Source organism: Trichosurus vulpecula, chromosome 2, assembly GCF_011100635.1.
Source record: "Trichosurus vulpecula isolate mTriVul1 chromosome 2, mTriVul1.pri, whole genome shotgun sequence".
In the NCBI taxonomy this organism is placed as follows: Eukaryota; Metazoa; Chordata; class Mammalia; order Diprotodontia; family Phalangeridae; genus Trichosurus; species Trichosurus vulpecula.
Window position 1 is genome coordinate 320056766 of NC_050574.1, and position 144179 is coordinate 320200944.

The following is a 144179-nucleotide window of genomic DNA, read 5'->3' on the forward strand; positions in this document are numbered from 1 at the left end:
CAGACATATGTATATATTGGAGGGCAAGAAGTTTTTCTACTCATCTGGAGCTTGAGTGCATTGGGTAGAAGGGAGAAAATATTAAACCTTAAATTCACAGAAACCTATTACCATATTTACAATGCCATCAATTACTATCCATTAATCTACCTCCTTCCTTTCATTTTAAACTTAAACTCCATCTCACTTAAGACACTCACCAGAATAAAATGGGGTGAGGTTTCTTGTCTTCCAATCCAATCAGGAATCTAACCACCATACCAACCACCATACCATTCCCTCCCCCCCAATTCCAAACAACATAAAAAGTGGGAAAGTTATATTACTTTCTTATTAAGCCAATGAGTCTAAAAACACAATTAAAGTGCTTAACACAATGGTCATGATCAATAAAAATGCAATCCATAGATCAACCCTGTATTTCCTATGTCTATTACAACCACAGAATTCACTATGACAAAGTAATTTCTCTGTTTTCCCAATTAGAATTGACCTCGTGGTCCAGGTTGTGAACAGATGTTGCATTATTTTGTAATCACCTCTTTTAGCCACTTTGTGCTGAAGCTTGGGGTCTTATAGCCTTAACTAACAGATTCTTTAACAGGGGAGAAAGTTAGGACATCAGTATTTCAGCATGTGGACTTAGGAACAAACAAGTCTATATGAAGTAGGCAGTACAAATTGAAATCTATCATCTGTAGGACAGCCTTGTGTAACTAAATTCAATTATCCTATGCTTTAAACATGTTTTTCTCTTATTGCACTGAACTCTATGGAAAATCAAATCAACAGAAAGCACGTTTTGACAGGTTACTCTTACTAGATTATTAACTGAAGTTACCCTTAATATACTTGCACCATGTGGCAGGGATCATGAGATCATAGAGTTGGAAGGGACCTTAGAGGTCATCTGACCCCCTCATCCCCTATTTTAATGATGAGAAAACTGAAACTTAGATATATTGCCTCATTTTTTCAGAGTCACATAGCTATTAAATATCTGAGTAATATATATCCCATGCTGGTTAGGTTAGTTTTTCCTTTAACATCAATGAAACCGTCCTTGAAATTTAATCCAGAGGACTAAGACTGCAGTTGTTAAGTAGTTTATTGATGTAAAAGACAAAGTAGGAGAAGTTACTAGCTCTTCAGGTTTGACAGATGCTTCTGGCCAGTACACCTCCATGGCAAATGTGGAGGCAAGGAAACTGCACTCAAATGAATCAATGCTGAGGTTTCCCTGAAAAACCTTCTAAGTTAAGTAAACCTCCTTTTGATGCCTATCACAGTGTCTATGAATACCTCATTTTGTTATAACCTAAAACTTGAACAACTGGATCAGCTTAATGTAGGCCTGGCCCACGGTCTCTATTAAAAGAAAAATATCTATTTTTATTTTAATGATACAAAAACGGTATGAAACTGTTTTGACATCATCAGATACAAACCTTCTTAGAGGAGTACAGTTCAGCAGACCATGAAGGATCCCTACCTTTTCCAGAGCATTTTTATTTTTTGAAAATTATAAGATTATGGAGGTGAAGCAGTGACCATCAAATTGTTACTACGGGAGAATGCACTATTATCTGATCCCTTTTCCTTCCAACTGGGAAACAATAAACCTCAGAAAAAAAGGCTTGGAAGTGGTTAACATGTCATGGTCAGCTGATCTGTCCTCTGAAATGTCTCTGGCCCATTGAGAGCTCTACATTATTCTCATGTTCAGCTTGTCCATGTTCCCTTGCTTCCCCAAAGTGTTTCCTAATCTTTCCTTATCACAAGAATAAACCTTTAGGATAAGAGAAATGATTATCAATAACCAGTGATTTGGGGAGATGTAGAGTTTCCCCTTTTTCTATAGTCTTCATTTCAAAGCACAGTCTCTTGAAGGATATTACTGATAATGAGAGTGAATTAACTCTCCTCCGCTTTGGTCAGATCCCACCTAACCTTACAGGTAATTTAATCTAAGGTAAGGAAGCCCACTATGCTCTACTCAAGTTTGGGGGGGGGGTACTTAGGGGGGGTAGGATAAATTCTTTCATTAGATTGCTCGGGGCTGGAGGTAATTTCGAAGTAAATGACACAATCAAAGTTCATGAGAGTAGGTCCAGCCCCTCATCATTAATATTCATTTTCTCTCATTACTTGTTAACCAATCAGAGTTTACCGCCACCCTCCGGAACATTCACTTTTCCAAAGCCATATAAACCTTGAAGAAGCACACCACAACGAGGGTCTTTGGCATTCTAGAGTGCCACTGACCTCTTTTATTAAAATGTTAGCATTATTAATAAAATGACTAATTAGCCAGAAATTATGTCTCTTGAACTTTTTAAATGTCATAGGGAGTAGATAGAAAACTACCAGAACCAAACATAAAGGCATTTTCCCCAAATATGTATAACCTGACCATTTCAATGCCATGCTTTTTCTGCCATCATTTCTACTTCTTTTCCATCAGAACCTTGGACTCTGCCCCTAGAACCACCATGACTCTTATTGAGTTTTTGCCTTGTCTTACCTGGATCCAGGCTTCCACTTCACTTCCTGGCTATCTCTATACCATATCAGAATGTGTACCACCCCTTTCTATCTCCTCTTTACGTACTGTATTCTCTATTAGAATTCTTGAGGACAACAATTGTCTTGCTTGCTTTTATTAATATAGCAACACTTAGCACAGTGCCTGGCACATATTTAACATTCAATAAATGCTCTATATATGGCAGTGCATGCATTCTATCTTGTTAAAATGTTCATTTCAACCTGAGTGAAAGAAAAAGCTTTTCTTTTTATTGTGTTCAACACCTAGTACATGGTAAAGTTCTTATTAGCTAAAGTAGCTATAAACTAGTTAAGTAGTTAAAGAATGAGTTATATTTATGATGGCCAGAGTAAGCATCCTCTACCAAGTCAGGTAGAAGCATCAGTGGGATAATAAACCTACCAATAGTGTTTAGATCATTGCTAAGAGCCAAAAAAAAGATTACAAGCTATTAGTTCAATTTCCTTGTCTTCAATTAAGTAATACCTTATATTTACCTACGTAGTTACAAAATGCATGCGAGCTTATCTCATTTGATCCCTACAACCCTGTGTACATGATTCTATCTACATTTTACAGGTGAGAAAACTGAGGTTCAAATAAATTGGTTAAGTGAAGTGCCCACAGATGCACAGCTAGGTCCAGAACCCAGGGCTTCTGACCTGGTACACTCCTGCCACCTAGTTATCTATTTTTGGGGGCAGGTAGGTGGCACAGTGAGTACAGCACCGGCCCTGGAGTCAGGAGAACCTGAGTTCAAATCCAGCCTCAGACACTTGACACGCTTATTAGCTGTATGACCTTGGGCAAGTCACTTAACCCCAAATTGCCCTGCCTTCCCCCCTCCAAAAAAATAAGTTATCTATTTTCTTCCCAAAGGTCATTTATTGTTGTTCTTCCTTTGTTCCGGAAGACTGGTAGAATATATCCGGATGTGAAGATTCTATGCTCTTCTTCTGTCAGTCACTTAATCACAAATTGTTCAAGAAGTTCTTCCTTATGAAACCCCAAATTTCCAACCTTAATCTTTTTCCATCGGTGGAATAGATTACGTATGTGAAACACAGTAGAAAATGACTAATAAGTAATCTAGCGTCCCAAGCTCTTGGGACAAGAAATCACTATTTGACAAAAACTGCTGGGAAAACTGGAAAACAGAATGGCAGAAACTAGGTATAGACCAGCATCTCACATAGTATATACCAAGGTAAGGTCAAAATAGGTACATGATTTAGACATAAAGGGTCATACCATAAACAAATTAGGAGAGCAAGGAATAGTTTTCTTGTCTGATCTATGGAGAAAGGAACAATTTATGACCCAATGAGAAAGACAGCATTACTAGATATAAAATGGATAATTTTAATTATATTAAATTAAAAAGTTTTTGCAAAAACAAAAACAAACACAACCAAGATTAGAAAGAAAGCAGAAAGCTGGGCAAAATTTTTTTTACAGCAAGTGTCTCTGATAAAGGCCTCATTTCTCAAATATATAGAGAACTGGGTAAAACTGATATGAATACCATTCTCCAATTGATAAACCATCAAAGGATATAAACAAGAAATCAAAGCTATCTATAGTCATAAGAAAAAATGCTCTAAATCAATATTGATTAGAGTAATGCAAATTAAAACAACTCTGAGGTGCTACCTTACACCTATCAGATTGACAAATATGACAGAAAAGAAAAATGATAAATGTTGGACAGGCTGTGGGATACTAACACACTGTTAGTGGAGTTGTGAACTGATCCAACAATCTTGGAAAACAATTTGGAACTAGTTCCAAAGGGCTATGAAACTGTATATCCTTTGATCCAATAACACTACTACTCGGTCTGTATCCAGAGATTGAAAAAGGGGGGAGGGTGAGTTCCTATTTATATGAAAGTATTTATAGTAGCAAAGAATTAGAAATTGAGAGGATATCCATCAATTTGGTAATGGCTGAACAAATTGTGATATGTGATTGTAATGGAATATTATTGTGCTTTAAGAAATGACAAGCAGGATAATTTCAGAAAAACCTGAAAATACCTACATGAACTCACGCAAAGTGAGCAAAACCAGTACATTGTACATAGTAACAACATTACCATATGATGAGCAATTGTAAATGGCTCAGCAATACAACGATCCAAGACAATTTCAAAGGCCTCATGATGGAAAATGCTATCCACCTCCAGAGAAAGAACTGATGGAGTCTGAATGCAGATTGAAGCATACTATTTTTCACTTTATTTTTTTCATATTTTTGTCTGTTTTCTTCCACAACATGACTAATATGGAAATGTTTTACATAAATGCACATATGTAATCTATATCAAATTGCTTACTCTCTCAGGGAAAAGGGAGGGGAAGAAGGGAATTTGGAACTCAAAATTTTGAAAAATGAATGTAATTGGAGAAAAAAATAAAATATTATTTTAAAATAAAATCTGTCTCCTCTGGTACAAGGAATTTGTATCCCACTTTTAAAACCCCTGGAAAAAGTTATCAAACCACAGCTCACATCTAAACTAAAAATAGAATAATTTCATAGAATAATTAAATGTCAGAGCTAAAAAAGGATTTCGTCCACCCCCTATCTTTTACAGAATCAGAGACTGAGACCAAGAAGGTGCTTTAGTGAGTTCTGAGTTTAAAATAACAGCTCACAGTTATGAAACTTTAGTCAAAACTTAGATGGAAAGCCCTTCTCATACATTATCTCACCATCTCACATTAAAAAGGTTGCTCTGGCCTCCACCTCTCTGGGGTAGGCTGGTTACTCCTCCCCTCCCTCCCTGGCCCTCTCCCTTCTTCTTAGGTACCCTGTGAAACTTGGGGTTGTTTTTTTCTCTACTTCATCAGCTCAAAGCTTCACTGGCTGTTTTCTCCTATTTTTAGGGGGCCAGTAACTAGCCCCAGGGCCATATAACCACTTAACAAAGACTGGTTTTTACAAAGGCATATTTACTTCACAGATACAGTAAGAAAAAAATGTACATTTTCCCCAACACTTGTGGGTAAAATTTCTCCCTCCCCCCCCCCCAAAAAAAACCCCAACACCTTAGTTCAGTTCCTACATACAGATGAGGAAACTAGGGCAGAGAAGTTAGAAGTCACAAAGTATCTGAAGCAGGATTCGAATCCAACCTATCCTATTCACTGGCAAGCCTCCCCCCCCCCCCCCCCCCCCCCCGCCCCTTCCCAAAGGCAATGGTTGTGCGACTCAGGGGAAGGGCTATTTGCCCTTTCTGGTAATTGATTTTTCTCATCTGTAAAAAGGCAGGGGTGGGAGGGGGGAGCCCAGGTGATCTCTAAGATCCCTTCCACCTCCAAATCCTGCTGGGGCTGGTGGGGAGGGAAGTGGCAGTCAGGGGTTGAGTCTGGCTCTCCAGGCTTCCACAGAGATACCAGCGCTTCTTCCCACCCCATCAGGGATCAAAGAAAAGGGAAACGGGAAACTTGCAAACGGGTGTGTGCGGAAGGTTTTCTTCCCAGTCTTCTCTCGCGCCCGTGCTCTGCAGGAGCCGGCTCGCCTCAACCTGTGGCATCGAGGGGATCGTTAAGTTTGGGCGTCCCTCCTCCCACAGAGTTCCCTGCAGCTCCGCAGGCAGTCCAGCCGCTGACCTGGGACCGCTGCATCCCGGGCGGATGGAAAAGACCTGAGGCCGAATGACCACGCATCAGACGTCCCGGGCTCAGTTAGAGCCTCGGTCCCGGTCTGGGTTGCCGAGGCAACGGACGGAAGTGAGGCGGTGGTGGGTGTGGGGAATGTGAACCCTGAGCCAGGGAGCGGTGAAAACTCTCGCGAGCTTAGTCCCGGCGTTCCCGTGCTAATTAATACTCCAGAACTCGCGAGAGCCGGCCTCCCGGAAGCTCCACGTCAGTCAGTTGGTCTATGTTCTGCCAGTGCCAGCGTCGACCCCGAGCCAGCGGGACCAGGGACCCGGCATCAAGCGAGGGAGTTCGGCAACGCTGACGGAGCCATGGTGAGACCTTGGCCTTGCAGGCTTAAAAATAAACAAATAAATACAAATGCGGGGCAGATCGGTGCTGGTCCTGCAGGGGTTGCGGTGGCCTGGGCAGCTCCGGGGATCTCCTCGGGGCCTCCTGTGACGGGAGAGGGGGAGGGGAAGAGACAGGCTCCGGGTCACCGGGGAGGGGCCCCGGGAGCGCCCTGGGCTCGGGCCGCCGCTGTTCCCACCTGACTGTGTGCAGGAGTTACGGCCCCTAAGTGTCGTGTAACAAACGATCCCCCGAAGGAGGAAAGGGGCGGGGGACGGACAGCCAGCGGTATGGGGGCGGGGGTTGGGCTGCAAGTGGGAAAAACGGGATGTCGGCTACTTTCCCTCGTGGGTAAATTATTTTACCTCTCTGAGACTCAGTTTCCGCATCTGTGAAGTGGAGATGATAACATCTTTAGTCTTTACCTCACTGTGTTGTTCCGAGGACTTAATGAAGTAATGTGGGCAAACGTTTTGTAAACCTTCAAAGCCTGGTATAACTGTCAGCCTGCTGCTGCTCTTACTAGAGATGACACCCAGAGACAAACAAGAAGGACTGTGCTGACTTAAAGACTTTCCATCATAATGGCTGTTTCTAAAGTGAATGCTGGTTTTCGAGGCGGGTCATTTCTCAGGAGATGAAAGTGACAGTCATACTGTTAGCATGAAAGTTTTACCTTAAAAGTGCTCATTTAGATGATTTTCAAGTTACCTTCCAATTCTGTGGTTATTATGATACACAGCTAGACACTAGTACAGAATATACTACTAAAAAATAGATACTTGATCCTGTTATACAGTACTTGAAAGGTGTAGAGCTAAGTAAAGGATGTCGAACATTTTTATATAAAGGACAAACTAAGTCTAATAAAATTATGTCTCCAAACCCTTTTAACAAGAATTTTATAAATCTAGAAATATTGAAGTGTACATTACTAAAGTGTTATAGATCTATAGAAAAAAAAGTTTGCTATATAAAAACTCCTGTTGTCCATTCCTTATATTTCTAAAATCAAAATTTGCCATTTTAATGTCGTTTGAGTATTACTTTTTGGTCATGGAGATGGTTAAATATCACTTTCTTTATGAATCTTTCCCTGATCCCTTCCCTCTCAGTTGATTAATGTCTTTCCCTCAGGACCTCATGTAACATGTTATTTTGTATAGACAACTGTGTAATGGATTAATTGTGTGTTTTATTAACCTACTAGACTATAAGCTCTATGAGAGCATGGGCTTTGTCTTAACTGACCTTCGTATCTTCCTTTGAAAGCTAGAAAATATTAGGTGTTTAATATGTGTTTATTGAACGAATGAGATATTAACTGAAAGCCAAGTGTTACTACTGCCCAAGATGGACAAAGTTTCAAAATAAATGCATAGTCAGTAGCATTAGATGCCACAGAGGTTATGGAGTTTGAAAACTAAGGAGAGGCCATTGGCAATTCATAGGTCTTTGATGACATTCACAAGGGTAGTTTGGGTTAAATGACTAGGGAGTGAGTATAGAGCATGAGTGATGAGAGAGTAGAGGCAGAGGTAACACTTCTTTCGAGGAGTTTGGCAGCGAGAAGATTTTTTTTAAAAAAGAGGATATAGCTCAATGGAGTAGCAATATAAAGAGATCATTTTTTAAACTAAGGGAGAAATTAGCATGTTTGTAGGTAGAGGGAAAGGTGCCACTTGGGGGAATTGCTGAGGGAGGCTGGAGTGGATAGAATCAAGAAAACATAGAGAAGTACTAGAAGGTAGAAAAAGTAGGTGAAGATAACAGGGAAAGCCAAAAATGACGAGGAATGTATGGCAGTGGATGTTTTGAAGTGAAAAGAAGGGAATGTTGGATGGCGTAAAGGCCTCTAGAGAGGAGTAACTCATTGTCTCCCAAGGTATCCTGTTCTACTTGGGGATAGCTCTTTTGTTAGAAGTTTTTCTATGTATCGAGCAGATATCTACCTCTCTGAACTTCTAGTTCTGTCCTTTTGGGCCAAAAAGAACAAGGCTAATCCCTCTTCCATATGACCCCCTCCACCCACTTGAAGATAGTTATCATATCCCCCACTAATTCTACTCTTCCTTAGGCTAAATATCAGTTATTTCAACCACTTCTCAAATAGCATGACCAAAGCCTTTCATCATACTGTTTCCTCTCCTCCAAGCTACATCCCAGGGTAGCTATAATGGTGATTGCGATTATTGAACTATTATTAGGATTTTTAGGATAGTAGAGGACTGAAAATGAGCAAATCATGTCATTCCAACTTTTGAAAAAGGGAATAGTCTATATATTATAACCTGACTTTTATTCTGGCAAAGTTCTATAATGTATTATCAAAGGTATGGTTAATGAAAATCTGGAAAAGAAAATTGTGCTAGAATAGCTTGATCAAAAATAGGTCATGCCAAAGTCATGTCATTGGATTTTTTTCAGAGGATTAATTTTGCTACAGAATAACAGAATAGTTTTCCTAGGTTTCAGCAAAGTATTTGAAAGTAAATGTCTCATGTTGTCTTTGTGGGAAAGATAGATGTGGACTGGGTTTGTGAGAGTAAAGCAAAGTGGATTCAGAACTGGTTGAATGACTAAACCCAAAGAATACTCATTAATGGTTCAGTGTCGACTTAGAAGTCTCTGGTAGAGAGCTTGAACTTGGCTCTGTGTTGTTTAATATTTTATTAATGGTTTGGATAAGGTGAAAGATGGCATGTTTCTAGTATTAGTAGATATAGGTATAGCTAATCTACATTGGATGACAGAGTTGGGATCCAGAGGGCTCTTTAACCAGTTTAGAATGTTGGGCTAAATGAAATTAGCTGAAATAACTACTGAAATTAATAGTAATAAAAACTAATAGTAATAAAAAATTATAAAGCACTTAGGTTTGCAAATTGCTTTACGTAATCTCATTTGATCCTCATAATAATCTTGTAAGGTAAATACTACAGTTATTATCCTTGTTTTATAGATGAAGAAACTGAGTCTATGGCCTTTAAATGATTTATACAGGATCACACAGCTGGTGAGGATCAGAGGTGGAATTTGAACCCATGTCTTCCTCTTTTAAGTCTAGCCCTCAATCCACTGTGCCATGTTTCCTCTCATTCTCAGACAGAGTGATCACTTCCCTTTCCCAGGATTTTCATTACATCTATTTCAGCGTCTAGTTTTTTCTTTTTTATTCAGGATCAGAATCGGAATAGCAGTTGTCCTTATTGTTTTTTCCCCTTGTGAGGAATGTATTTATTAAAGCAAACCAAGAATTACCTGCTCTGCTTTTGGCAGAGAGATCATGCCAACAGATGTTTGGAAAATTAAAGCAAGACAGATCATGTTATACTACTCCCCCTGCTGTGTTGTCTCTGATCCAGCTGAATTGGGCTGTTCACCTTCTCTGGGATATGTCCTGCTTTTTCCTGTCCTCTTCCATGACTGTGCTCATGGTATTCTTTCTTTCTGAAGTGGTTTGTTTTTTGGGTTTGGTGTTTTTTTTTTGTTTGTTTTTTTTTTTTTTGCTGTTTGTTTCTCCCGTTCTTGAAACATCAGCTAAAATAACCCTTCTGTCATGAGGTTTCCCTTGATCTTTACAGTCTATAATAAATTTTCCCTCCTTAAACCTCTTACAGGACTTTGTTTGTATGTCTTAATCAGTTACATGTTATTTTATATTATAGTTATTTCTGTATGTGTTATATTCCTCTAGTAAATTGCAAGTTCCCTAAAAACAAGGACTGTATATTACTCTTGGTAGCTCTTCCAGTGCTTAGCACATTGTGTATAGTAAGAACTTAATAAATAAATTGACAAATTGAGAAATATGTAAAAAGGTTTTGCTATGAGGACTTCCAGAGATATTAAAGATATAATAGAATGGATTTCTGTACAAATGGATTTCTTTGGGTTTAGAAGTCTTTGTCATTAGTGTGAGACAGTAGGAAAGCTCAGAATTGGATAGATATGGAATGTGAACCAACTTTCCAGATAAATTTTTAGACCTTGTTTGAAGCTGAACATGTATTATAAGCTCTAGACTCAAAAGAATCAAAGTGCCAAAGCCCATAAAATATAAACATTTTCATGTAAACTCCAGAAGCCTTTGCTGATTGTGTATTACACTTGTCTCTTACAAATCAGTCTTACTTTAAATTGTTTAGCATTTAGTTATCATTTTTGCCAAAGCAATTCTATTACTTGGACTTATGTAAGACTTTCATAATCACACATGCATTTATATTTTAAATTTTTATTTATATAATTTATTACATATAATTATAATTTAATATTATTTGTACTCTTTAAATGACAATTAGACTTTCTTTTTTGTCAAGACACGAATTATAGAAGCACAGAATTACAAGAGAGAATCAGGAATACCGGCTAAATGATTAGGCCTAAGGTTTGGCCCCATGAATGTTTCCATGTATTTGTGCTTTCTGTGGTAAGAGAGGAAACATGAACCTTAAACCTGAAAATTTTTCTGAATTTTGGTGTGGTGAAGAAAAAAATTAGACTTATACTAATGAGAATATGCTAAAGTTTTTATGTAAGATGGGAAACTTCTTGAAAACTGATTGCATTTTATTCACTTAATAATTTAATGTTTTTAATTTCTCCTTAGCCTCTTAGACTTGATATCAAGAGGAAGCTAACTGCTCGATCTGATCGAGTCAAGAGTGTTGATTTGCATCCTACAGAACCATGGATGTTGGCTAGTCTTTACAATGGCAGTGTCTGTGTTTGGAATCATGAAACACAGGTAAGGGGTAAGGATATTTTCTAGAGCACTTAGTAGAAATAAAGTACTGTATTAGTGTATGCTCAGTGTAAAAGTAAAAGATATATTAATAGATTCTCATAATGAATTCATCGAAGTTGTGAAATATATATGATATGTTATTTAAGAAAAATTTCTGACAATCTTAGAAATTAGTTTTACTGACATAGATATTGCTATGTAATATTTTGTGTCCTGTAAGAGAATATATAGGATGTGGAGCAAGTATAGGCAATTCTTGATCATATACACATGATTATTAATATAGTGGACTATATGCCTGGAATGTAGGTGATTTCCACATTGCTATATTTAACCTTAGTCTTTTTAGAGTGTCAGTGGCATATTTTCAGTTGCCTGGATATTTCAAACTATATTTGCCTAAAGCATCTCAAATTCAACGTGTCCAAACTGAATTCTTCACCATAGTCACCCTACTTCTGCACCTCCTTATTTCTATGTTAGACACAACCATCTTTCAGGTCCATCTAAGTTTGCAACTGTGGTGTTATTCTTTTTTTAAAAATTTTTTTGAATATTTATTTTTGGTTTTCAATATTCACTTCATAAGCTTTGGAGTTTTAAATTTTTTATCCCTTCTTTCCCTTCCCCCTCCGCAAGACAGCATTCTATCTGATACGGGCCCTACATATACATTCATATTAAATATATTTTCACATTATTCATGTTGTAAATAAGAATTAAAACCAATGGGAGGAATTGTGGTGTTATTCTTGATTCTTCACTCACTTTCACCCCACATATCCAATCATTTGCCAAATCTTGTCAGTTCTACCCATCAGACCATCTCTTGAATCTTTCCTCTCCTTTCTACTTCCAAGGCCATTAACCTAGTTCAAATTCTTATTGCCTCTCTTCTGTTCGGAGACAAGTAGTCTCCTAATCAATTTCCTCACTCCCAGTCTAGTTGGTGCAATGAACAGAGCACTGGATTTTGAGTCAGGAAGACCTGAGTTCAAATACTTGTCTCTGATACTTATTAGCTGTGTGACTCTGGTCAAATTGCATAATCCTTTGAGGCCTTGGTTGCTTCATCTCTAAAACAAGGGTGCTGGACTTGTTGACTTCTAAGTTTTGTTCTAGCTCTACTCTGTTATGTCAGTGTCTTTCCTTGATAGGCCATCTTCCAAATCGCTGCCAAAGTGATTTGCTTTTCTTTTCTTTTCTTTTTTTGATTTTTTAGATTTTTTATTTTTAGTTTTTGAGTTCCAAATTTTCTTCCCCTTTCCCCCAAGACGGCATGGAATCCGATATATGTTCTACATGTACCTTCGCATTAAACTTATTTACGCAATAGTCAAGTTGTAAAGAAGAATTATGACCAATAGAATAAATCATGAGAAAGAAGAAACAAAACCAAAAAAGAAGAGGAAAAAAAAAGAGCAAATAGTGTGCCTCAGTGTGCACTCAGACTCTGTATTTCTTTCTCTGAATGTAGATAGCTCTTTCCATCATGAGTCCTTTGGAGTTCTCTTTGAACCTTGTATTGCTGAGAAGAGCCAAGTCTATCAAAGTTAGTCATCACGGAAGCAATATGTCTGTGGTTGTGTACAATGTTCTCCTGGTTCTGCTCCCTTCACTCAGCATCATATCATGTAGGTTTTTCCAGGTTATTATGAAGTCTGTATCTTCCCCATTTCTTATAGCACAGTAGTATTCCATCACCTTCGTATACCACAGCTTGTTCAGCCATTCCCCAATTGATGTCCAATTCTTTGCTACCACGAAAAGAGCTGCTATAAATATTTTTGTACATACGGGTGCCTTTCCCCAAAGGGATTTTCTTAAAGCACTGGTTGGACCATGTCACTTCTACTCATTTGATTCCAATGGCTTTCTATTGCCTCTAGGATCAAATATAAACTTCTGTTTAATTCTTGTTGAACTCATATATTTGCCCCACAATTTGGAATTTAATTATATCTTATATTGTTTACTCTCATCATTTACATGTTTTGTCTACTCTTCTGTTTTGTAATCTCCTTGAGGGCAGGGATTTCCCTTCTGTATCATTCAGAGAACCTTTTTGGCACTCAGTATCTCTTTGACTGGTCTGTATTGCTTGATTGACTTATTTCTACTTTTGATTAACTTCCTGCTCCACCATTCTTACCATTTTTTTGCCATTTTCTTTGTATCTCATTTGATGCCTCACAAAGCTAGTGTTTTGATTTTTCTTCTGCTCTGCTGTTTCACTCAATGAAAATGTCGTGATTGTAAAGGCTGTTAAGGATTCTCTTCTCTCTCCATAACCTTACATGATGATCCTTTAGAGAATGATCTTAGTAGAGACAACAGGTCTGAATATATTTGCTGTATGGTATCTGCCATTCAGCATAGCCAATCTCTTACTCTTTTCTGTGCAAAAATTTTGTGTGTGTGTCTTTTTAGAAATTGTGTTTGCATTTCCTATGAGCTTTCTATTGCTCTCTGCTAAAAGAAGATTTGAGAGAGAACAGTTTGATTTTTAGTATTTGTACCAAATACTAAGTAGGATTGAGGAAAACGCACATTTATCATTCCTCCTCCTATTCTTTGCAAAATTGTACCCCGAATTTCCAGCTTGGTAGTTACATGTAGAGTCCAGTTTTAATGATTTTGAAGGGACACCCAGATTGACACATTGAATCTTATCTTTGTTAATATGGAAGCTTAATAAAATAATACAAAGTTGAATTCTATCATGGTTATTGTTATTTTGGCTTAGGAAAAGTAAACTTTTTTTTTTTGCAGGGGTAGATAGGGCTACTTAAAGAATGTTTTGCTTTTTTTAAAGCAGTGAAATCTGAGAGGGCCATTACTCCTATATTCTGCTTTAATTATATTTGATGCAGTATAATAGTCTAAATAGAATTTGGTATGTTATTTAAAATTCGTTTGAGTTTTATAACTGGTTTTTGGTAAAGAGTACTCCAAGATGGTAGCAAGTTGTAAAGGAAATGAGTTGCTTTGTGAATTGTCATAACTCAGAAACTTGTTAACTTAGCACTTGGATCTTTCATTAAATAGAGTTTGTCATATTCACATAAAGCATTGTTAGTGTGAGTCTCCTGGGCAGAAATGAAAAATGGGTTTGCTGTTATAGAGCAGTGGTGTCAAACTCAAATAGAATTGGATCCTTGCTGACCACTTACTGACTTAGAAAACCACAACTTAACATTATGTATGTTGTATTGTCGTTTTGTTTGTTTTGTTAAACATTTCCCAATCACATTTTGATCTGGTTTGGGGAGTTTTATAAGTGAGTATTTTGTCCATAGCTTCATATTCTATATATTCCACTGATAAAAATAAAGATTATTCAAGAGTGATTTATTTGTGAAAATATTTACCTAAAAACTTTGAAGAGGAAGAATTCTTAGGGATGAGGTTGCTTATTTTCCAGCTGTTTCCTTTCCCCCACCTGTTTCTACAAAGTAGAAACTAGATGTTTTAGTTTGTTGTTCAGTTGTTTCAGTTTTGTCTGATTCTTCATGACTCCATTTGGGTTTTTTTGGCAAAGATAATGGAGTGGTTTGCCATTTCCTTCTCCAGCTCATTTTATAGATGAGAAAACTGAGACAGGTAGGGTTAAGTGACTTGGCCAGGGTCAAGCTGGCTACACATAGCTAATAAGTGTGTGAGGCTACAATTTAACTCAGGTCTTCCTGACTCCAGACCCGATGCTCTGTCCACTGAGCCACCTAGCTGCCCTGTTGCTTTAATACTCTAGCAAATGACAACAGAAACTATACTAAGATAGGTCATGCTAATATTAAGATAGTTGAAAGTTTTTTGTTTTGTTTTGTTTTTTTAACGTTAGGGAACTCCTTCTGATACCAGATTGTTACTATTATCAACACATTCCTTTTATAGGAATCTTGCAGAAAGAGTGGTGGGAATAAGAAATAGCAACCAGGTCTTGGTTCTTTCTGGCCAAGATTAATTAATTTGACTTTAAAGGCCTTACACAAATATCCTTGAAGAATGGTTAGATATGTTTAAACCATTAATTAGCATTACTTTCTCAGTTTTCCTAGACATATTTTCCTAGACTCCCATGAAAAAAGATTTTATAGTTTTAAGCAAATCGTCTTTGTTAGCAAATTTTAAAAGATTGTTTGCTCCGTAAAACGCTAACTCATTTTAATCGGTTAAAATAATATTTAAACATATTTAAAATACTTAAAATTTTAGCTAGATGCCATGTAGTACAAGGATTACATTATAGATTGAGGCATTTACTATATTTTTGGTTTGGTGGTTTTAATTAGTAAATATTGCAAGATAGCAAATGGTATCAAATTTAAAGCTTTCTTAAATTTATTGCTAAAACTAAAGGACAAGATTCCATCGCTGTAATTACATTATTTTATGTATTAGTAGCAGGTGTTGAAGAATAAAGAAAATTAACTTTTTTCCCTTTAATGTGATATTGCAATTAACTTCTGTGACTTTTAATTTTTAATTACTGGCCATCTAATGTTGTAAAATTAAATTTACATAGATTGGCGTTTAATAGCTGTAAAATACTGAAAAGTAATAGCTGAGATAGGAAGACCCAAAGTCTGGTTGCTCAACAGTAAGATTCCACAAGGTCTAAATCAGAGGCATCAAATTGGAAGGAAGGAGGGAGGGTAGATAGAAAGGAAAAAGGAGAAAAAATCGCAAACTCCTATGAAGCCCAATCACATTAAAATATAATTGGGAAATGTTTAACAGAATAAAACACATTACAACATAGATAATATTAATTCGTGGATTTCTAAGTCAATACACTGCCTGCAGGTATCATTTCTATTTGAGTTTAACATCACTGATCTGAGTCATATCAGATATAATACACTTGACAAGACATGGGAAGAAAAGATAACTGACAGAATTAAAATGCTTTTTAATGTATATATCCTATAGATTTTTGTACTGTTATTTTTGGTATCTTGTAATATGGTATTGACAGAGTTTGTTGTTTCTAAACTAGCACAAGGCGTTTTTCATTTTATCATAACTTCAGCATATTTCTTTCTTTTAAAATTTTAAGACTCTGGTGAAGACATTTGAAGTATGTGATCTTCCTGTTCGAGCAGCAAAGTTTGTTGCAAGGAAGAATTGGGTAGTCACAGGAGCAGTAAGTAGTCCAAGTCTTTGAGTGTACTTTCCTTTACTTTTATCATTTTCTGAATTAGTTGACAAATATGTAAATAATTTCCAGAATTTTCTTTTTCTGTCTTGTTTGTTAATCAGTGAAATTTTTTGAAGCCTCAGCTTTATTACTTGTGCCTATAATAAGGCTATTGTTCAATTTACTTTATAAATGTGATACCAGTTCTTATTTGGAAATTTTTGTTGCTCTTCTCTCTAGGATGACATGCAAATTAGAGTCTTCAATTATAACACTTTGGAGAGAGTTCATATGTTTGAAGCCCACTCAGACTATATTCGTTGTATTGCTGTCCATCCAACTCAGCCTTTCATTCTAACTAGCAGTGGTAAGACATTATATAATATCCCATTTTATCATCCAAAGCTCTCTAGCTTATTCATTTTCCATTCACTAAGAAGCCTTGTTCTTTTACTGCTTTTCCAATTGAAATTTCTAACATCCACTAGCATATGGAGTGTTTAAATCCACTAACTACTTTTGTGTTTTTAATGAAATATCAAGTGTGCTTAGAATTTGAAAAGTAATAGCTGAGATAGGAAGACCCAAAGTCTAGTTGCTCAAACATCTGCCAAATAGAAAGCTCATTTACATGCTGATGAGTGAAGTCTTGGCAGATTTCCACTTCCCAGTCAATTTTACTTTTATAGTTAGACTAGCTTTGCTTATTAACATTATGCACAAAACAGTGAGTTATTTTAGAGACCAACTGTAAAATGAATATCATTAGATTGGTTATGGACATTTAAAACATTTAAAAATTAAAATCAAGATGTGGGCATTAATGATTAGTTCTTTTATACTTTGATAGCAATATCTTTTTCATATAATAGCCATTTCAGATTCCTGCAGAGCTAGTGATATCCTTTTGTCAATTATACTGAGCTGTAGCCTCCAGTCATATTTATTTCTCTTAGTTATTATTGCTACTTTACTTTTTTTCTCAGAAAATTCTTCTACTTGTTTATATTATTACATATAATTTACCTATATGCTTAAAAATTAGTGTTCAGTCACTAATTTTATTTTTGTTCCCATTTTAGAATGATTTAATAGTAAGCTTTTTAAAGACTTTTGTAAGGACGTGACTGTAATGTAAATAATCTAGTAACTTAAAATTTTTGCTTTTTTTTTTTTAACTAGATGACATGCTCATTAAACTGTGGGATTGGGATAAAAAATGGTCTTGCTCACAGGTGTTTGAAGGACATACTCACTATGTTATGCAGATTGTCATAAACCCTAAGGACAACAATCAGTTTGCCAGTGCCTCTTTGGATAGAACTATTAAGGTACACTAGACATATTTGTGTTGACTGTGGTTGTTAGTGAATTTTAGATGCTTCTCTATCTCCACAGAGGTTAATTAGCATTTCAAAAGTTCTTCTCAAAACCTCATTTTGAAGTCAAATATGTTCTCTTATTTTGAAACAAAAGTATAATTTCTCTATTAAAAAATGACTCATAGCACCTAATGTAGGAACACAACTGAAAGTTTCAGTGTTCTGGGGTATTGGTTTTTAGCTATTAGCAAATTTTAATATGTAATACTTTATTTTTTCCCAAATTACATTTTAAAACAATTTTTTAACATTTTTTTTTGAGTTCTAAATTCTATCCCTTCCTCCCTCGCCTCCCCCTTCCCTGAGGTGGTAAACAATCAGATATAGCTTACACATGTGCAATCATGTGGAACATGTTAGCAAACTTTTAAAAATGTCAAGACCTTTTCTAGATTACTGGTTCTCTGTCTTGTCTACTTTTTAGCATCTTCTTTGCTGTTCTTTCCTGTATATACTAAAGTCTTTATTTTTAAAAATCCAGATACCCATTTTTCGTAAATATTTTTCTTTACGCTGTAACATTCATAAATTAAAACTCATGTTTCTTTTTTTTTTTCAAGTACAAGGTTACTATATTTATTTGCTGCTGTAAATTGTTTATCTACTCTGTTCCATTGAGCTACCTTTCTATTTCTTTTTTTTTATTTATTTAATATATTTAGTTTTCAGCTTTGATTTTCACAAGAGTTTGAATTAAAAATTTTCTCCCCATTTCTACCCTCCCCCCCACTCCAAGATGGCATATATTCTGATTGCCCCATTCACCTGTCAGTCCTCCCTTCTGTCACCCCACTCCCCCAATCCCCTTTTCCCTTAATTTCTTGTAGGGCAAGATAGATTTCTATGCCCCATTGCCTGTATAGTTGCATGCAAAAGCTTTTATTTTTGAACATCTGCTTTTAAAACTTTGAGTTCCAAATTCTCTCCCCTCTTCCCTCCCCACCCACCCTCCCTAAGAAGTCAACCAATTCAATGTAGGCCACATGTGTATCATTATGTAAAACCCTTCCACAATACTCATGTTGTGCAAGACTTAACTATATTCTGCTCCTACCTATCCTATCCCCCTTTATTCAATTTTCTCCCTTGACCCTGTCCCTTTTTGAAAGTGTTTGCTTTTGATTACCTCCTCCCCCACCTGCCCTACCTTGTATCGTCCCCCCTTTTTTATCTCCTTCCTTTCCTGTGGGGTAAGATACCCACTTGAGTGTGTATGTTATACCCTCCTCAGGTCAAATCTGTTAAGAGCAAGAATCACTCATTCCCCATCACCTGCCCCCTCTTCCCTTTGTACGGAACTGCTTTTTCTTGCCACTTTTATGTGAGATAATTTACCCCATTCAGTCTCTCCCTTTCTCCCTCTCTCAATATATTCCTCTCTCATCCCTTAATTTGATTTTATTTTTTTAGATATCATCTCTTCATATGCAACTCACCCTGTGCCCTCTGTCTCTCTATGTATGTATATTCCCTTCAGCTACCCTAATACTGAGGTCTCATGAATTATACACATCATCTTTCCATGTGGGAATGTAAACAAAACAGTTCAACTTTAGTAAGTCTCTTATGATTTCTCTTTCTTGTTTACCTTTCCATTCTTCTCTTGATTCTTGTGTTTGAAAGTCAAATTTTCTATTCAGCTCTGGTCTATTCACTGAGAAAGCTTGAAAGTCCTCTGTTTTATTGAAAATCCATATTTTGCCTTGGAGCATGATACTCAGTTTTGCTGGGTAGGTGATTCTTGGTTTTAATCTTAGCTCCGTTGACCTATGGAATATCATATTCCAAGCCCTTTGATCCCTTAATGTAGAAGCTGCTAGATCTTGGGTTATTCTGATTGTGTTTCCACAATACTCACATTGTTTCTTTCTGGCTGCTTGCAGTATTTTCTCCTTGATCTGGGAGCTCTGGAATTTGGCAACAATATTCCTAGGAGTTTTCATTTTGGGATCTTTTTCAGGAGGCGATTGGTAGATTCTTTCAATTTCTATTTTACCCTCTGGCTCTAGAATATCAGGGCAGTTCTCCGTGATAATTTCTTGAAAGACGATATCTAGGCTTTTTTTTTTATCATGGCTTTCAGGTAGTCCAATAATTTTCAAATTATCTCTCCTGGATCTGTTTTCCAGGTCAGCGGTTTTTCCAATGAGATATTTCACATTGCCTTCCGTTTTTTCATTCCTTTGGTTCTGTTTTATGAAATCTTGATTTCTCATAAAGTCACTGGTTTCCACTTGCTCCAATCTAATTTTTAAGGTAGTATTTTCTTCAGTGGTCTTTTGGATCTCCTTTTCCATTTGGCTAATTCTGCCTTTCAAGGCATTCTTCTCCTCCTTGGCTTTTTGGAGCTCTTTTGCCATTTGAGTTAGTCTATTTTTTAAGTTGTTTTTTTCTTCAGTATTTTTTTGGGTCTCCTTTAGCAAGTCATTGACTTGTTTTTCATGGTTTTCTCGCATCCTTCTAATTTCTCTTCCCAATTTTTCCTCTACTTCTCTAACTTGCTTTTCCAAATCCTTTTTGAGCTCTTCCATGGCCTGAGACCAGTTCTTGTTTTTCTTGGAGGCTTTTGATGTAGGCTCTTTGACTTTGTTGACTTCTTCTGGCTGTGTGTTTTGGTCTTCTTTGTCACCAAAGAAAGATTCCAGAGTCTGAGACTGAATCTGGATGCGTTTTCGCTGCCTGGCCATATTCCCAACCAACTAACTTGACCCTTGAGTTTTTCAGTGGGGTATGACTGCTTGTAGAGTTAAGAGAACTATGTTCCAAGCCTGGGGGGATGCACCAGCTCTGCTACACCAGCATCTGCTCCTTCCCCAGGAACCCCCAACCCGGACTGGACTTAGATCTTCACCAGGCTCTTCACTCCTGCTCTGATCTGCCACTTAATTCCTCCCAGCAGGTGGGCCTGGGGCTGGAAGCAACTGCAGCTGTAGTTCTGTAGCTGCACCACCTCCGCTGCCCCCAGAACCATGAACTCCTTTCACTCTGTCCCTGAAGTTTTTGCTACTAACCTTCTCTGTTGTCTTTAGTGTTTGTGGGTTGAGAAGTCTGATAACTGCCACAGCTCACTGATTTCAGGGCACTAGGGCCTTTTCAGCCCGGCTCCCGGTCTGGTTGGTTTGGGTGCAGCCCACACTGGGCTCTGCTCCGCTCCACTCCCAGCACAGTGCGATAGACCTTACCCAGCGACCATCCAGGCTGTCCTGGGCTGGAGCCCTGCTTCCCTCTGCTATTTTGTGGGTTCTGCAGTTCTGGAATGTGTTCAGAGCCTTTTTTTATAGGTTTTTGGAGGGTCCTGGGGGAGAGCTTTAGGCAAGTCCCTGCTTTCCAGCCGCCATCTTGGCTGCGCCCCCAAAACTCATTTTTCTAACATTGATTGTTGCTTGTCTCTAATATTTCAACTAATTTATTTGTTGTTTTGATCACTCTTTAATCCCTTCGGCTCACACAGAATGCTATGATTAGGACCTTTCTCAGGGTTTTATTCTTCCATTCTAGTTTTAATCTAGTGGAAAGAATACTGGAGGATTTAAACATGGGATCAAGTCCAGTCTCAGCTATTTAATAGCCATGTAACTTTGGCCAAGTCACTTAACTTTACTGAATATGAGTTTTCTTATCTGTAAACTGAGAGGGTTGGATTGCATGACTTTTAATAAAGTTCTTTTTTACCTCTGACATTCTGACTTTCTCTCCTTCCCTCTTCTATTTTTACTTGTATACGTCAAAGAATTGAAATATTCAAACTTCATTTCTGGACTTTATCATTCTGTCCTACTTGATAATGTATACATTGAAATCACAAATTTTAAGTTGTTGATATATTTTTGTATTCTCTATGAGTCTTCTGCAAATAGCTCTTGCATGAATCATATATTTGTATCTGTTCTGGTATAGCTTAATTGAATACTTCCTATTCTCTTTTTAATATTTGTTTCCTCAGTCCCCTTTGAGGTCATTAAGAGGTAGCTTTTTTTCTTCAAATGGAACCACCTAAATTCGCTTCCATAAGCTTTACAATGTATCTTTTGCAAGAAATGTTAACTCTTGTAGCTGTGGCCATAGGAATGCTGAATAAATTGGACACCTTACTTAACTTTGATATAAGTGTCTGACACGGCTTTATTTCCTAGTATAAAGTGCAGGCTACCAAGGGAGCAAGTTATAGTGTGCTCCAAACCCTACTTATTTCATTGTTCTTGTAGGAAGCAAGCTACCATTAAGTATCACCTCCCTCCCCCCTCCCACTCAAATATGTGCCTATACCTGTTCTTTTTTTAATTTTATTTTGAACTTAAGAAATAAAACAAGCATTTCCATGACATAGTAGAATAGAAAAAAAGATGATTGCACTTGAAACTGCAATATGTACAACTATGCTATTCCGTATTCCATACGTACAACTTGCTATTCCATTATCACATAACTTTTTCTTCCTGCCCCCATGACTACCATTAGACACAAGTCTGTGTGTGTCTGTGTGTGTAGTATCATTCTAAACATACTTCTCTATCACTTCTTTCTCTGGATGCACGTAGCATCTTCCTTCATCTTCGTTGTAGTCGATTTGGATATTTATAGTAGTCAAAATTACTTAGTTACTCAAGGTTGTTCTTAAAACAATATTTCTGTTACTGTATACAATGTACTCTTGGATCTGCTCATTTCACTCTTCATTATTTCGTGCCAAGTCTAGTCTTGTTTTTCTAAGATCATTGAGCTCATTATTTCTTAAATAACATAGTGGTATTCCATCACAATCATGTACCACTACTTGTTCTCATTCCCCAATTGATGGGCATCCTGTAATTTCTGGTTCTTTTCCATTGCAAAATGATGTGCTATAAATATTTTAGAACATATAGGTTCTTTTCCTTTTTCCCTGATCATCTTTCGAAACAATCTAGTAGTGGTATTGCTGGGTCAAAATGTGTAGGTAGTTTAATTAGTCTTTGGGCATAATTCAAGATTGCTTTCCAAAATGCTTAGATCAGTTTACAGTTCCATCAACAGTGAATTAGCGTCCTGATTTTTCCATATCCCCTCCAACATTTGTTGCTTTCCTGTTCAGGCACTTTAGCCAATCTGATAGATATAAAATGATATCTCAGTGTTGTTTTAATTTTCATTTCTCTAATTAATAATGATTTAGAACATTTTTTCATATGGCTATAGACTGTTTTGATTTCTTCATTGGAAAACTCTCTATTCATGTCTTTTGATCTTTTGTCAATTGGAGAATGACTTGTATTCTTATAGATTTGACAGAGTTCTCTCTGTATTTGAGATAGGAGACCGTTATCTGAGAAACTGTCTATAAATTTTCCCCCCAATTTTCTGCTTTCCTTCTAATCTTGGCCACATTTGTTTTGTTTGTACAAAACCTTTTTAATTTAATGTAATTGAAGTTTTCCATTTCACACCTCACACTGCTCTCTATTCTTGTTTAATCATAAATTGTTCACCTATCCACAAGTCTGATAGGAAATATGTCCAATTTTCTTCAAATTGTCTTGCAATATCTCTCTTTATATCTAGGTCATGTATCTATTTTGACCTTATCTTGTGAAGTGGTGTAAGATATTGGTCTGTACCCAATTTCTGCCAGACTACTTTCCAGCTTTCCCAACAATTTTTACCAGTTTACTATAGTTATTTACTTCTGTGAGTTCTACATCTACTCTGTTCTAGTGATCTTTCTATTTCTTAGCCAGTTCCAGATAGTTTTGATAATTACAGACTTTTAGTATAGTTTTAAGATCTGGCACTGCTAAACCTCCTTCTTTTACATTTTCCCCTCATTAGTGCCTTTGATATTCTTGACCTTTTGTTCTTCCAAATGAATTTTATTATTTTTTTTAACTCAGTAAAACAATTTTTAAAAATTTTTTAATTTAATTGGGATGGCATTGAGTATTTAAATTAGTTCAGGTAAAATTGTTATTTTTATGATATTGGCCCTACCTGCCCATGAACAATTACTATTTCTCTAATTATTTAAATCTGATTTTATTTGTATAAAAAGTTTTTTTTTTATAATTTTACTCATATAATATTGGTGACAGTGGGCATCCTTGTTTCTTGTTCATCTTTGTTCAGGCATCACCTGATCTTACTGGGAAGGCCTCTAGCTTATCCCCATTACAAATAATGCTTGCTGATGATTTTAGGTAAATGCTTTTTATCAATTTAAGGAAAAATAAATTTATACCTATACTTTCAAGTCTTTTAAATAGAAATGAGTATTGCACTTTATCAGAAGCTTTTTCTTTGTCTATCGATATAATCATTCTTTTGGTTACTTTTATTATTGCTATAATCTTAGGAGGACAGCTGTTTAACCCCTTTATTTTTGCTTCTCTATGTTCATTGTGAGGCAATGTTCTCTCTGTGGAGGAAATTTGGAGAGCCTGGAATTTTCTAACCTGCTCCACCATCTTCCCAGAATTCCTCCTCCTGTACAAATCATTATGATACATTTTAAATTTACTTTGGATGTTTCTAAGGTTAAGCTTTCCTGCAAACATAGACTTCTACTGGTTTTTGGTTTTTTTTTTTTTGCCTTTCTCTGATAACACTTCCCACTGTGTGCCCGCTAGGACAAGGTCCTAATTCTGTCTCAAAACTGTGCTCCTGATATACTAATTCTGTCCCCTAAGTGTGCCTCCTCACCCCAAAAAAAGCCAACAACAATGAGAAATTCAGGGAAAGTTAGAAGAACAAGTTTTTAAAAATAAAAGATATTCTTTAGTTTGGTCTATGATGTATAATTTAGGCATAGTGATACTAAATTCTGAAAAGTAAAAGCAAATATTATTTCTTTTTTCTTTGAAGGTATGGCAACTTGGTTCTTCCTCACCTAACTTTACTTTGGAGGGACATGAGAAGGGAGTGAACTGCATCGATTACTATAGTGGTGGTGACAAACCATACCTCATTTCAGGAGCAGACGACCGCCTTGTTAAAATATGGGACTACCAGGTATAATTTTTTTCATTGCTTAAAATGCTTCAGATTTAAATAGTTTGTTTTTACTTTTTACTTACATGAGAGGTTGAAACTTTGGTTTGTTCACTTTCATATTTACCATAACTTTGGGTTTGTATTTAAACCACTTTCTTGGAAAAATCAAGTCCTAGACTAAGACAAAAACCAAATTATTTTTAAGTGTAAGAGGTAAATGTATTTTTATATTTTCTTTGAATCAGAAAAACAAAAAGATTAACATTTTAATATGAGTGATTGTTTTCAGCGTTCACTGACCTCATGGGCAGATTTGTGCTTTAGAAAAAGAATTGACAAAACAGGAATGGTTTTGTTGTGTGGGCATAGATAGTATACTTTTCTTCATGTGTGTCACTTCACTAGTCATTCAGTTGTGAACTTCATTTCCTTTTCTCTTTCTGCTTCTATGATTTCCTTAATCACACATCCATTTTCCAGCTGTCACATTGACAAATATTCAGAAGTGATTAATGTGATGTGGCCTTAGATTACTAGTCTTAGGCTGTGAGCAGATTTAATATTCAGACTTATATTTAAACTTAATTATGTAAGTCCATGAGTTTACATATTGAAAATAACACTTTGCTATTTTTAAGACAGCTCACTAAAGGTATGTTAGTTTATGAAGGAAAGGTTTATTATCATAGGAATGTAGATAACTCAGATGGAAACAAGAATCTTTTTTGTGTGTGCCTCTTTAAATAGGATATTATTCCTTTTTGCTTTCAGGCATGGTATAGATTAACATTTGTTTTAAGAGCTTTTGTATCACATTTCCATGGACAGATCAGTTTTCTTTCTATCCATAATATTACAGAATAAAACATGTGTGCAAACACTAGAAGGGCATGCTCAAAATGTGTCTTGCGCCAGTTTTCATCCTGAGTTGCCAATCATCATCACAGGTTCAGAAGATGGTAAGTTTAAAGTACATATTTTTCCTATCTTTTTATTATTAAATGGATGTATAAGAGGAAAATGTTCCTGCATCAGGACACCTGGTTGGTGTCTTGATATTTTATTACTGCTTCAGTATTTTTCACATAGTAAGCACTTGATGTGCTTCTAAAATTTAATCACATTGAATTACACAGTTTTTAGTTAGATTATGGTTAAATTATAGTTTTGATACATTTGAATTCAGCTGTAGGTAGAAGCAGGAGGTTGGCACTGATAAGGCCTAACCTCATCAGTTCACTCTGCACATAGTTTTTAAATGTCTCTTGTGTATTAGACACTGTGGGTAACACAAAGAATAAAAAATAATCTCTATTCTCCTATAGCCTGCTTTCTAATATTTCAGTAAATTCTGTTATTTCATCAAATGTATGATTTCCAGTGCTGCAAATTGCAACCTATCTATACTTGCTCATATTATATGTCTATGTCTTTTCATAAGTCTACATTCTGGGAGATATGCTCTGGTTCTCTTGACATTCTATGGATACTAATGGAATTCATGGTTTGCTTATCAGTTCTCTCTCATTGTTGCTCTGTGACTAGCCAATTTTTTCCCCATTCATACATTTATGAAATGACATCCAAATATACTATGATGGGGGGATAAAACAGTTAAACACAAGTATTATGCAAGATGTAATCTGAAAATACAGTAAGGGAGGTATAAACATTAGAGAAGGGAAAAATTGCTTCTGAAATTGAGGACAGCAGATTTCATGGAAGAGAAAGCATTTGAGTTGGGCCTTGAAGAATGAGTAGGAATTAAAATCCTTTAGAAGGAAGGGAAAAGTGTGAGCAATGCCATTGAATTAGGGAACTGCAGGGCATTTAGAGCAACAGCAAGTACAATTAGACTGTGAGCATATGTCACGTGGAAGGTAGGAAAGAGATAGGTTGGAACCAGATCATGGTGGACCTTGAATGCCAGGCAGAGGAGTGTCGATTTTATTTGTATGGGTAGTAATTGAGGAACCATTGTGGTTTTCATTAAGGTTGTATGTGGTATGTTCAGAACTGTACTTTAGGAAGATGAATTTAATAGTAGTCTAGGGTAAATTAGAGGGAAGAGAGAATGGGTGCAGGGAAACTAGTTGGGCTCCTGCCTCAGTTTAAGCTAGAGGTAATGAGAACTTCACCTGAGGTGGAACCTTGGATAATGAATAAGAGGACAGATGTAAGAGAAATGTGAAAACAGGAGTTAGCGAATTATTGAATATGTAGGATGAGAGAGAGAGGAAGGAGTCAAGGATGAGTAATAGAATCATAGAATCTTGGAGTTAAAAGTGACTTTAGAGGTCAGATACCAACTTGAAACTCAAATCTTCAAACCAATATAACCCATCTCTTTATGAAGACTTTCAGTGATGAGGACTTATTCCCTTGCTAAGTCAGCTCATTTTGTTTTTGGTCAGCTCTAGTTAGAACCATTTTCCCAGATATTGAGTTGAAATTTGCCTTCCTGTACTTTCTGCCCATTGATTCTGGTTCTGCCGTCCCGGTTGAGTAAATTATCTAATTCTTCTTCTACTTGACAACTCTTTAAATATTTGAGGACAGCAATCATGTTCTATTGCCTGTTTTCTTCAGGTTTTACAGTCTAAACATTCCTCCTTATTTGAGCTTGTTCTCATATGTCATGATTTACAGCCTACTCACCATTCTGTGCCCTGCAGGGTGCCCTTCTGCTTGTCTAGATCATTCTTAAAATTCAGCACCCAGAACTGGATATAATTCCAGATGTGTTTTAACCAAGACAGAGCGGTGAGATGAACTTTCCTTTTGTTTTAGATGTTGGACTTTTAATATATTAAAAGTAAGTAGAGCTAGGACAGTTTGTTTTTTAAAAGACCTTTAAGAAAATTGTGTACTTCTTGGTTTATGTAGAAATTTGCTCCTTACAAGTATAGTATTATCTCACCAGTTTCCATCTCTTCTTTGAACATAAGTTCCTGTTCTTTTTGATTAAAATTTTGTTGGCAAACACTTTTCCTTAACTTAATAAATATGTTTTGTGCCCAAGTAGTCTATTCTGAAGTTAGTCCAACCTCACTTTTCTGCGCTTCCTTTGCCTTAGCTAAATAGACTATTTAACTTCTGGTTGTTTGGAATATAGGTTTGCCAGGCTTCAAGGAGTATCAAGCATAAATGATTTTGGCTTCAAATTCAAGTAGAGAAGGTAAACTGAGGATTACATAATACACTCAGGGAAACTTTTGGCTTTGCCACAATGGCCTTGTTAATTTAAATTTTGAATATGTTGAATTTGATGTTGTCATTGAGATATCTAGGTAAAGGTTATCAGTGACACTTGGAAATGTTGCCTGGATCTCAGGAGAGGAGAGTAGAGATGTAGATTTGGAGTCATTCACATAGTGGTAATAATTGAAGATACAAGGATGGATAAGATTATCAAGTGAAAATGTAGAGAGAGAAGAGAATCAAGTTTAATAAACCTTTGAGAATTACAGCATTTAATAGGATGTCAGAAGTGAAAGAATCCAGCAGAGAAGACAGAAGGAGTGGCCAGAGATATTGAAGAACTATGAGATTACAGAAGCCAAGGAAAGAGAGAATTTCAAGAAAAAAGAATGTCAACAGTGTCAAAAGGAGCCAGGAGAGATCAAGGGATGAAGATTGAGAAAATTGGCTGTTAAGTTGCCCTTGGAACCTTCTTCACACTGATGGTTACATTGATTTCTCAATTAATCATTTTTTAGGTTGCTAATTTTATGTAAAATTTCTTGTACTATTTTCTCTTATTTGCCTATATTTTTAAAACAACTTACAAAATATATCATAAAAGTCTAGTTATTGGGGCAGCTAGGTGGCTCAGTGAGTAGAGCACCAACCCTGGAGTCAGGAGGACCTGAGTTCAAATCCAGCCTCAGACACTTGACACACTAGCTGTGTGACCTTGGGCAAGTCATTTAACCCCAATTGCCCTGCATTACCCCGCTTAAAAACAAAAGAAGTCTAGTTATTGAGATACTAAGAAATGATTCTTATATGGGTTGAGAGATTCTTTTGTGTGCTACGGACCAGTGTATGAAAGTTCATGTTAAATATTTAAACCAGAACTAATTACTTCATATTTATTTTCAGGAACAGTTCGTATTTGGCATTCAAGCACCTACCGTCTAGAAAGCACATTAAATTATGGAATGGAGAGAGTGTGGTGTGTGGCCAGTCTTAGGGGGTCCAATAATGTTGCTTTGGGATATGATGAAGGCAGTATCATTGTTAAGGTATTCTTCTGTGATTATTCCATATAAGTCACTAAACTTAAGGAGAAGCAGTTGTCTTTTTTAAAAATTGTGATAGTTTTCCAACTCTCTAATTTTGTTTAAATAGCCTTACTACCACTGAACACTAAAATTTTAATGTGGAGGAAAGGAAATGAAGCACTCTTAAATGGGAAAAGAATTAGATGTTTTCTTTTCCTTTTTGTTTTTTCTTCTAGCTTGGCCGAGAGGAGCCTGCTATGTCCATGGATGCCAATGGAAAGATTATTTGGGCAAAGCACTCTGAAGTCCAACAGGCCAATCTGAAAGCAATGGGAGATGCCGAAATTAAAGATGGAGAAAGATTGCCCCTTGCAGTAAAAGACATGGGAAGCTGCGAAATATATCCTCAGACTATTCAGCATAACCCGAATGGAAGGTAAAACATAGCTGCAATCTTTCTACAGATTTTCTTTCTATGTGATTTTGCATGTTTTTATATTCTGTCCTCTATTATTTGCCATTGCTTATATCTAGTCCCCACAATCCCTTCTCCTCCTTGAGGGCAGTGTTTATGCCTCCTACTTTTCCTGTATCTGCCATAATCCCTAACAGTGCTGGGGAAAATTGAAGAGAAAAGAAGCAAGTGTTTAGACTTAGGAACATGCATCATAAGAAAATATTTTGTGATTGATCATTTGCTTTGAGTTTGGGATTTTAACTTGTCATTTTTTTTCTGACTGTAATTTGGAGTTAGAGAAATTCAGAGCTGCATAAAATGCTCATTGTAATAATATTTCATTTTGAAGACTATAGTACACATTCATTTTTAAATATTTTTGAGGGCTTCATTACAGCATGCATTTTGATACACATTTTGATTTTATAATATGATCTTTTGGTAATGGGATTTTCAACTTAAAATCATTTCTTAAAGAGTATGTTTTCTTATCTTTTGAGAATTAATCTATTTGAATATGTCATATTCTCAATAATATTCTATAAAATCTTCATTTGAAAATATAATTTCAAAAATTCTGATTTTTAGTCATATATTGAGAAGTTCCCTAGACACAGCATAACCCTGAGTATCCTGTATATACTTAGTAAATATTGGTTTAGTAGATCATTCTTTTGTTCCATTTGATCTATTTCCTTGTTCCTTTTCTTCCTGGGTGGGAAGAACAGAGTTCCTATAGTAAAATTTTATAGCCACCAGTTGCCTAGCTGTGCACTTAGGTTTGTTGTTGGGCTGGTTAAAAAAAGAAAAAAAAGTTTATTTTAGTTTTAGCGGTTTTAAAATGGCAGAAAATAAAACTAAATTGTAACTGGAAGACCAAAGTCAACAAGCATTTATTAAGTGCTTAAAATGTACCAGGCAGTGTACTGTTAACTCAGAAGAAAAAGAAAGGCAAAAACAATTTCTACCCTCAGAGTACTTACATTCTAAGGAGTTTGCAGGTGGGAGAACCACACATAAATAGATAGGTAAATACAAGGTAACTTTCTCTATATAGTAGATGAAAGGTAACCGTAGAAGGGAAGACTTAGTAGTTGGGGGTGTCGGGAAAGGCCCTCTGTAGCAGGAGCCATTTTAAAAGGTGGAGGAGAAGAGGGAGAATACTCCAGGCTTGGGAGACCATCATTCTAGAGAACCAGGGATGGCAATGGAGTGTGATATGTGAGGAGCAGCCAGCTGGTGGGCCAGGATGGCTGGATTGTTGAGGGAGTACTAGAGAATAAGAAGATTGGAAAGGCAGGAAGGGCCCAGATTTTTAAATGCTAGAAAAATAAATTTGATCACATATTCATTTCTTTTTTTACAGTTAATCTTTTGTTATAACGCCTGAGCATTGTCCTTACTGACCTCTTTAATTCCTAGATTTGTTGTGGTGTGTGGTGATGGTGAATATATCATCTATACGGCCATGGCGCTAAGAAACAAGAGCTTTGGTTCAGCCCAGGAGTTTGCCTGGGCTCATGATTCTTCAGAGTAAGTTTTGATATTGTAAGGTACCTGTTCTACTTAAAAGTTATATGAGGTCTCTTTCATGACCTGCATCATTTTCCATGAAGATGATTATTTATACCTCATAATCACACAAACACACACACCCATGCACACGTACAGACAAATGCAGACACATGCATGCACACACATAGCATGCCTTTTCATTTAAAGAACTTTTTACTATAAAGTTTAAAGAATGGTTGCCATTTGCGTCAGCGAAATCTTGGGCTGTGGAGATAGTACCTTTCATTTCTAGCCATCCTGATCATTCTTCACCAAATAAACTGAGTTCCTTTACTTCCTTGATGGAACCCAGAGCAGGTACTGGAGTCTTTGAGTGGTTCTCTGATGTTGTCTTGGCTTAGTCCTAGCTTCTGGAGTGTTCTTCTTGACCACTCCTTTCTTCACGAGCTATTCAGCTTCCTAAGGCAGAGAAGAAAAGGGGGAAGGGAGGAGAACAGAATAAGCATTTATATAGCACCTATTATATGCCACACACTGTGCTAAGCACTTTGTCTCCAGAATTAGGTCTTATTTTAATTTATAATTTAATCATTTTGTATTCATTTTTATTTAATTGTATTTCTCCCTAATTCTATATTAAATTCAAATTGGTTTTAAAAAATTCCAGATACATTCTTTTTAAAATCAATAAAGAAAACATTTTAATACCTGCAGTGTTGATGATGATAATCAGTTGTTTTCAGTTGTGTTCAATTCTTTGTGGCCCCCATCTTGGGTTTTGGCAAAGATACTGGAGTAGTTTGTCATTTCCTTCTCCAACTCATTTTACAGATGAGTAAATTGAGGCAGACAGGGTTTAGTGATTTATCCAGAGTCACACAGCTAGTAAATGTCTGAGGCCAGATTTGAACTCAGAAGAGTCTTCCTAACTCTAGTCTTGGTACTTGATCCACTGCGCCACCTACCTGCGACAATAATGTTAGATTTAGTCTTAATTTATTTTAAAGGAAAATGCCAGATAGTACAAGTTAGTTCAAGTTAATTATTTTACAAAGCCAAAATCTTAAGGATTTTTTCCTGTTATCTGAAAGTATTTTTAAGAGATATGAGCTTTTCAGCTTCTCATAGGTGTGGTGCCAAATCTTCATACACCTTCCAGCTCTCCATTTCTTAATGTGACCAATTCAGATTTAAAATTTTTATTTTACTTTTTTTAAATTAACAACCATTTATTTCCTTGCCCTCCCCATTAGGAGAAAAAAATTCTCCACATCTTTGTTACATATGCATAGTCAAGCAAAGCAAATTCCCACATTAGCCACGTCCAGAAATTTCTGTTTCAGTCTGTCTCTTATGTCTGCTTCCTTTGTCACGAGGTGGATAGCATGCTTCATAATTGGTCCATCATTGTGGATTTGTGGTTGGTCATTGAATTGATCAGAATTCTCAGGTCTTATAAATTTGTTCTTGCATGTTGTTTTTATTGTATAAATTGTTTTCCTAATCTATGTACTTGATAATCCATCAGTTCATACAAGTCTTCCCAGATATCTATAAAACAGTCCCTCATCATTTTTTAGAGCAGAGTAGTATTCCATTATATTCATATACCATAATTTATTCAGCTTTTCCCCAGTCGATAGACATCTCCTTAGTTTCCAGTTCTTCACTACTACAAAAAATGCTGATATAAATATTTTTGTACATATGGATCTGTTTCTATCTCTTTGTAGGTATTGGAGTAGTATTACTTTGTCACAGGATGTGTACAGTTCAGTGACTTTTTGAAAATAGTTTGAAATTGCTTTCCAGAATGGTTGTGTCAATTCACAGCTCCAACAGTGCATTAATGTGCCTGTTTTCCTGTAGCCTTTTTACCCGTGCAGATTTCAACATCTTTTTACCCATAAGGAAAACTTTTTAAAAGTATGTTTATAAACCTTATTCATAACATACAGCAAGTCCACTAATTCCTTTTTAAAGGGCATAAACATGATGGTAAAGGAACTTTCTTTTGCTGCTATCTGACATAATTGGCAAAAAAGAAATTTGCCATAAAGCTTTCTATAACATTTTTTAAAATTCTTGCTTATGTGTGCAGCATTAGGCAACATAAAATCCACCCATCCCCATGTTACTGTATAGCTAGTTATCAAAGTATATGAATGACTTCTCTCTAACAAACAAAATACATACATGTGGTTTAGAAATATTTCTGATATTTTATGTGGGCAGTTTGCCCTAAGAAGGGCTGAACACTTAAGTTATTTATTTTTTTATTTCCCCCTGTAGGTATGCAATAAGAGAAAGCAACAGTGTGGTAAAGATATTTAAGAACTTTAAAGAAAAGAAATCGTTTAAGCCTGATTTTGGAGCTGAAGGTAAGTATTGTTTATGTACTATAGATACATCTTTTATTTTTCTGGGAAACTTACCCATTAAATTAAAAAAAAAAACAACCTGGTTCTTTGTAGGTATCTATGGAGGTTTCTTATTGGGAGTCAGATCTGTCAATGGCTTAGCGTTCTATGACTGGGAAAACACAGAACTGATACGCAGAATTGAAATTCAGCCCAAACATGTAAGTTTTACTTCAGATGCTACTTTTTGAAACATTTTTCATTGTAGCAAATCCGTGAGCCATTTGAGCATAAGGAATATCTTCATACGTATGTCTTTTTCTCTCCCATGGGGGATATAGCACAGTGCTACGTACCCTGAAGCTGTTCAGCAAGTACTGATGATGGTGAAATAAAATGTGGATTTTGAAAGAATTTTGAAAAGTATAAAATGGCATAAAATACATGTTGTTATCTGCGTTATGAAATGTCTTGAACATTTATTTTTATGAATTGCTTTTTAAATATATCGTATACTTAGAGATATCACAAGATTATAGAACTTAGAGAGGTAGAAGGCAGGTTTTCTAATCCAGAGATGGCAAATATGCCATCTGACCATATACAACCCACAGCACTCCTGAGTGGCCCAAACCAGATTAAAATGTAATTGGGAAATATTTAACAAAATAAATAATAATGCAATAAAGCATAGATAATATTAAATTTTAAAACTGTCAGTATGCAATACACAGGGATCCTTATCTTCAGATTAATGGCCCCCGTTTCTATTCTATTTGAGTTTGACACCAGCAACATATAGTCCACCCCCCAATGTGGTTCAAAATCCATATCCATTTAGCCTCTACTTGCATTCCTGCAGGGATCACCAATTATTACAGTGCACTGTTTTGTTGGACAGCTTTAATTGTTAAAAGGATATTTGTTTAATCAAAAAATAGTCTGCCTCCTTATACTTCCACCTATTGATCTTAGTTTTGACTTTCCAGATAACACAAAAATAAGCATATTTCCTTTTTGGTATAAGAGACTTACTAGCTATCATTTTTCCCTTTAATTGTCTTTTTTCTAGGTTAAGCAATACTTCACTTCTCTACCACTGCCACTAACCCCTAAATACTCAAGCTTTTAAAGTATCATCTAGAGAGGAATTATTATCTGAGAATCTTAAAGTGTGAGGGTTTTTTAAGAATTAGTGTGTACAGTCAGTTGCTTCTATACACAACTCCATAATCATTTTTTATTTTGTAGATCTTTTGGTCTGACTCTGGTGAGCTGGTCTGCATTGCCACTGAGGAATCATTTTTTATCCTTAAATATCTGTCTGAAAAAGTTTTAGCTGCACAGGAAACACATGAAGGAGTTACTGAAGATGGCATTGAAGATGCCTTTGAGGTAATTGCAGTTAAAATTGGGATGAAGCTAATAATAGAAATAGAGTTACATTTTTGAAATGTTGTATATTCTTGTAATACAGCCAGCCGTAGGTGCTTTTAGCATAAACTTTGTAAAATAAACTGTTGGTTTGAGTGATTAGGTTTTCTAAAGTACGTGTATCTAAAAAGAAACTTAGGAGGCTTTGAGATAGGAGTTTTTGTACTAATTCTTACATTTTGCAATTGGATAACTTTTATTTTATTTTAAAAGGACATATTACATACAAAATTATGTAAGCAAAACAATGATAGACTCAGGGTTGTAATGAACCTAAAAAGTCTTCTCTTCCAACCCTCACCTGAGCAGAAATTCCTTCTACATCATTCTTGACAAATACTCATGTAGTCTTTGGTTGAAGAACTCTAATCCTAAGGAAATCACTATTTTTGAGACATCTTTCCATTTTTGTAAGGTTGTAATTGTTAGGAAGTTTTTTTAAAAAAATATATCAAGCTAATAATTTTTGTACCCTTCTATAGCTACCATAATTCTGCCTTCTAGAGCCAGTAAACAAGTTTAATCTCTCTTATATGTGAATTCCCATTCCCATACTTGAATCAGAGTCTTAGTATCAGGGAGGAGCTTAGAGGCCATCTGAGCTAAATTGTTCCTCAACAGGAATCTTTTCTGTAGCATGTAAATGATTATCCAGCCTTTGCTGTGAGGAACTCACTTCTTCTAGGGGACAGCATTTTTTGACAGGTCTAGTTGCCAGGAAGCTTTTCTTTACATCAAGCCTAAATTTGACTTTGCTACTTCTACTTGTTTTTCCTATTTCTGTCTTCTGGACTCAAGTTAAACAAGTGTAATCCCTCTTTGACTTAACAACCTTTCATTAAAGAAGTCTTGAAGACTGCTAGATGGAAAGACAGTGGGATTTTCAATAAGCTTTTCATAGAAGAGCTGTTCAAATTTCTTGTAAATTGTTAATTTAAATCATAACCTTGTCCAAATGACCTTAAAATTCATACTTTGCAAGAATTAATTTTTAACAAAAATGAAGAATTAAGAGTAGAAACTGGGAATGCCATGGCATTTGAAATACTGATTTCTTGAAGTGCTTATTTTCATCTCATTATTAAACATGCTTATGATAAAACTATTGGCTTTGGTTGTATTGGAGTGCCTGATTTTTTTTTGTCAGCTTGTCAGTATTTCTAATGTTTGATACAGTGATTTGATTTATTTTTCTTCTTCAGGTCCTTGGTGAGATTCAGGAGATTGTCAAAACAGGGCTGTGGGTGGGTGATTGCTTTATCTACACAAGTTCTGTAAACCGATTAAACTATTACGTTGGAGGAGAAATAGTCACCATTGCCCACTTGGACAGGTAACTGTTCTAGTGCTTCTGCTTGCCTTTGTGTCTTAAGTAGCAGGGATCTGTTTTTAAAGCTTAGTGTTTGAATACAACTTGTCATTGACTTTGCCATCTGCTAGTTACTTTCTTGATTTTTCAAATCTGGAGGGACATAGCTTTTAAAGATTTTGTGACTTGGCTACTGTCTTAATTAGTATGGATTAATTAAATGAAGATATTTTGAATTACAGGTGTTTTTAAAGAGTTAAATCAATAACTATTTTTGTTTTAGGACAATGTACCTGCTGGGTTATATTCCTAAAGACAACAGACTTTATCTAGGTGATAAGGAGCTGAACATTGTTAGTTACTCCTTGTTGGTGTCGGTGTTAGAGTACCAGACAGCTGTAATGAGGAGAGATTTCAGCATGGCCGACAAAGTCCTTCCTACCATTCCAAAAGAACAGAGGACAAGAGTTGCCCACTTCCTGGAAAAACAGGCAAGGATATCTTATTTATTTATGAAGTACAAGGATGCTGATAGCAGTGTGGTAGAATATGAGCTCCTTGCAGGCAGAGACAGTTTCAGTTTTCCAACTTGCCCCACAGTTTTGCATTTAAGTACTTTAAAAATGTCAAATTCATGGATAAGCAAAAATTTATTTCATTACTACTTTTTCTAAATACATTAGAATAATTCTAAAAACTGAATTTTTTTTTATGTAAACTCAAGCCATTTTTGTAGTCCTTGCACCAAAGCACATTCAATAACAGTAGTGAATGGTAATCTTTCTCACTTTTTTCCTTGCCTTCTGATTGAAATGCTAAGAACTTTCATCCAGTCCTTTAATTTATATTATCATCTTTTCTATTCTATTGCTTTGACTTTTATCTTTCCTTTATGTTTTCCTTTTTAAATGCATCTAGTTTATAAATGCTGATTTCTGTTTTATTCTCTAGGCTGGTATCTTATGGTCAGCTAATAATGCCATTAGAAGGAAGTACTGAATCAGATAATGCACCATAAAAAATCCACCCTAAAGCATAAATTCATTTGTATTTAGCTTTGGTGTAGTTTTGTACTTATATTTGAATACAACTGTGTTTTTCCTTTCAATTCATAACATAGCCCAAATAATGAAGCAATACTTACGACTCCAGTATAGGAGAAACTAGAAAATTGTTCAGGTTCCCCATCATGGCTCCTTGGACAGCTGGCTAAATTATATCCTTAGGATACCATCAGACACAAGCCTGAGCAGAGTTGGCCTTACTCTATTTAAGGTGTCTTGTAGCCTACTTAGGGATACAGCACAATGCTAGATACTTCAGAATAACAACAATTTGTTATAAATTGTTTTGTGGGCTGTGGAAACTAACTAGGCATTTTCTTTAAAAAGTGCTTTCCTGTTAACTGAGGCTGGTGTGGGAGAAGATTATAAAATTCTACCCTTCAGACTACCTGATGTAAATTGAAAGTTATAATGTCAACAGGAGATTTCAACAGAGTAGGTGATGTTCCTTCATTATTGTAAGGAGGTTAAAGCTAAATTTACTGCAGATAATTGAAAGGAAATTGCACATATTTTCTTTGTTTTTTCCATTCTCTGCCACTAATGGCCTTTGTGTTCTTGGGCTAATCATATTTCTCTAGGGCTCATTTTCATTGTGTACAAAACAAGGGGGCTTTACTGGTTGGCTAAAGTATTTCCCAACCCAACCGGGACCGTAGACAGCTAAGATGTTCAACTTCTCTACTTGTACCAATTCACCCTGTACAACCTCCACCCTGCCTCAATGCATAATTGAAAGGGTTGGGATACAGGAATTAGAAAGAAAAAGGAAACGTGGGTTTGAAAGAAGAGGACACAGGGAAAGTGTTTGGTTTTGTGTCTTTTTTTTAAGTTTGTAGGTTTTGCATAACACTAGTCTAGATTGCCTTTCTACTACTGTGTTTCTTGTTGATTTTACTTGCTTTTTAAAAAAACTCCCATTTCTGTTTTTTGCCTTAGTTTTTAAATTATTGTACTCTCCCTGTGATATCTCATTTTGATGATTTTTTGTTGTATTCGTAAAAAGAGTGGCTGTGTTCATCAGTGCCTACTATCACACAAAAAGTGATTTTGGTGCTTTGTATTCCCTAGGATATCTATTCTTTTTTTAAAAATCATTTATTTATTTATTTTTAGTTTTCAACATTCACTTCCATAAGTTTTTGAGGTCTGTATTTTCTCCTCCTCCCTCTCCTTCCCTCTCCCCAAGACAGCATGCAATCTGATATAGGCTCTATGTATACATTCATATTAAGCATATTTCATATTAGTCATGTTGTAAAGAAGAATTAGAACCAATGGGAAGAACCACTAGGATATCTATTCTTTAGAAGGATTGGAGTTTCTAAATTTTTAGGAAAAATTAATGATGTCAGATTTCCAGATTTTCTTGGTCTTTCATTGGTCCAGGGCTTCAAGCAGCAAGCTCTTGCAGTATCCACAGATCCTGAACATCGATTTGAGTTGGCTCTTCAGCTTGGAGAGTTGAAAATTGCATACCAGTTGGCAGTAGAAGCAGAGGTAAATACAAATTGTTCTTAGTTTACGTTTGTATTAATTGTCCAAGTTCTCAAGTTTGCAAATTAGACTGACCCATAGTTTCTGAAGGTAATTTCCATTTTTAAAAATTGCACATAAGATTGTACATCTTTATGAAGTAGGTATGTTACTCTATTTGTTAAAGCATTCTGATTTGTAAATAAAACTTTACTCAAATACTATAATGGATCTGTGATCCTATTGATTTGGAAATTGCTTCCACTGATACAAATTGCAACCCATCCATGCCTGCCTATGTGACTCTTATCCAGATCCTCCCATAAATTTATCTCAAGAGATCCATCCTGCTAGAGGCCTTCCTTGCTTTCTTTTAAAATTAAATTTTGTTTTTAATTCTGAGTGTAAAAATGAAAAAAAAAAGCATTTCCATAAACAGCAGTATACAAAAAGTGGATTCTATATAAAACTCTTAATCTCTTTTTTTTTTTTAAAAGGATATGACAAACTCAACATATTACTTTCAAAACTTGATTGTTTGTGCTTCCTTCTGAACAGCTTTTTTGTTCTATTTTCTTCTGTATGATTTAAAAATGTTTCAGTAGCTCTCTTTTTGGTATCATTGTTCTTGACCTCACCTCTATCTTCATTGAAAATAGAGACAGGGTTGGGGGGAACTTTGTAACAAATAAACAGTGATGAAAAACAAATAGAGTGGTTATATCCAAAAATGTATGTCTCTTTCTGCCCTTTCATTTCATCACCTTTCTGTCAGGAGGTGGGTAACATGCACATCATAGGTTCTCTGCTGACATGATTGGTCACTGTGTTGATCAGAGTTCTTAAGTCTTTCAAAGTTACTTTTCTTTACACTGTTGTTGTCAGTGTATGTATAACTTGTTCCCCAAGTTCTGCTCATTCCTTTTTGTGTCAGGTTATACTTCCCAGTATTCTCAGAAAACACTTTTTTTGTCATTTTTTATAGACAAATAATAGTCCATTACATTCATATATACATATTTATATTCCATTCATAAACATATTCAATTTGTTCAGCCATTCCCGAGATGATTGGTACCCATTGAGTTTCCAGTTCCCACTGCCCCTTTCAATCCCCCCCTTCAGGTCAGGAAATTTGTTTTTCTCTTTATTAATTCCATCTCTCCCTATTCCTGCTTATTTCCCTGTTGTTTGATGCATTTCTGCACCAAACTCTGTGTGTAGCTGTGTTTCTTCAACCGTCCTTTCCCTAGTTCAGATATTAGAATATCAGCACTGCATCATCTTCAGACCACTTCCAATAATAGTTCATATACATTTATCTTTTTAGGTTTCTCTTGACTCTTGTGGTTTCATTTTGGAGTTCTTACTCAGCTCAGGTATTTTCATCAAGAATGTTCGAAAGTCCTTTATTCATAAAAGGTTCCATGTTTTTTCCTCCAATATAATCAGTTTTGCAGGGGTAAATTATTCTGGCTTATTAGCCTGTATCTTTTGCCTTTCCAAAAGGCAAGATCTCTGGTTTTTATAAGAAACTGCCAGATCTTATTTGAGCCTGACTGTGGTTCCTTGGAACTTGAACTCCTCCTTTCTGGCTGTTTGCAATATTTTTTTTTCTTTCATTTAGAAGTTCTGGCTTTTCTGAAATGACATTGCTGGGACTTTTCCTATTGGGGTTCATTTCAAGGGGTGATTGATGGATTCTTTCTATCTATCCTTTGGTTCTAGTATATCTGGGCAGTTTTCATTTGTGATTACCTGAAATATAGTGTCCATACTTTTGTTTTTAAAATCTTGATTTTGGGGAAGTCCAACAATTCTTAAAATATCTTTCCTTAATCTGTTTTCCAGGTCAGTTTTTGGTAATGAATAGCTTACATTTTTATTTCATTTGCTTTCTTTTGTTCTAATATTTCTTGTCATCATAAAATTATTGATTTCTGTTTTGGTCCATTCTAATTTTTAGGTATTCCATTATTTGGGTAATAATAATAGCTAGCATTTATATAGCATTTTAAGGCCGTTAGAGGGCTTTACAGATATTAATCCTATTTTATCATCACAGCAACCCTGGGAGATAGGTGCTGTTATCATTCCCATTTTACATATGAGGAAACTGAGACAGGCAGAGAGCTTAAGTGACTTGCCCAAGATCACACAGCTAGTGTCTGAAGTTATATATGAATCTACATCTTCCTGACTCCAGGTCTGGGGCTCTTTTTGTCCTATCTAAGTGCTAGATGAGGTTTGGGGTAAGATTTACTACTTGCTGTTTTAAGCTGTATATTCTCCTTCCATTGTTTTCCTCCAGAGCTTTTATTTCATTTTTTTCTAGATATTCATGTAGTCTGTATATAAAAATCCATTAATATCCTTTGACTCTCTGCTTACAGTTAATATGGAATTAATCTCTTCTGGTTGGATTTTTGGTTATCTCTGTAATCTACAATAATTTTCTATTGTGTTGGTTATTTTTGGTTTGCTCAGTTCCTCCAGTCTTCGTTTGTGAATTGGGGCATTTTGAGAAGGACAGGCTCTGCCTCCTGCTGTGCCTTTGGGTGGAGAGGTTAGCCCTGTTGGTCTTGTTTCCTACACTGACCTCCGTTTCTTGGAGTTAGGAGCTTCCCATCTTTGAAATTCGGTGTGCCAGATCTTCAAGGCATACCGTTTGCATCACGGGACTACAGAGTGCTAGGGCCCTCAGAGCCCCTAGGACCAGAGTGGCCTGGTCTGAGCACCAGCGGATGACACTAGTAGCTGTAGCTCCAGATCCCTTCTGTAGTCTCTGCTGTGGGTTTCTGAACCCCTCAGGCTGTTCTCTGTGGAGCATTCTCTCTGTCTCCAGATACAAATCCATATAGGCTACATGGCCATTGGAAGGCCATCAGTTTATTTGCCTTAGGTCAGGTATAGGCTTTGCTGACAGGGCCACTTATTGTTTGTGGACTTTAGGCTAATTTTTTTTTGGTGCAGTTCTGGGGTAGAATAAGTTACTATAGTTTCTTGTTGGATTTTCTGATCATTATTCTGTCAGGTGTGGATTTTTTTTTTTTCAATTTTTCCTGAAGTCAATTCTGTTGGTCTGGGTTGTCTGCTTTCATTCAGATAGCCATTTTGGCCAGACACCCACCTTCCTTGATTTCTTCTGGGTACCAGTGTGTCACCAGATTGGCTGTCTACCTGTCAGCTCTTGCCACGTGACCAACCTCACTTTTCTATCATGAAATTCTTTGTTGACATCTTTTACTCCTATCCTCTTTTGGGGTTCTCATCAGTTAGCCTGCTCATACCCACCATGCACATTTCTGCTGTCTTTGTGGTTTTTAATTCTACAGGGACTGATGTATTCTCTCTCTTTTTTTTTTTTAAATCAAGAATTTAACTTAATTAAATACGTCTGGGCTCAAGTTTTTTTGAAAGGGAAGATGTAGTGGATAGAACACTGGCTTTTTGAGTCAGGAGACCCAAATTTGAGTTCCAGTTCTGATTTCTACCAAGCAAATAATTTAACCTCTTCAGGGCTTTAGTGTTTTCCTCTGCAAAATGGAGGTTTTACAAGCCCCCATCCCTTCCTAAAAAGGGAATAATTACATCTCTTGCCTTACAGTTGTGAGTGAAGCACTTTGTCAGTCTTCAGAGTCCTGTGTAAATATGAGTTATTATTTTTGACTATTTGGCATTTCTGCCCCAACATTAGAAAGACACATAGTAGTTCCTGACATTGTGAAGGATAGTTTAGTTACCTTTATATCCCTTCTTGGCTGAATTTAGTGTTGTTGGGTGTTTCTAAATGTGGTTAAATTATTTGGTTAATGGGTAAGTGTACGTTTTCAGATGTGATGTAAAGTTTTAGATATTCATTAAGATCCTCCCATGTGTAAAATTGGATTTGATTTCTGTGATCCTTTATGACCAGAAGAATGATGGAAACCTGTTATTCCAAGTTAAATATTTATGCCTATAATAAATAGTTCATTTAAAAGAAATAGCATCAAATTGAATGTTTATGCTATTGCCATCTAATTACTTAGGAAATTCTGTTAAATGACTTTTCCTTTTCTGCTGAGTAATTATAAATAAAAATAGGCTGTTGATTATTCATACATCTATACATTTATTTTGCATATTTGAATGAATTATATGTATATGAATACTTTAATTATATATTTTAGCTTAATTATTCTTCAGATTAATATAGCTACCTCAACAAACAGAATTCAAAGTATACATAAATTCATCTTCATTCTCATTAGAGTGTTATGATGACAAGTTAAATATTGTTTTCTAAAGGCAGTGTCTTTTCCTTGCAGTCGGAACAGAAATGGAAACAACTTGCTGAACTTGCCATTAGTAAATGCCAGTTTGGCTTAGCCCAGGAGTGTCTGCATCATGCACAGGATTATGGGGGTTTGTTGCTTTTGGCCACTGCATCAGGAAATGCTAGTATGGTGAATAAATTAGCAGAGGGTGCTGAGAGAGATGGCAAGAACAATGTGGCATTTATGAGCTACTTTCTACAGGGAAAGTAAGTATTGAACAAAGGCATAAACAGATAGTCACATTAATTAAAAAGAGTTAAGTTCAAATCTGCTTTCTGTAATGTTTTTTTCCTGAAAAAGTAAAGTGAGTGAACACTGGGAATCCATGGGGTGAAGGCTGAAAGTGGGAGGGACAGAACCCCATAAGCCTGACTCAGCATCTTTAGGGAGGTGGGTGTCTTTACTCACCCTATTTAATGAGCTCTAGTATATTCATGAAGGCTTTAGAGTAAAGGTTCTTAACCTGAGCTCTGTGAACTTGTTTTTTAAAAATATTTTGATAATTGTATTTCAGCATAATTGTTTTCCATTGTAGTCCTATGTGTCTTATTTTATGCATTTAAAAACATGGGAACAGAACCAAATGTTTCACCAGACTGCCAGAGGGATCCATGACACAAAAAAAGGTTAAGAACCATTGCTTTAAAGGAAGAATTAAAATTTAATGTTCAGTAGCTCTGATGGTTAGAATGCTGGGCCTGGAGTCTGGAAGACCTGAGTTCAAATCCAACTTAGAATACACACTAGTTGGGTGACCCTGGACAAATCACTGGTTGAGTTGTCTGGCCAAGTCTTGAGTTGTTTTGCTTTTTAACTAGCTTGACAATGTCCTCCTGATAGATTTTTGTTCACATCATCTCTGATGGCCTAGCACTTGTCCTTCATTTAAAATTTTGAGTTCTAAAATTTTCCCCCTCCCCAAGACAGCCTGCAATCTCATATAGGCTATACATGTACAATTATATTACACATTTCCCTATTAGCCATCCAACACTTGTCATAACATCTCATGCTTATAAGTTACTGGTTCAGTTATTTGTGTGAGCAGATAATTAACTGAAATGCCAAATCCACTTCTGTAATATGTTAACTATCTATCAATATTGTCTTGGTTAATTCTTGCTACCATTAACTCAGATTTTCTCTTTTTTAGGCTTGAATCTTGTCTGGAACTCTTGATTCGAACTGGACGTTTGCCTGAAGCTGCTTTCCTAGCTCGGACATATTTACCAAGCCAGGTTTCGAGGTACTATCTTTTAACTTGATGAAGGAATGTTTCAAGAGGTAACAGACGAAACCTGTTAAGTTTGTTTTTGGTTCTTCTATTACAGAGTGGTCAAACTGTGGAGAGAGAATCTCTCTAAAGTCAATCAGAAAGCAGCTGAATCCCTTGCTGATCCCACAGAGTATGAAAATCTTTTCCCTGGGTTGAAAGAGGCTTTTATTGTTGAAGAGTATGTGAAGGAGACCCATACAGCTCTTCGACCTGCCAAAGAATATCCACTTGTCACTGTGAGTGTTTAAAAAGACAAGTTTATACCCTGTAAATTATGACTAGATTTTATTAAACATTTCTTGGATATAGGATTTTTAAAATGGTGATGTTAATATGATGTAATTCAATTTTTTCTTTTTTGAATTGTAAATTAAACTCTTAGATTTCCTTTGATTACAGAATATTCCATACTTATTGTTCTCTTATTCTGTGATAGCCAAATGAAGAAAGAAATGTGATGGAAGAAGCTAAAGGCTTTCAGCCATCAGGAATCATGACCCAGGTGAGCAGTGTATTTTGAAGTCAATAGAGCATTGTACATTACTTTTCATATCATATGTCATGTGTAAGAAAATTCAACATTGTTATTTATTTTTGATGATATATTCAGCATTTCATATATAGTTCTCCATTGGGGAGGGGGGAGAGGAATAAGAAGTGATTTTTTTAATCTCTTCAGGCCTAGGTTTGGTCATTATAATTATATAACATTCAGTTTCGGCTTTTTGTTGTTGTTCTTTCCACTTATGTTGTAGTAATATATTGTTTTCCTGGTTTTACTTCACTCTACATCAATTCCTATGTCTTCCCGTGCTGCCCTGAATTGTTTTTATTCATTGTTTCTTATGGTAGTGTAATCCATTACATTCACCAGCCAGTTTGTTTACCTGTTCCTCAGTTAGTTTGCATCTGCTTTGCTTCTACTTCAAGATGAATTCCTTTTTCAGTCAATAAACATTTATTAAGTACCAACTGTGTGCCAGGAATTATGCTAAGCACTGGTGATACAAAGAAAGGCAAAAGTTAGTTCTTGCCCTTGAGAAGCTTACAATCAAATAGGGAAAACAACATGAAAAACAAATGGCAAAGGCTTCCTATAGACCATTGGATTTTAGCTGGGACTCAGAGGTTAGAGAGCCCAGGCAGTGATGAAGGATAGCATCCCAAACATGAGGGAAAGCCAGTGAAAATGCCCAGTAGCAAGGAGGTCACTATATGATCATCATCATTATTATTATTAATCGCCCCTCATTTTTGAAGAGGACCAGTGATCATCACAGGAGATGGATGTCTTGATTTGCCAAGATGAATTATTAATGGATATTTTCTTCCTCTGTCCTTTTTTATAAATATTTGATGTTTGATTTCACATTGTCAATGTCACTTTTTTCCCTTAATTTTTTAATCTTTGTTATGAGAGATTGCTCAGTCTTTGGGAGGGGGAAGGGAAAAGAGCAGAAACAAAAGATGTCAGTAAAACATTACTTGAAAAAAAATTTTTTTTTAAATTTCAGTTCCTTAATTTTATTTCAGCCAGTGTAAATCTTGGGGCTCTAAAGACCAAAAATAAAACAGTTCCTACCTTGAAGGAACTTATGTTCTTTGGGGAAGAGAGACAAATACATAAGAGAGTTTTAGGAAAGAGAATACCTCCAATTAAAGGGGACAAGAGGAGGAAGCTTTTATAGGAGGAAGCATGTGAAAAAAGTACAAAGATACTAAAGTGGAGGTGAGGTGGGCAGAGCATATTTCATGACAGCTTTTGTAGACACATGGAGACAAGAGATAGCATGCCAGGCTTGAAGAATAGTCTAGTTTGGTTGGATCATAGTTTGTGTTAAAGGGAGTGATATAAAATGTCAGGAAAGTTAGATGGGAGCCAAATTGCAGAGGGCTTTAAATGCCAGGCTGAGAAGTTGTATCTGAGGCATTTGGGAACTACTGAAGGTTTTTGAGCAGAGGAGGCCAGATTTTAACCTTAGGAAGATTATCTTAGACAGAAGCAAGAAACACCAATTAAGAAGTTTAAGTGAGAGAAGATGAGGGTCTGAACTGGGTTGGTGGCCACATGAGTGGAAGAAAGAGGATAAATCTGAGAAATGCTCTGGAGGCAGAAGAATAAAACAGCAACGGGCAGCTAGGTGGTGCAGTGAGTAGAGCACTGGCCCTGGAGTCAGGAGGACCTGAGTTCAAATTCGGCCTCAGACACTTGACACACGTACTAGCTGTGTGACCTTAGGCAAGTCACTTAACCCCAATTGCTCTGTCCCCCCCCCCAAAAAAAGAATAAAACAGCAACAACTTGGCAACTAATTATGTATTGGTTCACACATAAAGAGTGGAAAGTCACAGGTGAGGTTGCATACTTGCATGACTGGAAGGATGTTGATTTTCTCAAAGGAAAATTTGGAAGAAGTGGGATGGGCTGGAGGAGAAAAATAGTAAATTCTTTCACTTTGTCTTATTCCACATTCATTTTTCTTTTCTATAACAATTTTTTTAAAGGGTTGTGAAGGAAGTGCTTCACAAAGCTTAAAATGCTTTATATAACATATATGTGTGTGTGTGTACATATATATATATGAAACACATATTTTTGCTTTTGCTTTAAGGAATTTGATGAAGAGGAACCAACTTCTCCTGCTCCAGTCATAGTGAATGCAATTCCAGCAAGTTCAGAACCAGCTCCAACTACAAAAGAGGAAAAGGTACGGTATGCCATAGCTACGCCTACCCAACATCTCCCAGCTCTGGTCATGTTCCATTCCTAAACGGACCTGTACCCCTACATCCTTAGTAGGTCCGTGATGCTCACTATTGCCTCACCTAGTTAAGTAGCCCTGCTAGAAGAGCCCAGACTTTCCAGAACATGAACAGTATAGCTCATTACAGAGCTTTGGAAATGGAGGGAGGGAGCTGTCTGAAGTTTCTGCCTGCTAAAACACAGTTGATAGTTGAAATACAAAGCTAGCACTTGATTTTTAGAAAATTTCTATAGTCCCATCCATTTGAATAATAATGATGATGATAATAATAGTAACATCTGTATAGCTCTTCCTATGTGCCTGGCACTTTACAATTACTATTTCATCTGATCCTCACAACAGTCCTGGGAGGTAGGTGTTATTATTAATCTTCATTTTACAGATGAGGGATCTTTGGCAATCAGGTTAAGTGACTTGCTTGGGGTCACACAGCTAGTATCTGGCTAAGGCTGGATTTGAATTCAGGTCTTCCAGACTCCAGGCACAGTGAAGAAGAGTCTAGTTTGGTGTAACCAGCTGCTGAACGGATAGATTGCAGCATAGCTGATTTTGGCTTAATTAAAAAAATGGCAGTGTATTATAGTTGACTGAGCATTGGTCCCTTATAATCACTGGGCTGCTATTTTTATTTTTATCTTTGTGACCATAGGTCAGTATAAATAGAATAGGGCCACTAGGGTTTTATCCCAGGCTGGGAAATTTTAAAAGGCTCACAGCAATGTCTTTGGGTCACACATCCTTCCTAGTAATAGCCCTCCCCATGGCCCTCCATCTTCCATCAGCACTTTATAGTGGAAACTTCCCAGTGTTCAGAGGGAACTTCGTCTCTTCTCTTCCCACCTTCATACACTACCTAAGCCTCTTCCTACTCCACCTTCTCTTACCCCAGGTGCAAAAGTTGCCCATTATGGCTCTGTCCTGGATGAGTCTCACTTTCTCTAGGCTTTAGTTGCCTTAACTGTAAAATGAAGGTCGGACTAGATTATCTGTAAGGCGTTTTCTGTGGCCTAAAATCCTCCAAGGAAGAACTTCATAACGATCAGAGCTATACAAGAGGTGAAGGGGTTGCCCCTGCAGCGCTGCCTGATCATTTGTCAAGGATATTCTAGAGGGGATTTCTGTTAAGCTATGGTTAGATTTAGCTGTCTGAGGTCCTATGTAACTCAGTCTCTATGAATTCTTAGTTTATGAACTGAAAACTCTGGCTCAGTGGATGTGCATTTGGGAAAGACAGTCATTTAATAAAATTTTGTCTTTTCTCTTCAGGGTCTACTTGAATTGGATGATTTGGACAACTTGGATCTAGAGGATATTGACACAACAGATATCAATCTGGATGAAGATATTTTGGATGATTGAACTTTTTCATTTCACTGACCAAACAGATCATAAATATGCATTATTTTCACGTTTAATCTGGACCACATTGTTTTGGACTATGAAAAACCAGGTTAATTTTATACTTAGAATCTGCTTTGGACCCTTTGGAGCAGAAGTATGCAACATTAAATCATTATGTGTTCTTGGTTAATTTTGTTACCTAGACTATGAACCATGTCTCTAATTTTTCATATTGTCATTAGGCCATATAAAAATCTCTTCAACTAATGGAGATGCTTCAAAAATATTTTTTATGTGTAAAATGAACTGATGGTTTAAATTAACACTGTGGTTACATAGCTTTTTATAAAAACCACATGAAAAGTGACGGAGCAATCGAGTACATTTGATCTATTCTTCCGTAGAATGACAAAATTTTTTCTGCTTGACCTAATGCAAAATTTAAAAGGAATTGTGTATGAGGCTGTGCCTTCTAGTTACTGTGTCAGAAATACACATTTACATTATCACTTAGGCACAGCATGTCCACTCTTAGTTTCTCTGCATAGCTAATTTGAGTTCCATATGCATTTAAAATTACATACTTAATATATGTATCCCCCGCCCCCTAATTGAACTGTATTAATTATATTCTCCTGTGGACCTACTACCTATATTTGAATGCCGCCAAATCTACATCCATTTTGATTTGACTTTTACCCTTCCCCTATGAATCTATATTACATTGGGTCTCAGTTTTCCTTATTTGCCAAGTAGATTGGTCAGGATGACCTCTAAAGTTGCTAAAACTGAGATCACAATGTGAAAAGGTATTTTGAGGTTAGTGTAGCTGCTTAGGATATTGTTGGTGTGGGTTCTAGTGACAGCTCTACCACTAGCTGGCTCTGAGACCACAGGCAAGTTATAACACCTGTTTCTGTTTCTTCATCTATAAAAGGAGGGAATTGTACAAGAAGATCTCCAAGAACCCTCCCAGCTCTAAATTCCTTGATTCCCAGTGAAATTTATCCCTCCTTCCTTTGTTACACTCTGCTCTTAAAGGACCTTAATTTTAGTGTAAAACACATGCATTGATGTTGGGCCCTAAGACTGACCTGAAGCCAGATAGATGTAGTGTTATATCTCCTTTGATTTGCTTTTTAACAGGGATCAGTGCCTAAAGCTAAACTAATTAAATACCTTCAGGCATCATGGAACAAGTTAGAAGAGTTATTTTCTGGGGTACATAAAGGTGGTTGCTTGTAGCCTTTTATGCAAGGCCTGTTCTGAAAATTGCTTTAATGAAAGAGAACCTTTATTGTTCTGGGAACCAGGAAATCCCATAATCTCCACCCTAAGGATTAAATAATGAACACCGTGTGATTAAGCAACTCCTAGCAAGGAGTCCAGTGGTGTTGGAAAAAAGTCAGAAATGGGGAATATCCCCACTCCTCAGTGATTCTGTAACTACATGGTGTCCATCTTTCAAGCACCTTAAAGTCCTTTCACATGTATATTTCCTAAGTCAAGAAGATTACTTGAAAAGAAAGTTAAGAATTTTTGGTTTTATTGTTAATTTTTGGAGGGAAAAGAGTTAAGGACAGAATAGCCCAAGTTCACAAAGAAAGTGACTGCCCCAGCTTCCTTCACTGCCCTCTTTACTCTTTGGGATTCTTCACTGGGGCTCCGTGAAGCTCAGATGAGAAAGGCTTTAATACTTATAAAGTTAGATACACATGAGTATGGTGAATGTGGGGGGTGGGGGTGGGGAGCAGGGGTGAAAATGAGTTGCTATAAAATCCCTTTCCTCCATCTACACCAAGGTGTTGACTTAGATACTTGAGCGTGATGGGTTGAGGATTAAAAGTTTGGCATTCTGGTTCCAGATCTGCCACTAATTAGCTTTCAAAAGCTGTCTTTCTTAATTTGCTGCCTGCAATGGTTAAACTCTAAACAACTGGAGGCTCATAATAGGTACCCCTGGGAAGGAAGCATCAGGTTAGTACTATAGGGCTTTGGAAGGCTAGATGTTTCCAGGGTGTTTTCCCCAAAAAAATCTCAACTTAAAAAGAAGATGAATTCCTTTTTATTAAACTAAAGTAACTTTTACCACCAGAATAAAACTCAAAAGTTCTTTTTACCCAGAAAATAAGAAAGCCTTCAAGAGGTTCACATCATTTTTGAGGATGGGTGTCATGACATCCAGTCAACAAGTTACCACTGTAAAATTAAAACTGGCGACATCAAATCAGAATCTGACAGAGACCTAAAAGAGAACTTCTAGGAAAAGAGACCATTGTAGGGCTGGCACTGTGGTAACATGGAGGGACCAATGGGAATTTAGTCATCCCTGGGGATCTTCTACTTTATATCCTGTGTGACCCGAAACACATAGCTTCCCTAGGATCAAATACCAAATGTTGTTTGGCATTTAATAACCATTTGTGACATGGCCTCTACCTGCCTTGTCAACTTTCATTACCTCACACCCTTCCATGAATACTTCACTCTAGCCAAACTGGCCTTACTGTGACTCATAGTACTTCATCTTCCATCTCTATAACGCACTCATTCTTCACCACGTCCTTTTAGGATCCTTAGTTTTCTTCAAGGTTTCAGCTCAAGCACCACCCCTCCAACTACTAGTACCTAAACTCACCAAATCACCTTGTATCTAATTTGTATATTCTGATATATACACTTCCTACCCATTTCCTACCCCTACTCTTTGCCCTTGTATCCCCCACATGGCTGGCACACAATAGGTACTCAGTAACTTGACTAATATGACATTGCAAAAAATCACTTTTCTCCTGGGAGCCCAGCGTCCACAAAAATATATGTTGGGCTAGAATGGACCTTGTGCCTGCCAAGTATAAAATGACAATTTCATTTTGTTATATAAGATTTAATAAAACCTTGGACACTCAAGACCAGGATTTGGGGGTTAAGGGAGAGGGGTTATTACTTAATTACCTACCCTTGTATCTTGTTCCCAGCCCTACCGCTCTTTGGGCCATGGTATGAGTTCCTCAAACACCCTGCTACTCTCTCTACCCTGGCCTCTGCCTGAATTACCCTTTTTCTACTGATATAAGCTCCTTTCTTTACAATGCGCAATTGTCAAAGAAGGCTACTTAATCTCTTTATCCCCATTATTTCCTTGAGCACTCAAAAACAAGTATCTATTTTCTCTTTGTAGGCCTTAAAAAAGAATAATGATACAAGATTTTCCTTTTCAACTTCATAAAAAATACCTGCAACTTTTTAATAAGAACTTGATACAACTAACCTTGACTGGGAGAAAAATGGAAGTGTTGATCATACAACATTCTGCTCAATGTGAAAGCAAGGCAAATCTTGACAATATTTAATAAAAAGATAATTTATTTAAGTACTCTCTTCAGGAAGCTGCAGAATGGCTATTTAATGCTTCTTGGTAAGCCTGTAAAGTCAACTCTATATATCCTCCCTTCTGTGCTTCTGTTTTTGCAAAGACCTGTTTGGGGGGAGAAAAAGGTTATAAAATGCTATTATTTTTTGGTTTTAGAATATATGCTTTTTCTCCATATTATCAGGCTTCTAGAGTACTGGAAGTAATCCATGAAAATGGTTAAGCGTACTGTTTCAAGTCTGTTTTAAGACAGAGCAAGTTTTATCTGTTCCCAGTCCACAAAGGCAAATTTTAAGACTGCATTTGCAAGACTGATTTGTGTTTAATTTTTTGAAATCCTTTTATGTGCATGGCTGAGGTGGCAGCTGTGCAATGAGACTTGCATTCTAAATTCTAGTACTATGCTGATGGGGCTTTTAAAATCTAAGATCTAGAGAACTAGGGAAAGAATAAAAAGCAAACATCTTGCAACAAGACACTGCCTCCACACCAAACTATAAACTATAAACTATGGACTCCAAGAATTTGGAAGGTGTTAACACCACTTTATTAATCATGATTTGAGGACCAACCTTTCACGTGAAAAGACAAGTTATAAAAAAAAAGCTATAATTCATTTTGATTCCTCTTGTTGCTTTTTTTTTTCCAGGGGTGGAGGGTTGGGGTGGGGTGGGAGGGAGAACCGGTATGGGGACGGATGGGGACAGGACTAGATTTGTTACAATGCTAAGGAATACTACCCTGCAAGGCAGCAGTATAAATCTCATTACTCCCATTTTACAGATGAGAATGGAGTCCCAGAGAGTTAAAGTGACTTGCCCCAAGTTACAGTTTTTAAAAGGCAAAGTCAGGACTTGAACCTAGTTCTTCTGACTTTCAATCTGTTATTTCCAGTATACCACACTGTCCTCTACCAGTTCTAAGGTAGCAGGGATAACTGTGGTCATTTTTCTTCCCTAAAGTCTCAGATAAAATGACCTATGTTGTCACGACATGTTAAATTGTACAGCAACTACCAGAGGAAGTTCTGCATACCGGTATGACACCAAATTCTTTCTCAATACTCATGGAAATGAATTTATGAATACTAGTTGGCTAACATTTACCAATGAAAAATATCCAATCTATACTCTTTAACAGGCTCCAAAGGAGACTGAAAAAGGGTCTTCAGATCTTTGAACCTCAGCCATGCAGATAAAAGGATTTCAAAAAATTAAACACAAACCAGTCTTGCAAATATTAAACATACATGGTAACCCCCTCCATCCTCACTAATCCAAGTCCATTTTTGCCTGAAGAAATAGACATTCAAACGAAGTTGAACTATGGTGTGAGCACAGTTAGAAAATTCTTGATACTCTTTAGCACGTGTGACCCCTTTCTTGTTCTTCCTTCATACATACATTAGGCCTACTAATGACCCCACGAATATTGCTCAATGGCAGTACAGTGAAGGAGAACTGCTCAAGGAGTTATACTATTTCCGACCTGGCAAAGTTCAGCCATGGGACCACCTAACTGTGTTGAAGAATGTGTACACATATCATCCCCTATGTAGGGGTACTAGTATTGTTGTTTCTCCATTTAAATACTAACCAGTGTCTGTGCAGTATTTATTATGTCTTCATAGCAACAAAATGACAAATCCACCCCTTTTTAAAAGTGACTTTAAAGTGTGGTCTCTAAGGATACTCAAGCTATTCGAAATTGTTCATTACTTAATTATCAACATGCTGAAGATGATAAGAAATAATATAATTTACCTTAATTAAGTCTAATCCCTCAGCTCCTTGTTCTTTCGCCTGCTTAGCTGAGTGTCCATGTGGATGGAGCATGTGATACAGAATGACCAAACTTGTGGCATCATCCATTCTGAAATTTTTTTAAAGTTTTATATTTTAATTAACTCCCACAATTTGTATGTAAGCTCGATATTCTACAAATCAGCATTTAACATTCACCCAGTCATAAATAATGATAAAAAGTATTACTGCATGCTTTACACTTTCCAATTAAAATATTGTTTTTATCTAAATATACAACCAAGCACTAGTACTAGATGTCAGGAAACATTTCACATGAGACTAGCAGTTGGGCAAGATTAGAGAAAGGAAGGAAGTAGATTCCCCTGAATACCACCACTTGTCCCTTAATTTTCTATGTAAGTATGGGCTCAGATACCTTTCCACAACAGCCATATCCCATCTCATTTTATTTTGGCAACAAAATGGGCGGGGGCCCTACAGGTAAATTCCTCATTGCTCGTGTAAATGGCTTGGAGCTGCCTCTAATACTACTTGTGTGTCCTTGGGCAAGTTATTTAACTTCTCTGGGCCTCGGTTTCTTCATCTGTAAAATGAAGGTTGAACTAGATGGCCTCTGAGGTCCCGTCCAGCTCTAGATCTATTTAACTGCTTCTATCTCATTTAGCTAAAAATGCGGTTTGGTAGACTGGCAGCTTATGTAGAAGGCTGGGTTCTGAAGTCACCACAGAAGCCAAATATTGTATACTAGAGTCAAAATCATCCTCTCTAAAATTCCTGAAATTGTGCATCAAGTACAACATGCTATGTTGACAAACAAATCTGTACCTCTGAGACAAGGACAAGCTGTAAGGCTGGATCAGTCTAAGTGGGGTGAAGTGGAGCTGGACCGGTGCCTTGCCTGAACAAGGTGACACTTATGTTTCTCTTTCTTCCAACACACCACTCCCCCCTCCCCATCTGGAACAGATCAATATCTCTATTACTGATCACTCAATGGCATATGCTTATTGAATGAAATGGTTTATGAATCACCTAAACTATGTAAATTATTTTTCTGTTTTTTCCTCCCAAATACATTGCATTCCTATGTGAAAAGAGCAACACACTTGGGAGTCAGAAGACCTGGGCCCAAGCCTCAGCTTTGCCCATGACTTTTCTGGGCCTCAATTTCTCCACCTCTAAAATAAAGGAGTTGGACCAATCAACTGGATCAGATGATCTCTAAGATTCCTTTCAACTCTTACATTCTGATTCTGTGAGGCCAGTGTTCTTTACATTACAGAGTTTATGCTACACAAGGCAAAGTCAAGAACACAGTAGCGTTTTTTAGAAAAGCAGACATAAAAACTTTTACCAACATTTAAAATCCTCTGGCCTCAACCACACCTAGTCATCACACAATCTTCTCTTCACAATGCCAATATTTTCCTATCATTCACTGCCTCATAGCTCTAAAGACATAAAAACAATACAATGACCAACACCTAGGGCTCAGTGAATTATGAATCTTTTTCTCTCACCCCCAAATTTGTTTTTCAGGCTTTCTTTTTCAGAAAGCAGTACTCCCAAACTACCCTCTTTTATAGTCCAATGCTCTGCCTTCCATGTGAGGGAAGCACTCGACCCAGAAGGCCCTCTGAAGTCAGAAGCATTTCTCTCCTCTGCAGAGGAAAGCAACACATTATCTTACACAGTACCAGTAACAGCTCGGGTTATCCCTGGTACCCCTGTCAAAGAAAACAGGGCAGACAGTATGCCCTTCAAGAGGAGTGCCCCAAACACTGAGAATGTCTCAACCCCTCAGCGGAAACCAGGCTAATTATTACTTGGATATTGTAAGCTTTCTTGCCCTATAGGAAGTTTCTAGAAGGATGAGAAAACTTTGAAGCTGCTAACTTGTTGAACTGGAGTTTTAAAGAAAATTTCTCATTTTTCTACCTACTACAATATTTTGGTGCTTCTGAGAAAGGCTGAAAAGACATGCCAAGAAAAAGTCCATCTATCTTTAAGACTAATCCATGTTCCCATACAAATGGCTGTTGGAATGCATAGGTCACCCAGAATGTATCACCATCCAGATCACTTTTAAAATTAGGTGAACCCAAATTCATTAATTTTTCCAAAGAACCTAAAAATATTTCCATTTAAAATCACTAGATCTGGAGGGAAATAGAACACTCTAATTTATACACAGCAAAAATAAATCTGATATATGGGTTGTTTTTTTTTAATAGTGAAGAGCACCATCAACCACATAGCCTAAGATGAACAAGCTCAGCTAGACTTCATGTAATAACAAATTTTTCTTAACATAAGAACTACCCTAAAGTGGGAGGAACTATCTCTAAAAGGAGATAATTCCTCTTACTGAAGGTCTTCAACGAAGGCCAGATAAGTATTCTAGAAACATAATAGTCAGGATTTGTATTTGGGATATTAGACCAGATGGTCTTTGAGATCCTTTCAAACTACAAGATTCTGGGATTATTTTCAGTACTATAAAAATTATTTAATAGGCTAAGACTTAGAAAAAAACGATAAGAGGTCATCTAGTCTAATTTCTAACCTAATGTGTATATATATATATATATACATATATCTGATGTCATTTAATACTGGTATGCAATATTCACTGGAGAGTATAATTTTTAAAGTGAAATATTTCAGAATCTATCAGGAAGCTAAAAATAGTAAAGTAAAGGCTGTCATAATCTTATTTATATTAAACGTTGTTCATGTACTTTGTAACCATAACTATTGGTATAGAGTTAAGATTGTGTCCCTTGTGCTTGATTGGACTATGACTGTTATAAACATATTTACACACAAAACAGAAAAACTCATCACCTGTGAAAGGAAAACATCATCCTAATTAAAGATTTGCTTTAATGTCTCCGTATTAAATAGAAAAAAAGTCAACTACTTATAAGAGAGCTTACTTACAAATCTCTCTGAATCTGGTCAATCAGCAAACCATCAATCTTTTTCTTATTTACCAGATACCACACCATTCCACCAAAGTGCCTCGTAGAACGCAAAAGGTCGTATTTACCATGCTTTTCTATATCTTCATATGTCTGGTGATGAACCTACCCAAAATGAAACAATACGTTTATGACATTAATAAGGACAAAATTTCACATTTATGCAGTGTTTCACTAAACAAAGCACTCTCCTCACAACAGTCCTAAGTTCATGTGCAAGTATTAATATCCTCATTTTGTGTATGAGGAAGCAGAGGATTGGGGAGAGAGAGCCAGTATCAGTCCTGACACCTGGGATCAAGATCTGCCTCCTCCATGTAATGGCCATGTGACCTTAGGCAAATCAGTAAACCTCTGAGTGCCCCAGGTAACCATCTAAGCTTTCCAGTTGCAGTGTAGATGCTGATGTATACTGGTAGAGGGAATGTCCTCATTAGGACTTCTCTATACCAATGAAATCACAGGTCCCAGTCAAAATATGGAAACTAAAGATCAAAGAGGTAGTTAGTGGCAGAGAAGGATTTGAATCCCAGGTCCCTTGACTTCAATTCCAGTATGCTCTGCCCTTCAATATATAGTAAAATCCCTAGGATAAGTAAGGGGAAAATAAGAAGGTAATGAAAGAATTGGCAGGTATGACTGCTGAGCCCTCCAGGGATATGGGATGTCTTTCACGTAGAGGCTCTACACGAACAGAGAAGGGCTAATATTTTGATTTTCAAGAAAAGAGAAAACAATAGTCTGCATTTAGGCCAATGAGTTTGGCTTTGATTCTTGGGGAAATTCTTTAAAATCCCTTCAAGAGATGGTTGCTTATCACCAGCGCTTCTTAAATTGTGGGTCACAACCCATAGTTTAAGAAGTGCTGAAGGGGTCATGAGTGGGAAAAGTTTAAGAAGCCCTGATCTGGACAGGGAGGCAATGATCACAAAGAACAGAATGGCAGTTTGCCTAGATTTTAGCAAAATGTTTTACAAAATAACTCATACAATTCTTGCAGAAAGGACAGAGGTGAGGATTAGATGATAACATAATTAGATGGATTCTGGACTCTACAAATAGTTTAAGGTTCAATGTCAACTTAATGTTCATTGTCTCTGGTGAAGTGCCCCAGGGATCTGTTTGGCCATGTTGTTTAATATTTTTATTACAATGAGAAAAACATTGATGGCATCTTCAACGAACCTGTAGATGAAACAAAGCTTGGAGGGAGAGCTAACACAATGGACAGGTTGGAACACTGGTGTCCTGGGTTAGACCAGATGTGAAGTACTGTGTTCAGTTCTAGGTGGCACAATTTAAGAAGGACTCTGATAAGCTAGAGAGTATCCAGAGGGCAAGATATCAAAGGATCCTGAGTCCATGTCAGAGGACAATAAATTGACAGGATCACTGAATCATAGATGTAGGGCTGGAAGGGACCTCAGAAATCATCTAATCCAAATCTAATCAATTCCTTCATTTTACAAATGAGGAAGCTGAGGCTCAGAGAAGATAAGTGATTCATCCAAGGTCATACACATACAAGCTGTAGAAGTACAAACTGAACCCAGGTCCTCTGATTCAGGAGTCAGTGCTATTTTCCCTATACCATGTTACCTTCCAAGTTGAAAGAACTAGGAATATTGAGCCTTGAGAAGAACCTAGGGGGAACATGATAATGTTCAAATATCCAAAGGACTGTCATGTGGAAGAAGAATTAGAGTTGCTATTTGGCCCCATAGGGCAGAACAAGAAACACTGCTTTTAAGTCTCCAACAAGCAAATTTAAGTTTGATATCAGAAAAAACTTCCTAACTCTGAGCTCTCCCAAAGTGAAATAGGATGCTTCAAGAACTGCTAGGATCCCCCTCCTTGGAGGTCTTCCACTTGCTGGGTAGGCTGCAGTGGAGATTACTTTGGGGATGGTTAGAGTAGATGGCTGCTGAGGTCGTCCCCTAAGTTCTGAAATATCCAAGCCAAACTTTATGAACAGTCAGAAGGCAAATGCTGCATGTTTTTTAATTTTAACATGCAATGCAGTACTTACGACTTTGTGCCAGCTCTAATTCACTGAAAATACTTCTTTGTTGCTGAATTTTATAACCAAGCACTGTTTGCTGAAATTCAGAAATCCTACTTATATGTGATATTTTAAGCACAGATTTGATGTCATTTCTGAAACTGTTGAACATACTCACTTTAATATAATCAGCTGAATCTGGCTCAAACTGCGCAACACAGAGATTGAGGATATCTTCATGGCGATGCTGCCTGAACAAAGCCTAGAATGATGCAACAGATAATGTATATTCAGAAAAGGAACATGGCTGATCAAAAACTGCTCTAACTCAATGATTTGCACTTGCACCAAAATTTACACATATTGCAGTAATAATAAGAATTCAAAAGGCAGCATGACACTGTGAATAAAGGGCTGGTCTTGGAGTTAAGAAGACATGAATTCAAGACTGTCATTGACACATACCAGTTGTGTTATCATAGAGAGATGATTTTACCTCTCGGTGCCCAAGACAATTCCCTAAAGACAATACATTATGGATGAGTTACTGACTGGGAACAGTGTGAAATTTTCACACTATGAATTTCCTACTATAAATAAATCAAAGGTATGGACAAAAATTTTACATAGCTCTCTAAAGGTAAGAAGATACTTTCCTTATAGTGATGGCTGGATGTAGGAATACAAACTATTTCCACTTAAACAATGGGGAATCAGAGATTTAAAAAGGTTAAGTGCTCATGGTTACAAAACTAGTATGTTGCAGAGACAGGGTCCAAATTGGAGTCTGCAGACTCCATATTTAGCCCCTTTGGTTTTGGATATAATCCCATATCCATACCAAAGAGCTGAGATGATGTGAATACTGATAATATTAGTGGCTAGTTTTCAAATTTGAAAAATCATCTTAAAATCTGTAAGTGATGAAGACTGTAACTTTGCAATGATTATCAACTAATTAAAATGCCCATATAAACAGAACATATGCAGTTGAGCAACAATCCACATTTGCTATGGTTTCTCATCATATATGATGCAGATTTACAGATCTATATGATGATATAGACCTATAGATGCTGATAGATGGATAGAGAGACAGACAGACAGAGATAAAAGTCAGCTTACCAGAAGATTTTCTTCCTGGAACATTAGTGGTGGAAAAATCTTACGACCTTCTTTTGGGAAAAAGATCTGTATCATTCTGTCTCGTTCTTCCCAGGAAGCTTTGCGTAGAATACCATTTGGTTCCCTGACAACAATGAAACGCTCCTAAAATTGAAAACAAATCAAGAGTGAGATTTAGGGTTAGTTTCAGTGTCTCATTAAATTCCTTTATTAAAGTAATTTGTAATCAGCAATGTTCCACGTAAAAAAGCAATCATGTAGTTGTTTTTAAAACTACAAAGGCTTGATGAGATTTTACTTTTCCTCCTTGGCACTTGTATTTTATAGAACTCATAACCACTCCAAATGTAAATTCAATAATTAAAATATTTATAGCATCCACTATGTATGATAAATGCTAAAATAAATTGATTTAACTTAAATAATGGTATTGTAAAGCAGAAGTCAAACTTTGGCCAGCAAAACTCGTAAGTTAAACTGAAAGCAGATTAAAAGATAATTGGGAAATGTTTAACAAATTAAATAAAAATATAACACAACACCAACAATGTAATTTGTGGTTTTCTAAGTTAATAAGACCTTCAGGGATCCATTTCTATTTAAGTTTGACAACACTACTACAAAACCCCAATGGTACAACCACAGTGCAATTTAATATTTACTTGAACGTTTCTAAAGGAAAATCTTTCTATATTGTTTCACTTTCTCCTCAGAGAGTCAAGAGATCTTGAAGTTGAAAGGGGCCTCAAGAAATCACCTCCTTCAATCCATATCTTAATAGGAATCTCCACTCCAGTATCCCTAATAAGTGTTCATATAACATTCATTTGCAAACCTCAAGTGCAAGGGAACCCACTACTTCCCATGGCATATTTATTTCACTTTTGAAAAATTCTCATTTTCAAGTTTTCTTTACACCAAATCAAAAATCTGCTTCTCTACAGCTTCCACTTTTTTAATTCCTGAATCTGCCCTCTGGTGCCAAGAATAAGGTTAATCCCTCTTCCATATGATGGCCCATCAAATACTTGAAGACAGCTATCACATCTTCTTAAATCTTCTCTTTACCAGGCTAATGTCCCCAGTTCTTTCACCTGATCCTCATATAGTATGGTCTCTGGATCCAATGCTATTGAATCACCCCAGTCCTAGAATCTAGATCCCAATCCAGAGGACTCTGTACTTCTTGTTTTCATATATACAGTAGCACTCTACTACTGCCTATATTCCTGAAACCTAACTAATAAGGTGAAAGCCTGATTCAATACATTTAATGTCTAAGATGAATTTTAGTCACGATCTCCCTACTTGAGAATTATAAAGAACCCCACTATAAAACAGAAAAAAGAAAAAAAAATGACATCTCAACTTAGTCACTATTTCTTTGAAAAGTGTTTTTTTAGAAAAAGTAATAATATTGATAGCCTATTTCTACAATGCATGAAATTCCCAAGAGGAATTATAGGATATAAGAGCTCTTGGAAAGCATATGTGAATTTTCAACAAAAAATGATATTTTCTGGAAAAGCTTCAATTATCCAGAGTGGATTCCTGATTGAGTCAACAAAGAGAATTCTCCCTATCTTTTACCATTTTTCTTCTTATAAATCTTCTGTCTCAAATTTCTCTTTTAGCATTGTTACTCCCTAGTAACAGCACTGGTTGCCCAAGTACCATGTAAAGAAAAGCTATAGGCTAGCCTTAATTGATAAAGATTTGTACTCTCCTTGAATTTTATTATAAAATGAGAGTGCCTGAATCTTAAATACAGTTGTAATCTCAAATACAATGTTTTGTTTAAGCTTCTGTACATTTTAATGCTCAACTTTTAAGACTGCTTTGATTGTTAATGTTAGAGAATATATGGTTGTCTAAGTCATGTGAGCAAGATTCATTTAGTTGCTCTAAGATGGATTCAATTTTTGCTTTCTGAACCTATCACACTCTTCTACTTATCCAGAAACTGAAAGGCTGGATGGCTCTTCCTTTACTAGTGAACTAACACAGTTCTATAGTGATACTGATTCCTAATTCTCAGCCCAAAATTGCCAACAAAAGCTCTAAATAACTGGTCCTTAGAGATATACTCACACGATGCGGAGTACTCAATGTTAAATCAGTAAACACGTATTTGGCAGTCTCAGTTCCTTCAAGAATTTTATCGTCCGCTAACACATCATTTATTGGCTCTCGTTCTTTCAGCACAGGAGGCATTTTTAACCGTTCTTTAGCTGCCTCAACAGCATTTCTTGTGGCCTACAAAATAAAATATTTTTCTCAAGGGTTAGTAATCATATAATGAAGTAATCCAAAAGATCAATCAAAATCAAATCATATATTAACTTCAAAACTAAGAAGTAGCTGTCGAAAATGACAACAGATTCTGCAAAAAGCAGTTCCGTTCACAAATCAAAACATTATTTTCATGTGCATGAGTAAAATTACTGGTAACTAGGTCTCTTTTCTCTTTGTGTGAATATGCTTTTAGTATCAACTATGAATATAAAAAGCAAAACTATGTTTAAGATGTGAGGCAACTTATAAGAGGCAACAGAAACGCTATAATCACATTCGTAACAACATATTTGCCCTTACGGCACTATATCAGGCAGTGAGTCACTAAATAAAGACTGAAGTTAGAACCAAATGTCTTAGCAGTGGGAACAGATGCTAATTAGAAATCTTTTCCCCCAATGTTTTTTGAGAAGTGGTTAACAAGATGGACCTCTAGGAAAGGGGATATAATGCAGAAGATTCTGCTTTTTAGTTAGAAAGATTTAGAAGTGATGCACGTCCAACAGACATAGCAAGAATAAGTCAACTTTGGCATCTTCAATCATTTCATTTCAATTTTTTCAGTTTTTTTTATACTATGCTCCTCAGTATACTTAAGAATTTTCTTTTAAAAAATACTTAAATTATCTATATGCCCTATGCTCACAAATCATAACTTTCCACACAAAATGAACTTTATGAAAGCAATATACACAAGGAGTAGCAAAATAATAAAAACTGACCACTGTAAAATTATAATAACTAAGCCTGGCTCCAAAAAAGAAACAGACATAAAAAGGAATGTACTTTTCTTCTTCACAGAGATGACAGATGTGGAGAAGTATCAAACTGCTTTTTGTTAGTATGAACCAGATTAAAATGCAATTGGGAAATGTTTTTAAAATAAATAAAAATACAATATGACACAAAGAATGTTCATTTGTGGTTTTCTAAGTCCATTTCTACTTGAATTTGATACCACAGTGTATCACATATGTCTGACTTAGTATTTGATACACTGTTTAGTCTTGCTGAATTTTTTCCTCTTATTTTTATATTCTTCATTATTCTTGAAAGGAAAGGGATATGGATATGCCAAGAAATTTGGATATATAAAAATAAAATGCATTAATAAAATGTTTTTTAAAATAATGTCATGATTTTCAATTAAGATGTTCTGGTAACATTTATTTAAATCAGATACCTCTTCCAGTTGTGCTTCTGTCATTAGCTTGTATGTTGGTGGCTTAAGTTGTTGCTTAATTGGTTTAAAAACCTTCTGTAAATCCAAACCAGTCATTTTGGCAAGTATATTTTGAACTTCCTCATCTGTGAATTCTGGCTTCTTTGTCTCTGAGCAACACGAGTCTATCAAAATGAACTTCAGTTAAGTACAAACTGACAAAAATTCCCCAGCAAAAAGAAGTACACAGGTGACAGTTAAACAAAAACATGTCAACAGAAAAATAATATGCAGTTTTAGAAACATAAGCCCACAAAAATATCTACCTTCACATTCCTACTCCCCAAAGGTACACAAAGCAGTTTTGTGAACCCACGTAGGCCAATTATGCAGCTGTAGCAAATGAAGATAAGACTATGTTGTAATTTTGGGGTAAGCCACTATACCTATGAAAGCCTCAGTGTACCACTGGAGAAGGAAATGCAAACCATTACAGTATCTTTGCCAAGAAAATCCCATGGGCAGTACTAAAATAATAAAAGATATGACACTGGAAGATGAGACCCTGTTAAGTTAGAAGATATCCAACACAGTACTGGGGAAGAGTGGGGGATAACTACACACAGCTCCAGTACTAATGAAGCGACTGGGCCAAAATCTAAAAGAAATTCAGCTACAGATGTGTTTGGTGATGAGAGGAGAAAGTCTCATGCTATATTCAATATAGATGCTATATACAAGCTACAGTGTAAGATCTACGAACCAAAGCAAGCTAGATGTGGTCTAACGGGAGATGGAAGGTTTAAACATCAACATCTAGGGTGTCAGTGAACTTAAACGACCTTAAATGGATGGGAATTGGGTGAAATTAATTCAAGTGATGATTATATATACTACTATGGGCAAGAATCCTTTAAAAGAAAAGGAGTAGCCTTCACAGTCAACAAGAGTGAGAAAAGCAGTACTGGGATAGAATCTCAAAACTGACAGAATAAAATCTGTTCAAATCCAAGGCAAACCATTCAACATCACATTGATACAAGTCTGTGCTCCAACGCACTGATGCCAAAGAGGCCAAAGTTGATCAGTTCTACAAAAACCTACAGCATCTTCTAGAAATAACACCAATAAAAGATGTCACATTCATTATAGGGGATTGGAATGCTAAAGTAGGAAATAAAAAAATAATTGGAATAAACAGACAAATTTGGCCTTGGAGTACAAAATAAAGCAGAGCACAGACTAATACAGTTTTGTCAAAAAAAAAAAAAACTCACTGGTCATAGCAAACACTCTTTTCCAGCGATCCAAAAGGTGACTCTACACATGGACATCATCAGATGGTCAATAATGAAATCAGACTGATTATGTACTTTGCAGCCAAAGGTAGAGAAGCACTATACAGCCAGTTAAAACTGGACATGGAGCTGATTGTAGTTCAGATCATGAGCTTCGCATTGCAAAATTCAGGTTAAATTGAAGAAAGTAGGGAAAACCATCAACCATATAAGTATGACCTAAATAACATCTCTTAAGAAGTCGAAGTACAAATAGATTTAAGGATTAGATTTGGTAGAATCCCTGAAGAACTATGGACAAAAGTTCACAATATATAGGAGGCAGCAACAAAAAACATTCCAAAGGAAAAGAAGAGTAAGAAAGCAAAAGAGCTGTCTGATGAGGCTTTACAGATAGCCGAGGAAAGAAGGAAAGCAAAAGGGAAAGAGAAAGATATGCCTAACTGAATGCAGAATTCCAGAGAATAGCAAGCAGATAAATAGTTTTCTTAAATGAGCAATGCAAAAAAATAGAAGAAAACAACAGAATGCGAAAGACAAGAAATCTCTTCAAGAAAATTAGTGATACCAAGGAAACGTTTCATACAAAAATAAGCATGATAAAACACAAGTGGTAGAGACTTAACAGAAGTAGAAAAGATTAAGAATAGGTGACAAGAACACACAAAAGAATTATACATGGAAGATCTTAACATCGCCAATCACCACAATGGTGTAGTTATTGATCTAGAGCCAGATATCCTGAAGAATGAAGTGAAGTCGGCCTTAAGAAACATTGCTAACAATAAGTCTAGTGGAGGTGATGAAATTCCAACTGTGCTATTTAAAATCCTAAAAGATGATGCTGTTAAAGTGCTGCATTCAATATGCCAGCAAATTTGGAAAATTTAACAGTGACCAATAGATTGGAAAATATCAGTTACATCCCAATCCTAAAGAAGACAATGCCAAAGAATGTTCAAATTACCAAACGACTGCATTCATTTCACACACCAGTAAAGTTACGCTAAGATTCTGCAAGCTTGGCTTCATCAAGATGTGAACCGTGAGTTACCAGAAGAGAAGGTTGGTTTTTGAAAGGGCAGAGGAACTAGAGACCAAATTGTCAATATTCACTGGATTATGGAAAAAGCAAGGGAATTCCACAAAAAAAATCTACTTCTGCTTCACGACTACACTAAAGCCTTTGTGTGGATTACAATAAAATGTGGCAAGTTCTCAAAGAGATGAGAGAACTAGATCTTTTTACTTGTCTTCTGAGAAACCTATATGCAGGACAAGAAGCAAAAGTTGGAACTAAACATGGAATAACTGATTGGTTTAAGATTAGAAAAGAAGTACAACAAGGCTGTATATTGTCACCTTATTTAACTTCTATGCAGAGAACATCCTGAGAAATGCCAGGCTGGATGAATCAAAAGCCAGAATTAAGGCTGTCAGGAAAAATATCAACAATTTCATGCAGATGATACCACTCTGATGGCAAAAAGTGAAAAATTAAGAAGGTTCTTGATGAAAGTGAAAGAGGAAAGTGTAAAAGCTGGCTTGAAGCTGAACAACAAAAAAACTAAGACCCTGGCTACTGATCCCCTCACATCCTGGCAAACAGGGAGAAGAAATGGAAGCAGGGTCAGATTTTATATTCTTGGATTCAAAGGTCATTGCAGATGGTGACTGCAGCCATGAAATTAAAAGATGCTTGCTCGTTGGAAGGAAAGCTATGGCAAATCTGGACAGGATACTAAAAGAGATATCACCTTGCCAATAATGGTCCAAACAGTCAAAGTTATGGTTTTTCCAATAACAATTTATGGCTGTGAGAGTAGGACTATGAGGAAAGCTGAATGCAGAATCAACACTTTCAAATTGTGGCACTGGAGAAGACTTTTGGGAGTCCCTGGGACAAGGAGGTCAAACCAGTCAATACTTAAAAGAAATTAACTCAGACAATTAGCTAGAAAGTCAAATACTGAAGCGCCCACTTAACCACCTGTGCTACTACTTTGTGACAATTACTTCCTGTCTCAGCTCCAATTTCCTCAACCATAAAATGAAGCTGATTCTGACTGTACATAACATGGGATACATTAACATTACTTTTCCTTTCCTCACATCTGAGAGGGCCTATGTCTTGTTTCAGCTTTTCTGTCTCCCACACCAGAACATACACATTCAGTAAACGTTTGTGGCCCTGAGTAGAAGACAGAACCCAGGGGTTCTTAACCGGTGGTCTGTAAATCAGCTTCCTTCCTAGCTTGCTTCCTTCCTTCCTTCCTCCCTTCTGTCCAGGATGTCCCAAAAGTCAGTGAAGTTCGATACTACCAAAGTTTTTAAGCAACTAACTAAAGCATAAACTGCACTAATATATAATATTTCAGTATAACTGGTTTCTTTTGCTACCCTAAGTATTTTTCTTTATGCATTTAGAAACATTATTCTGAAAAAGGATTAACAGGCTTTGCCAGAAAGGGTCCCTCATACAAAAAACAGTTAAGGACCTTTGCTCGGGTCCAACCTCACTTTACGGATTAGGAAAGCGTGGCTCGGAGGTGAACGAATCACCCCAAGCTAAGCACCGCAGCTCGGCAGCAGCAGCAGTCTTGGGATTTGAACCCAGGACCTCCGAAGCACGCTGAGGCTGCCGCTGCGGATGACAAGGAGGAGTGCGGGGACAGACTGGCCTGGGGCAACGAGTACAGGAACCGGACGGAGTCCAGGAAACACTTACTAGCCTCGGAGCCCACCCGGCGACAAGACGGCCCAGTCCCACAGGCCCCCGGCGAGACCGGGAGCGGGAGCCGGGGTTGGGCCGGGGGTCCGACCCCCAAAAGCCCTACGCGCCGGCACGCCGCTCGGCAGAGCCAAAGGGAAGCGGGTACCCTGAAGGCCGCCATCACTCCGCCAGCCATCTGCCCCGGCAGCGAAAGGCTTCAACTTCCTGAGTCACGCAAAAAAGTCTGGTGGCATGCTGGGAAATGTAGTCCGGGGTGGAGGGGCGGGGACAAGAGTCAGGTGGAAGGTGATGATGGGCACTCTGTTGCAGGTTAATGTCTGGCAGGGAAAAGACAATTTGTTCAACAATATTTATTGAAAAAAATGCTCTGCAGGCTTTTGGAAAGTCAGGGCTGGTGATCGGGGTAACTAAGGACTAAAGATTGAGATTTTCAGTTCAATAAATATCTTTGACACAAGGGACCCTGCTGTCCGGGATTTTACACTCTAGTAGCTACATAGATAACTATCATACGAAATAGCCCTTCCTAAAATACAAGAGAGAGCTACAAAGTGCCGTGTGAGGTCTGAAGAAAAAAAGAAAAACCCCAGAACTGGCAGATGTGTTAAGGGGAGGAGGTAAAAGGTTCAGCAAATTCAGATTGGATGACCTGAGGTCTTAATCTCAGAAAAGTAGGAATCAAGGTCATCTTCAGACAGAAGAACAGTGAGACTGGAGAGATTTGAGATTGGAAAAGATTAAGACGAACTACTATGGGAAATACTTTTTTTGCACTGCACCATCCAGGTAAAGCAGGTTTTGCTAAAGTCAGCGATCTACCTGAAGCAATTAATCTGGCATAGCAGGGTCCTGTGTGTTAAGTATGGCATAGTCAGAGTTGGGGTGCTGTTTGATCTTTGCTGTTCTTTCAAAAAGTTATTCCATCTCTTGTACTGGCTCTTTCCCATGTCTGGAACGCTCTCCCTCCTCGTCTCTGTCTCTTGGCTTCCTTCGTAACTAAAACACCACCTTCTGCAAAAAGTAGTTTCCAGTCATCCTTAATCTTAGTGCCTTTCTTCTGAGATTACCTCCAATTTTTCCTGTATGTATCTTATTTGTAGGTGGTTGTATGTGTCTCCCCCATTAGCTTTTTATGGGGAGGGTCTCTCTCTCTCTCTCTCTCTCTCTCTCTCTCTCTCTCTCTCTCTCTCTCTGTGTTTATGTTTTCCCTTTCTTTGTATCCTCAGCACTTAATAGTGCCGGGCATATAGCAGATGCTTAATTAAATCCTTCTTGACCTATCCTGCTTACCCCAGTGGGCATGGATCTAACTCTAGACCTCTTTCTCAACTTTCTCCTAATTAAGAACTGACCTACTGTGTGTCTCATGGTCTCATGTGGTGAGCTCTCAGCAATCTGTTAAAGCAGAAAGTATGATAACATCCTAGAATGAATTAACTTAACAGCTGATGACAGCTTCTGTTATCTCTCCTAGGGAGAGTTGCATTTTAACACAAAAGTGTTTGATTTCAGAACCATGTCAGGCCAGTGGGAGAGATATTTAGAGAGGGGGGAACCTTTATAATGTACCTCAAATGACATTATGCAATCAGCCTTGTGCTTTGCTAAACTTTATGCTGTCTATACTCAGGAAGTTGAGAAATAAGACAAAGCATTTATTAGAAAGAGAAAAACATTAGAGTTTACTCCGTAACTATTGTGGTATAGAAGAAAAAAATATGGGATAAGTCTTCAGAGACTTAGATGTAAATCCCAGTTAAGCTATGTCATCTCTAGAACATTTGTAGATAGAATTGTAAGGGGAAGAATATACCTACAAAATGGAATATATCTGCTGGCATATTTATAGTAATCTGTTTTCCTCATTGATAACAGTGAGACATTTACATTCTACCAACTTCATATCCTATGTCCTATGCAAGTGCCATTGGCACTTAGAAGAGTCAGGATTAATGACTGGACCAAATAAATACAGAAGAAATTTATACTGGCCACAATTGAAACTGTTCTGCCTCCTAGATCTTAAACTCTTGAAATGATCTGATTACAATGTTCTGTCCTAGTTTCCCTACTGCTTCCCCTTCTTGTTCTTCTTTCTCACTGTTCTAGTCCCTTAACTCCTCCATTCTCCTAGTCCATCACCCCCATTATGGTCTTTCCTACCTGTATGGTCAATTCTATAATTAATGAATTTAATAAGGCACACGTCTTTTCTCACCTTGAATCCATTTCTCCCTGGTCTTGATGTTCACACCCTGATAATTTCCAATCCTGAGTCACCTTCTTTTTGTTACAATGAAGGGTTCTAAGGTGATAATGGTTATTGGGGAGTGACAGTGAACAATGGACTTTAAAATACAAAAGCATCCGTAAAACTTGTTTTTAAAGTTATGCACAGAATCTAAGAGGGATTTCCTATTGATTACAAGGTTTTCTAAATGCTTTGCTTTGTAGATGACTGTTGTAGTTGCTCTGAACCCTGGAACATTACAAACACTCCCTTGTGAAATCTGCAGAAACATGGGTTTTTCTGTCCATCCAAAATGAAAACCACATAGTGAATAAAAAAAAGAATTATCCAGATTATGATAGTCAGCAGGAGGGCCAGTCTGTCAAGTTTACTGATGGGAAGGAGAGAGAGAAAGAGAGAGAGAGAGAGAGGATCTTGTATAGGCACTACAGAGGAACAATAAACTGGACCCATTAAAGAGACAGAGTTGTATCACATTCAACTGCATAGGACTTTGAATGATTCCTAATTAATTACTTATGCAAAAGTCCATCTTTTAAAAATATATTCATCCTAAGATAATAAATGTCTGTGAATCTTGAAGTATGACAATCTTAGAGATTCAAAATTATAAAAAAATCCAAAGGGCAATGGAAAGATACATGATGGGTATAAGTAAGCTATAGTGAGGACTTATATGAGTGGCATAAAATATCATCAAAAATTTGTATGACCAGATAAAAGGAGGTGGCCAATCATATTATAAAAATAAGAAAAAACAGATAGACAATGGGAGTGTTGAATCAATATGCCCAAGATAGTAAAAGAACAAGAAGAAGGTCTCTAGTGTTTTTGGGAGGCCATGTATGGAAGATTTATAACAAAACATAGAGTCTCACAGAAAGTGAAAGTAGGGAAGGTCTGTGAGTAGTGAAGAGAGCGGTGACCTGGAAGTTATAGGACCTAGATTTTAGTCTTGGTTCTAGCACAAACGAGTTCTGTGATCCTGGGCAAATAAATGACTTCATCTCAGTGGACTTTAGTTTCCTCATCTATAAAGTGAGGAAGTTGGACTAGAGGTTCCTTCCAATGCTAAACTTCTGTGATTTTATGTACCAGAATAGAGCATTTAAAAAAACAATTTGGAAATGTTTTTGTAAGAAATATACCCCATTTTTAGACTTTTCTCACCATTTCTCCCACTGTTCTCCAGTCTATACCATCTTCTCTAGTCAGGCTGGCCTCTTCACTCTTCCATATCACATGAAAAACGAAGCTGTGCCTTCCCTGAGGTTTGCTGTGACAGAGCTTGCCCTCCCTAATTAACCCAAATAAACTCATCATTCAAGGCCCATTTCAATTCTCACCTCACTCATGAAGCCTTACCTGAAAACCTGAATCTCTCTTCTCTCAATTCCTACTCCTAGAGCGCTTTGAGTTTATAAATACACCTTTTAAATTCTACTAAATCTTATGTGGTTCCCATATATTAGTCTTTTCTTTTCAATTATCTAATAAATGCAGATAGCTAAGAACTATCTTGTCCTGTGTCCTTCGTAACAATTAAAACAGAGAAGGGTGCATAGTATATGCTCAATAAATATTAATTGATTGCTTCCAATGAATGTTTACTAATTATTTGATGTTATGCATGTGTTGTTTTTCTCACCCAAAGCACAAACATATTCTCTTTGAGGGCAGGAAGCATCTTGCTTTCTCTTTTATTCCCCATAGGACCTAGTACAAAGCTGAGAGTACCCTGTGGGCCCTCACTAAGCATTTATTGACTTTCTCTGGAGTTTGCCTCACCCTCTTCCTAGCCAGAGGGATCCCTGCTTTGGACATTTACTTTTCACTTGGGCTTTAAAGATAGAGTGTGGGGGGGGAGAGAGAAAGAGAGAGAGAGAGAGAGAGAGACAGAGAGAGAGACAGAGAGAGACAGAGAGACAGACAGACAAAAGAGAGACACAGAGACAGAGAGAGAGAGAGAGACAGAAAGAGAGAGAGACAGAGAGACAGAGAGAGGGAGAGGGTTAGAGGTACACTCTGTAAAAGGATTGGAAAGGTATTTGGCTGGCTGCCTGTAGACCCCTCTGGACTTATTCCTGTATTTGGATGGCAAGCCTATGTAATCCCTCACTCACAGGAGGGCTCTTACTGGCAGCAGAATTTATTAGACTGTGTCTTTGAGAGGGTTCATTGGGCACATGAGCAGTAACAGCTGCTGGATCATTGGTTTCTTGGCTAGATGGAGAAAGAACAATCTAGATGGGATTGGAGTTGCTTTTAATGTCTTAGAAAACAAAGCATCCTGTCATTTCTTCACTTCATTGAGTAATCCACTGTTCCTGAGTGAATTTTTTAAGTAACTGAAGTTTGTCTATCAAGTGCAAAGCTTTAAAAAAATTGAGCTTTTTTTTTCCAATTCAGTAATTCAATTTAATTCAACAAACATTTACCAAGTATTTACTATGTGGAAAGAACTGTACTAGGTGCTGGGGATACAAAGACAAAAAAAATATAACAGTTCCTTCCTTAGGGTGCTTACTTTTTATTGGCAGTCTCAGGAGTAGTCAGAAAAAGAAATGCATTGTAATTTGAGAAGTGGAAGAACACTAAGACTGGATGGAAATAATTGGTGGAAATCCTTCTAAAATGTACCATGTATTTCCCTTTATTCCTGAGCAAGCTAAATATAATTTTATCTTTTCTTGATGACTCCAGCTCATCATATGAATACCTGTTGTTGTACTGGGTAAGGTCTGTCTACTTTTAAGTTTTCATCTCCTTGGACTTTGGGGCTGCTACTTTTACTTTTTACTGTGCATGATTCACTAGCTTACTAGTTTTCTGCCTATAATCTAGAGGAATCCAGGTCACCTAGCATGTTAAAGACTGTATGTTAAATAAGAGGCAATAAAGTTTTAAGTTGATGACTCCTTCTGAAAAGTTCAGTGACTTTATGACAAACTTTCCAGTGACTCAGAGGCCTTGTTGAATTCAACTCAGTATTGTTAAGTTTATCTCAATTCAGTAAGCATTCCTTAAATGCCTATCTACTCTGTGGAAGGTGTTGTTCTAGGCATTAGGAATATAAAGATGCATCTACACAGAACCTCTTTTCAAGAGTCATATGATCATTTCTTGCATCAGACTTTGTCCTAGTGGATAGAGGTTACTTGAAAATTGACCTACACAATTAGATTATTATTATGTGTTGTTTTTGCAAAGCATCTATATTTTGCTGGATACTTAGTTCAAGAAAGCAAGAGTGTAAAGAGTTAATTTACTTTCACCTTCTGATTCATCCTGCCCAGCTGGAAGAATTTTTAAAAAAAACTTGTCTTTGGAATGCTGTCTATGTCAGAGGTGTCAAACATGGCCCACAACATTTCTAATTGTGGCCCAAACCAGATTAAACTGTAATTGGGAAATATTTAACAGAATAAATAAAAATACAATGAAACAGAAATAATATCACATTTTAAAACCATCAATATGCAAACCACAAGGATCCTTATGTATAGATTAATGATCCCTGTTTCTATTTGAGTCTGGTATCACTGGCGTATGGTTATTAAAAAAAGCAGATTTGTTTTCCTAATTTGTTAGGTTTTCCTATAATTTACATAAGATATGGGTGTTCCCATGTAAGATAGGTATGTTCACATGGAGACCTAGATGGATATATGTAGCTTGGTTATATGACTAGAAATGATATGAGACATGCAACCCACCTCTGGGGAAAGGAGAGAGAAGGGCAATCAATGCCTCTACATCCAGCATGTTAGCAGAAGGGGGAGGAGCTATTTCTCCAGTTTCCAGGAGGGGTATTAAGCTAGAATTATATATATATATATATATATATATATATATATATATATATATATATATATATATATATGAAGAGAAAGAGAGAGACAGACAGACAGAGAGACCTAGAGAGACAGAAAGAGAGAGATGGGAAAAGAAGGGAAGGGGAGATCTTATAACTAATCAGCATAATTATGTAAAACAAATCCAGACAGTGATCAGTTCCAAAAATCAATATCTTTGTACCTTGTGACCATCACTTCTTTGATGGGAGAGGAATAATTACAGGTCCTTTGGAAATACAGTTGACCATTGCTTTGATCAGAGTTCTTAAGTATTTCAATGTCATTGTCCTTGCACAAATTATTTTCTTGATTCTGCTCATTTCACTGCATCAATTTGTACTAGGATCCTCTGTGATTATCTCTTTTGTTGTTTCTTATGGTACAATAATATTTAGTTACATTAATAGAAAACAATTTGTTCAACCATTCCCCAACTATCTGAGGCAAAAACCCCCAGGCTGTGGTTCTTTTCTTTTTCTTCCTTCATTTTTTTTCTTTCCCCTCTTTTTAATGCGCTCTTCAAGAACAGGTAGTTTTGCTTGAGACTGTTTCTTTCCCAGTATTATCCTTCCTCTTAATTTTCCCCTACTGCCACTTGTTTCCCTATTAAGTTTAATGTATTCCTATGTCTCATACCTCATGCCTTCCTTTTTGTATATTCTTCTTCTCATGTACCCCAGTTATGAGAAATGGTAAGTTCCATCCCTTTTTTTCCTTCTTTCTACATTAATATATTACTTTTACTTTCCCTTCTCTTTACCCTCTTAAGAACCTCAGAACAGAACCAACCCACCCCCCAGGACCTCTGTTTGTTTTTTGTAATTTAATTATTTCAATAACCTTCGAAGACATCAAGGTTCTGAATGGACACTTGCTTCTCCTCATCCTATTAGAATGTTAGCACTATATCTTCATATATCTCCTTTCAATAGCTTAAATAAATTTAAGGTTTTAAAAAAAAATTAGGTTTCTTTGGATTCTTGTGTTTGTATTGCGAAATTCCTACTCCCCCTGGTCTTTTAATCAGAAATACTGGAAAGCTCTCTATTCCATTAAAGATCCATTTTTTTCCTCTTTAGGATTATTTTCAACTTTGCTGGGTAAGTTATTCTTAGCTATGTTAAGCCTTTGTTTTGTGCCTTTCTGAATATCATATTCCAAGATTTCCTCTGGTTTTTAGTAGGAGCTTCCAGGTCTTACATGATTTTGACTGTAGTTCCTTGGTTTGCTTCTTCCTAGATGCTTGCTGTCTTTCTTACCCACCTACCCCCCTCCTTTTATGTGGGAACTCTGGATTTTGGCCATGGCATTCTTGAGACTTTTCTTTTTTTTAATTTATTTAATATATTTAGTTTTCAGCATTGATTTTCACAAGAGTTTGAATTACAAATTTTCTCCCCATTTCTACCCTCCCCCCCCACTCCAAGATGGCGTATATTCTGGTTGCCCCGTTCCCCAGTCAGCCCTCCCTTCTGTTACCCCGCTCCCTTCCCATCCCCTTTTCCCTTCCTTTATTGTAGGACAAGATAAATTTCTACGCCCCATTGCCTGTGTATCCTATTTTCTAGTTGCATGCAAAAACTTTTTTTTTTGTTTTTGAACATCTGTTTTTAAAACTTTGAGTTCCAAATTCTCTCCCCTCTTCCCTTCCCACCCACCCTCCCTAAGAAGTCAAGCAATTCAACATATTCCACATGCATATCATTATGTATAACTCTTCCACAATACTCATGTTGTGAAAGACTAACTATATTTTGCTCCTTCCTAACCTATCCCCCTTTATCCAATTTTCTCCCTTGACCCTGTCCCTTTTTGAAAGTGTTTGTTTTTGATTACTTCCTCCCCCATCTGCTCTCCCTTCTATCATCCCCCCTTTTTTATCTTCTTCCTCCTTCTTTCCTGTGGGGTAAGATACCCAATTGAGTGTGTATGGTATTCCCTCCTCAGGTCAAATCTGATGAGAGCAAGATTCACTCATTCCCCCTTACCTGCCTTCTCTTCTCTTCCTACAGAACTGCTTTTTCTTGCCACTTTTATGTGAGATAATTTACCCCATTCTATCTCTCCCTTTCTCCCTCTCTTAATATATTCCTCTCATCCCTTAATTTAATTTTATTTCTTTTAGGTATCATCCCTTCATCTTCAACTCACCCTGTGCCCTCTCTCTCTCTCTCCATATATATATATATATATATATATATATATATATATATGTGTGTGTGTGTGTGTGTGTATATGCATATTCCCTTCAGCTACCCTAATACTGAGGTCTCATGAATCATACACATCATCTTTCCATATAGGAATGTAAACAAAACAGTTCAACTTTAGTAAGTCCCTTGTGATTTCTTTTCCTTGTTCTTTTTCTTGATTACCTTTTCATGCTTCTCTTGATTCTTGTGTTTGAAAGTCACATTTTCTATTCAGCTCTGGTCTTTTCACTGAGAAAGCTTGAAAGTCCTCTATTTTATTGAAAATCCATATTTTGCTTTGGAGCATGATACTCAGTTTTGCTGGGTAGGTGATTCTTGATTTTAGTCCTAGCTCCACTGACATCCAGAATATCATATTCCAAGCCCTTCGATCTCTTAATGTAGAAGCTGCTAGATCTTGTGTTAACCTGATTGTTTTTCCATATACTCAAATTGTTTCTTTCTGGCTGCTTGCAATATTTTCTCCTTGATCTGGGAGCTCTGGAATTTGGCAACAATATTCCTAGGAGATTTCTTTTTGGGATCTATTTGAGGAGGCGATTGGTGGATTCTTTCAATTTCTATTTTGCCCTGTGGCTCTAGAATATCGGGGCAGTTCTCCTTGATAATTTCTTGAAAGATGATATCTAGGCTCTTGTTTTGATCATGGCTTTCAAGTAGTCCAATAATTTTTAAATTCTCTCTCCTGGATCTATTTTCCAGGTCAGTGGTTTTTCTAATGAGATATTTCACATTGTCTTCCACTTTTTCATTTGATTTCTCATAAAGTCACTGGTTTCCACTTGCTCCAATCTAATTTTTAAGGTAGTATTTTCTTCAGTGGTCTTTTGGATCTCCTTTTCCATTTGGCTAATTCTGCCTTTCAAGGCATTCTTCTCCTCATTGGCTTTTTGGAGCTCTTTTGCCATTTGAGTTAGTCTATTTTTTAAGGTGTTGTTTTCTTCAGTATATTTTTCAGTATTTTTTTGGGTCTCCTTTAGCAAGTTATTAACTTGTTTTTCATGGTTTTCTTGCATCCTTCTCATTTCTCTTCCCAATTTTTCCTCTACTTCTCTAACTTGCTTTTCCAAATCCTTTTTGAGCTCTTCCATGGCCTGAGACCAATTCATGTTTTTCTTGGAGGCTTTTGTTGTAGGCTCTTTGACTTTGTTGACTTCTTCTGGCTGTATGTTTTGGTCTTCTTTGTCACCAAAGAAAGATTCCAAAATCTGAGACTGAATCTGGGTGCGTTTTCACTGTCTGGCCATGTTCCCAGCCAACTTACTTGACCCTTGAGTTTTTCATCAGGGTATGACTGCTTGTAGAGTAAAGAGTACTATGTTCCAAGCTTGGGGGGATGCGCTGTTGATTTCAGAGCTATTACAGCCAGCTCTGCCACACCAGCACTCCTCCTTCCCCAAGAACCCCCAAACTGGACTGGACTTAGATCTTCAACAGGCTCTGCACTCCTGCTCTGATCCACCATTTAATTCCTCCCACCAGGTGGGCCTGGGGCCAAAAGCAACTGCAGCTGTAGTTCTGTAGCTGCCCCACCTCCGCTGCCCCGGGGGCAGTGGCTGAACTGCGAACTCTATCACCCTGTCCCCAGCAGCTTTTCCCACTAACCTTCTCCATTGTCTTTGATTCAGAGCGCTAGGGCACTGCTCCGCCTGGCTCCTGGTCTGGTTGGTCCGCGCCGCCCACACTGGGCTCTGCTCTGCTCTGCTCCCAGCTCCTTGTGGGATAGACCTTACCCAGAGACCATCCAGGCTGTCCTGGACTAGAGCCCTGCTTCCCTCTGCTATTTTGTGGGTTCTGCAGTTCTAGAATTGGTTCAGAGCCATTTTTATAGGTTTTTGGAGGGGCTTGGCGGGGAGCTCACACTAGTCCCTGCTTTCCAGCTGCCATCTTGGCTCCACCGAGACTTTTCAATAGATGATTGGTGGATTCTTTCTGTCTTTACTGTGCCCCTAGCAATTAATGATATATTTATATAGCTGAGCAGCTTACATATTTGTATAACTGGGCAGTTATCATTTATGATTTCTTGAAATATAGATTTTTGTTAGAATTTTCGAGAAGTCCAATGACTCTTAGATGATCTCTTCTTGACCCATTTTCTACATCTGAAATTTTTTATATCAGCTATTTTACATTTTCTTCTATTTTTGTATCTTTTGATTTTGTTCTAATATTTCTTGCTATTTCATGGAATCATTGATTTATATTTGGTCTGTTCTAGTTACCCATTTCTCAGGTAAGATTGGCCACTTTCTTATCTAAGTTGCTTTTGGAGGCAGCACTAAAGCCAACATTCTCTTAATTAAGGTTCAATGTTAGAATGAAATGAGGCAAGTTCGCATCATTTAACAGTTAATTAAAAAGAAGTTTACTCTAACACAGTGAGGATATGCATCAAAGACACAAGGGAACTTAGCTTTTCTGGATGCCACCCCCACTTTGATTCTATATGGAAATGTTTCTGGTCCTAAGTACAGGATATGGTTAAGGACATAGCAACTCACATGGTCTTCATAAATCCATCAACTCTAAGGGGCTCTGACAGAATGTGGGTGGGACTTTTTATGCCCTTAGGTGACCAGGAAATTGCATCTGGGAAGCAAGGACCAATCAGGTCCTGGGACTGCTTTTTCTCCTTTTAGGAGAAACTAATCCTTATCACCAAAGGGAAGGAGGAAGGGTGAACCTATCCTGTCTTGTGGGAAACAGTAGTAGATATTAGTCTTATCACAACTGCTTATAATCCTTCCAATTCTTTTTTTTTCCAGAGCTTTGATTTCAATTTTCATCTCTTGTTTCATTCATTTCTTCTAGGTATTCATGCAGTACTTGTAGAAAATCCAATTTTTCCTTTGGGTCTGTGCTTATAGTTATTATAGAGTTAAATTTGTGATAATTTCTCATACTTCTCTGAGTTTTCTTTGACTTCCTTATCTCTTCAGCTTTTGTTTCTGAACTGGGGCTTTGGGTCAAAACCAGGCTCCATCCCCTGAACTGCTTCTTGGGAGGTAGTTGGCACTCCTTGGTCTTGCCCTGGGTCCCCTGGATTTTTGTGCTGACCTCCATATCCTGGAGTTAGGCTTCCCTCTAACCCTTATCATTGAGGCTCAGAGTATTGTATCTACAAGGTGCTGTCTGGTGTTTCAGGACAAAGTGATAGGGACTTTAAAGCCCCTGGGTCTGGGGTATCATACTTGATGCTACTCCCCCAGGGCTTACAATGCTCCTACTCTTTGTCTTTCTAACTATCCTGGGACTTTCTCAGGAAAGCCCTCCATTCTTGCTTCCTCCAGGCACAGAGCCTTACTGGGTACACATGGATTGTCTCCTGTTGGGCTGCACTCACTTAGCTTGAGGGGCTTCTCTTCCTTTTGCACATGGCCTTCTGACTAATTTTTTTGTACAATTCTGGGTTAAAAGATGTCACTTACTTTAGTTACTCATTGGATTTCTTGATCATTATTCAGTCTGGTGTGAACTTTAATGTTTTTTTGCTAGATTAACTATATAAGAGCTGGATGGCCGCCCCCCCCCCCCACCCCCATTTCAGGTAGCCATCTTAGCAGGGAATTCTCAATAAATGTTTGTTGAATTTCATCTCTTAGGTTGGATAAGCTGCTTTTCAAATATGTTTACTGAAAGAAAAGAAAGAGAAACTTTTAAGTAATAGGCCAGAACTTGGGCCTGTAGTATCATGAGGGTAGGAGAGAGGTGTTTGTGCGTGCGTGTGTGTGTGTGTGTGTGTGTGTGTGTGTGTGTTTTGCTAACACATTAATCAGTTTGCTATGCCCTAATGTTAACACTTTTCTCAGTTTTTCAACATGAGGTTAGCACAGTATAGCAATGTTATTTTAAGTTCAATTCGATTTCAATTGAATTCAATTAATTTCAATAATTCATAAAAGAGCCCTCAAAATTATTGTAGGATTATAGAGTTGGAAGTCAGCATAGAAGAGCTCTTCTGCTGCAACTGCCTCATTTTAAAGATGAGGAAATGGAGGCACAGATAGTTTAAATGACTTAACCTTGCTCTTTAGAAATTATCAGCCATCAGGAGTGTCTGCCTCTGATGATAGGCAGAGGCTGTTCTGTAATAAAACGAAATACATGAAGAATTGTGATTTAGTGGGAAGGATGCTAGATTTGAAGTTAGAGAAACTAGGTTTGTATCCAAGATCTGCCCTTCACTACCTCAGGCAACTCAGTTTGTCTTTCTGGGCCTCAGTTTCTTCAATTATAAAACGAGAGAGCCTGGACTCAATGACCTCTTAGGTCACTTCCAACCTTAAATCTATTATCCTCTGACCTGTGAGGACTTTGGCTGGGATATTTAGTAACATTAACTAAAACCAAATGTCCTATTGCAAGGATCCAAAAGGTGATACAATCTACAAAATAATCGACATTTGGTTTCTTTGCTCCAGAGAAAAAGGATCTGTTAGGTTTGGAAAAATGTAGAACATTTTTTTTCCCCCTGAGGCATATGCTGGCCTAAGTTGAAAGTAATTCTCATCAGTTTAGAACTGGGTGGTCTGGTGAGAGGTTATTTCTCAGTTAGATCTGGAGGCAGGAAGTCATTCAGAGAGATGATATTTATAAAGGTTAATGAGCTCATCATAAAATTCTTTCATGAGAAAATGTGGTATATCTTGGTGACTTCTACTCAATCCCCAGATTGCTCATTTTGAATATCATTTCATTTCAAATACAGAGCTTTGGTGGCTAGGAGTTTCCTAGGGTAGATGTGGTTAGTAGCTGGTGGCAGGATACTCTTACTACTGTTGTGGGAGGATAGAATAGTCAGCGAAATCAGAAAGTATGCTTTAAGGGTGCCTAGCTCTTGTTAAGGTGCTTTGTATGCAGTAAGTGCTTAATAAATGATCACTGACTAAATGAATTAATGAATGTGTGAATGAATCATATCCCTAGTGGTAGCTTAAGCACTATGGTTTAACCAGCTTTGAGGGGCCTGGAAACTAAGAATTATAAATATGGTAATGCTATGATTAACTGGATTCCACCTCGCTGTAACCTTCATTTAACTGGGATTATTTTTTTGTTTGTTTACCTTCTATTTCTTTTAAAAATTATTTATTACTGTCTTTTGTTTTCATTTTACCTTCATTTCCAAAGATATATATTTGCATACATATATTTATACATGTATACATACATACATGTAAATATCTCATTCACTCCTCAGCAAGTCATCCCTTCTAACATATATTAAAAATGAAAGAGAAAAAAGCTCAAAAAACCACACAATACATCCATACATCTGATAATTTATGCAGTATTCTCCACTAATTTATGGAAGGATAGGTACACTGATTCATTGTTGATGGAGTTGTGAATTAGTACAACCACTTTGGAAAGCAATTTGGAATTATAAAAACAAAGTGGCCAAAGTGTCCATGCCCTCCGACCCAGAGATTCCAGTGGCAGGCACACACCCTAAGGAGGCCATTGATGAGAAGCAAGGCCCCATATATACTAATATGTATAGCAGCACTTTTCGTGGTAGCAAAGAACTAAGAAACACAGTAAATGCCTACTGATTTCTGTAACGGCTAACTAAGTTGTGGTACATCGACGTAGTGGAATACTACTGTGGTATAAGAAATTATGAGTATGATGAATACAGAGAAATACCAGAATGCTCATACAGAGCGAAGAAGGCAGAACCAACAAAATAATATACAATGAAGACAATGTAAATGGAAAGGACAATAACAACAAAATCAATAAGTCTGAATGCTCTGAAATTATAATGACCTAATTTATTCCAAAGAAGTGATATGAGAAGACACCTTTTCCCTCTCTTTTGAAGAGGCAGGAGGTCCTCAAGTGTGGCATTTTTTATATGTTTTCATACTTTTTTTTTCAAAAGAATGATTGGTTTTACTGATTTTTCTCTTCTTCCTCTTTCTCTTGATTATTTTTTCCCCTTAAAAATAGTCTTAGTTATATGGGATGGTTCTCTGGGAGGAGATACTGAGAGAAATTTAGTTGCTGTAAAACCAAAGGATATCAATAACATTTTATTTTAAAAAATGGAAAAAACACCCACTACCAAAAAATCAGAAATGAAAGTTGTAAAATCACAAAGAACAAGGTTGGCCCTAAAAAAGAGGAATGAGGTGACACCTTCTCTCAGTCCTTTGCTGAAGTGGGGGTCCACAGTCAAGGAACATTACATGTATATGCAGTTTTTAAAAACGTATTGATTGCTTTTACTGATTTTTTTCTCTTCTTTTTTTAAAAATTCATTTGTTGTAAAGGATGACTCTCAAGGAGGGGAGGAGGAGAAGGACATGGGGGTATTTAGGCAATATACATACATATGTGAATGTATACATACATACATATATAGTTTTAAAAAATAAAAACAAAAAAATCCACACCCATAGCATTCCCCCCACCCCCAACCTCTGCACAGAATTTTCCTTCAATTTGAACATAATAAACACATTCATCATGTACTTTCTGTGTGGCAGCGTTAGGGTGCAGTGCCTTTTAAGGTATCGGTTTCAGCCTCACCTCTTACTCTGTAAAATCTTCCTTAAATATTCCAGTCCCATAGCTCTAACTGAGCCACAATCCACCATTGTACGTGTTACCGTTGCATTTCCTGCTTGTGTTAGGATCCTTTAAAAGGAGTGTAAGCTCTTTCTAGGGTTAGAATTATGCCAAACACTATTTAACCAGCATCCTGCAGAAATGAGTGATCCACCAAATAAGTTTGCTGTGACTTTGTGGAAATAATATAATCTCCATTTGTTTACTTTTAAATATAAATAATGCTTAATACCCCTTCCTTGTTTGGAGAGAGGTGGCAATAAAATTTAGCTGCTATGACAAGTGGAGGGCAGCGTTCCCTTGTTGAATTGTATTCAGTTAAGCAATCAACACATTTCTCTTAATGGCAAGACCATGGGATTGTTAGTGTTGGAAGAGATCTTAGATATTATTTAATTCAACCCTTTTGTTTTATGGATGAGGAAACTGAGGCACAGAGAAATGAAATAACCTGTCCCAAGTTCATATAGGTAGTAAGTGACAGTATCAGGAATGGAATTCAAGGTGTTTGATTCTAAATTCAACACTCTGTTACATTGTGCTTTGTGGGGTTCTTGGCATTTAAAGTAAAAAAAAATCTTGTTGAGTTCAGACTGTCAGTGCCATAGGTCTTCAGAGAAAAAAAGAAATTAAGTGTGAGAAGTGATAGTTGGAGAACAGCACATGACCTTATGGGACTCATGGACTTTTTGCCAGGTAGTAGGGAGGGGGTTGACCAGGGAATTTCTTTGGTTATCTTAATATTATAGGGTAGTGAGCCTTTGTTCATAAAATCACAGATTTGGAATTGGAAGGGACCTTAGATGCCATCCAATCCAACCCTCCTCCTCCGTTTGTAGACATAAAAACTTAGTCACTTAGAGGTTAAGTGACTAGCCCAGGGCCATACAACTATTAAGACTGGAGCATGATTTGATCCTAGGTTCTCCAGACTTCAAGTTCAGTTCTCTATCCACTACTCCATGGTATTACTTTTGGGACTTCAATTATGTCTCATTAATACGGGATGAATTGGTTGGCCTGACTAATGTAAGACAGAGCCATTCCTCAGTTATGGGCTTTTTTTTTTTAAAGAAAGTTTACAGTTATAGATTTGTGGGGCTTTATCCTCCTCACCCGTTCCTGATTTTGCTCTTTTTTAGAGAGATCATTCCAGCCAAGAGCAGACTTGTATTGGGTATTAGAATTAGTCAGTCATTTATTAAGTGCTTACTATATGCCAGGTACTGTGCTAAATGTTAGGGATGTGAAGAAAAGCAAACACACTGGCCCTACCCTCAAGGAGCACACAGTACAACAGGACAGACAACATGTAAATAACTATCTAAATAAGTGTAAATTTATGTAAATAACTATATAAAGAAATGACATCACTGGGTTATGTCTTGACTTGACTTGGATTCAAGTGAGGCAGAGTTGCACAAAGTCATCAGCCTCACTCCCTCTTCCAGTATCTTTGATATTCAATAGCAAGACAAAAGTTAAGATCACTGGCATTGGCCTGGGATGAAGTGGATGACCTTGGTGTCTTTGATATCTGACCAAGCTCTAAGCTCGCCACAGAGCTTGCTTCAGCCACCCTCATGGTCATTGGAACAGACTGTTCTTATCCACCCATTCTACCTAGGAAAGTTTTCGTTTACTTGGGGTAGATATTCCCCTAACTCACTGACAAATTTGAGGCCTTCCAGTTACCCTCAACCTGGTTTAGCCCATCTGCTGAGATGGTTTTAACTGGTCGTTGCCACTGCACATGCTACAGCTTCTTGGTTAAGACATTTAGTGGGGAGTAGAGGATTAAGAAAGTCCTTCTATGGAGATGAGATCTAAGATGAATCTTAAAGGAAACCAGGAAATCTAAGAGGTGGAGGTGAGGAAGGACCATTCCATCATGGGGGCTAGCCAATGCAAAGACTGAATTGAGAGATGGAGTGTTACATGGGAGGAGCAATAAGTGGGCCTCTGTACCTGGGTTGTAAAGTGGGTGGAGGGAAGTAAAGCATAAGAAATAAAAGATAGGGTTAGGCTAATTTGTTAAGGGCTTTAGATTTTTAATCATGGACATAATAAGGAGTTCTTAGAGTTTACTGAGTAGGGGAATTACATGATAAGATTTGCTGTTCTAGGAAATCAATTTGGCAGCTGAATTGTCAGAGTGTAGTGAGGAAAGACTTGAAGCTGGAAGACCAATTAGAAAGCATAATGGGAGGTGGGTGGTTCCACCTTACAAGATGGAAGGGATATTATAAGTCATCAAGTTCCAACCTTTCATTTTACAGATGAAGAAACTGAGGCACAAAACAGTGACTTGCCAAAGGTCATAAGTATTTAAGGCAGAATTTGAGCCAGAGTTCAAGTGTCAAGGACCAAGTCAAGGACCTTCTTTCCTTCCTTCCTTCTGTTGGTCCTTCCTTCTGTCCTTCCTTCCTTTCATTCTTTATTTTCTTTTCCTTCTTTCTTTTTCTTTCTTGAATTACAGTTGCTCTGTAGTGTTTTCACAGGAGGAATTTCTGGTGGTTAGCCCAGTGTTGGTGGTTGGGAAGTAGCTTTGGGATTGGGCTTCATGGCAGGAAGTCATTCTGACGGAGTAGGTCAAGTAGTTGGAGGCTGTATTTTACTAGAAAAATATTCCCTGACAGAGAAATCTGATAGAAATCTTGAAGAATATGCCAAGAAAATGTTGTGATCTGAGTAAGAAAACCAGGATTCTACTTTCAGCTCTGCCACTTAGCAGAATTTCCTTCCTTGCCAGAATTCTATTCCCCCATCTGGTCACTCCCTCCCTTAGATGACCTTGGACAAGTAACTTAAACTCTTGGTTTTCTGTCTGTTGTAATGTCTTTACTACTTAACTTGCAATGTTGTCATGAGGACCAAATGAGAAAATGATGTGAAAGCACTTTAGAAATTGTAAAGTGCTGCAGGAATTTAAGTGGCATCATTATCATCATCCTTTGTTGTCGTTGAGCTGTTTCAGTCACATCTTACTCTTTGTGACCCATTTAAGGTTTTCTTGGCAAAGATACCAGAGTGGTTTGCCATTTCCTTCTCCAGCTCATTTTACAGATGAGGAAAGTGAGGCAAACAGGATTAAGTGACTTGCCCAGGGTCACACAGCTAGTAAGTGTTTAAGGCCACATTTGAACTCAGATCTTCCTGATTCCAGGTTCAGAACTCTATCCACTGTTCCACCTACCAGCCAGATCATGCTTCCTATCTTGTTCCATGGAATTAAAACAGAAATGATCTTGGAATAAGTTGATAACCCTACTGAATGCTTCTGATGGTTAGATAAAAATATTAAGGTAAAAACTCACCTGTTATTATTATTGTTATCTCATTCTCATTTTTCCAAAAGAGTTTAAAGGGAACTTGTCTTGGAACAAGTGGCTATCTTGTTATATACTTTTTAAAAATTAATATTCTGTAAACTATTAAGCAGGTGCATAAAATAACTGATTTTTTTTAAATTGAAGAAAAGTTATTGGCATTTAAATTCATCTATACGAGTGGCTAAAGGAATTGATTTTTTTTCCTAATTGAATAAAAAGTATTGGGATTTAAATTCATCTGTAGGCTCATTGAAAACCTTTTTGGAACATGGTCACATCCTTTGTAGTAGTAAACAGGAAGACAGAGATGATGCATACCTTACTCTCACTTGATATTGATTTCTTCTGCTTAGGTCTCTATATTTCAAAAGCTTTTTGTTTCATGTAGATTGGAGATTAAGAGACAGCATGGTACAGTGGAGAACAAGAGAGACCTGGAGTCCTGGCTCTAACAACTGGCTGTATGACCTGCACAACTTTATATCTCAATGCTCTAGGCAACTCTCCAAGATTCTAAGTTGCAGAGGAAGTGTTGACTTGCATCGATAGAGAGAACTCCCTTACTTTAAAATTCCTTATGCCAAGAAATCATAAATCTAGTCCTTATCCCTTATCCTTCCAGAGGGAGAAAAGAACAAAGGTAGGTAATGTATATAACTACAGGGTGGAAGGCAAGAAAATGGAGTGGTGCATGGCTGGGTGCATCCAGGCAAGTGATCAGAGAAGCCTAAAAGGTGAAATCCTTGGAAACATTGTCTTCTGGATTGGCTCCAAAGGGGAAAGAGAGACATCAGCAGAAAAAAACCCTTATGAGTATTTGCCTATACAATTATTATAGCATATTACATGACCTACAAATTAAGAAAGGAAATAATAATATGTATTTGGAGGAAATTCTCACTAGGGGCCTCCCTCAATGAAATAATAACATATTTTAAGTTTGTCTTTAGACATCCCAGTTTGCTCTTTCTGACAAATTATGCCTATCAGGTTTTCAAATGACTTCTCTTCAGAACTTAACTCCTAAGAAATGATCTGCTATTAATCATTTGCACCCTCATGTGAATTTATCACTGTTTACTCCTGCTTGGGTGAGTTTGCAGGTTAAGCTATAGCCCTAATGATGGAATAAAAGGCCTGTTCTCTATTAGAGGTGGCACAGTGGATAAAGTGCTGGGCCTGAAGTCAGGAACACTCATCTTCCTGAGTTAAAACCTGGCCTCAGACATTTACTAAGTGTGTGGCCCTGGGCAAGTCACTTTGCCCTGTTTGCCTCAGTTTCCTCATCTGTAAAATGAGCCAGAGAAAGAAATGGCAAACTCCTCCAGAATCTTTGGCAAGAGAACCCCAAGTGGGGTCAAGAAGAGTCAGACAGGACCGAAATAACTGAACAACAACAACACACCTTTGGGGTATCAGTAGGCAAATGAGGAAATGTCTGTGGTAAAAGAGAGAGGGCCGGAAGATTGTTCCTGGTGACATAGGCCATTGCCTACTTCTTTTCCCTACTGCTCATCATTCCATAATAAAAGGAAAAAAATAATCCTGACTTAAGAAGTAGCTTGTGGATAAATCACAACACTAGATGGCGCTGTTTGACTTCTGTCTAGAATCGAAGTTGTCCCTGGCTATTTTTCCTCAAAACTTTCTATAGGTTCTTAGAGCTGGAAGGGACCTCAAAAATTATCTAATCCAGCAGCTCTCAAACTTTTTGGTCTTGGGATACTTTTATATTCTTAAAAATTATTAAAGGCCCTCAACCTTAAGAACTTTGATGTGGGTTAACCGTATCTGTGTTTATGGTATCATAAAGTAACAGCATAATTATGAAAAATAATTTTGACCTCACAACCTCCTGAAAGGGTCTCAGGGACAACCAAGGATCCCCAGATCACACTTTGAGAACCACTGACCTAGTCCAATTATCTTCTCCCACAGAGGAGAGAATTGAAACCTAAGAGATGAATTGAATAGCCCAAGGTCACACAGCTGGTTAATGAAGGAGCAGGCTTTCCAACACTGGTGTTGCATCTCCAAATTCAGTCTTCTATCCACTACACTATACTATTATGCGCAGCCTCCAAAAATACACACAGTACTTTTTGAGGCAGGAATCGATTTTTTTTACATGCTCAGTGTTTCCTTTTCTAGAAAGACTGCTGCATTTCAAACATTCTTTTCCTTCTGAGTGATTCTGAGCATCATTGACTGACAAGTGTAGAGCATGCTTTTTTCATATTTATCTGTTCCAAGTCATTTTTACTGACATCTCTGCTGAAAGAGCCAGCTTCTTTTCTTCCAGCTCATGGGAGCCAACGAACATCCCATTCGAAGCAGAGCATAAAGGGGTAAAAAGCCAAACCCTAAGTCCCCTGCTCCTTTCATATTTAATCTGTTTCTGGAGCTTCAAAAGATGGCTAGGACATGTCAGTGAGGGGACATCTTCCAGGATCTGAACCTGGGACCTTGTGGGAAGGAGGGACTGGGAATATGGAATTAGTTCGGGAAAAAAATTAAAGAAAGAATGAGGGTCCCCCGCCAGCAACATTCTTTATTTCACTACTAAAGCCCTCCCTGTCTTCTGCTAAAGTAAAACAAACAAGCAAACATCTGGTTATGTGGTTACAACAAAACACTTGTTATGTAGAAATGGAGACATTGGTGATAAAGAGTTGCAAAATATATTCAAAATAACTTCATTTGTGAAAAGGGTACAGTTATGAAAAGCCATAAAACTTTTTTTTGGGGGGGAGAGTGGGGAGCTTTCTGGGACTAAGATGTACTTCTTAGTGCTTAGCTACTCATCCTATTTCCGAGTGAGCCTGGTGTAGGAGGAGTCGCTTTGGACTTGAGAATCAGAAGAGAGGCAAAGACAGAAGGCTGGGCTTAGGGTGCTTTCTGAGCAAAGGCATTTGGCCCCTCTGAGCTTCAGTTTCATCATAATGATACTTGTACTATCTTAACGAGTTGTGGCACTTTGTAAATGTGAGCTATTATCATGATGCCCGTTCACTCTTTATTTTTGATGTTTCCTCCATGATTCATAAGCTCACAGATTTTAGAGCTAGTAGAGCCCTCACGGGGGCAGCGAGGTAGCACAGTGGATAGAGCTCTAGGCCTGGAATCAGGAAGACCTGAGTTCAAATGTGACCTCACACACTTACTGGCTGTGTGACCCTGGGCAAATCATTTAACCAGTTTGCCTCAGTTTGTCATTGGGAAAATGAGCTGGAGAAGGAAATGGCAATTCACCCCGGTATCTTTGCCAAGAAAACCCCAAATGGCATCACATAGAGTCAGATGTGACCGAAATGACTTAGTGACAACAAAAGAGATCTTATAGGACATTTAGTCTTGGAGTTCTGAAGGGTGCACGCGCGCACGGGTGCATGCATGCATGCGTGCGTATGTGTGTATGTGATGGACCCTTTCTCAGAATAGTGTTTTTAAATGCATGAAAAAAATATGTATTACAAATTATAATCATATGGAAATACAATTGTCAAAATATTTTAAAGAAGTTCATAGGTCCGAGGTTAGGAACCTCTATTCAGTCCTTTCCTTGTACAAATAAAAAAGCCAAGGCTCAAAGAGGCTTTCTAAATAAGTGACTTTCCAACAGCACCATAAATGATAAATAGTAGAATGTAGATTCAAAATCAGGTCTTCTTCCACATCCCGTGCTCTTTGTAGAGCACCTGGGCACTTCTGATGTCTCTGCTTCTGTTTCTCGTTTCTATTCCTCCCCACAGTATCTCTGTGAAGCTCCTTTATTAGCCTCAGCACGTTTCATGTTTACCCAGATGAAGTTTCCAGAGCTAAATTGTTTGGAAGATTAGGTGTCAAATTCCTTTAAAGAGGTACTTAAGCAGGCTAGAGGAAATGGTGCAGTTGGTGTTTTTGCCTTCGCTTTCTTGGTTTTCCTTTCTGTTTCTTTTTCCCTCCTTTGTGATTCCATAGTGATGCTGGAAATAGATGCTGACCAATTCTTATGTCAGGAAAATGCTTTCATCTACGATGCCTCATTTAATCCTTATCTCTGATGGTGGAGTGAAAGGTCCATATGGGAGCATAGGGGATTTCAGGCATCAACAAGCCTTGGGGAAGGATTTGGAAAATGGCAGTGAGGAAGAGGATTCTTTCTGATGACCGAGGTCACAGTAACCATGGGTGGTTAGATGGGGCAGGTATTCCTGAATCATCATTAAAGGTTGGATGTTAACCTGGAAGAAGACTGTAAAAGAGGGCCCCGAGGATCTGTGCCTGGCTCTGGGCTGTCTGATATTTTTATTAATGGCTTGGATGAGGTCATAGATAACATATTTATCAGATTCACAGGACACAAAACTGGGAAGCATGGCTCAGACACTGGATGACAGAGTCAAGATCCTAAAAGACCTCAACTCGCTGGAATGTTGAGCGAAATCTAATAAGATGAAATTTAATAGGAATAAGTGTGAGCTAAATGTAGACTGATCAGGACTGGTACAGAGGAAAGAAAGTTGGATTTAGAGTCAGTTGACCTGGGTTCAAATTCTGACTGCCACTTATTTTTTTTGAACAAGACATTTAACCTCTCTGGGCCTCAGTTCCTCATTTTAAAAATGAGGGGGTTAGATTAGATGACCTCTAAGGTCCCTTTCATGGGAACACCCCGCTCCCATCTCTGATCTTATATTATTTATATAGCCTCAAAGGGTATTCTCCCTCAAACTCCTTGACGTCAGTATTCTTCCTAGAGGATAGTGGCTAAAATACTGGATATAGAGTCCAGAAAACCCAGATTCAAAACTCCCTTTTTAATAGCTTTTGTGGCCATGGACAAGTCCCTTAACCTGGCCGAGCCTCAGTTTCCTCATTTGTAAAACAGGGGCAATAATAACCATATTACCCACCTTACAAGGGTTATTGTGAGGTTTAAGCAAGCTAATATGTGTAACCTGCTTTGTGAACTTTAAAGTGCTACATAAGCCTTAATTGTGATTTCTTAAATTGCTTCTCTTTCTCCTAAAAGAAGAAAGGTTCTCATTTGGTGGGCTCCAGTTCATCAAAGGTTTTGCATCCAGAGGGCCTGAAACTCTGTTGCAGTTAGAATCTCTTTTGATATCAAGTGTTCGGGTAGAAAAACTGTGGACTAGTAGTCAAGAAGTAGGCACATTTCAAAGAGCCTTATGTGGGCGGAATTGGAATTATAACATTGCAGGTTTATTTTGGTTTATGATCCCCTTCTCTTGCTAATTAGTTGTGGGGCTTTGGGCACATTTCTCAAAGTCTCTATTTTCCCCACTTGATAAGTGGGTAGACAAATGTCCGCTCAGTATAAAGCCAGTCCCAGGGCTGTCATGAGGAGGAGATGAAATGCTTTCTTTGAAATCCCTTTGAAAAGAATGGTGAGTTATCAGACCAATAGAATACATGATTATTTTCCAGGGTTTATTGCTGTTCTTTAGTATTCCCGAGTCTAGTTCCCCCCTCCACCCACACACAGCAGCACATAGCTTAAGACTTACAGAAATCTAACCAAAGCCAAACCTGTAGTATGATGAGCCAAAATTCTCTCTGAGCAAGGCACTTTGAAGTTTCAGTTTCTTCTTCGCATAAATTAGACACATTAGTGTCAGTCTCCCATAGTCGGGTACTTGCTGAAAGGGAGGGCAAGTCTGTTGTGGTCTGACATATACTCCAGAGATTATTCTGGAACTCTCTTCTCATTCCGCTAACAGAAGCAGCTGTGGGGGAGTAGACAGAGGGCTGGCCAGGCAGCACTGGATTCTAATTCATCCTCTTGAGCTAACTGTGCAAAAGTGAGCAGGCCACTGAACTCTGTTTCTCAGTTTCCTCCATTGTAAAGTTGGGATAATAAAATACATCAAACAAATTTCACAAGGTCATGTGAGATAGATAAAAGGATCAAATGAGATATAAGTTTAAAAGTATTAAAGAGATGCAGAAGTTGTAATTATTATTATTTGTGAGGCAATGGGGTTAAGTGACTTGCCCAGGGTCATGCAACTAGTAAGTGTCAAGTGACTGAAGTTGAATCTGAACTCCTGTCCTCTTGACTCCAGGGCCGGCGCCCTATGCACTGTGCCACCTAGCTGCCCGAGAAGCTATAATTATTGTAATCCTGGCCCCCACTATCTGAAAGCAAGATATGTTATATTTCACCCCCCCTTCAGGGTTCTCCAGTACCTTAAGAGGGTTTAAGGAATATCCAGTTTCTCTGCCATTGGCTCAAGCACAGTCCTCCCCACTACGATGGTGTTCCAAGCAATTTCAGGAGTAACCCTGTACCCCAGATCCATTTTAACCACTTAATGGTCAAATTAGCCTTTATAAAGGAATATTTACTTCAAAAGGATAATAAGAACAAATATACAATCATTTTTCCCCCAAAAAATATGGGGGCATAATCCTTACTTTGCCACCTGGTCTCTGGAAAAGAAAGGGGGATCAGGTTTCAACTTTACTTAGTTCCTATATGTCACAGTCCCACCAAGTTCCAAGTCCAAAGCCTACCTTAGGGTTGGGTCCCAAGGCAATTGGCTTCTTGGGGCTTCCTTACTGGTCTCGGAAGCAACATTCAGCCTAGGATCCTGCCTCTAAGGTCACCATGACTTGCGTCTGGGTCCAGTGGAGATTCCATCGCCTTTGCTTAGAACTGAAAAGGACAAATGAAATACAGAAGAACAAAACTCCAAGCCCATTTCTTGGTACCACAGGGCCTAAAAGTAGGCAGCAGAGGAGGGCAAGTTCAAGTTCAGGCTGAACAAGACCTTTACCTTTGCTGGACATAGCTGGAAAGAGAGACTCTCCCAGAATTCTTGGAGGAGATGTAAGTAAATGGGATCTAGAGGACTTGATAACAAGACTTAGCCTTGACAAGGAGGAGGTGTACCTCTTCATAGGAGCCTAGAATGTCCCAGCTACGTAGTTTTAAAGATACAACCTATTCTAGCTACATAGACAATGGAAAGAGGCTACTCTCATGCATGTGGTAGGGGAGCTCAGAATGCCTTGTCCTAGCAGAAGGCCCTTCCACATTAGGTGATCTGGACACTGAACCTTAAAGATACCCATCCTTCTGTTTTCATAGGCAATTAAGAAGAAACATAAGATCCCCATTACACTATTTGCATTTCACTTTACACAGTGGATACTGGCCAAACCCCAACCCTAGTTATTCCCATCCTCTGCTTTTTTCCATTTGTACAAAGGAAATGAATTCTCCCAGAAAAAAATTACATGCTTAAAGACTAGGTTCACTACAAATTTAAGTTATATATTCTCAATTGAGTCCTCACTTCAGCTTGCCAGTCTTTGTATTCTTCCCTGGTTGATTGTCTATCATATTTCCACAGCAATTAATATAAACATTCTCCTTTACTCCCAGAACTCCTACCCTACCTCCTCTCCTTTCTCTTAGCAGAATTCCTGACACTTCCCACTTAACTGAGAAAATAGGTGTTAAAATATATGTCCAGAACTCCCTTTTCTTCCCCATTATCTCCTCCCTTGTTCTAGGCTCCAACGAAGAGGTGGGACTTCCCCTTGCCAACATTAACCCTTCTACTTATGCTGTAAATCCAATCCCCTTAAATCTTCCTCAAGATCTTTCCCACCTTATCATTCCCTTTCTCCTTAGTTGCCATTTCTCTCCTTGCTGCCTCCAAACATTCTCAGGTCTCCCTAGCCTCAAAGCAAATCAAATGAACAACCAAAAACAAAAACTCTTCACTTGAGCCAGCCATTCTCTCAGCCTATCATCCTCTATCTCATTTTCCTTTCATAGCCAAATTCCTAGAAAGAATAATTTATATTTAATGCCTCCATTTGTTTACTTTCCACTCACTTCTCAGCCTCTTGTAATTTGGCTTCCAATCCAGTTGCTCTGCTGATAACTAGAGATTTCTATGTAGTTTTCCACTGACCACTTAACCACAAAATCCACTTGTCAGGGTGGCTCAGTAGTGCTGTAGATAGAGCATCAGTCCTGGAGTCAGGAAGTCCTGAGTTCAAATGCACCCTCAGACACTTATTAGCTGTGTGACCCTGAGCAAGTCACTCAACTCTGATTGCCTTCGCAGTCCCCCACCCCAATCCAATTGTCTCTTTTCAGTCCTCATCTTTCTTCACCCCTCTAGGATTTGACACTGCTGTCCACCCCCTTCTTCCTATAATCCAGCCAAAATCTCTCCCCTGAGCTCCAGTGCCATATTACCAACGGCTCTACCCGACTGTCCCAGAAGCTACAACTCCCATGTCCAAAATGAAACAATATGTTTCCCTCAAATTCCATCCCTCTTTGAAACTTCTTCATCTCTTTTGGTGGAATCACTCTTTCCAGTCACCTACAGTCTTGACTCTTCCTTCTCTCTCCACCTCTATACTTCCAAGTCTGATCAATTCAACTTCCACAACATCTGCACCTTTCCACTCGACTTAAAAAGCCTCTGCCCCTAATTCAGGCCTGCCTCATATTCTGGTTCAGTTAGTGCGATAGCTTGCCTATTTGGCTTCTATGCCTCTCGTCTCTTCCCTTTCCAATTCATCTTCCACATAGCTGATGAGTTGATATTCCTAAAACATAGATCTGACCGTGTGACTCTCTCCCCTCCCAAAAACATTCATTGACTCCCTGTTGCCATTAGGATGAAATATAAACTCTTCAGACTAGCATGTAAAGCTCTCCACCATTAGACTCCCCACCTACCCTTTTTAGTCTTATTCCAAATTACTCTCTCCTGTTCCAATCAAATTGCCCTCTGTATGTTACTCATATATGATATTCTATATCCTGCTTCTGGCCTTTTATCCAAGTGATCATAAGCTCACTGGATAATATATTTAGAGCTGGAAGGAATTTTATATGTTATATATTTAGAAGGAATATTATATATTTAGAACTGGAAGGAATCTCAAAAGCTGAGTTCAAACCTCTCATTTTACAGACAAGGAAACTGAGACTTGACAACGTTAAGCCACTTGTTCAGGGTCATGCAACTCTTAACTGTCTGAGGGTGTATTTGAACTCAAGACTCCCTGACTTCAGGGACAGCACTCTAATTGACTGCTCTACCTAGCTCCCACAAGGTCTGGAAAACATTCTTTCCTCACTCTTGCCTCATAGTTGGTCCCTAGCTCCCTGCAGGGTATAACTCAAGTACCACCTCCTATGGGAGGCCTTTCCTGATCCCCTGAGTTGTTAGCACTCTCTGCTCTATAAATTATTTTGTGTATACCTTTTATATGCTAGACATGTACATATTGCCTCTTGCCAATAGAATGTAATCTCCTTGAAGTCAGGGAGTGTTTTGGTTTTGTCTCTGTATGCCCAGTGCCCAGCACAGAGCCTGGTACCTCATAAGCACTTAACAAATGTTTGTTGACTTGAATCTGATTTTGTTGGGACTGTATAGTTATAGCTCTCCATGTCTTCTTGTCCTGTCCCATTTCTATTCCTGTTTTTCTCAAAATATACATAGAACACACAACACACACACACACACATACCATGCTTTCCTTTGTTTCTTTTAATATTTTGTGGTTACTGATGAGAAACATATTCTACTCCCTTTAATTCTCACTCCAGTCACCCGTGTCCTCAGTGATGTTGTCTTTAGTGCCACTTCTATAGAAGTTGCCTTTGGTGACTGCAATCTACTTATGTCCATCATGAGCCTTCCCACTGCTCTTTAAGTCACTTGTCCTTTGTAGTCTTCTCAGATCACGTTGTTTTATCATTAGAAACAACAGAACACCACCAGGAGAAAAAATGACAAAAATAATAACATGAAATTAGAGAGAACAAGTTTGGTCCCAAAGAAGAGATATGAAAAAGCCCCTCCCTTGTGTCCACTGATACAGAACGTTGCATAGAATGTCAGGTTTGTTAATGTGTTGATAGGTTTTGCTGAATCTAATTTTTTTTCCTTTTAAAATTCTTTGTTATAAAGGGTCACTCTCTGGAAGGGGAGAGGGGAGGGATAGAACACGTAAAAGCAAAGGATATTAATAATATTTATTTTTAAAAAGAGGTGTAAAAGAGTATTCACAGTAAGTTATTTTACAAAGAAAAATATAGCAATGACAACAAATATTTATTAAGCACCTATTATTTGTGAGGTACTATGAATGTGCTGGGAAAATAAAAAACAAATGTGCTTGCTCTCAAGAAACTTGTGGCAGCAAAGAGATTGAAAACATTGAGCAGATCCACTCCTGTGGTTCCAGCCTGAGCTCCAGAACCTCCTGGTCCATTTCGATACCAGCTCTTTGTCCATCTGTGACACCTGTGCAAGACATACACATGTGTGTAGCAACTAATAATTCCATCAACAAGCATTTATTAACTATGAATATATATTTTGATACCTTTATGGATCTGTGACTATACATATACATTGATACACACACATATAACTGAAAATGTACAATTAAAGCTGTAAGGCAATAGTCGAGGGTAGTTTGGGTGTTATTGGTGCATTTTAGCTCAAAGGCAGCTCAGTATATCTCAGGGTGAAGCAAATCATGTAATCCTAAAGATGTGAACAGGAGCTTTTGGTTTGAATAGAAAAGAATATCCTCTCAAGGTTATGATCAAAGCATCCAGAAGACATTACTAGAGCTGGCATAAAGGGTTAGGAGGTTTCTGCTTGACATCCACATCTTCTTTTAATATCTTCAAGCTTCTTGGCCAAGGTCATAGTGTCATAGTTCAAGGTTCATAGTTTTGAGCTCGTGTACCACATTGCTGAATATAAATCCAAGCAAAAACTGGATCATAGTGATACACACACACACGCACACACACACACACACACATAGATACTTATATGGATCTATGATCTTGACAATGTGGGTTTTTCCTCCAGTGAATAAAAGAAAAAAACATTTATGAAGCACTTACTGTGTCTAAGAGCTGTGCTTAGAAAAGGCTCTATTGTTTTTTCATAGACCACAGACCCTAACTGGGGAAGACAAAGTGTAAAAGAAAGCTCAGCTGTAGGCCAAATATGCAAAAGTCCTGAGAGTTTAGTGGTAGCAACATGGTAAATCCCAGAGGTCCTTGGGTTACTTAATTAGTAGATAAACAGTGATGGAATTGGAGGGGTAGAGTCTTAGTGGCAGAGTAGATACCTAGGCTTAGAGGAACTTAGGAAGTGGGGATAGGAAAGGTAGTAAGGCTTGGTGGTCATTCATCTCATCAAAAGAAATGGTAACATCGATTTCCATCTCATTCAGATCCTGTAAGCAGTTAGGAAGCTCAGGCTGGGGGAAGGCAAGGTGGGTAGGGTGAGATTACATGGCGGCAGATCATATACATCTCATCGCTTGTGACTCCTGTACATATCTTCCTTTAAATTTTCCATCGACAAGGGTTCTGCCCAATGGAAGGGTAAGATGGGAGTGAGGGGGGAGCTTCTTCCTGGACCTCGTGATGTTACAAGGCTATCAGTGGAACCTGTAGTTTCTCTTTGCTTTTGCTTCAATATTCTTCTTGCAGTCTTACAGCAATCTTGATATCTTTTCCCATTGCTTTTCCTGTGATGACTTCAATGAAGATTTTTCAGGTGTAATGGAGTCCTGGGGGGTGGGGGATGCACTCTGGACTTCACAGTGCATGCTATCCTTCATTGTAGGCAAAGTAGAATTCTCTCAGGAGGAGGAGGTTAATAGGCTTTTTTTTTTAATTGAGAGATTGTGTGAGATATTTGTGGCTTGAATAAGGTAAATTTGAATCATCAAACTGCTATTTAGCTGTGTAATGAGAGCTCATTATTCTTCCATTCCAGCCTCCCTCCCCTCGCTGCTCCACGTCTCTCTTTAAGTAGATTCAGAAACATCAGCATTTATTTCACGCATGGTTAGAAAATCATGTTTTTGTCTAGTTTATCTTTCCTACCATGACTTCTACCTGATAATTTTGGACAAATAATTTAACCTCTTCAGTTCTTGTTTCTTCCTCTGTAAAATGAGCAGTTGGACAAAGTGGCTTCCAAGGTCTCTTCCAGCTCTGAAGATATGATCCCATGAAGCCACCTCTGGTGTGTTAGTCCCAGGTGTGGGTGACAAGCAGGCTCTACAAGTCTCTAGTGCAGGCAGAAATGGAGCTGATGTAAATCCTCAGTGAACTCATCCCCTGCTGGACTCAAAGAACCTGCTGTACTACCCTTTATTCTCGTGGCCTCTTGAGATGACTGATTCCCTTGTGCTTCAGCTTTGATGGGTCACTAAGATGGACTCAGTTTCCCTACACTCTATGAGATCCCTTCTAGCTCTCTCTGCATCTATGACCCTAGAGCTGGTCGGGGACTTTGGAGATCATCTAGCCCAGCTGTACAGCACTTGGTGGGTTTTGGCTGCCTGTAGCATTGACCTTCACATAGTCTGACATTCCTTCTGCTCAGGTTGTAGGAACAACCTACTGTAATAGGCAGCACGGTTTGAATGTTCTCTTCTTTGATCAGAATCAGGGAGAATGCTCAGCAATTAGTTTAGAGTGATCTCCATGATGCATTTTGACAGCCTCAATAGGGCATATGCTTTAAATACTCCAGAGAACATTATATCAATGCAGCCTTCAAAGGAGCTCTTCGGACAAAGGAGAAAGCTTCCCCAGCTATGCTGAGAAATGTTCACGTTTCCATCTCTAAGTCCCTGTTCACCAGATAAGATTAATAAGATCCAATAAAGAATGCCTTCTTGGCTCTCCTTGTACACGGGGAGGTGAACTTGGAATTGAGAATGTGCCTGGTTTAACTTCACATCCGTACAGTTCAATTTGTTGAAACCTCTTTCCATGAATCATATGTGCATGTTTAAAAAGAAATACCCCAAGCCCCAGTGACTGCCTTGAGTACCGCTGAACCTCTTCTACTTTGACTTTCAGATGTGAAATGTTTTGAGTAAGACTTTTGTTTCTCTTTCCTTCAGAAGGAGTTAGGTAATTTGTAATTGCATTGATGGAGAAAAGTTAATGGAATTTGAACTCAGTACCTTTGAAAAATAAATGATTAACAGCCACCAGACTTGGGGCATATTCAGAGGATTCAGAATGAAAAGATTTCGCTTATTTCTTTTATTTTTTCATTACTCATCCTGTTACAATTGATATAAGCATATCATTTTCTAACTATAGCTGCCACACTCCAGGTCACATCTCTGCAGCAGATGGCGGAGGTCAGCACCGCTCCCTGAACTGGGCTCGGAGCTGGGCCAGGGCCTCCAGGGAAGGCAGAGCTGGAGCCTTCCATGGGGTTGGCATGTCCTTCTGCATTTAATTTTCCTGTAAGTCAGCTCTGATTATGGGGAATTTCCTCATGTTTCATGTATTTCTGAATCAAGCCCTGTAGAGTATCTAGAGGGTACTGCCCCTGTGGCTGGCTGGGGAGCAGCGAGATGTAGTCTGAACACTAGGTCACCCACCAGCACATGCGCCTACTACCTGTCAAGTCTCATTGGAGTGAAATCTTTCCTAATGTTGAAATCATCTGACAGTCTCCTGCTAATGAGACACAGGATTTCTTCCAAGTACAGTTTAGGGACTTCACGTGCACGAATTGTATTGTAAGAGGGTGGGGAGAGAAACCCACAGTATCCATGGGATAAAGATGTTCTTTTCATATTCTCCCTCTTAATATGAAATGTTTGACCCAGCTCACTTTAGAGAAGTGGATACGTTTACACTCCACAGTTGACAGTTGGTTGCTTAGACACATTGGTGTAAAAAACGGTCAAGTTTAACATTGATTTATGAAGTCTGATATCTGGCTCTGTTACTTGTTTATATGGTCTTTGTAAAGACACTTGTTCTTTCTCTCTCTGTCTCTGTCTATCTCTGTTTCTGTGTGTGTCTCTCTGTGTCTCCCTTTCTCCCTACCTCTCTCTGTCTCTGTCTCTCTTTGTCTCTATGTCTCTGTCTATCTCTGTCTCTCTTCCTCTGGAGTTTATTGTCTCCATGGGGAGGTGAGATGTCCAAACCCATAACTGTATTTCATAGTAGAATATGGAAATGCAATAAGAGAAGAATAGTATAGTGGTTAAGATATTGAACTTAGAGTTAGGGAGATGGGTTCAAATTCTGTCTCCAACACTTACTAGTGACATGACACTTGACAAGTCACTTAACCTATCTTGCCTCAGTTTCCTTATTTGTAAAGGGAAATAATTACACCTATTGTGCTTGCCTTGGATTGTTGTGAGACCCAAAATACTTTGTGTACTTTAAAGCTCTGTTTAAATATGAGCTGCTTTTATTCAGAGGAGGATCACCTCTAGCTCAGGAGATGGGACAGAGGGCATCAAGGAAGATTTTGTGGAGGAGGTAGCATGTCCCCTAGCCTTAGAGAATGGACAGATATTGGATAATCAGATTCGGTTTGGGGAGGATGGGGAGTACATTTCAGGTAAAGGAACAAAGGTGAGAAAACCCAGTTCCTGTCCTTAAGAAATCTTCAATGTCTTTGAAGAGATGAAATATATGCCCTTGAATGAATTAGTAATACAAGATTGATAATCGACATCCATTAAATAATTTCTTTGATGTTTTGTGGTGTAGAGGTGATCCTGGGTTCTCAAAGAATATGGCAAATGGACCACAAACTTTCACAGATCCTATCATAGCTGGAGAAGCTAGCTTCAAGTGTGGCTCAGAGATGAATTTATATGCACTATAGTCTGTTGTCTGAGGACAAACATAGCTAAGGTCAGAGAGATTCATCAGGCTGGCCAAAGGTGGTGAATCTTTTGTCTATAGTAACTCTTAAAGGCCCTCCACTGCATCAAAGCGGGATTCTGTTCTGTAGCAATAGAGGAAATTCCCACTCCAAGAACCTCACAGATCTGAGGTGTGGAAGTACAAGGCAGTATATAATTAAGTGCCAAAGGACAGAGTGGTATGGAAATACATATCACAGGATTTGAGAGAAAGGAGACTTTAGTATGAGCTGCAGTAATCCATGGAAGATTTCTAGGAGGCAAGACTTGAATAGGTCCTTTAAAGATGGAAAGTATTTGAATAGGTAGAAAGGTGGGGGAAGAGTGCAAAGAAAAGCTAAAAGGATGGAAATGAATACACTGTCAGGGTACTCTAAGCCAGTGCTGTCAAACTAAAATAGAAATGGGGGCCACTAAACTATACATAAGGATGCCTTGGGACCACTTAGTAATTTAGAAAATCTTTTATTAACATTATCTGTATTCTGATTGTACACGTGATAGCCTATATCAGATTGCATGCCATCAAGGGGAAGGGGAAGGGGAGAGAGGGAGGGAGAAAGAAACATTGAACTCAAAATCTTATAAAAGTGAATGTTGAAAACTATCTTTACCTGTAATTGGAAAAAATAAAATACTATTATTTGGAAAAAAAAGAAGTGAAAATTTAAAAACTCATTATCTACATTCTATTATATTTTTAGTTATTTTGTTAAATATTTCCTGATTACATTTTAATCTGGTTTGGGTTATGCTCTAGAGTTTTACAGGCTCTTGTTTAATACCTCTGCTCTGTAAGACTTTACATTGCTATGTGTCTAAAGTCATCTTTTTGAAAGGGGAAAAAATGGAGTTGCTCCTACTCTCAGATTCTGCTCGTGCCCCGCCTGCCCCCCTCAATTTGTCATCAAATCTAGGAATAGTCTTATTTACACGAACCGTAAGAGTTTCCTCTGCTGCGCTAGCAAAACCTGCCACTCTGTAGTCCAGCAGTTAGTAGAACTCTTTCAATGGGAAGTATTTCCAAATGTGAAGTTGTCTACACCTGCTCACTTTGGTGCTGTTAACTGAAAATGGAAAATTGCTGAAATCTATTCTTTTCCTTGTCATTTTAGCTGAGCTTTACATTTTGCCCAGTGTGTTTTGGCATGTAAGAGTTAGTTTTTCAGTTTTGTGGATTGCTGGAGAAGCACCTTTTTGTAGCTTAAAACCTCTAAATAATTTTTCATGTTGAAGGTGCTCTCAGTCAGCTTTTTCTGTGTCTTCTTCCATCAGCTCTACATTTGGCAATCTCGTGGTGCTGATATGCCCACCGGTGTCACTATTGAAATAAGAGGTCCACCACTTAGCAAGAAAGAAGTATGGAAGTGGGCGAGTGGTGGTACATTAAGGAAATACGGAAGGGGGATGATCTACGTGTCATAAGATCATTGAGCTAAAGTGGGAAAGGACTTCAGAGAGACCATCTAGTGCAATAGTCACATGTTATACCTCACTATCTCTCACTACCCTCCCCTCATCCAATCTGTTGCCAAGGCCTGTTGATTTCACTTTTGCAACATCTCTTGAATATGATCCCTTATTTCCTCAGACACTGCCACCAGACACAGGCCCTCATCACCTCACACCTCATTACTGCAATAGCCTGCTGGCGGGTCTGCCTCGTTCAAGTGCCCCTTTCCAAACCATCTTTCACTCAGTCACTAAAGTAATTTTCCTAAAGTGAAGATCTAATCAAGTTACTACCCTGCTCAATAAACCCCCTATTGCTCTCTATTGCCTCCAAGATTGAATACAAAATACTCTGTTTGGCATTCAAAGCCCTTTATGACCTAGTCCCCTCCCACCTTTCCATTCTTCTTATACCTTACTCCTTGACACCCATTCTTCAATCAATCCAATGACGCTGGCATCTTGGCTCTTCCAAGACAAGACACTCATCTTTTGGCTCTGGGCATTTTCTCTAACTGTAGAATGCTCTCCCTCCTCTACTCAGCCTACTGATCTCCCTGGTTTCCTTTAAGTACCAACTAAAATCCCATCTTTTGCTGGAAGACTTCTCCAACCCCCCTTAATTCTAGTGCCATCTCTCTGTTGGTTATTCCCTGTTTATCCCATATATCACTTGTTTTGTATGTATTCATCTTACATATTGTCTCCCCCATTAGATTAATCTCCTTGAGGGTAGGGACTGTCTTTTGCCTATTTTTGTATTTCTGTTGTTTTTTGTGGTGCCTGGAAAATAGTAAGCAATTAATAAATGTTTATTTATTGATTGAAGCTTTCCTATCTACTTTTCAGTGATTTCTGTCTTCTGAGTTTTTGTTATACTTAGAGTCTTAATCTCATACTTAATAGTAATAATTCGTGTTTCTCTAGCACTTTAAAGGTTGACAAAGCACTGCCATCATGGAAAATCTGTGAGGCAGGTAGTGCAAGTATAATTATCCCCTTTTGCTGTATGGGAAAACCAAGGCTCAGAGAGGTTAAATGACTTGCCCATGTCAAACAGCTAGGAAACAGTGAACCCAGGTCTTCTGATTCAAAGTCCAGTGCTCTACAGTACCATAGATATCAAACACATTGCCCTGCGGGCTGCACACAGTCTACGACACTCCTGAATTCCACCTGAACTAGATTAAAATGTCATTGGGTAATGTTTGTTGTTGAGTTGTTTCAGTCGTGTCTGACACTTTGTGACCCCATTTGGGGTTTTCTTGACAAAGAAATTGGAGTGGTTTGTCATTTCCTTCTCCAGCTCATTTTTTTTTTTTTTGCAGATGAGGAACTGAGGCAAACAGGGTTAAGTGATTTGCCCAGGATCACACAGCTACTAAGTGTCTGTGGTCACATTGGAACTCAGGTCTTCCTGACTCCAGGCCTAGCGTTCCATCCACTGAACCACCTAGCTGCCCCAATGTGAACAATAGGCATTCTTTATTACCTGGTTTTCCTTGGGTGATGGGTAGACCCCATTCTTTTGAGCAGTTAGGACTCCTGTCCAGAAGTGGTTGCAGTGTTCCAGGACTTAGTACAACAAGCCTAACAACATCCACAAAGAGGGGCATATGCATAAACTCATCATCTCTAGAGAATCTGTCTTCCACTTGGACTCTGGATGGGACTTCCTCCATGACAGTTGTGAACACCTTTGGTGAACATACATATTCCTGTTTTATGGTTTGACTGATGTTGAATAAGGGGGCCACTGAATGATATTATCTTTTATTATAGTTTTCAAAAAATCTTGCATAATTTTGATGTATACATAGGAGAAAAGTAATTAGAAGTTGGACTTTAAAACTTTAATTTTGTTCTTCTGAGCCAATGTTGTTTGTTATAGTCAACATACATTGATTATCATAGGATTTTGTATTTTCTGCGTTGCTCAGTCAGTTACGTGATGCTAGTAATGCTTTGGTCCTCTGTGGAATCAGTTGTGGAAACCTGCTTATCTCCTAACAGCTTCAAGTTCTGCTTTGTACTGTTTCCCAATTTCTGAAATGTAAATGCTCACAATGAAAACTTTACACTAGCTCTTGTCAGCCGGTCAGAGCTGGTCCCAGCACACTCCTGCATAGGCAGTCAATAGTGAAGGCAGGATTCAGACTCAGGTTCTCTTACTCTAAATCCAGGGTGGAAAGACAAGAGAAGTGGAAAAGGGATATGGCCTCTGAATACTATAAAAGGAAAATATTTCTCTAGGGAGAATGATTATCTCTAATCAGTGTTATGATTGGAAAACAATGAGTGGTAATAGATGAGCAGCTATGACCATTTCTGCTTCTAGGGTCAATTATCCATACAAGTGAGAATAGTTAGTACCTGCCTGCAATGTGTGATTCAATTCAACAAACATTTATTAAGTGCCTACTGTATGTACAACACTGTATTCTCCAAACTCAAAGGATCTCTACTACTAGCATGAAATTCCACCATTAGGGCTTTATTCCTTTGGATTCTTATAAAAATATACTCCTTCTTCCCCTCCCCCCAAAGTAAGTCATTATTGGTCATTAGGTACTTTAGTGTGAATTATCTTACCAGATCCTTTCCAAATGTGCCAACTCTCAATAAGAAGGGGAAAGAGAAATTGAAGGCTGTATCTGGCTGAACTTGCATCAGTGACTGTTATCAACCTAGTATGAGAGCATGAAGCCTTTTCATGAGGTGATTGAATTTTATAAGGAAAGGAGGAAGACAAGTAGCATCCATGTAGTCTACCCAAATTCCACAAAGCTGAGACTTAGGGCCAGAGACTGGAAACAAGCTGGTTTCATTCCCTACATTACCGAGACACTGTCACCCAGGACTCTCTATGTGAGTATGCAATCTTGTGAAACATGGAGCTCTATCACAGAGCAGAGAAGGACCCTCCAAACTAATCATGGGGGTCCCACAGGCACATGGTCTGCAAAACTCTCCCCAGTCACTCTATGATATTGGAAATGAATGTCTGCCACTATGAGGGATTATCCTGATAGTTTTCAGGGCTTCAAACACCAGGACAGAATGATAACTAGACATTTTGGCTCCTGGGGCAAGTGCCATGGAAGGCCCTTAAATCAGCTTTGTAATTCATTGTGAGAAAAGGATAAAAGAAACAATTAAGACAAATTCAGCTGAGGGGGGATAGCTAATTAGTTACTATTGTGGCTTCTATATTTTGAAGTGTTATTTTTGTCCTCTAAATTGTGAAACCCTCTCACCCTGTTCTAATTATGTCTCTGAATGGGAGGCAGTGATGTGTGAGAGGGAAAAGGGATGATCTCAAAAATATTTTCCCTTTCTGATAGCTGAAATTGTAATGCTTAGAGATTCATTCCCAGATTCCTCTTTTAAAATGCAATCTACCTGCATCCAGAGAAAGAACTGATAAATAGAGGAGTATGTGTAGAATAATTTTACATACATATACCTATTTGTGTCTAATGGTGGCCATCTCCCAGAGCGGGGGTGAGGGAAGAAAAAAAAGAAATTTACATGATAATTTTGTTGTATATTTGAAAGGAATAGCAAGTTGTGCATAGTAGGTTTGCAGTTTCATGTGCAATAATCTTTTTTATTGTACTATGTTATGGAAATGCTTGTTTTATTCCATGAATTGAAAATAAGGTTAAAAAATAAAATGCAAATGCTTTTGGCAGGGGTGACATATTGATTCCCTGTCACCTTCATGTGAATTAATTTATCAGGGCCAGTTGCCTCAGTGAAGGGGAAGTCCTAAGATAGCAGCAAAGCTTTGTAGGGGAAAAAAAAGGCTGGAAAATAGTAGGAAAGAGAGCGAAAATCACAGAGGGGACAGGGAAGCAAAGACAAATTCCATTCTTCACAATTTTTCTGCAGGTAGATCCTGGTCACTGGCTGTGGGTTATAACTAGTCTTTGCTTTGATATCCTCGTCTGTTAAATGGGTATGAGAATATCTGCGCTACTTACCTCACTGGGTTGTTGTTAGGATCAAATGAGATAATAGTTGGAAAGTATTTTGTAAATCTTAAAGTACTATATGAATCTCAGCTATCATTATTATAGATTCGCAATGGTAATATTAATAGATTCTGAGGGGCAGCCAGGTGGCGCAGTGAGTAGAGCACCAGCCCTGGAGTCAGGAGGACCTGAGTTCAAATATGGCCTCAGACACTTGACATACTTACTAGTTGTGTGACCTTGGGCAAGTCACTTAACTCCAGTTGCCCTGCCTTCCCCCTCCAAAAAAAAAAAAGGTAAAAAAAATAGATTCTGATTTGCTGTGTCTCTGTCTTGTGGATACATTGTGGGGAACTTAACTATTGTGGTGTCCATGACTTCCTGTCAGGCCAAAGTATAAATTTCTCAAGCCCCATTGATAATGAGAGATCAATTAATTCAGCTTATTCCTGTGCTAGCACTTATGGAAGATACAAGAGAAGATATATTCTTTCAAATCCTCTTTTCTCACAAAGCTCAGTTTAGTTGAGGAGAAAAGACTAAGACTTATGAAGCTAAGAGATACATGACAATATAGAGATAAAAGCAGAATTGCTTGGGAATATTAATAGCTGACATTCATATAGTACTTTCAGGTTTATAAGGGACTTTTCATATCCTAAGAGGCAGGTAGTGCATGGGGGAGCAGATACTCAAATAAGTTAACAGGCTTGCTCAGAATCACACAGTTAACAAATGTCTGAGCCAATATTCCAACACTGATATCTCCTGACACCAAATTCAGATCTCTTTCCAACATACTGTACATATGTGGCACTAGCTACACATTTATTTTATTTAAATAATGAGCATTTATTTTCTCTCCTTTCCACCTTATCCCCAATTTAAAAGAAAAACAAAACCCTGATAATTAGCATGCAGAGTCAAGCAAAACAAATTCTCACATTGTCCATGTCCCAAAATGTAGCTTAGTCAGAAGTGTCAAACTTACCGCCAGGGGACTGCCTGAATAACTCCCAAGTACAGCCGGAACCAGATTAAAATGTAATTGGGCGACGTTTATCTAAATAAATAAAAGTACAATAGAATATACATCATGTTAATTTGTGGTTTTCTAAGTCAATATGTGGCCCACAGGTCCTAGGTCAACATCAGACCTCTAGAATCATGATGGGTTGTTGTTTGTCTTTACAATACTGTTGTTCTTTTACAAACTGTCCTCCTAGTTCTGCTCACTTCACTCTGTATCAGTTCATACAAGTCTTTCTAGGTTTTTCTGAAACAATCCCTTTGATCATTTCAGCACAATATATTTATATATACTAAATTATTCACAAGCTATAAGTATTGTCAGTTTAGCAGAGACATAAATCAATAAGAATTGGAGGAGTCACAGAAGGCTTTGCTTTGTGGAGGTGATGTCAACTAGTAGAGCTTTGTAGGGGAATAAAAAAGATAGGTATCAAAGAATGATGGGATAATTAAAGAAATCTATTTCGTGTAACAGAAAGGTCATCTCTTGTGCCTACTGCTACAGGTGTACCTCCCTCTGCCTAAAAAAATAGCCAAGGCCTCAGTCCATTTTAACAATAGATCTCTGTAATTTTGATTTGTAATACTACTTCCTGAATTGTTATACCGTGTGTGTGTGTGTGTGTGTGTGTGTGTGTGTGTGTGTGTATAACAAGAACAAATTGAATGTCTTTTCCACAGGACAACCCTTCAAAACCTAAAGCCAGTTATAATGTCCTACCTTCATTTTCTCCCGACTAAGCATCACTTAGTTCTTTCAAGTGACTTTTCTCTGGCATGGTACCCAACCCCTTCACAATTCTGGTTCCCCTCCTAAGGATGTATTCCAGTTTGTCAATGTCCTTCCTAAAAAAAAATGTGTGCTGCCCAAAATGAAGCACAACAATCCAGTTATATAGACTCCAAGGCAAAGTGCAAAGGTGACTAACATCTCCCTTCTTCGGCATGTCAGGACTTAATGTAGTCTAGCATTTTTGACAGTCATGTCGTACAGTTGATTCATATTGAACTTGTCCACTAAGGCCACAAGATCTTTCTCACTTGAAACATTGCCAAGCTATGTTTCCTCCATCCTACTCTTATGCAGTTAACTTTTTAAAGCCTGAAAGTAGTTCTTTACACTTATCTCAGTCAAATTGTGTAGCTGATTATATTTAAAGTTCAAGTGTTCCACGCAGAAAAGGCAGAACTACAATGTAGCCATTAGCTCCTCCCCCTCCCCCACTCCACCCAAGCCACAGAATATGTGGCTTCATCAAGATGCATTTCTTCTGTATCATAAATGGTGGACTTGTTTGTTGTTTTTTTTTTTTTTTGGTGGGGCTTCATTATTTATCAACCCAGAAATCCATCTAGGATGGACACAGCGTCCTTGGAGGCAGAGATTCTAGCTAGCTCTACCATTCCCTTCCCAGACTGAATTTTGTGATTGTCACTTCTAAAAATTTCATCCCACATGGCCACTGGGATGCTCCTTTAGACAATGTGTATGCTAACGAAGCTCTCCTCCAAAAGAAATCAAAGGGCCCCATGGAAACTTGTTTATTAGAAAAAGCTGTGGGAGTGTGTCCTGCTTGGCAGAGGCTCTGACCTTTTCCATCCTTCCTTGCATATTTCTCCCCAGCAACCTCTTTTTATGTTCCCTCATTCGCTTGGGTGAATCATAGGTCTGCAAATCGCTAAAATAAAAAAAAAAAAAACCTTTCTTGGTGCATTAGGTGTATATTTGGGAGACAAAGGATAAGACAGCTGATAGTAGCTTCAGGTCCAAAAAATGCACAAGACTCCATTTATTTAATCCACACAGGAAATCTAAAGGAAGTCATCAGACATTTGCCACTCCCCCCTTCTCAGAATAAGATAATATTATTTAGCTGGAATCGGATACTTGGACTAGACCTCTGAAAAAAGACACTTTTCAGTTTTCATCCAGATACCCTTAATTATTTAAAAACAGCTTTACTCATGCAAATAATTAGAAGTCACTGTCTTCCCAATCCGGAAGCAGAAGCTAACGGAGCCACACCTTAACATATAAGAGTGTTTTCCCTTCTGTTTGGACAGTAAAAGTTATATCTTAATTCAGCCAAGTTCTAATGTTGTTCTGAGCATCTGAATTCATAAGAGCTCTCTTGTGGGATTCACCCATGAAGCTTAGCTTTCCACCAACATTACTGGCTTGCTGTTGGGGGAGGGAGTTATTAAATCAAGGAAAAAAATGCTTTGAAATGAAAACGCTTCCTCTTAGGATCTGTTTGGCTCTGCCACGTTTTCCTTGCCTGTTTTAGTATGCATTTATTCAGCCCTCATTTCAAAATTTACCATCCCTTGTATTCTCAAATAGGGTTGTGCTGAAACTGGGCTCCCCCAACCCCCATCATCCTGCTTCCAGTCCTCTCCAAAGACAAATTGCTTACATCTGTTAAGGCATTTCTGATTAATAGAAGAATATGACATGTGATGTCATCAAGGTTTTGGATGCTTTTGATCAAAGGGGGAGGGGAAGCTGTGCCCACACATTGCTACTCCTTCATTTATCAGGTCGATGCTATGCCTTTCCTCCCATGTGCCCAAGCCACTTCACAAAAGCCTTCCAACCAGCCTGCTATCAACACCATCCCCTTTCCTCAGGAGGGAGGAGGGGGTAGCAAAATGAAGGAGGAGTAGAGAAAGGAAGGAAACGAAGTGTTCTCCATCCCATGTCCGGTCTTATCAAGGTGCCCTTAAGCCAATGGAATGAGGGGCATGTCATTTCATTTTCTTTAGTAGGGAATTCGAATGAATGAATGAATGAAGTAGATAAACATATGAATGTAGGAACATGTGCGACCTTAAATGTGACTGAGCAAATATCGTTGCTGCAGAAATGAGAATAATCAAATGTGAGCAAATAATTTGTCTCATTCCTCCATTCGTTCAGTAAATATTTTGAGTTCCTACTAAGCACTATCATTTTGTGGGGAAGAGGATTCTATCAGGATTCCTTCTCAAAATTCAAATCCAATGCCTAAGGGGTAGCACAAGAGCTTTGTTGAAAGTAGGCTAAAGAGTGATTCACTCTAACCTTTACCATCACGGTTGATGCTACTGCAGTCAAAATTGCAAAGACTAGGATTTTGTCAATGAAGAAACCCCCTTTAAAGATAAAAGCTGCCGTGTAGAAATTAAAGTTATTGACAGTGGCTTGAGGCACAGAGAAGTTAGGAGACTTGCCCAAGGTCACACAGCAAGGACGCTGAGTTTGAACCTGGGTCTTCCTGAATCTCAGTCTAGCACTTTCTCCACTCTACCAGTCTGGCTCCTACAATAATGGTAGCTTCATATTTGCAGCACTCCTTCCATTTTTTAAAGCACTATTACACCTAATTTCATTTCATCTTATAATAACCTCCTTAAGAAATTAGCCCTGCTATCTCTATTCTGCAGATGAGGAGCAAAGTACAGGGAAGTTCGATGCTTTGCCTAAGGACGTACAACTGAATGTTCTTTTGGTTAATAGTATTAACAACTCACATTTATATAGTCCTTTTCATATAAAAATTCTGTGTGACAAGTAGTACAAGTACAATTATTCCCACTTTACAAATGGGGAAACTGAGACTCAGACTGAGATATTTGCCCATCATCACGCAAGTTAGTAAACATGAAGGCTAGGACTTGAAACTAAGTTTCCTGATCCCAAGACCACTGCTCTTCCTACTTTCTAAGTCTTCATTGTAAGTCTCCACAGTTTTTGTTTTGTTTTGTTTTTTAAGACAGAAGGCACAGTTAATAATCACCATCTCCCATTGGTGCCTCTGGGTAGTACTTGTAGTGGGAGCCCTACAGTGCCATGTAGGATTGGGCTTCAGTTCCTCTTGGAGGCTTTTAAATTAGGATTCAAGGCTGTAGATTAGCCTAATTTAATAACACGGCTGGATGGCTATATTGAAGCCTTCGATACAATTTTTTTCCCTTCAACTCACTCAACAAGTATTTGTTGCAGCTGGAACCTGAGCCAGTATCTGTCTGAGAATCATAATCTTTTCTTTACTGAGCAGCTGGGGAAACCAGAGACACTGACCATAGTCAGAGCCATGACAAGGCATCCATGCGTCTGAGGTGAGATCTGAAATGCCTATCCCCATTGTGCTGCTGTCCAATGGAGGCCCACAAGAGCATAGCATTAGAGCCAGGAGCCTTCAAGACCTGAGTCCAACCACTGACTGAGACATAGAAAGGTTAAGTGTCCAGGGTCACACAATGAGTATCTGAGCCAAGATTTGAATCTATTGTCAACACGTGAGACTTGACAGTGTGGTATAATGTAAAGATGCCAGATTTAGAGGCAGAGAGGCCAGTAAGGAGGCTAGTGAGATAATCCAGGCAAGAAGTGATGAGGGCTTGAATCAGGGCGGTGGCTATGTGAGTAGAGAGAAGGAGACAGATGTTCAATTCTGGCTCTGTCTTTGTCATCTATGTGACCTTGGGCTAGTCATTTCCCTCTTTCTTATCTGGAAAATGAGGCAGTTTCTTTACAGGTGACCTCTAAATGTCCCATCAAGCTCAAAATCTTACTACCTCATGACTCAGGACAAAATCAGTACCCAATGCTCCATTTGACATCTGCTCTTTTGCCTGATTTCAACTCCAAGGAAAAAGATGCCCCTCTCAGGTTAAGCTTATCACTTCTAAACTCGCCCCCATGCTGCTAACTTAAACCTTGGTTGACTCTACCTCCCTCTGCCTCCTCTCCTCTCTGATTGGAGGGCTGGAGGGCAGAGTAACAAACTCTTCCCAATGCCTTCCTTCACTTTCCATCTGCTCCTGTGCTTGGTTTTAACTCCATGGGACAAGATTCCTCTACACCAGAGCCCCCTTGCATCCTCCCCACCCCTGCTTTCCTGCTGCCTTTTGTGTGTTCTCTCACCTTTTAGATTGTAAGCTCTTTGAGGGCAAGGATTGTCTTTCTTTTCACAATTGTATCCCCAGCATTTAGCACAATGCTTGGTACACAGTAGGCACTTAATAAATGGTTTTTTATTGGATTATGCATTAAAATATGTGCATGTGAAAAATAATGTTAAAAAGTATTCTTGTTATTCCTTCCCTCCATCACCTTTCATGGTGCACCCTAGGTATCTGCCTATGCAACCTACCTTCGCCCACAGCTTGACTACATCTCTTAGATCAAATGAGATGATGTGTGTAAAAGGCTTTGCAAACCTAAAGTATTAGTATTTGTCAATTATTATAACCAATGAGGAGCTCTGAAGAGGACCAGGAATAAAAGATGTCATCAAGAAAATGTATGATAGGAAGAAAAGATGGGCTGGTCATGTGGCAAGGATGAGGAATCAGACATTTCCACCAGGATGTCCCATAGGCATCTCACCCTCAACATATCCAAAACAGAACTCCCTGTCTTTCCCCAAAGGTTCATCCTTTTGAACTTCCCCATTTCTGCTGAGGGTGCCATCATCCTTTCAGACATCCAGTTTCACAGCTTTGGTGGCATCCTTGACTTATGTTCTCATTTACCCCACATAGCCAATCAGTCACCAAATATTGTTTCTGTCTCCACAATCTCATACACCTGTCTCCTTTTCACTCACACAGCCACCATCTCTTCATCTCTTGCCTGGACCGTTGCTTTTTTTTAGCTTCTCTGCCTCAAGTCCCCCATTCCGATCTATCCTCCACTCTGCTGCCAATGAGGTTTTCCCATAGCACAGGTCCAGCCATTTCATTCACCTACTCAATAAACTCCCATGGCTCCCTATTACTCTAGGAAACAATCTTGACCCCAACCTATGTTTCTGGCCTCTTTACATGTTACTCTCCTTCAAGTTCAAGACCATATAGTCCAGTCTATTCGACCTACTTCATATTCTTTTTACATGCTACTCTGTTTCCAGTCTTCAAGCCTTTGCCCCAGCTTTCTTGCCTGGGATGTACCCTTTTCTCACCTCTGCCTCATAGAATCCCTAGTTATTTTTAAGACTTGGCTCAAGTGCCACCTTCTACATGAGGCCTTTCCTGATTCCTCCAGCTACTAGTACCTTCACCTCAAAATCACCTTGTATCTATGTCATATCTATCTATTTATATATGTATTATCTCCTCCAAGGGAATATAAGTCCCCAGAGGTCAGAGGCCATCTCTCTTCTATCTTTGTATCTTTTCTCCCTAGCACAGTTCCTGGCCTATGGTAGGTGCTTAATAAATAATAATTATATAAATGCTTAGTTAATGATTGACAGGGAGACAACAAAAAGACTCCACTAATATCTCAAAATGTCAGGGGAAAGCAAGGAAGACCTTCAGCATGTTGGGTAGACAGCAGAAGACCATTACTCTATGGTAAGTTGTGGAAGAACATGAATAAGAGTCACCCATGTGTATTAGGAGGGCAGAGTTTATAATCTCAAAGAGGATCATAAACATGTCTGAAAGGTTCGGAACCGCCGGATATAAGAAACTCTCAAAGTAGAAGGCAGAAGAATCAAAACATATATTTAGGCTCCACAGTAACCAACCCATGAACCAGCAACCCCATTTTGATATATTGATGAAAAGCTTCCAGGCCCAATAAGTACGCCTTGAAAGAGTAACCAGGAGGCTACAGAGAAGCATGATTGCGTAAAGCAAAATCATGCTTCCCCCTCTATGGTAAAAAGATTACCCACTGGCCTGAAGTCCTTGTTCAGCTTCCTCCCGTAGGTCAGCTCTGCCACTGGCAGCTCCTGCTTCAGCTGTGGCTGTGGCTGTGGCTATAGCAGCCTCTGGCTCCAACGGGAGCTGCTTTTAACCATCCGGCTTTTGCGGGGGTGTAAGGTACGCTGGGGAAAGCACAGGTTCTTTCAGTCTGCTTAAGCAAGGTGAAGGGGTTGACCAGGAAAGCACAGGTTCTTTCCATCAGCTTAAGCAAGGGAAGCAAGGTGAAGGGGCCGACAAGCTTACTCCAGTCCAACATACAAACAGCATTCAGTTCAGGGGAAAAAGCCAAACTAGTCAAGGCCACTTGTTGACTAAGTGCTAAGGAGCCCATTTTTGGTTGCCAACACACCATGTTGGGCAAGCATGAATTGGCTGGGATCTGTCTCATTAGGAGGGCCTTTCAATGTGATGAGATCTCAGATCCATCTGAGCATTGTTATCATCATCATTATTATTAGCTCCCAAGGGCCCTCTTTTTACTCATTCCTTTTCCCCCACCGTCTATATTATGGTGTGATTCAGTTACATGCATGGCTGCTCAAATAGAATATAACATAAAAAGGACTGGACTTGGAGCCAAAAGGCCTGCTGTTATGGCCTACAAGCTACGTGACCTCGCATAGGCCACTGATCCCCTCCGAGCCTCAGTTGTCTTATCTGTAAAGTAGAGATAACAATAATCATACTGCCTGTCATAAAGGGTTATGATGATGATCCGATGAGACTGTGTATGGAAGGATTTTGTAAAGCATGGTGGAAGTATGACCCTATTCAGCACTAATAATAGTACTGGAAAAAGTCCTGAGTAGCCGAGAGATGACTGCGCCCAGCTAGATGATGGTGATGGCAGGGGTAGGGGTTTTGGCATTAAAAATATACATCCAATGTTTTGCATGACTGCACATGTATAGTCTATATCAAATTGCTTGCCTTCTCAATGGGTGGGGAGGGTAGGAGCAGGACTGAGAAAGAGAATTTGGAACTCAAAAATTTTTTAAAATGGATATTAAAATTATTTTTACGAGAAATTGGGTAAAAATAAAATATTAAAAAAAGAATTAGGAAAATATATATCCAACAGAGATTGGTTCAAGATGACTCCAGGAAAATGAGATAGATATGTATTCTACTATTCTGGACCTGAAGAACACACACACACACACACACACACAAGTCCTCTGTCCTAGACCTGAAGAGTGCACACATATGTATCACCTTCCTGGGCCTACAAATTCTATGCCATTTTGGACTTTGCCCAGGAAGTCTCCCAGTGCCAAGAAGGACTTTGGAGGGAGTGAAATCCCTACCTTTCTTATTTTCTTGAGTTGTAAGAACTCATTGGAGTCCTTTGGATATTTCTTTCAGCTCTAAGTTAGAGATGCACATCAGTCTGAGCATACAACACAATATCTTCTAGATGTTATGATTTATCGAAAGCCAATCCTTCATTTTCTAGAAAGTGTCATCTTGGGGGTCCTTGGGATACCATTTCCTCTGGTGGTTTTAGAGCTGGCTGATTTAGTGTTATACCATAGCAACTGAGATTCTCCATCAGAGGTTAATCTGTAGCTGCTCACTGCCGCTCCTGATCATGACACTTTGTTGTTGTTTTTGAGTCATTTCAGTCATATCCAACTTTCTGTGACCCCATTTGGGGTTTTCTTGGCAAAGACACTGGAATAGTTTGCCATTTCCTTCTCCGGCTCATTTTGCAAGATGAGGAAACTGAGGCAAACAGGGTTGAGTAACTTGTCCTGGGTCACACAGCTAGTACGTATCTGAGGTGAGATTTGAACTTAGGTCTTCCTGACTCTAGGCTCAGTACTCTCTTTCCATTGAGCCATCAGTTGCTTCAATGACAACACTAAGGCCCAATAAAATCCTTAAATTGCTCTCTGAATCCATTTTAAATTTACATATATATGTATATTTGCTTTCTAATCCTTTGAAAATCAGTCATTTATGTTTAATGAATACAATATAGAGGAAGGAGCCTTAGCTTTGTAGGCTGAGGCACCTAGGTTCAAATTTCACCTCAGACGCGTTATGTCAGTGACCTTGGGCAAGTCACTTAGACTTTTCTGGGCCTTAGTTTCCTCATCTGTAAATGAGGAGATTGAATTAGATGGCCTCTGAGGCCCCTTCTAGCTCTATAAAGCTTCATTAACTGTAACACTTCATTAACCAGAATATCGTCTTTCTTGACTCTTCCAGATAACTATAAGTTTACAGTTTCTATAATGTTCACCCAGCTTTTCAGGATTATCTTCTATACAGGGAAGAAAGTACAATGTGGTTTTTGACTTCTTCTTGGGAATATGCATATATTATATATTGCTCCCACCATAAATTACTTTTCAGTAGAAAGAACCTTGACTTTGGAGTTCTGTGTGACCTTGGACAAATCATTGTACCTCTCTGGGACTCAATTTCCTCTGTAAGATGTGTATGCTGCTCATGGAAGATGTCTGTGTTTATGTGGGCTGTCTAAATGCAGCTCAGGGAAAGGTATCTCTGAAATTTTGCCTTTCCCTCTCCAAGAGAAAGATCAGTTCCTGCCTGGAGAGAAACAGGTGAGAAGTCATGAGACTGGCTGCTCTGTCCTGAACCAGACTAGAGTTGTATCTATTCAGTATCCCCCTGCCCCACCGAATATTGCTGATCTAGGGGCTTATTTTTTAGACTCTAAAGCAACAATGTGCCCAACTTCCCTGAAGGATAACTCAAGCTTACACCCACAAGCATGACACTTTCCCACATAATGTTAGTTACACAGAAGACCATCACAAATAGTAAGTAAACTCACTTATCCAAGCAAGTTAACTGTCCAAGGTCATATTAGTAAAAGTGTAAGGATATTGGGGCGGGGGTGGGGTTGCCCCAGTGAGACTTTGACAAAAACTAAAGGTCTACAATGACTAAAAGACAGATGTTGAAAGGTAAATGGCAAAGCCTTCAGGTGCAAAATAAACATTCCATATCCTAAAAAGTATGGTGGGCTTCAAGATCCTAATTGCACATGAAGAGATCAGCAAGAGAATGATTGTGACCCCAGGGTACAGACCACTTTCATAATCTGTCCCTCACTGCTCATCTACCTTTGATTCCAAGAGGAGTATGAAAGATGGAAAAAAGCAACAACAAAAACCATTACCTAAGAGAATATAGAGTGGTTTACTGAGGTGAGGGATTTTTGAGAGAAAAAGAATTTGTCAAAACGAGAAACTCATTTTCTCCCATCTCTTGACAAGCGATCGCTCTGAGGGAGTCCAAGGGAAGAATCTTTTGCTGATCCTGAGGGTCGTTGCCTTAGCTGAAAGAGCTTTTGTAGCATTCTAGCTGAAAAGAACATGCTAACACTCCCGTTGAAGAGGACATACGATCTCCCAGCCTGGACAGAGGCTGAAGATAGAAAAAACTGCAGTTGCCCATCAAATAGAAAACCCAGGGGACTCATGGATCCACCCACCCAGCTGAGATGCTACACCCTACAACAGCTGCCGAGCTGTAGAGCAGCCTGCCTGATCCTGTCCGGCAGCCACAGAGCCTGGTGGGGAGCCAGTATAGCTGATGGGTGACCTGTTTGGTCAGTCTAACAGCCATGGAATCTGGTAAGGAGCCAGCATAGCCACCAAACGCCCTGATCAACCAAGGCCAGCAAAAGATTGGCCTGTCCAGTTGAGACACTGCATCCTAGCAGGAGATGGCCCAGCTGAACAGGGGAGTGACTTATAGTAAACTCTGTGAGGACTCTCCAGAGAGAAAAAGGACATCAAGGCCCTGCTATTCCTGAATTATGAATTGCCTTGGCCATGTGTGTGCCTCATAACTATTGTACTCTCTGTTCAATATAATGTCTTTTTATGTCTTTTTTCTCTCTGGAAACAATAAATGCTATAAAAGTTCAGAGGAAAGAGAGAGGATACTCTAAATTCCTGTTCTATGCCCACTCTTCCCCCATTCTAGACTCTGGGTATATTTATGGAAAGCATTCCTCTGGAATTGGGGGAAAGGATGTCTTTTTTTCCTTTTTTTTAATTAAGATTTTTTATTTTTAGTTTACAACACTCAGTTATGCATGTTTTTGAGTTCCAGATTTTCTTCCCCTCCCTCCCCTCCCCTCTCCCCACCAAGACAGCATGGAATCCGATATAACTTCTACATAAACCTTCGCATTAAACTTACACAATAGTGAAGTTGTAAAGAAGAATTATGACCAATGGAAGGACTCATGAGAAAGAAGAAACAAAACCAAAAAAAAAAGAGAAAGAAAAAAAAGAGAGAGCAAATAGTTCACCTCAATCTGCATTCAGACTCTATAGTTCTTTCTCTGGATGTAGATAGCTGTCTCCATCCTGAGTCCTTTGGAGCTGTCTTTGAGCCTTGTATTGCTGAGGAGAGCCAAGTCTATCAAAGTTAGTCATCACAGAATCAATATATCTGTGGTTGTGTACGATGTTCTCCTGGTTCTGCTCCTCTCACTCAGCATCAGGTTATTATGAAGTCTGTATCTTCCCCATTTCATATAGCACAATAGTATTTCATTATATTCATACACCACAACTTGTTCAGCCATTTCCTAATTGATGGACATCCCCTTGATTTCCAATTCTTTGCTACTACAAAATGTGCTGCTATAAATATTTTTGTACATACAGGTCCCTTTCCCACTTGTGTGATCTCTTTGAGATACAGCCCTAGAAGTGGTATTGCTGGGTCAAAGGGTATGAACATTTTTTTAGCCCTTTGGGCATAGTTCCAAATTGCTCTCCAGAAGGGCTGGAACAGTTCACAACTCTACCAACAATGTATTAATGTTTCAATTTTCCCACATCCTCTCCAGCATTTATAATTTTCCTGTTTTTCATGTTAGCCAATCTGACAGGAGAGATGTGGTACCTAAGAGCTGTTTTGATTTGCATTTCTCTCTCTAATCAATAGGGATTTAGAGCATTTTTCATATGCCTATAGATATCTTTAATTTCTTCCTCTGAAAACTGCCTGTTCATATCCCTTGACAATTTTTCAATTGGGCAATGACTTGTATTCCTATAAATTTGGCTCAGTTCCCTGTATATTTTAGAGATGAGGCCTGTATTAGAGACACTGGTTGTAAAGATTTTCTCCCAATTTTCTGCTTCCCTCTTCTTTGTTGTGTTGGCTTTTTTATACAAAAACTTTTCAATTTAACATAATAAAAATCATCCATTTTGTATTTTGTAATGCTCTCTATCTCTTGTTGTGTCATGAATTCTTTCCTTTCCCATAAATCTGATAGGTAAACTATTCCTTGCTCTCCCAAATTGCTTATAGTATCAGCCTTTATTCCTAAATCATGAACCCATTTTGACTTTATTTTGGCATACAGTGTAAGATATTGGTCTATGCCCAGTTTCTGCCCTACCATTTTCTAATTTTCCCAGCAGTTTTTGTGAAATAGTGAATTCTTAGCTCAGAAGCTGAATTCTTTGGGTTTATCAAAGAGTAGGTTGCTATAGTCATTGACTACTGTGTCTTGTGTACCTACCCTCTTCCACTGATCCACCACTCTGTTTCTCAGCCAGTACCAAGTAATTTTGATGACTGCTGCTTTATAGTACAGTTTGATATCTGGTATGGCTAGGCCACCTTCCCTAGAATTCCTTTTCATTAATACCTTAGATATTCTAGACCTCTTGTTCTTCCAGATGAGTTTTGTTATTATTTTATCCAGCTCTGTAAGATTTTTTTTGGTAGTTTGATTGGTATGGAACTGAATAAATTAATTAGGTAAAATTGTCATTTTTATTATATTAGCGCGGCCTAACCACGAGCAGCTGATGTTTTTACATTTATTTAGATCTGACTTTATTTGTGTGAAAAATGTTTCGTAGTTATGTTCATATAGGCTCTGGGTTTGTCTTGGCAGGTAGACTCCCGAATATTTTATAGTGGCCACAGTAACTTTAAATGGAATTTCTCTTTCTACCTCTTGCTGTTGGGTTTTGTTAGTAATGTATAGGAATGCCGAGGATTTATGGGGGTTGGGAAAATGATTTCTAACCACTGTTCGAGCTATGATGTTTGAGTAAATGCCTTTGTTATGATCTGAGTTTACTGGCTGATTGTTAAGGGAAACCTTGTTGATGGGGGCTTTTGAGATAGTATATTGGAGAGCTGTGAACAGGATTACTGCCTTAGAATCCTGGAAGTAGTAACAGCTGACCATCTGAGGATTCAACCAGCCACTGTGAATTGGGAAAATAAGTCCTGAGGGGTGTTATATAAGCATCAGAGGGGGATTTGAACCCAGGGTCTCTTACTACAGAACCAGTGTTCTTTCCATTATACTATACTGTCAGAGTAAATGACCTCAAAGATATTTTCTAGCTCTAAATCTTGGATTCTACAAAATTAAGTAAACAAATATTTATTAAACACTGCCCATGGTGAAGACAGAAAAAATGGCATGGAGTAATAGAGAATTGTTTTTCCAATCATGAAGACATGAGTTCAAATTGTGCCTCAATCTACCTGTGTGATCATGGGAAGTTGCTTGGCCTTTTGGTACCCTAGCAAGACCATAAGTTACTGGTGAGTTTCCACATTGGGAGTTCTCATATCCATCAAATCAGGTGCAGACCAAAATAAATGAACAAAATAAGCAGGATATTCCTGGGTGCTATAGGGGATAGAAAAATCCATAAACCACAAACCTTCCCTTGGGAAGCTTGTATTTAGTTAGGTGGTTAGTTATAGGCCTAACACACATGACAAGCTGAACAAATATGCTAAAGTAATAACCCCAGATAGCAATACAAGAGCTATCGCAAAGTACCACCCAATGGGTGGGAAGTGAGATGATAACTGTCATAAACATTCAGAGGAGAGAGAAGATACCATAGGCTCCGACGATCTGGGGAGACTTCAAGGAAGAAGAGGTTCTTCAGTTGTGATTTTAAAAATGGATGGGATTTGTTATTGTATTTTTATCACGCAAGACATCTGTTCCCAACCCCCATCCCATACCATTGCTTTCCATGCATGGAGCCGACGTAGTTGTCAGTCAGTCTAAGCAGAGGCTTGGAATTTGCCATGGAGAGTTTGCATTCACTGATAATTCCCAGTCTCTTGTCTCTGCCAACATCTCAGGCCCTCTTATTTCTTCTAATCTAAACAGTGCATTGGGAAGACACTGGATGTAGATGAGATTCTGACTGGTGAGGCTGCCTTCGCGGATTAACTCTTGCAATACATCCCCAGGTTCTAGTTTAGATCAACACCAGTAGTGTGCCATTCAGGCTGAGGGAATTCTTACCAGAAGCAATATGGTATTTTAAATTCTTGGAGTGCCTTGTTCCCTTTTCTCTGACTGTTCATAACAGAGCCTCATTTCATGCCTCAGCTTAAGCTCATCTAGTCTGTAAGACATTCCCTGACCACTTCAGCTACACTGACCTTTCCTTTTGTGCTTACTGTCTAGACTGTCTGTTTTTTGTCCAAATCTGTGGTTTCATTGGTATGGGGACTCCCAGTATGGAAACTCTCTCCGCCAAAGCAAACATCTTTAATTTATAACCTTAGAGAACGGCCTAGGATATGGAATGCTTCAGTGACTTGCCCGTTGTTCCATAATATGTGTCAGGGGCAGGATCTACACTCAAAACTTCCTGATTCCAAGGCTATTTCTATTTTATCCATTATATAACTCAACTTCTATTGAGCAATTATTGCTGTCCAGTCACATCTGACTCTTCATTACCCCATTTGGGGTTTTCTTTGTGCAGATACTTGAATATTTTGCCATTTCCTTCTCCAGCTCATTTTACAGATGAGGAAACTGAGGCAATCAGGGTTAAGTGACTCGTCTGGGGTCATATAGCTAGTAAGTATCTGAAGTCAGATTTGAACTCAGGTCTTTCTGACTCCAGGCTGGCATTCTATCCACTGTGCCACCTAGCTGCCCCCTTGAAAAATTAGTACCCTATTATTTTAATCACTCTATTTTACTCTCTGATTTTACTATGCACTTTGGTACTTTATCATAGTCATATCATGTTTGGTTCACTGGTGTGAACAAACGTACATGAATCTGCTCTCATCACTAAGACTGCGAGAGTTCGTGTCTTCTCTTATATCCTTCAAAGTCCTTCATGGACTTTGGACATTCAGTAGGTGTTCATGAAAAAGCTTACTGTTTGATTATTAATTGATTTTAGTTCATCCATATCCTGTCCATGAGACAGGGCCTGGCTCCATGTGGGCACCAAATAAGATGAGATCATGGAGGCATTGAAACCTATCTATATCTGGCAATTAGAAGCAACCAAGACCTGGGAATATCAGTCCTCTTGTTTGTGTGCCCTCTGGATGCTCTGTCAGGTGAACAGAAACAGTGTTCCAACCTTGTGGTTGTTCTGAGCCAGGCCAGGTGTTAGTTCCTAGAATGAATGAAGATCAGTGTAGGGTCCAAGCAAATGTTATAACTTGGGTCACCCTTACATTTTGGTAGTTTCCTACAAAGCATGACTTTCCCCAAAATAATCTTCTTCATCAGCTTGTCCAGGTATCTGAAATTTGTCTCCAGGGGGCCCCTATTCTTTATACACCCACCTGCACACCCATATACCTACCCACCCACCCACATATACCCCCCTACAACCCCTATGTATGTGTGTATGTGTGTGTGTGTAAATATACATATCTGAGACAGGTAACTTATTAATCCATTAACAATTACTATTGTGGATTAATTTTTAAGTTAACTGGGCAAATAGTTTTTGAATATCACAAGGAGTAGATAAAGCAGGAAAGATCTGTGGAGTATGGGGCCATTCCAGGGAAACCTTAATGAAATAGTGAGCAAAGGATCTTAGGCATCTGGGAGCTATGTATAGGCATTGGAAGGCAGGGACAAGCTTCCAAAGTGTGCTTCCAAAGTAAACTTCTGATTTGATTTACATTTTTTTCTGAGGATTGTACTTAGTTGTCTATACAAAACCTTACCCACCCACCACAATGATAGCCTGGTTGGAAAGAACATATGCAAAGAGTCAGATGTCAGGGGTGCTAGTTCCTCTGTGCCACTAATTAGCTGCATAACCACAGGCAAGTCAATGAATTTTTTCATTCTTGGCTTCCTCATCTAACACATGGAGGTAATACCTACCTCACAGGGCTGTTATGAATATCAAGTGAGATAATGGAAAGGAAAGCACTTTTAAACGTATGAAATGCAAATGTAAGGGATTGTCATTATTAATTCTTAAAATGTAGAATCTTGCCAACTAAAGAGCCTTGAATATCTCCCCTAACATATTCCTTACCTTCAAGGGAAAATAAAGAGAAATTCATTTCTGAAACTATCCCTTCCAGTGAGCTAGCCAGTCAACATGGGTGGTGAATGGTTAGTTTTGCATTTTCAATCAACCAAATTTACAAGCATTTTGTGCATCCCTATTAGGTGTCAGTCACTGTGCTAGATGTTGAGGACATGAAGACATGAAATAGTCCCTGCCCTCAAGGAGCACCTTATGGTCAGATTTGTACTATGGAGTTTTTCTAACACTGGTCAAAAGTCACCTATTTTCCCTGAAACATCATGACAATACATGGATGGCAAAATCTGATCAGTGATCACAGAGAACTGTGATAACTCAGGTCTTCTCTACAAACTTCTAAAGTCTCCTGCCTCCAGAACAGATTTCCCCCAACCCTTAAAATTATTCAGAAAATTTTCCCAGCACTCAATTTTACTTATCACATAGGGACACATCATTGGTGTGATAGATTTTATCAAATGCAGATGAATCCATCGCACTGATGAGCCACTTAAATTTGCGTCCACATATTTCATTGTACAGCCCATCTTTTTAAGGTCCTTTCTTCTTGGGCTCAACAGTAATAGCTTTCATTCAGTGCTGCTCCATTGGCACTCATCTGGTTTTCCTTTAGATAACATTACTCGGACAAATTCCAAAAGCAGGCTGTAGCCACTCTTTGCTTCATCTCCTTCCTAATGCAATACGGCCATGGAAATCCCTCCTCTCTTGGAGTTCTCAGAATTGCCTTCAAAGAGCTTAGGAGAAATTGAAATGATTCTGGGGAATTTAAAAGTTGTGCTAGGGACATAAGAGACACTCCTCTGGGCAGGTTATAAATGGAAAGGCAGTCTTCTTGATTCCTGCATAGATGGTATTTCAATGAGTTGATTTGGGGGGCCAAAGCATTTTAAAAATAAAACACTTTTTTAAAAAAATTTACACATTTCCAACTTTCAAACAAATTAAGGCTTTCAAGAGAAAAGAAGGGCAGTTCCTGCTGTGTGAGACTATTCCTTGGAAAACTTATGAGGGTTATCTTTGACAGTTGCCATCACTCCTTCATGGTACCACTCCTCCCTCCCTTCAGGAATTTCCTGCTCTCAGGAATGCTCTGCTAGCCCTCATTTCCTCACTAGGATGATTTACTCATTATGTTCCCTCCATGAAAGTGCTTCTTTGAGGCTTCACTGTAGTGTAGGTAGAGGTGGCCCTGGGTTCTCAAGAGGAGCTCAAGCTCTGATGATCCTATCAGCCTTCTGATGGCCTCCAAGTCTATCACCTGAGTCAGCCTGGCTAAGTTCAGATAAACCCATTAGCATATGACTGCAGGGTAATGAAAAGTTTGACCACAATTTTTAAACTGCTACCTAGTTATGGAAGACGTGTGATTTTCATGGGTGATGGGAGGGCCCACACCAATGAAATTACAAAACTTTGAGGTCTGGAAATAAGTTCTTCCTCTCAGAGATAATTATAATTTAATAATTTAATGTAATATTAATGGTAATAGTTTAAAACCTATTGCATAATTAAAGAGTGAAACACTTTGTAACTTTTACAAGATATTATCTCATATTGAACTGTTCTGAATTCATACTTTGTTTTTCCAACTGGACTCTAAGCAACTTGAGGGTCAAGATGTGTTTGTTTTTTCCTTCATTTCTTATGTTCCTCTTAATACGTAGCATAGGTCTAGACACTGGGAGTGACAGTATAATAAATTTGACTTCAATTAACATTAAGAGTCTACTGTGTCAAAGTCACTGCATGGTTGTTGAATTAAGATGAAACTATGATCTAGATATATGTTAGATAAATAGATGTTCAGAGTGTCAAATCTTAGTATGGATACCTGGTGATACGTTCTTACTAACCAGAATTCTAAGTCCCAATTTCTTTGGAAAACATAATTCTTTTCTTTGGAATTTTTTCAATTAATGAAGGGAATAGTCCTGGCATCCAGCAAAATTAATTTCATAAATCTCATCTAAAGTCGTTAGGTAGCACAGTGGACAGAGGTAGACGTGCATGAGGAGACTTTCAAATCATATAATTTAAGAGGCCATCTCCTTTTCCTGCATCTAGGTACAATATAATGGAAAGTGCGCCAGAGTGGGAGTCAGGGGGCCTACTTTCTAGTGTTTGCTTTGCAACTAACATGCTATAGAACTTTCGAAAAGTCACTTCATCTCTTTGGGCCTCAGTTTCTTCATCTGTAAAATATGGAGATTAGATTCTAAGGTCCCCTTACATTTTGTGATTCTAAGGTCAGTCTTGTCTCAGAAGAAAACCTGAAGATCTAAAGCTCCATTAAATGAGTACTACCTGGAATCTTGATGTTTGAGTCTGGACCATTTTACCCAGAAGCCCAGATATGAAGAATGTGTCATTAAACAAACTGAACATTCTCTGCCTTTTTTTTCAAAATGTTTTTTTCTGGTGTAGGGCAGGTGTATCAGTCCTGGCCAGCTCTCAATGATGATGATGCTTCTTGCTTTTTATCTACCCAAGGAGAGGCTTAGATTACCCAGCTTCAGCCACAAAATATTGGTATTTTAAAGCAAGTAACATGAACCATCTTAGGTCCTTGGAGTTAAAAATCAATTAAAAGCCTGTAGCATGCAGTGTGAAGGGAAATTATGCTGAAAATAGGTTGTAGAGCTTCAGGAAAAATTCTCTTTTATTTAGTTTCACCCCTTTTTGTCCCCACCCTGACTCATTGTAAAGATCTATGGTCCTATAAATATATTTATAAAAGTAAATGAAACTCCACTTTGAAGTGTCTGGCCATACTGCAAGCAAATCACCTTCCACTGATGACCCTCTATAATCTGGCTCCAACCTAAGTAATCACAAACTCAGTCTTGGTGATTCAATACAATTCAACCATTTATTAAACTCCTACTTTGGGCCAGGCACTGTGCTAGGCACTGAGTGTGCAAAGAGAGAGATGACACAGCCTGCTGTCAAGTAGCTTACAATCTCATGGAGGCAGAGCAAGTTGTGGATATATTACATACAATTCTATTGCAAGGTACAAGGGAAAATGTGATAAGTGCAAAGGACAGGTCCAGGCAAAACTTTGGTGAAATTTCAGAAATAAGAGATGTTTTTCATTTGGTGGAGAATTTGGAGGAAGTAGGGAACACATGAAAAGTGTCTGGAGAAGGTGGTATCTGAGTTGGGCCTGGAAATAAAGTTGGGGCTTAAAAAATGACAGCCAGGTATAATGTTAATGGGGGGGGGTAAGATCTTCCCCTGCCCATTAATAAGCCTCATGTGGAGCCCATTAAGGGAAGCTTATACGTAGGAAGGCTCACATACCTTTTATTAATAAGCTAATTAGGCAATGAGTCAGGTTGTGATGCCTTCTGGCTCTTAGCCTATTAGCTGAAAGAGTATATATTCTTTGAGGTGAGCTTTTGATTTGGGGGCTTTGATTCCCTGGTTAAGACTCTGATGGGCTGTGTGTTCAGAACCCCCTGACTGCTCAGAGGTAAAGGCTCTCGCCATTTAGTGGTGGATGTAAAGCTTTGATTCAGGCAGTAGAGCCCTGTCTGTTGGTCTTTATTTCTCTTCTCTGTATTTTTTCTTTTTAATTAAAGAAGATCATTGACCCCTTTTAAGTTACTTTCCTTAGTAAAGCAGATCTAAGAACCTGCACTAGCAGCCATCCTGGGTATGCCAGTGTGGTTGCTGTTATACCAGGGCACAGTCTACTTCAGTCAGGTAGGACAGCATGTGCAAAATCATGGAGGTGGGAGAAAATGGGGCCAGATGAGAGATTGCAAAAAGTGCAGTGTGGCTAAGGCTGAGGAGTCAGTGAATCACAAGTCTATGGGATCATAGGCTTAGAGATAGGGAAGATCTTCCATTCCAAGCCTGTCATTTAGAGAGGTGAAAGCTGGGATCCTGAGACACTATGTAACTTCCTCAAAGACACAGAAGTATAAGTGGTGGGGCTAGGAACCTCCTTTCCCAAGCCTTCATTTTGTCTTTTCTGTACTAGTGCAGTAGCTTTCCAGTTGGTTTCCCAGCTTCTCATCTCTATTTCCAATCCATCATTCACACGACTGCCAAAATAACTTTTCTGAAACATGTTGGATCATATCCTCCCTTGCTCAAAAATCTTTAATGGCCTGTATCCCAAAGAGATCATAAAAAAGGGAAAAGGACTTACACATACAACTTTTTTTTGTGGTGGCAAAGAATTGGAAATTGAGGGGATAACCATCAACTGGGTAATAGCTGAACAAATTGTGGCATATGAATGTAATGGAATGCTATTGTTCCATAAGAAATGATGAGCAGAAGGTTTCAGAAAAACCTGGAAAGACTTGCATGAACTGATGCTGAGTGAAGTGAGCAGAACCAGGAGAACATTGTATACAGTAACAGCAACACTCTGTGATGACCAACTTTGATAGACTTAGCTCTTCTCAGCAATGCAACGATCTAAGATAATTCCAAAAGACTCATAATAGAAAATGCTATCCATATCCAGAGAAAAAACTATGGAGTCAGAATGCAGATTGAAGCATAGTATTTTCTCTTTTTTTCTTTCTCATGGTTTTTCCTTTAGCTCTGATTCTTCTTTCACAACATGACTAATGCAGAAATATGTTTAATATGATTCTACATGTATAGCCTATATCAGATTGTATGCCATCTTGAGGAGGGCAACTCCTCAAGAACTCAAAATCTTATAAAAGTGAATGTTGAAAACTCAAAACTCAAATCTTATAAAAGTGAATGTTGAAAATGAGAATAAAAAATAAATTAAAAAAAGAAATGATGAGCAGGCAGATCTTAGAAAAACTGGGAAAGACTTGTATGAACTGATGCAAAACAAATTGAGCAGATAACAACAACGTTGTGTGATGATCAACTATGACTGACTTAGTTCTTCTCAGCAATACAATGATCCAAGAAAATTCCAAAAGACTCATGATGGAAAAGGCTATCCACATCCAGAGAAAGAACTGATGGAATCTGAATGCAGAGCAAAGCAGGCTATTTTTCACTTGTTTTGTTTTTTATGTAAGTTTTTTTTCCTTTTGCAAAGTTAATTTTTTGAAAACTGTTCTTCTTTTATAACATGACTAATATGGAAATATGTATTACATGATTGCACATATATAACCTATATCAAATTGCTTACTGTCTTAGGGAGGGGGAAGGGAAGGGACCTAGTGAGAAAATTTGGAACTCAAAATTTTATTAAAAATGAATGTTAAAAATTCTTTTTACATGTAATTGGAAAAAATAAAATACTATTTTAAAAAAGAATCTTTAGTGGCTTCTCTGGGCTTCAACTTGGCATTTAAGGTCCTTGACAATCATATTCCAGTTTACTTTTCCAGACTTTTCATGTTACTTCCCTTCATACACCTGTTACAGCCAGACTGGTCTACTCACAATTTCCTGAAACTGGATTTCCATTTCCTTCTTTTGTGCCTAGGGGAGCTAGGTGGCACAATGGATAGAGTGCTGGGCCAGGAAGCCCTGAGTTCTAATCCAGTCTTCAGACTCTTATTGCTGTGTGACACTGGGCGAATCCCTTAACCTCTGTTTACTTGTTTCTTCAACTCTAAAATGGAGATAATATTGACACCTGTCTCCCAGGGCTGTTATGACAATAAAATAAGATGATAGTTTTAATGTGTTTGACACAGAGTAAGTGCTATATAAATGTTAATTATCATCATCATCATCACTATTATTATTTTGTATACTGTCCCTCATGTCTGGAATACACTGCCTCTTCACCTATGTTCCCAAGAATTATTAGCTTCCTTCAAGGCTGTGCCACCTTCTGCGGAAAGCCTCTTCTGATCCCCTGAGTTTCTGGTGTCATCTTCCTCCTCAAATTATCTTGCATTTACTCATCTGCATAAGGTTTTTTTTTTATCTTGTCAGACAGAATGTAAGTTTCTTAAGATCTGGGGCCACTTTTTGTTACGTCTTTGTATTTCCAACACTTGGGAGAGTTCCTGTGAGAGGCTCTTTCCTATGAAAGAATCCTGTGTCCAGAAGAGATTAAATGATTTGCACAAATTCACATAGGTAGTTAGTGTCAGAGCCAGGTTTTGAACCCAGGTCCTCTGACTTCAAAACCAGCATTCTTTCTGCTATTCCACAGAGCCTCAAAGCTTACTTGTTCTGTTTCCCATCTCCCTACTCTGTTATGATGAATCTAGTACCCATCCAGGCTAAAAGATTAATGATGGCAGTGTACTACCCTTTACAAGTGACCTGTTTGCATTTTGACAGGTCATCATCAATGCCTTAACCCAAGGAAGAACTCTAGTGGTGGAATTTTAGGAACCATGGACTGGGCAATAGGAGAGATGTATGGGGTCTACTGAGTTGTGAGGGATAATCTCCTGTGGGAAATAATCACCAATCACAGATATTTCCTGACTTTTCTCTATCTTTAATTTTCACTTCTCTTTCTGACCAGCTCCACATTCTCTTTTTAGGGAATGTGGACTTATGCTATCATAAGTCTGAGAAAACTATAATCTTAGCTTAGGTGTGGGGCAGGGGTGAAATGGGGAAATGACCCCTTCTTCATATTTTAAAAAGAATTCTACTGGAGACAGCATGGAAATAAAGAATAGGAAAAGAAATGACAAAAACACAAAAATGGAGTTTATATTCAAGAGTCCATATCTTAAAGTATGTAGAGTCCAGTCATAGATTGATGTGACTAACACAGTCACCTCAACTTTGTCTCCCTTTGCCAAGGCTTAGCAAATCATTACCACCTTCTGGCTCTTATCTTACTAATGGTGATGGGGCCTTGATGATGGGTATCATTATCCCTGGAGCTTCTGGGTCTATAGGCAAGCTCTGTAGGAGTGAATTTCTATTCGACTACCCATTAAGTTCTTGTTTTATGTCTGAGGGCCATCTCTAGTTCTCAATAATTGCAGAACAGAGATGAATGATATTTCCTGCAGCCAATGATTAAGCACACTTTCCCCAGCACCAGTTACTAGTTTCTCCAGTTTCCCAAGGTTCCCTTTCTCTAGTCTTTCCTTAGGTGATCCCAGTAAAGTGTCCTTACAAGATCCTGTCTCTGATGAAGTAACAGAGGACTAAATGAGGACTAAAGAGATCCTGGTTCTATCCTAGCATGTCATTAACCAGCTGTGTGATCGCACTTTTAAGTCTAATTTGTCCATTAACATTTTAGTTTGGATAATCAAAACAACATCAATCAAGCCCCAATTTTCAGCATTTGCTGATTTTTTAGGTGTAAATTCTCACCCTGGAAGTATAACAATTCCATTTGAGCTGGCTCCAGCAGGCCCCTGTGGGCCTTGAGCAAATCGCTTAGTTTCTTAGGACCTCAGTTTCATCATTTGTAAAATGACGGGATTTTATGATTCCTAAGATGCTGTCCACGGTACTAACTTCAGGGAATGGGTAACCTTGCTAATGTGGGAAATCCCTCCCATAGACACGGATTGCAACCTGTCTATGCCTTCTCATCCTGCCTGATTCTTGAATATGTAGCCCTGAAAATTCTTCTCAGAGCGTCCACCCAATGTGCTGGGAACCTTCATCTCCTCTTTTTAAAAATTTAATTTAATTTTTAATTTATGAAATAAAACAAACACATGAAACTTCAAATTTATTGTGTACAACTTGCTGTCTTCTTGATTCCTTGGCCTGACATAGATACTAGTATAGCACGAAGACTTCCCATCTGTTACTTCTTGATCTTGCTATGAGACCTTTTCTAGTCATACTTTTTTCTAATGATTTTAGGCTTATGATAATGTGGTGTGGCAGGTAGATAACTAGCTTGCCTCTGACACAGATGACCATGTGACCCTAGGTGAGTCATTTAATCTCTCAGTGTCCCAGACAACTCTGACTATAAATTGCAGAGACCATCCATTGAACTACATTGGTAGAAGTTTCCTCATTGTGAGCTCTCTGTAGAGAAGTCAGAAGTCAGCTAAAAATATCAGTACTAATAACTTGAAATTGATACCAACAGTAAAAAGGGGACTATTTCCTTAGGAAGAGTTTTTGTGATTCACACTGTTATATATGGTCATGCCTTAGAAAAAGGGGTAGGAGATGAGCAAGTCTATGGGTGGGGGTGGGGGGGGGAAGGGGAAAAAAAGAAAAGAAAAAGAAATTTATTGTCACAGCCTCAGAAAGTGGAGTAGGAGAATGGGAACCAACTCAAATTGGTTTTTTTTTTAATCCACTGAACTATTTGTTTATTTGGCTTCTCCCTCATTCAGATTGCATTTAATTAGATTTTAATCAAAGACTGTCCCATGAAAACCTCAAAATCTAGATAAGGGTTGAAAATGGCAAAGAGCCAAGGCATAGGAACCAAAATGAGACTACAATTTAACTCTAACCTCTGATAAGAATTGGGGGTGAGGTGGAATTGGGCACCGGAAGGGGATCTTCTTTGGGGAAAGATGACCAACCAGATGGCTTCCTGTCCCTTAGCCAGGAGCAAAAGAAGGAAATTGCCAGTTCTGGGCAGGAAAGAGTCTGTGTTAAGCAGAGAGCTTTTCCTGGGAGCTCCATACATTGGGCAGAGAAAAAGCAACAGTTTCTCCTAATTTCCTCATGTAATGCTCTGCCCCACCATGAGAGACCTAAGGGCCATGGCACAGATGTAGAGGATATGGAGAATGCCCCGTAGGGTACTGACTGAGGCAGTTTCTATAGCTGCTACATTTCTGTTTAATTCAGTGATAAGATCAACAAAGTAGGTATTTTGCACCTTGTAAATAGGGGTTATTTTAAAGGTAGCTGCGACATTTTAAAGCCCAAAATGCCTGTTTTTTTCCTTTTAAATGTCTTTTACTCTACAGATTGGTGTTTAACTCTTTATTCTTGTTGTTCAGTTGTTTCAGTCACATCTTACTCTTTGCAACCCCATTTGGGGTTTTCTTGATCAAGAAAACCAGTAGGTTTGCCATTTCCTTCTTGAGCTCATTTAAGGAAACTGAGGCAAATAAGGATAAGTGACTTGCCAGAGGCCACACAATTGGTAAGTATCTGAGGCCAGATTTAAATTCAGAAAGATGAATCTTTCTGACTCCGGACCAGGCTTTTTATCCACTGCATCACCTACCTGTCCTTGTTAGTCTCTTATTAAATATCTATTGAGCACCTACTGTATATGCAGCCTTGCGTATCCCCAAATGTATGAGAAAAGGTCCCTGTCCTCATGGAGTTTTTAATCTAGCTGGGAGATGAGACATAGCCATAGGAAAAGTTTTTTTGTATCAGTTGCACTACTTTGAGCTACCAAAAATAATAAATTCAACATAAGAATTAAAATCATAAACACAGATCTAGGCTTCCCAATTTATTTCCATTCAGGCTTTCACTTAAGGAAGCTGGAATTGCTTTGCCCCAGGGACTAGTTTAAATATAGATTTTTAGATTTCAGCAAAGTATTGGAGCCTTTTTGCCAAATGCTTTTAATGGAGGGGCCCAGAGTTTTGCTGGGCACACCAACCTTGTTGGTGCCTTATACGTCAGGGAGACAGGTATAGAATCCTCTGGGGGTAACAGAGGTTTCGTGACGAATTGAAGCAGCAGGATATCATTAAAAAGACAAAAAGGTATTGGAATCAGAAGACCTGGGTTTGAATCTTGGTGCTATGACTCATTAGCCAGTTGCCTGAGAGGAATTCCTTACCTTTAGTTTCCTCAGTTGTAACACAAAGATGATAACACTCTCCCTAGTACTTAGGTACTTATTGGGAGCTACTATTATGAACTAATGACCTCCTTCAGTCCAGGAGTCATGGTTAGCTTTGGGAGGCAATGCCGCATCTTTTCCATGGAAAGGGAATCCACAAAGACTCCGAGGGTCACACAGTCCTCTAAGTCCCTGGGATCATCACTGTCATGCCAACAATGGGTCCAGAGTCCCGGTAACAGCAGTCACCGTCTTTATCACTTCTCTTCTAGACTATTGGAATAGTTCCCTAAAGGGTCACTCTACTTTCAGTCTTTTTCTTCCCCCACTCCGATCTATCACACAGATGACAAATTATTATGCTTTAGCACAGATCTGTGCATCTCCTGCTCAAAAATTTTATTGCCTCTAGGTTAAAATACAAAATCCTTCACTTAGCATTTAAAGCCCTTTGCAGTGGCTCCATCCCATCAAACTAGCCATCGTTTTGCTTCCCTACACTAGACATTCTATCCCCTGCCTCTTTTTCTTTACACAGGTTGTCCGCCATGCCTGAAACACTCTCTTTCTTCCACTTCTTGTCATTCCTAGCTTCCTTCAAGGTTGAGTTCAGCTACCACTTCTTCCACAAAGCCTTTCCTGATCCTTCTGTCCCTGAAGCTGTTCTTTCCTCCAAATTATTTTGTATTTTATTTATCTGTGTACATAAAATTACAAGACCATAAATCTAGAGCTGGGGTAGATGCTAAAGGTTACCTAGACCAACCCCCTTCCTTTGCAGATGGGGAAACTGAGACCCAGAGAAATTGCCCTTACCCAAGGTCACACAAATAGTAATCAGGCAAGGAAGGATTTGAACCCAGCTCTCTAGACTCCAAAAAAAGTGATCTCGACCTTCCTAGGAGAATGTAAGCTCCTTGAAGGCAGGGCTCATTTTTTGTTTCTTTATCTCCCCATTGCCTAGAATAGTGCCATTAACATAGAAGGTGATTGCTTATTGAATTGAAGGAATTTGATTGAACCTTAAATGATGGGTGTAATTGAGCCCAGACCTTGAACAATAGTTGTTCTATACTAGGGTGATCATGCAGTATGGGCTGAGTATGTAGCATACACATGTGCATCTATATAGCTCTAGGACCAAATACCCTGCCTGTTCCCATGTGTTTTGATGGAACATCTGGGGGATCAATGTTTAATGGAACTTGTGTCCTAGAACACGTGCATTCAACCGCAATGGTGGGGATAACGATGAGATAATATTTCCACTGTGGTGAAATTTAATTGTAAATAAATCTACCAGGAAATCAAAACAAACAGATCTTCTTTTATCTGGCATAAACATTCCTAAATTAATAGGTTTAATTTTGTTGGGAAAGCAAATTTAAGCTTTCCTGTTACAGGTAAGTAGATTATAATAACAGATTCTGAGTTCCCCTATCATGATGATCCATTGTACACAGACTATTGATTTCTTGATGGAACGTCAGAAAAAAATGGCTTATTTTTACAGTAGAACTTTCAGGGCCATTCGAAGTACAATTTGGCAAAGACCCAGGAGGCCATAGCTGTCTGTTAAACCTGCCGCTGCAAGTAGACAAAACAACCAGGTTTTTTTTCCCAAAGTTTTCACTTCACTAGGTATTTGGTACTACTTAGACACAGCATTCTGCAGCAAGCACAGCAAAAAAGAAAAAATAGAATGTACATTTTATTATTTTTGTAACATAATATTCTATAAATAATGTGATTCAATTATCATGAATGAATCATGTCAGTTTTCAAAAGGTACCATGGCAACTCAATAAAAGGCACTAAATAAATATTTGTCAATTGATAAGATGATTATTCAACATATATAGTCCTAAGGGTTTCCTAGGAGGAAAGGTTTTATCTATATTCGAAGTATGATATTTTCCAATTAAATTCAAATCATATTCATTGTGTATCTAATAATAAAAAATAGCCCATATTTATGTGGAGAACTGGTCAAACACACCTTCTTACTGTTCCCTCACACACAATGGTCCATCTCCAATCAACATGCCTTTGTATAGACTATCCCCAATACTTGAAATTCATTCCCTCCTCACATCTATCTCTCAGAATCTCTCTAGATTTCTTTTAAGCTTCATTCAGGAGCCACTTCTTCCATGAAGCCTTTGGGAGAGACCTCAGTTTGAAAAGGCCAAGGTCACTCACTGAATCCTAGGCCATTACCAATTGTCCTGACCTGTCTTGCCGCTGGACTTCTGTGACTCTGGAGGAGACAGTGAGGCTGATGCCTTTGCACCGCTCTGCCTCACTTAAATCCAATTCATGCACAAGTCAAGATGTGATGTCACTGATCCTCTGAGAATGAAGGATGAACCACAACAAGAGATCTCCCTAGTTTTTAGGGCTTCCTGTATATCCCTCCCCCAAATTACTTCTATTTTTTCCCAATAGAGTATAATCTCCTCGAAGGCAGGGACTGCTTTATTTTTGTCTTTGTAATCCCAGTGCCTAGAACAGTGCCTGGCATGCATTGGTGACTCAAAAATGCTTGTTGCTTGATTGATACTTTAAAGTTTATGGAGTGAGTCCCTTAGATTTGTAATTTCGCTTGTTCCTCACAACTACCTTGTGAGGTAGGTGAGGTCAGATTCCTACCATTTTGCAGATGAGGAATGTGAGGAACAGAGAAGGGAAATGACTTGTTCAGGGTCACCCAGCAAGTAAGTCCGAGGCAGGATTTGAACCCAGGTCTTCCAACTCCAAATTCACGGCTTCATTTTGCTGCAATGTCTCAGTATGCTGGTCCTATGTCAGTCCTATCCAATAGGTCAGGCCTATAGGAGATACAAGACAACCCTCGAGGAATTTATAGCCTGATTGAGGAGATAAAACTGACACATAAGAAATTGGATAACAACATTAGATAGTTTATGAGTTCAGCTATATAAATAATGACAGTGACAGCAACAACAATTATTATAATTAGCATTTGTATAGCACATTAAGGTTTTCAATGTACTTTTCAAATATAACCATATTTTATCCTCATGACAACCCTGTTGATGCAATTATCCCCCTTTTTACAGATGGGGAAACTGAGTCAGACAAAGACGAAGTGTCTTGCTCAGATCACACAGCTAGTAATTGTCTGAGGCAGGAAGATCAGAGAAGGAGCACCTTGAAGGATGAGTGTGGTTTGGATAGGAAGAGATGAATGAGGCAGGAGATTTTTTTTTGGAGGGAAGAGGGAAGAATAGTGTAGATTTTATAGGCAAAGGGCCAGCTACAGGAAGGAGCTGGTTACATATAGGAACAGTGAGGAAACCAGCTTAACTGGTGACTCTTTCCGCTGCTAGACATGAATTGCCTGGCAAGCATCTCAAGTCACGGGGGGACCTTGAATTGAACACCTTTCTCTTTCCTTTAGAATTATCTCCCAGAACTAGCAATTCCAAAATGAAATCCATTATATCCTATATCTTGCCTTGGAGGGTTTTCACCATATTCTTTCTGATCTTTGATTCAGCATCAGAATGAATTCATTTACTCCTGTAAGGTGCCCACTATCCCCCTCATCACCATAAGTGGAGGTCAGATGGTAAGCTCGCCAAAGCTATTGCAGCAGAGCCCAAGATCGGTTAGGTTCTCCCAATATGGGAACATTTTGAGTACATGTCTGGCAACAGATTATAGTTCTGTCATCCGAGTTCTAGCCTAGTTAAGCTGGAGAAGGCTCATCGTTCAGTTGGCAGAAGGATGATGAACTACTTGGCCTCATTTTTAAGTTTTTAAACTAGTAGACTGAGGGAATGCTGTGGATGCAATTTTCCTAGAGTTTATCCTAGCGTTTGAAAAAATATCCCAGACTATTCGTGTGGAAAGCTTGGGCTAGAGGAGACTTGGGTTAGAAAATAAGTTAGATGGATTCAGCAGTTCACTATTAACTTGGCAGTTCACCGAAGAAGGACCTCAGGTATCCATTTGTGTTAGGTCTTGTGTTGTTTAATATTTTTGTCAGTGACTTTGATATAAACATAGATGATTTGCTTATCAAATTTGAAGATGACACAGAGCTATTAAGGGTGGTATAGACACTGGGTTAGTCGGGACTCAAAACGATCTTGACAAGCTCAAGCATCGGGCTGAAATAAAATGGAACTCAATAGGGGCAGTTGTAAAATCTTACACTTGGGCTCAAAAAACCAACTTTATAGGTTAAAAGGTAGAAGCAGGATTAGACAGCAGCTTGTCTGCCAAGGTTCTAGGGTTTACATGAGCTGTAAACTCGATGTGAATCAGCGGTGATGTGGTGACTGAAAAAGCTAATGGATTGCGTTAAGAGAGACAGATTCCAGGCATGAGGATGTTACTGTCCCTATATACTCTGTCCTGGTCAGAGCAAATGTGCAGTATTATATTCAGTTCTGGGTGTCATAATATAGGAGGGACGTTAATAATAGTGATTGTCCAGAAGAGGACAACCTGGATGAAGTGACTTGAGTTTATGTCATATGATGATTTGTTGAAGGACCTAGGGCTGTGTAGAGGGGAGAAGAAGACTTGGGCGGGGGGAGGGGAGGAATAGCATAATAATGATCTTTTACATTGTACTACAAAAAGATTGTTAGATTTGGAGTCAGAGAACCTGGGTTCAACTTTTGGTTCAGCTCCTTACTACCTGTGTGACTTTGGGCAAGTCTCTTAATCCCTCTGGGCCTCAGTTTCCTCATTTTATAAGTGAGAGGGCTAGGCTATAATCTCTGAGGTCCTTATCAGTTTTAAGTCTATGAAAACATGATCCTAAGCATATGAAGGGCTGTCTTGTGCAAGGGGGATTAGACTAGTTTTGTTTAGCTCTAGAGGGCAGACCCAGGGCAATGAAAAGAGATAAATTTATGCTTGTTGTCAGGAGAAACAGACTAATCATTAGAGATGTACAAAAATGTAATGGACTGTCTTGGGAAGTGATAGGTCCTTCTCATTGGAGGTCTTCCAGCAGGGGCTGAATGATCACTCAGGTACAATCTAACTGGAATTCCATTTAGGTATGACTTGGACTAGCTAGCAGCTGAGGTTCCTTCCAACCCTACCTAGTATTCTGTGATTAAGTACAGTAGAGAGGCATTGTGTTCTCAACTAGAGGAGTGGGTGCCCATGCTGAATACTTAAAGTATTCAAGTAATGATAGCTGATAAATATATGTATATATATGCCTATATGTGTATATATACAGAGGTATACATATTATACATTTGTATGTTCACATGTATGTGTGTATATGTATATGTGTATGTATGTATATATGCGCATATATGTATATATAAGCTTTAGAGTTAACTCAATTTATCCTCACGACAACCTTGTAAGGTACAAAGTGTGAGTATAATTATTCAGAGAATGAATCTGAGGTTTAGAGAGATTTGGTGGCTTGGTTAAGATTACTCATACCTCAGTTTTCTGACTCAAAGTCCTGTTGTCTTTAGACTATAGCAGTCATTCAATCAGTCCACAAGGATTTATTAAATGGTTATTAAATGGACTAGCACTATGGGAGTTATAGAAGAAACAGAAGAGCACTGAACCAAGAGTCAGTAGAAATGGATTTGAAGCTCAGATCCCACACTTGCTAGTTGTGTGTCTTCATGTCTCTGAGTCTCGGTTTCCTCACCTATAAAATGGAAACAAGAATAATATATATTTATATAGAATTTTAAGATTTGTGAAGCACTTTATAAATATTATTTACAACCCTGAGACATAGGTCCTAGTAGTATTCTCATTTTACAGATGGGGAAACTGAGGCAGGTAGCAGTTAAGTGACTTGCACAAGTTCACATAGATGCTAATGTCTGAGACTAGATTTGTACTTAGGTCTTTCTGATCCCAGGTCAGAGTGCTATCCATTGTACTACTTAGTCATCTGTTTCATCAGGATGCTGTGAGGAAAGTACTTGGTAAATCTTAAAGAAATGTGAACTCTAATAAGGTAATGATGATCATTTTTGTGGCTCTTGATCTCAAACAACTAAAGCCTAATGTAGGGGGATCAGAACAATGCAAGACCATGAATGCTAGATTGTGTGACCCAAGACTACTGTGGGAAGGAAGTTGAAGAAGAGAAGGATAAATTCGATTCAATTCAACAGGCATGTACTGAAGATCTGCTGTATGCTAGGCATTGTGATAAGGATACAAAGACCAAAAAAATGAAATATTCATAAAAATGAAGTATTTAATAAAGATTCTCCCAAAGGACTGACATTTTACAGGGGATACATGCTCTTTTTTTGGCGAGGGTGGCGGGGAGTCTTGGACCTCTGATTTCATCTAAATAAGAAGCTATTGTACCCAAATATATGCGAAGTAAATAAATATAAAGTGACTTTGGAAGAACTTGGGGGTGTGAGCACTAGTCCCTAGGAAAGATCAGGAAAGACCTCCAGTAGTAAGGAGTATCTGTGAAGGAAGTTAGAGAGGCTGCCACATGGAGGTGGAGAAGGATACAGGGGGGCAGCCTGTGCAAAGACACAGTGGGGAAAATGTAATATAGTGTAATGGAAGTAGCAAGTGGGTTAGTTTGATTGGAAATTAGTGTGAGAGAGGGTGAATAATGTGTGGTCAGTCTGGAAAGACAGTTTGGAGCCAGATCTTGAAGTCTCTTTGTGTGTGTGTGTGTGTGTGTGTGTGTGTGTGTGTGTGTGTGTGTGTGTGTGTGTGAGAGAGAGAGAGGGAGAGAGAGAGAGAGAGAGAGAGAGAGAGAGAGAGAGAGAGACAGAGAGACAGAGAGAGAGAGAGAGAGACAGAGAGAGAGACAGAGACACACAGAGAGAGAGAGAGAGAGAGAGAGAGAGAGAGGGAGAGAGAGAAAGAGAGAGAGAGAGAGAGAGAGAGAGAGGAAGAGAATTTTTCTTGCCTTAAAGCCCTTGGGAGCCACAGGGAGATCAGATATTTTCCTCTTTAATGAGCACAGGGAATGCTGTGGGGAAGAAGAGAATGGATGGCTGAACAACAGTTTTAGGACTCTGTTTATCACTTGAGTATTTGCCATATATTCTAAAAGGGGAAAAGAAAACCCCAAAGTAGAAAAGAGATCTTGTCATCTGTCCTGGGGCCAGGCTGTGGGAAACAGAAGTCACCCATCAGCAGCTGGAAAGGAGGAAATGATGCTAATGGCCCCCTTCCCTACCATATGGGGGGCTCCATGTTTTTACAATGGCTCTGGAGATGTTTCCCTTTAAAAGGTGATAAAGGATTTGTCTATAATTTTGCCGAGGGGATTAATGGAAGCCTGAAATAAATACAAACATTTGGCCAACATGTTCCCAAAATTCCTTTGCCTTATTAGTGTCCTCCTTCCCCTCTACACACAATCCCGTGCCCCTTATTAGATCATCTGACAGAGAAAGGCTTTAAGGGGTGGGGCTACTTACTCTGCAACAACATATGCCTAGCTGACTGCACAGATGGAAATTTCCCCTGTGGCCTGAGGAGTAGCCAGGCATCCCTTCTCCCCACTTCCCCCATCCCCCCTCATATTCCTTCTTACAAGAACAATTATCTGAAATTCTGCACATGTGCTGGAGCCCACCAAGAGAATGAGGTTTTCCTGTCCCCTCTCTTCCTTAACCACAGATACTGGTTTTCTGAATCTGGTTACCTCCCTCCACCACCAAATCAAAGATTCAAAAGCTAAAAACAAATAAACAACGTATGTATCTATATATGTATACATACACACATGTAAATACACACATATGTATATATATATATGCATGTGTGTATGTATTATTTGTGTAACAGTCTCTAGAGAAAAGAACCCTGGGAGTCAAGAGACCTGGAACGTAGTCTTGAGTCTGCCACCGCTTAATTCCTGCTTACCCTTTAAAGTGCAACTGAAATACCACCTCTGACTGGAAGCCTTCCTTTTTCACGATTACCAGAGAATTTTTTTTTGTATTTTTCTGATGACTTACCAGTTATTATTATAGTGTCCTATTCCTGTAAACTAGAAGGAAGGGACTGGGTTTTATTTTATTCTTTGCTTCTCCACTAACACAGGTTTTTGCACATAGTAGGTGCTCAATAATTTTCTGCCCCACTGATTAACCAAATAGCTACCCAATTTAGCCAAGGGGTCTTCCCACACGCCCCATCCCCTCCACTTCCCTTCTCCATTTTGCTCCCAAGTGCTTCCTGGCCTCAGACAGATTCTCTCTATGTGTTAAGGTTGTTTAGTTGGGTTCAGTTTTAATTCCAGTGTGGATGGGTCATTAAAATCAAAGCTAGGAGTTGTAAAAGAGGACAAGTATGAGGAAAGGTGAAGGTCATTAAACCAGGTGGTTATCAAAGCATTAGGCCTCAAAATAGCTTCAACAGTAGAATTTCAGGAAGAGACTGTCAGAACTTAAGCCCTCTCCAGAAGAAAGACATTGAGTTTTGACAATTTTTTTGCATTGTTCAAGGGAAATACCTGAGACTTTCTGAAGAATTCTTACCAATGTGAATAGAAGAAAATTCTGGAATGCTAATGTTCTTTCTAATTAAGAATATTAATTATAATAATAACTAGCACTTACATAGCACTTTAAGGTTTTCGAAGTACTTTACATGTGTTATCTCATTATTTCCTCACAACTATTTTGTTGTTATCTTCATTTTATAGAGGAGGAAACTAAGGCAGGTTAAGTGACTAGTCCAGGATCACACAGCCAGTATCTAATGCAGAATTTGAATTTGGGTCTTCCTGATTCCATCTAGTGTGCCACCTAGTGGCCTAGGCATTATTTTTATATCGTACACAGTCTTTAAAAAAATTTTTTTGGTTACATTTTGAATTCCAAGTTGTCTCCCTTCCACCCTCCCAAACCGGTATTAGAGAAAGCCAACATATGAAATAGATATATATGTGGAACTAAACAATACATACTTCATATATCAGTTCTTTATCTAGAGGAAGATAGCATTTTCCTTCATAAGTCCTTTGTAGTTGATTTGAATGATCATATTACTAAGAATAACTTAGTCATTTACAGTTACTCTTCAAACAATGTTGCTGCTACTGTTATCAACGTTCTCTTGGTTCTGCTTGTTTCACTCTGCATTATTTCATGTAAGTCTTTCCATATTTTTCTAAAACCAATCTGCTCATTGTTTTTTATTTTAAACTTAAATAAAAAATGGGAAAAGAAAAAAATTGACATATACACAGTAGAACAGAAGAGAGGATTCAATATAAAACAACAAATTTTGATTTCAAGAAAATCTATATAATAAATACTACACCTTGTTATCAAAGCTGCCCAGCTTTTCTTTGCTTCCTTATTGGTTTTTTTTTTTGTTCTCTGCTGTGCATTTTTTACTTTTTTTCCCTCTTCTCCCTCCAAGAAGGCTACAATTACGTGTGGAGATGTGTGTGTGTGTGTGTGTATTATATACATGTACACATATTCACTCATATATATGTATGTACGTACATACACACACACATATATATACATACATATATATAAGCATAGTATGGTTATATATACATACATATATGTATCTATATATATAACCATACTATGCTTATTTCCTCCTGTCATCTGTTTCTCTGAAGGTGCATAGCATTTTCCCTCATAAGTCCACGTCTTTCTGTGTTTTTCCAAATCAACCCACTCATCATTTCCTACACCACAGCATTATTCCAACTCAGTCACATCCTGAGACATTGTCTGTGAAAGTTTTATCCTCAGTTTTCTGCATTCCTTCTATTCTTGGCTACATAGCTTTTATTTATACAAGAAAATTTTAATCTAAAATAATCAAAATTATCATTTTTATACTTCAACAATGCCTTCACCCTATAATATAATTTAAGGTCTGATACTACTGAATCTACTTTCTTTACATCTTTTTCTCCCTGCTTTCTTCAAATTTCCTGACCTTTTTTCCTTCCAGTGAACTTTATTATTTTTTCTAACCCAATAAAATAACTTTTAGTAATTTAATTGGGATGGTATTAAATAGATTAGTTAGGTAAAATTGTCATTTTTCTAATTATATTGGCTTTACCTACCCATGAACAATAAATATTACTTCAATTATTTAGATCTGAATTTACTTGATTAAAAATGTTTTATGTTTATGTTCAAATAGTTCCTTCTCTATTTTGGCAGGCATACACTGAGGTATTTTATACTCTCTAGGTACTTTAAATGATCTAAAATAATATCGAATAATATTGCTGAAACAGTATAATTTCTCTTTTTCACTTTTGATTAAATCTATTTTAACTTCAACTTTGTCTGATATCATGATTACTATCTCTGCCTTTTTTTACATACTAAATTCTACTGAACTGCCCTTCAATTTATCTTTGTATATGCCTCTCATTTTTATAATGTTTCCTGAAAGCAACATATTATTGAATTCAAATCTTTCATCTGTCATCTGTTTCCATTTTATGGGTAAATTTGTCCCATTCACATTCTAAGCTACAGTTACTTGTTGTATATTTTCCTCCTTACTATTTTTCCTTACTATCCTTATCACCCTATTAACCCTATCCCTCCTGACTCCTCTGCTTTACTTCTGCCCACTTGCCTCTTATTCCTTAACATACCCACCCCTCAAAGAGTCCCTCCCTTATCCTCTTCCCCCACCCTATCCCCCTGCCCTCCTATTTCTTTCTGAATTTAGAAGACGTTTATGCCCTTCTCTCTCTCTCTCTCTCTCTCTCTCTCTCTCTCTCTCTCTCTCTCTCTCTCTCTCTCTCTCTCTCATTTCTTCTTTAACCCATTCCCAATGAAAGTAAGGTTCCAGCACTACCCTGCCCCTTCTTCTTCCTAGCTTCTTCTGTATTAATTTTTCCTTGATAATTACTCCTTTTTATCTCTTCCTACATAGTTTTATATGTTTTAGAATCACCTTATCATACTCAGCTCAGCCCACATCTTTCTTTCAAACTACCCAAATAATGACAATCACAGTAGTACTGCTAATATTTTCTAACATACAAAATAAACAATTTGAGTCCCTTATAATTGGTCTTTAATGTTTACCTTATTTCTCCTTGATGTTATATGTCAAATTTTCCCTTAAATTCTGGATTTTTTGTCAGAAAAACATGAAAGTCTTTGAGTTCATTAAATGTCCATTTTTTTTCATTCAAGAATATACTTAACTTTTCTGGGTAAGTTACTCTTTGTAACCCCAGCTCTTTTGCTCTATAAAATATAGGATCTATGGTCCTTCAATATAGTAGCTGCTAGGTCTTATGTAATCCTTATTGTAGCTCTATGATATTTAAATTGTTTTTTTTCTCATTGCTTCCAATGTTTTCTCCTTAATTGGGTGCTTTGAAACTTGGCTCTGATATTCTTGTAAGTTTTTCTCCTGGGATCTTTCAGGTGGTGACTGGTGGATTTTTTCTATTTCTACCTTGCCTTCTTGTTCTAGAACTTCAGGGCAATTTTCCTTGATAATTTCTTGTAATATTGTTTCAAGATTCTTTTTTTTAATCATAATTTTCAGGTAGTCTGAAGATTCTGACATTATTTCTCCTTAATCTGATCTCCAGATGAGATGTTTCATTTTCTTTTCTATTTTTTCATTCTTTTGATTTTGTTTTACAATTTCTTGTTGTCTTAGAATGTCATTAGCTTCCCCTTGCCCAATTCTAGTTTTCAAAGAATTATTTTCTTCCTTACATTTTAGATTCTCTATTTCCAGTTGGTTGACTTTCTTTTCATAATTTTCTTGATTTTCTTGGATTGCTCTTATTTTTTTTCTATTTTTCCTTGATCTCTCTTATTTGATTTTTGAAGTCCTTTTAAAATTCTTACAAGAACTCCTTTTGTGCTTGGGAGCATTTGCCATTTCTCATTGAAAAAAAGAGTGACTTTTTTAGCTCCATTATCTTGCTCTGAACTTGCACCCAGTTCTCTATCCCTGTAGTAATGATCTATGGTTAGGTTCTTTCTCCTTTGCTTACTCATTTTTATTTATTTTTTGTTTTATTTTGCTTTTTAGCAGCT

General features: G+C 38.2%; 2 protein-coding genes across 2 annotated transcripts; one reads left to right on the forward strand and one right to left on the reverse strand.

Annotated features, from left to right (window-relative positions):
- Nucleotides 1–6407: 6407 nt before the first annotated feature.
- COPB2 (COPI coat complex subunit beta 2) lies at nucleotides 6408–51230 on the forward strand. Its single transcript, XM_036746340.1, has 22 exons — nucleotides 6408–6527; nucleotides 11156–11293; nucleotides 16353–16439; nucleotides 16674–16800; nucleotides 17616–17764; nucleotides 24650–24796; nucleotides 25638–25737; nucleotides 28883–29025; nucleotides 29241–29440; nucleotides 30884–30994; nucleotides 33269–33357; nucleotides 33451–33557; nucleotides 34588–34731; nucleotides 35973–36103; nucleotides 36363–36570; nucleotides 38533–38643; nucleotides 42930–43144; nucleotides 44092–44184; nucleotides 44270–44450; nucleotides 44651–44716; nucleotides 46827–46922; nucleotides 48246–51230. The coding sequence occupies exons 1-22, from the start codon at nucleotides 6525–6527 to the stop codon at nucleotides 48336–48338; spliced, it is 2739 nt and encodes a 912-aa protein (XP_036602235.1). The 5' UTR covers nucleotides 6408–6524; the 3' UTR covers nucleotides 48339–51230.
- A 429-nt stretch (nucleotides 51231–51659) lies between these two features.
- On the reverse strand, nucleotides 51660–69288 carry MRPS22 (mitochondrial ribosomal protein S22). Its single transcript, XM_036744086.1, has 9 exons — nucleotides 69278–69288; nucleotides 67054–67253; nucleotides 63049–63212; nucleotides 61662–61826; nucleotides 59571–59714; nucleotides 58624–58707; nucleotides 56403–56548; nucleotides 53457–53565; nucleotides 51660–51798 (listed from the first exon to the last, which is right to left on the reverse strand). The coding sequence occupies exons 1-9, from the start codon at nucleotides 69286–69288 to the stop codon at nucleotides 51703–51705; spliced, it is 1119 nt and encodes a 372-aa protein (XP_036599981.1). The 3' UTR covers nucleotides 51660–51702.
- Between the last annotated feature and the right edge of the window lie 74891 nt (nucleotides 69289–144179).

Excerpts from the sequence above, each read along its gene's own strand:
- COPB2 (XM_036746340.1), top strand. Across the intron at positions 11,294-16,352 it reads TTTGGAATCATGAAACACAG|ACTCTGGTGAAGACATTTGA; the intron begins GTAAGGGGTAAG and ends TAAAATTTTAAG. Across the intron at positions 44,717-46,826 it reads CATCAGGAATCATGACCCAG|GAATTTGATGAAGAGGAACC; the intron begins GTGAGCAGTGTA and ends TTTTGCTTTAAG.
- MRPS22 (XM_036744086.1), bottom strand. Across the intron at positions 61,827-63,048 it reads CAGAAGCACAACTGGAAGAG|GCCACAAGAAATGCTGTTGA; the intron begins GTATCTGATTTA and ends TTTATTTTGTAG. Across the intron at positions 58,708-59,570 it reads TCCAGGAAGAAAATCTTCTG|GCTTTGTTCAGGCAGCATCG; the intron begins GTAAGCTGACTT and ends GCATCATTCTAG.